Source organism: Aulonocara sp. 'chitande type north' Nkhata Bay, linkage group LG14 (genome assembly GCF_057382095.1).
Source record: "Aulonocara sp. 'chitande type north' Nkhata Bay isolate Kocher_YH1m ecotype deep benthic linkage group LG14, A_spYH_male_GT1.1, whole genome shotgun sequence".
In the NCBI taxonomy this organism is placed as follows: domain Eukaryota; kingdom Metazoa; phylum Chordata; class Actinopteri; order Cichliformes; family Cichlidae; genus Aulonocara; species Aulonocara sp. 'chitande type north' Nkhata Bay.
Window position 1 is genome coordinate 26,629,248 of NC_141357.1, and position 141,692 is coordinate 26,770,939.

Genomic DNA, 141,692 nt, shown 5'->3' on the forward strand with positions numbered 1-141,692 from the left:
CTTTTCAACCCCCAGCGCCGTGGGCCTGTATAACGTCGGCCAGGACCTGAATTTAGCGTCCCTGGACTTTCAACCCTTCCTGGAGGGTGCTCTGCAGAGACTTCGACGCAGGCTTGTCACGGCGTCGGGACTTGAGGAAGGATACCACTGTGAAATGGAGCATAATAGTATTATTAATACCAGTCCATTAACGGCTTCGGAGGACCAATTAAATGTCAGAGATATTCAGTTAACAAACAGTCAGGTGAATAATCAACACTGAGACACTTGTGTAGGTTAACGTGCTGCACGGGTGAAAAGCTCAGAGCGAATCACACCGAACTGCAGTATTCGTTTATTTTTATAGGTTACATCGTCAATATGCAACTATAATCACATTTCCTGTTACGCAGGTCCTGATGCTGTCTGTGTGTGTGCGTGTGTGTGTCACAAAGTATGTGTGTTGCAAGTCAATTTCTAAGAATAATATAATGCAAGTCAGCTTCTGCGGATATGTATTTCTGTACTGGTCTCTTGTCAGTGTCACAGGGTCAGCTTCCTGTTTCTACAGAAAACTGTGTCTGGTGAAATATGTATAACATAACTTTTGAAGCATAAGCAAATAAAACAATAAAAACTCCCTAACAAAGGACTACTTTGGAGTCTGAATAGAAGCTCACCTGATCAACTGAGATGTCCAGCTCGTCCACGACTAACTCTGCCACCTCGACAGCCAGGACCGCTGCACAGAGTTCAAGTCTGGGTATGGTGATGGTCTGGTCTTGGGGCAAGCCGTGCCTTGCCGAGAAGGAAGCCCACTTCATTATGACCATCTCTGTCTGTGAGTTTAAGGTAGGCAACAGCGGCCACTGCCCTGGTAGAGGCATCGCAGAAAACATGGATTTCCTTAGTTACTGCTGCAGAGAGTGGTATTGAGGTGAACATTCTGGGAATCTCAAGTTGTTGTAGATGTTTGAGGGAGTGTTTCCACTGTTGCCACTGTTGTAATTTGTCTTTAGGGAGTTCAGTGTCCCATTCACAAATGTCAGTGGAAATGTCTCTGAGTTTGACCCTGCCCTCTACAATGACAGGGACAGCAAAGCCGAGTGGGTCATACACACTATTAGCGACTGACAATACTCCACGCTTGGTAAAGGGCTTCTCATTGATGGTTATTTGGAACCTGAACAAGTCTGTAGACAGGTCCCAGCCCAAGCCCAAGCTTCTCTGCATGGGTGTCTGCCCAAGGTCAAGGCCCTGCATGTCAGCTGCAAGGTCCTCACTTGGAAAAGCGTTTGTGATGGTAGGACAGTTGGATGAGATTTTATGCAGGCGTATGTTACACTGAGCCAGCATCTTCTGAGCCCCACAGAGAATGTTGATGGCCTCATCAGTGGAAGGAAATGATTTTAATCCATCATCCACATAAAAGTGGCGTTCAATGAACTCTCTTACATCATTGCCGTGTTCTTTTTCTCCCTCCATCGCTGTTCATTTCAGTCCATAAATGGCCACTGATGGGGAGGGGCAGTTCCCGAACACGTGGACTCTCATCCTGAATTCCTGTACTTCTCCATCCAGGTTATTGTTTTTTGAACCACAAGAAGCGAAGGTAGTTGCGGTGGTCTTCTCTGACAACAAAATTGTAAAACATTTGCTCCACGTTGGCCATGACTGCGTATGGGTCGGACCTGAAACGCATCAGAACTCCCACAAGAGTATTATTGAGATCTGGCCTTTTTAGTAGCACATCATTGAGAGAAACATTGTTGTATTGCGCACTTGAATCAAAAACCACCCTAATTTTTCCTGGCTTCTGAGGGTGATAAATGCCAAAACTAGGGAGATACCAGCATTCTTGTTCTGGAGCTAAAGCTGGAGCTGGTTCAACGTGGCCCTTACTGAAAGTTTTGTCTAAAAACTCAATGTAATGTTCTTTCATTTCAGGTTTCTTTTTCAGTGTTTTGCGGAGCGTCATTAAGCGACTAAGGGCTTGGTCCCTATTGTTGGGTAAACGCTGTCTGGGGGAGCAGAATGGAAGTGGAGCTACCCAATTGTTCGCCTCATCTTTAGTAAAGTCTCTGTGCATAATTTCCAGGAATAGTGCATCTTCTACTGAAAGAGCCGTTTTGTCATCGTCTGCTGTTTGCTGGAAAATGTGTCTGCCTACTTCTGCTTGTGTCTTCTCGAATTTAGGACAGCTTTCTGTGTATTTGTCTTTTATATAGATTTTGCTTGCACAGGGGCTAAGGGAGGTAGGGCGCCCGTTATTCAGAATGTCTGTCTTGAAAGAGTTTACTGTGGGTTTGTGGGCACCTGAGAGGCAGACATCACCTACAACCACCCATCCCAGATCGAGGTATTGGGCATAAGGTGCACTGTTTGGACCATTTACCTGACTGCGAACCTTGTGAGCTTGGATGATGTCCCGGCCCAAGAGGAGGAGAATGTCCGCGGCTGGGTCCAGAGGAGGGATCTGTGAAGCGAGTGCGTGTAGATGAGGGTGAGCCAACACAGCCTCCTTGGTGGGTATCTCATCTTTATTATCTGGAATGTGATCACATTCTGTCAGTGTGGGCAGCACCATGGACACTTCCTCATTTACATCCTGAATAACGAAATTAGTTGCTCTGCGTCCTCCAGCCTCTGACAAACCTGCACATGTTTTCATGGTGTATGGGAGCATAGTGTCTTTCACATTAAACATGTCGAAGAAAGCAGACCTGGCTAAGGATGAGTTGCTTTGATCATCCAACATGGCGTACATCCTCTTTTTCTCTTCAGGATTTGTGCGGGGATACACGTCGACTAAACAAATCTTAAAGCAGGATTTGCCTTTTAGACGTGGGCCACACACCTCTGTGCAAGCAGTTGTGGTTACAGGGCTTGAAGGATCAGACTCCCCGTCGTGGCTTTGAGGCAGGAGGTTAGAGTCCTTGGTTGCCCACAGAGGTGGGCCAGCATGCATGGCAGACACGTGAGCGTCACTATTACATTCCGAGCATTGGATAATGGCTTTGCAATCGTTAGCTCGGTGACCTGTGGAAGAACAACACTTATAACAAATAGCATGTTCTTTGAGGATGCTTTTCCTTTCATCTAGTGTTTTTGACCTAAAACCCCTGCATTTGGCAAGTGAATGGGGCTTGTGGTGAATAGGACATTGTCTGTCTGGGTTGAGAACTGACGTTCGAGCTGTGACATTTGTTTGACTAATATCTGTTCTGTTCACTGCAACCGCACCTCTGTATTTAGTTGGTTTCAACAATGGCTTATCAGGTTTTGGAGCTACTATGTTTGAACTTTGTAACATAAAGCTAGGATCTGTTTTCATTTCTGCATAATCATTTATAAACTGGACAAAATATGAGAAAGGTGGGTAAACTGCACCGTTGTCCCTTTTGTATTTTGTCCCCTGTTTCACCCAGGACTCCTGGAGTCCATAGGGGAGCTTTTCCACTATCGGGTTTATCCCCCTTGGGGTGTCCGGAAAGCTAAGGCCGGGTAGATAATTTTCACTTTGTGCATACTCTAACCCCAACAGGAGATCTGCAAGCTCCTGCAATAAGTGAGTGTCCTTATTAGATATTTTTGGAAAAGACTGTAAGCGTTGGAAAAGTGCCGCTTTGACTACCTCTGGAGAACCAAAACTTTTGTCCAGACGTTGCCACAAACGTTGAAGACCTGCGTGTGGGTTGTTCACATGGACCGCCCTGATCCTCAGCGCATGTTGTAGTGACTCCCCGCTGAGCCACTTGGTGAGAAGGTCAAGCTCTTCACTGAACTTGAGGTTGAGGCCTTCTATGGCGTTGCGGAAAATGGACTTCCAGGACAAGTAAGACTCAGGACGGTTGTCGAAAACCTTGAATCCCGCTGTCAGCAGATCACGGCGTGCTAGATAGGCTGTGAAATCTGAGAGTTCAGTCTTTGGAGGCAATGAAGGTTTAGGCTGGGTTGAAATGTCAGTTTTTCTGTTTATAGGAGGGGACTTTGGTTGCTCCTGATCTACAAAATCAGTGAGATGTTCACCTGGAGAGGAGGCAACTGGTGGTTGACTCTGTCGTAGATGCTGAGCGTTGTTATTACCAACCAGTTGTCCTGTATCAGGCTTTCCGTCTTCATTAACTACCAAGCTGCGGTTAGTGAAGTGAGCATTCACATAATCTTGAGCACGTCTGATGGAAGGAGGTGTCTTAGAGGAGACTCCTTGTTCTGTGAGGTCAACGGCTTCATGCTCCATCGGCTGCTGCTTCCAGGACATGAGCTGCGGCGAGCACTGCTTCAGCCTCACCCTCCTTCTTTAGAGCGTTTAGTGTTGCCTCGATGCGTGCCTTCTCAACCTCCATGTCGATCTGGCATTTGGCGTACTGTGCTCTGGTGCGGGCGGCTTCTGCTTCTGCTCTGGCTCGGGCTGCAGCTTGACTGGTAGATGTACGACGTGAAGAGCGTGAAGAGCGTGAAGAGCGTGAGTGGCACTCTGACCGGACCACCATCTGGGAGAGAGGCGGTGACGCTTCAGGCTGAGACATCTTGGGTGCTTGATAGGTAGATAATCTTCTTACTCTGCTGCCCTCAGTTGAATGTATGGCTATTCACCCTATGCAGCGAGCTTAACATAAGAGGAGATGGTTCCAGGAACGACAGGACACATCGCTTTGTCTTTGTGTCTTTAACTGAAGACCGATTTTTCCTCTTTTAATTTTTAAGACTGTGAACATACAGTAAAATAATACGTAAGCATCAGTATCAACATATGTTGTAAACAAAACAGAAGTTAGCAACATAGCTTTCCTTGTGCTTTACATTCATCACTAACATCTTTCCTTATACGTTCAAATAACCTTTTTAAGTAACATGAAAGTAACAAATCTTACAGAAAATGAAGTTAGACATTGCTTACTTACAGATTATGGCTCAACAAACTCCCCAACGATGTAAACTGGGCTTAAAGTTGTGCAGCTTGTTTTCTGCTCCATGCATTTTCTCACACTGCCTGCGTGAACTTTGCCTGCTGCTTACAACCCATCACCAAAGGGGGCAGTGTAGTGCACACCAAATAACCAAAGAAGAAACTGAAGGGGTAATACTGCCCACTATTGGGAAACCTGAGAAATTCGCCAGCCAAAGAAACCCAGCCAAGCCACAAACGAGGGGCAGAATAGATGATGACAGTTTTACAGTAAAAGACAATTCAAATTTGGGCTGGAATTTTTTTAACATTGCCTGTTGAGACTGAAGAAGAACGCAAGAACATTCATTATTCTATTATAACTGTTGAGAAATACAATAATATGCAACCAAACTGAAAAGATACACAAAAATATGTTGTTTTTTGTGAGCTTGAGGTCATCTTGATAAGTAATATACTCACAGTGTTACCTTACCTTACTGGCGTGGTCTGCTGGGGCGGCAGCATCTCTGCTGGGGACAGGAAGAGACTGAACAGGGTGATCCGAAGGGCCAGCTCTGTTCTAGGATGCCCTCTGGACCCAGTGGAGGTGGTGAGTGACAGGAGAACGGCGGCTAAGCTGTCATCCCTGATGGACAACATCTCCCACCCCATGCAGCAGACTGTGACAGCACTGAGCAGCTCCTTCAGTGGGAGACTGCGGCACCCACGGTGTGGGACAGAGATTTCGCAGGTCTTTCCTCCCCACTGCTGTCAGACTCCATAATAAAGACTTTAACTGATCAAGCACACACATCCATACATATGCAATAATACTAAGTGCAATAATCCTTTCTGTCATCGTTGTATTTTTACTCAGTTGTATATAGTATTTGTATTTGTATTCTATTTTTATCTTATTGTATATTTATTTTATTTTATTCTACTATATATAGTATTTTATCTATTCTGTACAGTTGTGTACTGTATTTATTCTTATTGTATTCTAATTTTTGCGTCATAACTTTTGCACTGTCCACTTCCTGCTGTGACACAACAAATTTCCCACGTGTGGGACTAATAAAGGTTATCTTATCTTATCTTATCTTATCTTAATATGCCTGGATACAAAAGCAATATCTGATGAGGTGTATTTTAAGCCCTGCCCATTCTCCTTGTTTTTTTGCTGAAGGGTGGTGTCCAAGATTCATCAACACAGCATGTAAATAAAAGGGAATGGCAAAGCAATAAAATGAAATGATCAGGGTCAGAAAATCTGAAAGCTGTCATGAGCTCATTTTTACTAAGCAATTTGTCCTTGTCCATTTTGCTGTATTCCTACTTTTCTTATGCTATGTCCTCTTCTCTGTTTCCCTCTTCGTGTCAGCTTCAGGGACAATTTAATCTAAATAGAATGCAGAAGAGTGGAGATGTCATCCTGGGTGGACTGTTTCCAGTCCACTTTTTCTCAAGCATTCCTGACCTGTCTTTTACCTCACAGCCACAACAACCTTCTTGCCACGGGTAAATATGATAAGGAAACAACAGAAAAAAGAGAGAAACAGGACAAACTTAATGCTAGTATGAATGTAACTGTCATATCTAAAATAAATATACTTTGCTGATTAGCAAAGCTAAGAAAAATGGATGTTGAATGAAGCTTCTTGGTTATTTTTTCATTAAAATATCCCTTTAATTATTGTTATTCAGTTTCCTTAATTGTTTTTTTTTTAATTAGTTTCTATGTTCAGGGGTTTAGGCAAGCACAAACCATGGCTTTTGCAATTGATGAGATCAACAACAACTCCAGCTTGCTACCTAATGTGACGTTGGGATACACCCTTTATGATAATTGCGTTGAACTTGGAATTGGATTCCGTGGAGCATTTTCATTAGTCAGTGGTCAAGAGGAACAGATTATATTACACAGTACATGTGTTGGAAATCCTCCAGTTGTAGGGATTGTGGGTGATTCTTCCTCTACACGTTCTATTGCTATCTCCAGCATCTTAGGTTTGTACAGAGTACCCATGGTAAGTTATCAGTTTAACCATAATATGTCATTTTTGTTTATAATCCTGTAATTGTAAATTTAATGTGAAAATAATGTACAACATATTGTCTGTTTTTCACAGGTGAGTTATTTTGCCACATGTTCCTGTTTGAGTGACCGTCAAAAGTATCCATCCTTCTTTAGGACGATCCCAAGTGATGCTTTCCAGGTTAAAAATCAATCTGGACAAATACAAAAAGTCAACAGCAGCTGATGAGCAGCACTCATGTTTTAATCTGTTCTCACTTAGGTACGTGCAATGATTCAGATTCTAAAATATTTTGGCTGGACTTGGGCAGGTCTGCTCATCACTGATGATGATTATGGACTTCATGCAGCCAGATCCTTACAATCTGAGCTGAGTGTGTCTGGAGAAGGTTGCCTTGCCTACATTGAGGTTTTACCTTGGGACAAAGACACTGATGAACTCAGGAGGATTGTGAATGTGATGAAAAAATCAACAGCTCGTGTGGTCATTGCATTTGTACATGAGAGTCACATGATAAACCTTATAGAAGAGGTGCAGTTTTAAAAGAATTTGATTGTTTCTTGGTATAAAACTATGCATTTCTACTCAGTGTAAATGATGTATTAAATTTTTATTTGAATGAATGCAGAAAACAAATGATATAAAATACATTTTAACATGACAAAATGCTTCAGTAACATGAAAATGTCACCAAAGTAGTTGTTAAATGATCACTTTTTACATTTGGTTAAATAAAATGCACAGGTAGCCAAGCAGAATGTAACAGGTCTACAGTGGTTGGCCAGTGAAGGTTGGACAGCAACAGCTGCTGTGCTTCAAACAACTAAGTTCATGCCATACCTGTGTGGTACATTGGGCATTGCTATTCGTCGAGGAGAAATAACAGGGCTCAGGGAATTCCTATTAAAAATACGTCCTGACCTACATCACAATACTAACTATGGAAATAGCATGGTGAAAGTTTGAAATTTACTAGCTGCAACAAATTTTTCTTGTCTATATTAAAACAAAACACAAAATAAACATTTTCCAATAATGTGTTTCAGGTGAATGAGTTTTGGGAATTTACATTTCAGTGTAGATTTGCTCCAGCTCCACCAGGTTGGCTGGAAGGTGGAGGTGCACTATGCACTGGACAGGAAGATCTAGAAAATTTGAACACTGAGTTCTTGGACATTTCCAACCTCCGGCCTGAGTACAATGTATACAAAGCTGTTTATGCCCTGGCATATTCCCTTGATGACATGCTGCGATGCAAGCCAGGAAGAGGGCCTTTCAGTGGGCACAGCTGTGCCACTCTGCAATCACTTGAGCCATGGGAGGTGCGTTATTAATTTATCTTCATCTGAGTAAATCATTTATTCTATAATTACTTTCAGAACAAAATGTATCCTATTGGATAAGAAAACAACAACAATTCAACAAGTTGAAATGAGCTGAAGAGAGCTAAATGATTTTTTCATATTAAGGAAAAGTAGTGTTTAATATATTTATATTAGAGCACATTAACTAGTATGCATATATATGGCACAATTGGAGATGTTCCTGTTTAATTTAGAACTCGATTTTAATGCCTTTAATATGTACAGGTATAGTAAGCGTTAGATTTAATTTGGTTATTGGATAGTGGGTGCCACTGCCTGCACTGTGAAATTAATTTCTTATATATTACTTTTTAACAGCTTCTTTATTACTTGGAAAGGGTAAACTTCACCACTCCATTCGGTGATCAAGTGTCATTTGATAAAAATGGTGATGTTGTGCCAATTTACGATGTGATGAACTGGTTGTGGCTCCCTGATGGAAGCACTACAGTTCAGAATGTGGGTGAGGTTAAGGGGTCAGCTTTCAAAGGTGAAGAAATCTTACTTGATGAAGACAAAATCTTCTGGAACTTTAATTCCAAAAAGGTTACACATGGCTTTTCAGACTTTACCTTTTGTCACATTTACAGTTAATGTCATTCTGCTAGGAAATATTTATTTTTGTGCAACAGCCAGTTCAATCGGTATGCAGTGAGAGCTGTCCACCTGGTACCCACATGGTGAGAAGGAAGGGGGAACCTAAATGCTGTTTTGACTGCATCCCTTGTTCTGAGGGAAAAATCAATAACAAAGGCAGTAAGTCTTTTATTTCGTTTTTTTTAATCTATCAGCATGACATATTGAATTTCATTTTCATTAAATATAATATGCAGTTCTCCATCTTCCGCTTTCTTCATCTTTCTCCTTTTGCCAGACTCCTTGGAATGCACCAGTTGTCCAGAGGATTTTTGGTCAAACCCCCAGCGTGACCACTGTGTTCCAAAGAAGACAGAGTTTCTGTCCTACCATGAGCCTTTGGGTATTTGTTTGACAGCAACCTCACTGCTGGGCACATGTACATGTGCTGTTGTTCTAGGGATCTTTTTCTACCATCACAGAACACCCATAATACGTGCAAACAATTCAGAACTTAGTTTCCAGCTATTGCTGTCACTCAAGTTATGCTTTCTTTGTTCACTGCTGTTCATTGGGCGACCCAGGCTGTGGACATGCCAACTCAGACATGCAGCATTTGGGATCAGCTTTGTGCTGTGTGTCTCATGCATCCTGGTAAAAACCATGGTTGTTCTGGCTGTTTTCAAAGCCTCCAAGCCAGGAGGGGTAACCAGTCTGAAGTGGTTTGGTGCTATGCAGCAGAGAGGAACAGTTCTGTTTCTTACAGCTATACAGGCAGCCATCTGCACTACCTGGCTTGTTTCTGCTTCTCCAACTCCACATAAAAACACCCAATACCAAAATGATAAGATTGTTTATGAGTGTGCATTTGGGTCAGCTGTGGGTTTTGCAGTGTTATTGGGTTATATTGGTGTTCTAGCTTTCCTCAGTTTTCTAATTGCATTCCTGGCAAGGAACCTCCCTGATAGTTTTAATGAGGCCAAGCTCATCACATTCAGCATGCTGATCTTCTGTGCTGTGTGGGTGGCCTTTGTTCCTGTCTATATCAGCTCACCAGGAAATTATGCAGATGCAGTGGAGGTATTTGCTATCCTGGCCTCAAGTTTTGGACTCTTGATCACACTGTTTGGACCCAAATGTTACATAATAATAATGAGACCCGAATTGAACACAAAAAAGTCTATAATGGGTCGTGGCAGTGAGTCTTAATTATTTTTCCACATAGACTAGACAAGCAGCTTTAAAGTATATTAGAAAGAAGAGAAACTCCAGTAGTTATGACACGTTGAATAGGATGCAGTAGAAACATGTTTTTCTCTTTTTTCTTTGAGGGGTGGGTGTTAGTAGTAACATTTGAATTTTTGATCATTACAGTTGAAACAATAGGCATTCAGCATTAGGTATTTAGATAAATTGTGGCAGCCTTTTTCTCTCTCTTTTTTTCAGTCTTGCTTTCTACTGGGGATATTTGTTGGAAAAAGCACACATTGTCAAACCACATTCACAGATAAAATATAAAATTTGTACCAAAAAAATCCATAAACAAAAATAAATAAGGCTTAAAATAGTGCACTATTGTCATGTTATGTAGGTTAAGCTTAGAGTGAGTGCACGAAGTTGTCAAAAAATATAAGTGTGAATGAACTGATAAATGGGACTGACCTGTTTTTAATCACACATTATTCGCATATTCTGAATGACGGTACTGTAAATATAGTGGCTGTTTCAGACAGAAGGATGAGATAGAATCTTCTGTAAACATATAGGATTTTGGAAAATGTTAAGCATGGACTTTCATGGGGTTAGAAGCAAAAGCTTTTTTTTTTTATTGTACGCAGTACGCATCATTATCTCATTTTTCACAGACGTGAGGTTTAGAGGTGTCTGCATATTAAGCCTTCATGTTAATCTTGAATAAATATAAACTACTCACAAATTAAACAGAACAGTTAAATCAAAGACTGTATTTTTAAGAATAAAAATCTTTTAGAATTGAAAGTCTTTACTGATATACCCTGTAGATATATTTGAGAAAGAGATTTATAATCAGTTCATCCATGCACCCAGTTTTTTCCAATTATCATTGGATAGATCACATGGATAGAAGCCTAAGCAAGGTTGCCCGGACCTTCCTCTTCCCAGCCACCTCCTACAGCTTATCCGGGTAAACATCAAGGTGTTCCCAGCCAGTCAAGTAATATAATCTCTCCAACATGCCTTGCGTCTGCCTCCTTCTGGTAGGACATGCCCAAAATATCTTATCCAAAAGGCAGCCAGGAACCGTCATTCAGCCAGATTCCTGAACCACCTCAACTGGCTCGTTTTAATGTTGAGAAGTAGCAGCTCTACTCTGAGCGTCTGTCAGATGGTTGGTCTCCAAGAAGGCTGATTACTCTGAACTATTGCTTTGCACATATTTGCACCCGTCTCACTAAAAAAGCCCTTTGCATAGCGGCTGATCCCACGCACCCAATGCAAAGCTTCTTCAAGCTGCTGCCGTCAGGGAGGAGACTGCGGAGTCTCCAGGCCAGGACCAGCAGACTGAAGGACAGCTTCATCCATCAGGCTGTCAGGAAGCTAAACTCCCTCCCGATTCTGCCCCCCTCTCCCCTCTTCTCCACCACGGTCTCACTGAACTCTGTCACACACACACACACACTCACTCTCTGACGCACTCACTGGCCTGCTCCAGTCACTTTGTGGAGCATTGGACTGCTTAAGCATTGGACCTCATAAGACTTTGTTGTTACACTATCTCTTACCGTACACTACTAAATCCCCATTTGCACTATTTGCCTATTTTGCACCACTATGCCTTCTTACTTGAATATTGTATATTGTATATTTCATAGCTTTTTTTTGTTATACGTAAAATTGTATTGTATTTATTTAAATTTTTACTTTTTAATTATTTTATTTGCATTTTTCTAATCACTAGGGTTTGAGAGTAACGCAATTTCTATTCTGTGTATGTCCTGTACATGTGGCAGAATTGACAAATAAAGTTGACTTGACTTGACTTGACTTGATATGTTTTGCATAAACAACAGTTAGAACCCATTCCCAGACATGAAGAGGCAGCAAAACCACCCTGTCATCCACTGACCAAAATCCCAATTTTCTTTTCCCTCGGCTTGCTTCCTGTACATACAGGAAGCAAGCCGAGGGAAAAGAAAAATAACCACGTCTTCTTGCTGCCTCTGACCAAGGACCTGGCCACAAGAAGGATTTGTATGGAGATATGAAAATGTGAGAGCTTGTAGAATAAAAAGTGAGAATGTGTAGAAAAAATTTGAACTCAAAAATGGGATATTGCACAGTGGCAGGAATGAGCAGTAGTACAGACTTCACAGTACAAAAAAAATTTAGTGGCAGTTAGTACAGTATTGCACATTTTTTTCCTAATATAAATACCAATAACGTGAAGTGACCAGTGCAGATTGTACAGTGTAGTTGTGAAGCTGCAGGGTAGCTTCTGAGTGCATGCTGTGGAGTGTTTTTTATGTGTTTAAGTGTTGTGGTTCAGGTGTCGTATGGCTTGATGGTAGAAACTGTTTTTAAGTCTTGTAGTCCGGGCAGACAGACTGTAACGTCTGCCAGATGGTAACAAGGGGAAGAGCTTATGTGCTGGGTGGCTGTGGCCCTTGATGATGCTTTGCGGAGGCATCGCTGAAGATAAATGTCCTGAATGGCAGGAAGCTTCATGCCAGCGATGTGTGTAACCGGTGTGATTCTGCATTGTGTCTGATAAAAAAGGTAAAAGAAAGAAAGACCTCCAAGTAAATAATTTGCCCACTCCAGCTCCTCTCCCACAGGGGAATTGTAGAAAAGGGCTGGCATTTATTTTTACATTAAAGATAAAGTATGCATTTACACGTGACATATTTGACATAAGATAAAACAAAAACATGAAATCTGACATACCTGATAAAAAAGGTAAAAGAAAGAAAGACCTCCAAGTAAATAATTTGCCCACTCCAGCTCCTACGACCAAATACAAACAGTGGGGAAGAGGGTTAGCTCAACCCACCACAACTTCCAAGCTAGCAAGGAGTATATATTCATGCTAGCATTTATGGCACCTGAAACACATTTATGATACACACATACTACACACTTATAACATCTAACAAAAAACAGGCTTAATAATGACAATAATTGAACTAAAATCACAATCAACATCAGGGTGGCTAAATATGAATTATATGTGTGTTTTAAGGTTTTGGAAAGAAATGACACCCACCTCTCCCACAGGGGAATTGTAGAAAAGGGGAGAGGCAAAAGGGGTACACTGTATTTATAGGACTGCACCAAAGAGGAAGAAGAAAAGAATGAGGAGGGGCTCTAACTGATAATGAACATAACTACAGGCTTGGAGGTCCTAAAAGTCAGGTATAAAAGGAGCAGTTTGGGGGTTTAGAACACATTTTGTGTAATTATAACAATGTGATTTATGACCCTGTTACATGTGCTCTGCTGCCTTCACCACCCTCTGTAGTGATTTACGGCTGCTAGCACAGCAGCTTCCGTACCAAACTGTAATGCAGCTCGTCAGCAAGCTCTCGATTGCACACCTGTAGAAATTTGAGGTGATGCTAGCGTTCATGCCAAACTTCCTCAGCCTCCTCAGCAAGTAGAGAAGCTGGCGAGCTTTCCTGATAGCAGTGTCTGTGTGAAGGGTCCAGGAGAAGTCCTCCGTGATGTTGACTCCAAGGAATTTGAAGCTTCTGACCCTTTCGACCTTGACACTGTTTATGTGGATGGGCTGGTGTTCCCTGACTGGTCGTTTCCAGTAGTCCACTATCATTTCTCTAGTTTTTCTGATGTTGAGAGACAGGTTATTTTACAGACACCACTTGTACACTGCCATCACCTCCTCTCTATAGGTCGTCTCATCATTGTCTGTGATTAAGCCTATGATGGTTGTCATCCGCAAACTTGATAATGGTGTTAGACGCAGTCGTGTGTAAACAGGGAATAAAGGAGGGGGCTAAGCACACAACCCTGTGGCATTTCTGTGTTTAGGATGAGTGATGATGAGGTGTGCTTACCAACTCTCACAACCTGGGGCCTGTTTGTGAGGAAGTTTAGACTCCATCTGCAGATTGGTGTTGCTAGGCCAAGGTCAAGGAGCTTCGAGGTAAGTTTTGAGTGGATGATAGCTGTGGCGGAGGCGTGGCCCCGGGCGCAGCTGCAGGGGAGGAGTGGAGCAGAAGGCTCAACAGGGCGGCGCTGCGAGGCCGGTAAGAACAGCTGATGGTGTTTATGTACTGATGATGGTCTCCCTCCGCTGTGTTTTTATAGTGAGACGGGGAGGAGCGGCCAGGGAGAGATCAGCTGGGCTCGTGAGCTGTCAGGCTGTGCGACTGATTCAGCTGTCAAAACAAACACGTCAATAAATGTGGAATTTGGCAGTACATACCTGCGTGTGCGTGTATTTGTGCCTGGTGTACTCCACAATGGCGTTAAATGTTGAGCTGTAGTCGATGAAGAGCATTCATGAATATGTATTCCCTTTTTCCAGGTGAGTGAGGGTGGTGTGCATTGCCAGGACGATGGCACCCTCAGTGGCTCTGTTTGTCCGATAGGCGAAGGGGGTCCAGTGTGTCAGGGAGGGAGGAGCAGATGTGACCTTTGACCAGCTGCTCGAGGCACTTCATGATTACGGACATCAGTGAAACAGGACGGTAGTCATTCAGATAAGAGACCACGGATTTCTTAGGAACGGGAATGATGGTGGATGTTTTGAGGGACGTGGGGACCACTGACTGCCTCAGGGAGAGGTTGAAGATGTTGGTGAACACCTCTGCCAGCTGGTCGGCACACGCTCTGAGAAGCCGGCCTGGGCTGCCGTCCGGACCCGGAGCTTTGTGAGGATTGACCTTTTTGAAAGTCCATCTCAAAGCTTCTGTTTTGGGGTTAGAGTTGCAGCCTCACTGTCCTCCTCAGGATAGAGGATCTGTTCTCTGTTGTCGCCTTCAAAACGAGCAAAGAAGTTGCAAAGCTCGTCTGCGAGAGTTGCGGCGGGCTGAGCACTGCCTGTGTTGTCCTTCTTGTAGTCAGTGATGCAGCGCAGTCCATTCCACAGTTGCCTGGTGTCAAAGCTGTGGTAGCTGGACATTTTGTCCCTGTAGTCGTTTCTGGCCTTTTTTATGGACTTTCGGAGGTCGTACCTGGCTGCTTTATATGCATCAGCGTCCCCGGAGTTAAAGGCAGAGGTCCGCACTTTTAGCATGGCACAAATGTCTTTATTTACCCAGGGTTTCTGATTTGGATATATCCGGACGGTGGTTTTAGTGATGGTATTGTCCATGCATTTTCCAATATATCCAATGACAGAGTCTGTAAGTTCATTGATGTTGCCATCAGTTGCATCCACAAATATCTGCCAGTCAGTTGTCTCAAAGCAGCCCTGTAGGACCCCCTCAGCCTCACTGTCCCATTTGTAGATGACCCTGGAAACAGTTTTTTCCTGTTTGAGGCTTTGTCTGTACGCAGGCAGCAGCAGTATGGAACAATAGTCAGCCTTGCCAAAAGCTGCGTGGGGGAGTGGTTTGTAGCACTCTTTGAATGGAGTGTAACAATGGTCCAGTGTTTGATCACCTCTTGTGGGGAAGGAGATGTGTTGATAGTTGATAGTACTTCATGTTGGCTCTGTTGAAGTTTCCCAGCACAATAAAGGCAGCTTCGGGATTTTTGTTCTCAAGTCCAATAATGATGTTATACAGTTCGTCCAAAGCCGTAGCTTTATCAGCATGTGGGGGGATGTAAACAGCTGAAAGGAGAACTGAACTGAACTCCCTCGGGAGGTAAAAAGGTCTGACTTGGTCAGCAGCTTGAGGCTCTGAGAGCAGTACATTTTTAAGATACACACATCTCTAGCCCACAAAGAGTTAACCATAAAGCACACCCCTCCTCCCCTTCTCTTACCTGAGTCCTTCGTTCGGTCTCCCTGGTAAACAGTGAAAGTTTGTTGTCCAGAGACTGGAGATTCACGAGCAGGATGCTGGGCAGAGGTGGCTTGCTGTTTCTCTGTCGGGATCGGCTCAAAAATCCGGCGCATTTCCCCCTCTTTGTAAACAAAGGATCCCAGGTAGCAGAGCGTTCACGGTGTCGAAACCTACTGTAACATCTGAACTGGCTGACGAACGTAGCTCCCAAAGCATTTGTGTTTCATGTCAAGTATATGATTGTGCTATGCGCACAGAAATAGAAAGCAGTACAAAATAAATAATAAAATTTTTGCTGAGATGACTGGGCGCTCTCGTCGGTGTGGCCATCTTACGGCGCAACGTGAAGGCGGAATGCGCAACCGCAAGCCAGAAACTAAACTCAATTACCAGCTCCCCTTCCTTATTACTTACCTTCTACTTCACTTCAGCCTCCCGAGGCTCTGTAATCAGCCATCTGTATTGTGTCAATGCCAACCATCTACTTTCCTTATTGGCCTCATGCTCTACAACCTAAGGAAACCCTCACCACTACCCACCTGGACTGGTACCAGTCTCAAGAAATGAGATCGGTACCAGTCCACTTAGTCTGGCATTCAAAATAATAATATTGATTAAAAAAAATATACTGATATTTTTTCAAAGAAAACCCAAACTTTGAACTTGGAATTTTTTTTTTTATCATTCCCTTTTGAGACATTTACCATGAATTTTGCTGTACATGAATTATAATTCGACAATAATTTGATATATCTCTCAGTGTGCACCTCATATTTTGGTTGAACCAAAAGAAAATCATTCTTCCTTTATAACTGTTGAAAAATAAAATAACATTAAAAAGGAATAAAATAAACAAAAGTAATACACTCACAGCGTTACCTAAGTCTTCCTCGATACAAAACCAATCTCTGATGAAATGTGTTTTAGGCCCCGCCCTTTCACCTTGTTTTTCTCACATGGGTGGTATGGAAAATTCATCAACACAGCATCTCAATAAAAGGGAATGGCAAAGCAATAAAATGAAATGACTAGGGTCCGAAAATCTGAAAGCTGTCATGAGCTCATTTTTACAAAGCAATTTGCTCTTGTTCATTGTGCAGTATTCTTATTTTTCTTATACTATACCCTCTTCTCTGTTTCCCTCCTCGTGCCAACTACAGGAGCAATTTCATATAAACAGAATGCAGAAGAGCGGAGATGTCATCCTGGGAGGACTGTTTCCAGTCCACTTTTTCTCAAGCATTTCTGACCTGTTATTTACCTCACAGCCAGAACAGCCTACTTGCCACAGGTAAGTATGACAAGGAAACAACAGAAAAAAAGAGAGAAACAGGACAAACCTAATGGTAATATAAATATTAAGTAATTATATTAATATATTAGTATAAGTAATTATATTTTGTTGATTAATAAAGCTCAGCTAATTTCTACGTATCCTGATGTATTTTTCAAATCAAAATGTTTTTTGTTAGTTTCAATGTACAAGGATTTAGGCTGGCACAAACCATGGCTTTTGCTGTTGACGAGATCAACAACAACTCCAGCTTGCTACCTAATGTGACGTTGGGATACACTCTTTATGACAACTGTGCTGAACTTGGAATTGGATTCCGTGGAGCGTTGTCATTAGTCAGTGGTCAAGAGGAACAAATTATATTACATAATACATGTGTTGGAAATCCTCCAGTTGTAGGGATTGTGGGTGATTCTTCCTCTACACGTTCTATTGCTATCTCCAGCGTCTTAGGTTTGTACAGAGTACCCATGGTAAGTTATCACTTTAACCATAAAATGTCATTTTTGTTTATAATCCTGTAATTGTAAATTTAATGTGAAAATAATGTACAACATATTGTCTGTTTTTCACAGGTGAGTTATTTTGCCACATGTTCCTGTTTGAGTGACCGTCAAAAGTATCCATCCTTCTTTAGGACGATCCCAAGTGATGCTTTCCAGGTTAAAAATCAATCTGGACAATACAAAAAGTCAACAGCAGCTGATGAGCAGCACTCATGTTTTAATCTGTATTCACTCAGGTACGTGCTATGATTCAGATCCTAAAACATTTTGGCTGGACTTGGGCAGGTCTGCTCATCACTGATGATGATTATGGATTTCATGCAGCCAGATCCTTACAATCTGAGCTGAGTGTGTCTGGAGAAGGTTGCCTTGCCTATGTTGAGGTTTTACCCACTGACAAAGACACTGATGAACTCAGAAGGATTGTGAATGTGATGAAGAAATCCACAGCTAGTGTGGTCATTGCCTTTGTGTTTGAGACTCACATGATAAACCTTATGGAAGAGGTGCAGTTTTAAAAGAATTTGTTTCTCTAAACTGGTTAATACATGTATTATGTCTTTATTTGAGTGGAGTACAGAAAAATAATGATATAGAATTAATTTTAAGTCAAGCAAGTACTTCAATGTCATGATGATGTCAGTTGTTGCCATTTACAATACTGCTTTTTATATCTGATGAAATAAAATGCACAGATAGAAAGGCAGAATGTAACAGGCCTACAGTGGTTAGCCAGTGAAGGCTGGACAGGAACAGCTGCTGTGCTTCAAACACCTGAGCTCATGCCATACCTAGGTGGTACACTGGGCATTGCTATTCGTCGAGGAGAAATACCAGGGCTCAGGGAATTCCTATTACAAATACGCCCTGATCTACTTGACAGTAATAGCTATGGAAAGACAATGGTGAGAGTTCAAAACTTTACTGTGTTAGCTGCGAAACTTTTATTTGGTCCTTTTAAAACACACACACACATACACACACACACACATACAGCTATTAATAATATGATTCAAACATATATTTCAGGTGAATGAGTTTTGGGAATTTACATTTCAGTGCAGATTTGCACCAGCTCCAGCAAGTTGGGTGGAAGGTGGAGGTGCAATATGCACTGGACAGGAAGATCTAGAAAATGTTAACACTGAGTTCTTGGACATTTCCAACCTCCGGCCTGAGTACAATGTGTACAAAGCCGTTTATGCCCTGGCATATTCCCTTGATGACATGCTGCAATGCAAGCCAGGAAGAGGGCCTTTCAGTGGGCACAGCTGTGCCACTCTGCAATCACTGGAGCTATGGGAGGTGAGTTATTAATTTATACTTCATCTTCATCTGAGTAAACCATTTATTCTATAATTACTTTCAGAAAAAAAATTGTTGGATAAAAAAAAAAAAAAACAATTCAATAAGATGAAATGAGCTGAAGAGAGCTAAATGGATTTTTCATATTGAGCAAAAGTAGTGTTTAATATATTTATATTAGAGCACATTAACTAGTATGCATATATATGGCACAATTGGAGATGTTCCTGTTTAATTTAGAACTCGATTTCAATGCCTTTAATATGTACAGGTATATTAACCCTTTAGAGCCGATCGGAGTGGGCACGCTCTGTTTTGCGTAACTATTTTTAAATCCCGGTAGCACTGCAACCACTTAAGCTAGCGCAAAATTTTTTTTTGCATATGAAACCGGAGGAGTTGTACTTACATCTTATGCCATCAGCTTGTCCTAGGTCACGGTTTCCTTCCACATAAAGCTTTGCAAAAACTGCATTAAAAGCGCTTGCAGGAACAAAAACATAATATTCCAGAAACACGCTTTGCCGATCCGATCAGCTGTTCATAACACTTCCTACGTTGGAATAGACGTCAGCGCGAACTTTTGCATTTCCGCCATTACCTGCCCGAAACTGGAAGTGACGTCATTTTCGCGGAAATGTAGTCTTTTTTACCATCAGGGCCTCAGGGCCTATACTGGTCTTTTTAAAAGTTATCTTTGACTTTATGACTTTCTGTGTCGCTTCTGGGATGCTTAGGACTCATATTGCACTGCTGGAAATAGTTTATTTTGATGCATATGCTGCTTTTTTGCAAATTTCCAGTATAATATTTATTTTCGTTTTTCCTGCAGTGTATAAAAATTGGTGTATTTCAAAAATAAAACTATGAAGACACTCAAAATAAATTTCCTGTGGTGGGAAACTATTTTGTGCAACTTTTTTGTATTTACAGTTTTGAAGGATAAACCTCTTAAATTTCTCTAACTAGAAATATATGTTAAAAAAGCAAAAACGATTTTCAATTTTTTTGTAGTTTATTGCACTTTTTTGCAATTTATGTAATTACTATGCACTTAATGAATACATATTATTAAAATCTGGGCTATAATGGTTGTATTGATGTATAGCAACTTGAAATGCTCCCAAAAATGGCTCCACAGCATGTAAAAGTATAAAGTAAGCTCTGGCGGACTTGGTTCTATGGTAGGTCTTAAAGGGTTAAGTGTTAGATTTAATTTGGTTACTTGATAGTGGGTGCCACTCCCTGCACTGTGAAATTAATTTCTTATATATTACCTTTTAACAGCTTGTTTATTACTTGGAAAGGGTAAACTTCACCACTCCATTTGGTGATCAAGTGTCATTTGATGAAAATGGTGATGTTGTGCCAATTTACGATGTGATGAACTGGTTGTGGCTCCCTGATGGAAGCACTACAGTTCAGAATGTGGGTGAGGTTAAGGGGTCAGCTTTCAAAGGTGAAGAAATCTTACTTGATGAAGACAAAATCTTCTGGAACTTTAATTCCAAAAAGGTTTGATATGTTTTTATTTCACAGTTATCTTTTATGACATTTGTATTACATAAAATTGTAGCAGGCAATATTTATTTATATTTTGTCCAACAGCCAGTTCAATCGGTATGCAGTGAGAGCTGTCCACCTGGTACCCACATGGTGAGAAAGAAGGGGGAACCCAAATGCTGTTTTGACTGCATCCCTTGTTCTGACGGAAAAGTCAGTAATATAAGCAGTAAGTGTTTATCTTTCAACATTGCATAAAAATAAAATTTAATTCGTATCTGTATATAATATGCATTTTACCATCCTCCCCTTTCTTCATCTTTCTACCTTTTATTAGACTCCCTGGGGTGCACCAGTTGTCCAGAGGACTTTTGGTCAAACCCCCAACGTGACCATTGTGTTCCAAAGAAGACAGAGTTCCTCTCCTACCATGAGCCTTTGGGTATTTGTTTGACAGCAACCTCACTGCTGGGCGCATGTACATGTGCTGTTGTTCTGGGGATCTTTATCTACCATCACAAAACACCCATAGTACGTGCCAACAATTCAGAACTTAGTTTCCAGGTATTACTGTCACTTAAGTTGTGCTTTCTTTGTTCACTGCTGTTTATTGGACGACCCAGGCTGTGGACATGCCAACTCAGACATGCAGCATTTGGCATCAGCTTTGTGCTGTGTGTCTCATGCATCCTGGTAAAAACCATGGTTGTTCTGGCTGTGTTCAAAGCCTCCAAGCCAGGAGGGGGAACCAGTCTGAAGTGGTTTGGTGCTATGCAGCAGAGAGGAACAGTTCTGTGCCTTGCATCTGTTCAAGCAGCCATTTGCACTGCTTGGCTTGTTTCTGCTTCCCCATCTCCACATAAAAACACCCAATACCACAATGATATGATTGTTTATGAGTGTGCAGTTGGGTCCCCTTTTGGTTTTGCAGTGGTATTAGGCTATATTGGCATGTTGGCTGTCCTCAGTTTTCTAATTGCATTCCTGGTGAGGAATCTCCCTGATAGTTTTAATGAGGCCAAGCTCATCACATTCAGCATGCTGATCTTCTGTGCTGTGTGGGTGGCTTTTGTTCCTGTTTATATAAGCTCACCTGGAAATTATGCAGATGCAGTGGAGGCATTTGCCATCCTGGCCTCGAGCTTTGGTCTTTTGATCACACTGTTTGGACCCAAATGTTACATCATCCTGCTGAAACCAGAATTGAACACAAAAAAGGCTATAATGGGTCGTGGCGCTGAATTGTAAACATTTTTCCACATAAATTAAAATACATGGATGAAAATAAATACATTTAAATTATTAGATCATAAATATATAAACAATTCGATTCATTTAATACTCATATTACTCAGTCTTTTATTTCTTACTTTTCTGAATCTGATTTGTATTCAAAATATATTGACCAGGGTTTATAATACTCTTACACTCCATAACCAAGCATGTGAATTTGAAAGTATCAACAACAGAAATAGTTGATACAAAGAAGATTTAATCCATTTTTCACATAAATGAATTTTATGCAAGATTGTTAGCGTTTTAACAAGTTTTAAATACAAGAATGTTTTATTTTTGAGCAATAATTTTGGATTATAAGCAGGGGTGCCTTTTATATTAAAAGGCACTGTTTTTGTCCGAACCACTTTTCCGAGAATACGCGCTTCTTTTGCGGTTCGGGCTCCTTCTGACAGTTCTTTGGAGGTGGAGGAACACCAAAGTAATTGCTTAAAGGGTTAAAGGAGCTTGCTTCTTCGACATCTTGAAGAGTTCTAAACAAATGTCTGTCCTCCTCCAGAAAATGTTATGTAAGCAAACACGCTTTGCAACTTCTTATCTGGTGCACGTATTTTATTTTAAAAGCGCATGCGCACCTGCAGACCACTTATGTGCACCCCTGATTATAAGCAATCAAGACATAACACTTGATTCCTTAGATGAATCCTGGCTAGATGTAGAACAAGCACTTTGCAATAATCTAGAGATTTCAGACCTACCATTTATAAGCTCAAACATCCAACGACATGAATGCTTCAAAAGCGTCAGCTCTTCTCTGACAGCATGGTGGGAGTTTCTAAAATTGACGGAGTCTTCATTAATCCCATGCAAACGTACACCTATCTGGAACAACCCTGACATATTACAAAACAATATGATAAACTTTCCAGATTGGAGTGGTAAAGGAATCAAATACTTAGAACATATATTAGAAGGAACAGAATTTATTCCATTTGACGGACTAGTTACACAATATGGGATCAACAAGAAAAGATTTTTAGAATATCAACAAATTAAATCCATAGTAAAAAAGAAATTTAAACCGGGTCAAGTTGAACTATACAAACACCACCAAGTGTGGTTCAATTTCTTACTCTTAAAACCCCAAAATTACTTTCCAAAATATACAGAATGCTTTCTAAAACGGATGAATCAATATCACTTCCTATTGCAAAATGGAAAGCGGATTTATCAGTTAACTTAGATCAAAACTTCTGGTCTAAGATATGCTTAAAAACCTTTCATTTAATTAGAAATCCCAGTCTTCAATTAATTCAATACAAAATATTACATAGAGTGCACTATACAGGCCATCGGATGTTCAAGATGGGCTTTACGTCTACCAACAACTGCTCACACTGCCAAACCAATTCACCGGACAATTATATCCACGCTCTTTGGTTCTGTCCACCAGTTCAGAAGTTTTGGCGCGAGATATGTGAAGACTTATCAAAGTGTCTGAAATGTAACATTCCAGCTTCCCCCTTAGTGTGTTTGTTGGGCAGCTTAGATAATGTCACTTGAATATAGCCCATATGGTCTTCACTGCCCTATGCATAGCCAAGAAAACAGTCCTCATGAACTGGAAAAATAAAAATAATCTTAATTCTAACCAATATAGAAATAATCTATTAGATTACATTAGTCTTGATACAGCCTCTGCCACCACATCAGATCAATTGCTCTGGGCTCCTTTGATCAGCTCCATCACCTAGTGGGGGCGGGGGGGTCATAGTTTGGTCCTACCTTCGCTGTTCTGATTGGTGTGGGGGTAGGGACAGGCTTAGGGCGTCGGGGGGTTCCCCAGGAGCATCTTCCTTGGAGGGTTGCGGTCATGGCCTATTAAGGGCTCTGTTGGCTCTTAGGTGACTGTTTCCTCGTGGCTGCGTGCAGCGGGGCTAGGGGAGGGTCTGTGCTGATGGACGTGGGTTACTGACCTGGTAGCCTGGCTTCACCTGGGTGGGTCCGGGACAGGCGTGGGGTTCTGGGGGTGCTCCATCTCTGGGCTGGGGCCCTGGCTGGGCCTTGGGGCTTGGGTCCTGGTTGGTGTGTTGCTGGGGTTGTGGGCGGGTGGGTGTATGGGGCCCAGCCCTGGCACGGGGTGCCGCCAGTGCATCGAGCCACCTGGGGGGCTCTTCAACTGGTGGGGGAGGTTGTTAAATCTTGCAGGAGGTCTCCTCTCTTCAGGAACTCACTCTGCAGGAGGGGGAGATATAGGAGAGGTGGAGGAAGATCTCAGCCTGGGCGTCTAATGTCTTGTGTAGTCTGGAAGATGAGTGGATGACGGGGTGGGTGCAGTTTTCTCTGTGGTGGGGTCGGGTACTGTCCCGGGCTCTGTGGCGCTGCTGAACTGGGCCCCGGTCCGGATGGGCCTGAGCCCCCTTTCCCTGGCGGGTTGCAGAGTATGGGGGTGCCTACAGGGGTCAGCGGGGGAGCTGGCCTCAGGGAGGGGTCACTTGCCCCTCCCTTCCTTCCCTCCCCATGTCCAGCTGCCTCCCTCTTTCCGCTCCACCACAATCACCCACACATGCAGGGCCTTGGGGTAAAGGTGTGTATAGTGTCTCTTTTTGTCTGTCTCCACGTTGGTTGAGTGTTGAGTAATTGCATATGAGAGCATGAGGGTGGGAATGGATGTCTGTATCTGTGTGTGCCTGTATGTCTGTGTCTATATGTCAGGTTGGGTATCAGACGCCACCTCTCAAGGGACATCTCAGGCCCTCGAAGGTATGGAGGCCTATCTCCCCCACCACTTCCCCTGCTAGTGGCAGACGCCCTCAGACATCGGTGCGTTGGTGGTTCTTTGTGTCCAGGTGTGCACCAGGTTTTTTTTTAAATTTTTTTTTATTAACAAATGGAGCAATACAGTCACAAACAACATAACACAATATAGTGCAAATGAACTCTCGTGGAGGATAAATAAAAAAAAGAACACAGTCAATACAACAAAACTAACAGCAAGGATATGGGGGGAGGGGGCTAAACAAAAATTCACAGTATTAACGGGGAAGAATTAAAAAAGAGCACAGGTTGATACACAATAGAGGTAATGATCAAAACAGTAGCAAATGGGAAATGTCATCATAGATTGTGGCAAATCTGCTTGACTTCAGTTTTTTAAGTGACATGAAATAATGTTTCAAGTCATTGATGAACCATATAAAGGATGGTTTTCTATTTCTCCATTTACAACAATGTATATGGTATTTACCTAACAGGATGACAATGTTAATCACAGTAGAGACAGACGGACGTTGTTTAGCCTTATAGAAAATAATATCAGAAATATTAAACTGGGGGATATCGTTGATCTTGAGGGATAACCAGCTGTGTAGTTCTAACCAAAAGGCAGCTGATGCAGGACATGAGAAAAACAAATGGTGTAATGTTTCACAGGCTGAATCACAAAATGCACACTGATTAACCTCAAATTTAAACCTCCTCTTTAGAAATTCAGACACAGGATATATATTATTAATTATCTTGAAATGAGTTTCTTTTACTTTTGGGGTGACAGGCCACTTGATGAATTTTGAGAACGCCTTTTCCATGAGTGACTGATCCCCATGAAGGGCCTGCAAATATCTACCCGAGTTAAACCCCTGGAAAAGAATAGATTTGAAATTCACACTGATAAATTTATTGTTACATTTACTATCATTTAGGTTGTAGTTACCAATTTTTAAGTTTGGCAGCGCTGGATTGACCTCAGAATGTAGCATTGTGTTGCGTATCAGCTGCTTTAGGGCCAAAGGGATAGCACAGCAAACTTTTCTGTATTCTTTTAATGGACAATTAAAGTCGTGTCTCTTCGAGAAAGACACATAATCCAATAAAGCACCACTCAAATCCAGCAAGTCAGTTACAAAGAAGATACCACTCTCAAACCAGTTTCTGATAAATAATGTCTTTTTGTTAGCAGTTATCACTCTATTGTTCCATAGGGTCGACATGTGAAGAGAAAAGTTGTGTGTAAACATCATTTTCCAAAAATGAAGAATCTGTTTGTGAAAATTAGAGAGTGTAACAGGTATTTTACTAGTTTCAAAGTCACATCTTAATAGAAAATCAATTCCTCCTAGTCCTTAAATAAAGATCTGGGTATATGAAACCACATGGAATCAGACTGAGATAAACAAGCTCTGAGCCAGTTGATTTTAAAAGTTCCGATCATTGATTCATTTTCTGCAACAATATTACGGTTAAGCCTCTTAGGTCACCGCTAATGCCAGTAGGAGAGTACTGACTGTAGTTATCAGAAAAGCTATCTATTTTATGCAGGGCGAAACACAATAATGAAAGAAGCAAACTAAGGCATAGCCTTTCAGTAAATAATAAATCCTCTTCTGTATTTAAAAAAAAGCAGGACTTGATTGGTTATGATGTAGGTAGTACGTATTCTAAGGATGTTCTACGACACTGTGGTGGCATCTGCTGTCTTTTATGTTGTGGTCTGCTGGAGTGGTGGAATGGCAGAGAAGGACAGGGGGAAACTTAACAAACTGGTCGGGAGGGCCAGCTTTAGCGTTCCGCTAAAGCCCACTGAGCAGACTGGGGAGGAGAGGATGTTGTCTAAGCTAACATCCACCATGGACAACACCTCCACGCTCTCTGCATGAGACTGTACGACCACTGAGCAGCTAGATCGGCAGTAGACTTTTGTGTACACGCTTGTGTACATACAGTGGGGCAAAAAAGTATTTAGTCAGCCACCAATTGTGCAAGTTCCCCCACTTAAAATGATGACAGAGGTCAGTAATTTGCACCAGAGGTACACTTCAACTGTGAGAGACAGAATGTGAAAAAAAAATCCATGAATTCACATGGTAGGATTTGTAAAGAATTTATTCGTAAATTAGGGTGGAAAATAAGTATTTGGTCACCTCAAACAAGGAAAATCTCTGGCTCTCACAGACCTGTAACGTCTTCTGTAAGAAGCTTTTCTGTCCCCCACTCGTTACCTGTATGAATGGCACCTGTTTGAACTCATCATCTGTATAAAAGACACCTGTCCACAGCCTCAAACAGTCAGACTCCAAACTCCGCCATGGCCAAGACCAAAGAGCTTTCGAAGGACACCAGGAAAAGTATTGTAGACCTGCACCAGACTGGGAAGAGTGAATCTACAATAGGCAAGCAGCTTGGTGTGAAAAAATCAACTGTGGGAGCAATCATCAGAAAATGGAAGACATACAAGACCACTGATAATCTCCCTCGATCTGGGGCTCCACGCAAGATCTCATCCCGTGGGGTCAAAATGATCATGAGAACGGTGAGCAAAGATCCCAGAACCACACGGGACCTGGTGAATGACCTGCAGAGAGCTGGGACCAAAGTAACAAAGGTCACCATCAGTAACACACTACAACGGCAGGGAATCAAATCCCGCAGTGCCAGACGTGTTCCGCTGCTGAAGCCAGTGCATGTCCAGGCCCGTCTGAAGTTTGCCAGAGAGCACATGGATGATACAGCAGAGGATTGGGAGAATGTCATGTGGTCAGATGAAACCAAAGTAGAACTTTTTGGTATAAACTCAACTCGTCGTGTTTGGAGGAAGAAGAATACTGAGTTGCATCCCAAGAACACCATACCTACTGTGAAGCATGGGGGTGGAAACATCATGCTATGGGGCTGTTTTTCTGCCAAGGGGACAGGACGACTGATCCGTGTTAAGGACAGAATGAATGGGGCCATGTATCGTGAGATTTTGAGCCAAAACCTCCTTCCATCAGTGAGAACTTTGAAGATGAAACGAGGCTGGGTCTTCCAACATGACAATGTTCCAAAACACACCGCCCGGGCAACAAAGGAGTGGCTCCGTAAGAAGCATTTGAAAGTCCTGGAGTGGCCTAGCCAGTCTCCAGACCTCAACCCCATAGAAAATCTGTGGCGGGAGTTGAAAGTCCGTGTTGCTCGGCGACAGCCCCAAAACATCACTGCTCTCGAGAAGATCTGCATGGAGGAATGGGCCAAAATACCAGCTACTGTGTGTGCAAACCTGGTAAAGACCTATAGTAAATGTTTGACCTCTGTTATTGCCAACAAAGGTTATGTTACAAAGTATTGAGTTGTATTTTTGTTATTGACCAAATACTTATTTTCCACCCTGATTTACGAATAAATTCTTTACAAATCCTACCATGTTGATTCATGGATTTTTTTTTTCACATTCTGTCTCTCACAGTTGAAGTGTACCTCTGGTGCAAATTACTGACCTCTGTCATCATTTTAGGTGGGGGAACTTGCACAATCGGTGGCTGACTAAATACTTTTTTGCCCCACTGTATCTCTGTACATTTTAATCTGTACATATGAATGTTACTTATGTATGCAGGACTATAACGCAGAGTCATAAATACACAGTCCATTTAGTCATTTAAGCAAAGGTATTACACATAGAACACAAAGTAACTTTGTAAATCAGTCTTTGGCACAATATCGGGATTATTTCGTTATTTATTTATTTATTTTGTGTATATACGAACAATATGCCTGATTTGCAACTTTCTGCACTTTTATTGGTTGTGAGAACAAACGTCACGTCACTCCGAGGTCAAAGTTCAAAACGGCAGCGCTCCTCAGCCAGCACTTTTTATTTTATTGTTCTATAAAAAAAAATCAAATACTGTATTAAGTTTATTTTTTACCGGTAGTGAACTGTAGTGTAGCCTACCATTTCCACGCGTAGGCGTTAAGTGCACACAGACATGACTGGGGGACAGGACAGGGAGAAAGAATGAAAGAAAGAGAGGGAGAGAAAGAAAACACCAAAGGGGAGAAGAGACGGTGAGAAGGGGGGGGGGGGGGGGGAGAAAGAAAAAAAAAGAAAAGAAAAGAAAAACAAAACACCTGGATCACCTGTATGGAGAAAAAAAACAGAAGAGAAAGCAAACAACAAAGAGCAACATAATAAAAAAACAGCACCATCACAATAAACTAGCTAGCAGTAGATAACAGTAGATACTAAATAATAAACAATATTGTGCAGCACGCAAGATAGACAGCGCACAATGTGCTTTGAGGCAACAGCCAAGAAAGGTGTAGTCCGCGTCTGTGAATGTACACCTCTGTGCATACCTGTGTGGATCAGCATCAGAAAGAATCAGAAAGGGTTTTATTGCCAAATGTTGAGCAGGTTTACAACATTAAGATATTGCTGCAGTGCTTCAGTGCAAACATACTGTCATAAATTACGCTTAAATAGACATGAAAAAAATAAATAAATAAAAATAAGAATAAGAATTAAAAGTGCTAAGTAGATAGATATATACATGAGTGCAGGTGGTGATCAGTGCCAAACATGGAATGATGCAGTGAACACAGCGTAGGGTCATGTGTTAGTGGTGGGAACAGTCATACAGTTATTGTTCATGAGTCAAACAGCAGAGGGGAAGAAACTGTTCTTATGGCGAGAGGTTCTGGTGCGAATGGACCGGAGCCTCCTGCCTGAGGGGAGCAGGTCAAACAGACTGTGTCCAGGGTGAGAAGGGTCAGCTGTGATCCGAGCTGCACGCCCCAGTGTCCTGGAGGTGTACAGGTCCTGCAGAGATGGGAGTCTGCAGCCAATCACCTTCTCAGCAGAGCGCACAACACGCTGCAGTCTCTGTTTGTCCCTGATAGTGGCTCCAGCGTACCACACGGTGATGGAGGAGGTGAGGATGGACTCGATGATTGCAGTGTAGAATTGCATCATCGTTTGTGTTGGCAGGTTGAATTTCTTCAGTTGCCTCAGGAAGTACATCCTCTGCTGGGCTTTCTTAATGACAGCAGAACTCTCTGCCTGGGAGGGATGTGAGGTGGGCAAATGAACTGAATCATTTCTTCAACAGATTTGATTCAACCATGAGACAGTCTACAACATCGGCTGCAGACTCACCCACCCCCACTGCTGCTGTTCCACCTCTGACACCTCAGACACTTCACACCTCCTCTATTCACCCTGCTCACTCCTCCCCACCCCCAACAACAGCATCCAATACACACTCAACACAAGGCTCCAGCCTGTCTCTCTCAACCACCCAGGTTAGGAGGGAACTGAGGAGGATTAATGGCAAGAAGGCAGCGGGCCCAGATGGCATCAGCTCGAGGGTCGTCAGGTCCTGCGCGGACCAACTGTGTGGGGTGATGGAGCACCTCTTCAACCTGAGCCTGAGGTTGGGAAGAGTCCCACAGCTCTGGAAAACCTCCTGTGTTGTACCAGTGCCAAAGACTTCACGCCCCAAGGACCTCAACAGCTACAGGCCGGTGGCTCTGACATCCCACCTGATGAAGACCCTGGAGCGGTTGGTCCTGGCTCAGCTTCGGCGCCTAACAAGCTCATCACTGGACCCACTTCAGTTTGCCTACCAGCCTGGCATTGGCGCGGATGATGCCGTCATTCACCTCCTACATCGTTCCCTCGCTCACCTGGAGACCGCTGGAAGCACTGTGAGAATCATGTTCTTTGATTTCTCCAGTGCCTTCAACACTATTCTTCCCTCGGTTCTGAAGGACAAGCTGGAGAACTCTGGAGTGGACCATCACCTCACTACCTGGATTTTGGACTACCTCACCGACCGACCACAGTATGTGAGGACTCAGGGCTGTGTGTCGGACAGGGTCGTCTGCAGTACGGGGGCCCCACAGGGAACGGTTCTGGCTCCGTTCCTCTTCACCATCTACACTGCAGACTTCTCCCACAATTCCACCCAGTGCTTCCTGCAGAAGTTCTCTGATGACTCTGCAATAGTCGGCCTCATCACTGATGGGGACGACAAGGAGTACAGAGGACTGACTCAAGACTTTGTGGACTGGTGCCAGCTGAACTACCTCCAGATCAACGCCAGTAAAACCAAGGAGCTGGTGGTAGACTTCCGCAGGCACAAGCATTCTCCACTGCAACCACTGAACATCCAGGGTATGGACATTGAGGCTGTGGACAGCTACAGGTACCTTGGTGTTCATCTGAACAACAGACTGGACTGGACTCATAACTCAGACGCCCTCTACAGGAAAGGGCAGAGCAGGCTGTACCTGCTGCGGAGACTCAGGTCGTTTGGGGTGGAGGGCCCACTCCTGAAGACCTTCTATGACTCTGTGGTGGCTTCTGCTATCTTTTATGGTGTGGTCTGCTGGGGCGGCAGCATCTCTGCTGGGGACAGGAAGAGACTGAACAGGGTGATCCGAAGGGCCAGCTCTGTTCTAGGATGCCCTCTGGACCCAGTGGAGGTGGTGAGTGACAGGAGAACGGCGGCTAAGCTGTCATCCCTGTTGGACAACGTCTCCCACCCCATGCAGCAGACTGTGACAGCACTGAGCAGCTCCTTCAGTGGGAGACTGCGGCACCCACGGTGTGGGACGGAGAGATTTCGCAGGTCTTTCCTCCCCACTGCTGTCAGACTCCACAACAAAGACTTTAACTGAACAAACACACACATCCACACATGTGCAATAACACTAAGTGCAATAATCTTTTCTGGCATCGTTGTATTTTTACTCAGTTGTATATAGCATTCGTATTCTATTTTTATCTTATTGTATATTTTTATTCTATTTTATTCTACTGTATATAGTATATTATTTTATTCTATTCTGTACAGCTGTGTACTGTATTTATTCTTATTGTATTCTAATTTTTGCGTCATAACTTTTGCACTGTCCACTTCCTGCTGTGACAAAACAAATTTCCCACGTGTGGGACTAATAAAGGTTATCTCATCTTATCTTATCTTATGACGGAGGTGATGGTGGGCTCCCACTTTAGGTCCTGGGTGATGGTGGTACCCAGGAAGCGGAATGAGTCCACAGAGGTGATGGGGGTGTCAGTCAGGATGGTGGGGGGGGAGTGGGGCTGTGTGCTTCCTGAAGTCCACAATAATCTCCACTGTCTTCTGGGCATTCAGCACCAGGTTGTTGTGGCTGCACCAGGACACCAGACGTTCAACCTCCCTCCTGTAGGCAGACTCATCCCCGTCCGAGATGAGTCCAATAACGGTGGTGTCATCTGCAAACTTGATTAGCTTGACAGACAGGTGGGTGGAGGTGCAGCAGTTGGTGTACAGGGAGAAGAGCAGAGGAGAAAGAACACAGCCCTGAGGGGAGCCGGTGCTGATGGTCCGGGAGTCCGAGACATTCTTTCCCAGCCTCACATGCTGTTTCCTGTCCGTCAGGAAGTCAGTGATCCACCGGCAGATGGGATCAGGCACATTCATCTGGGAAAGCTTACCTTGGAGATGGTCTGGAAGGATGGTGTTGAAGGCAGAGCTGAAGTCCACAAACAGGATCCTGGCGTAGGTTCCTGGGGAGTCCAGATGCTGCAGGTTGTTGTGGCTGCACAAGTGTAGGGCCATGTTGATGGCGTCATCTACAGACCTGTTGGCTCTGTATGCAAACTGCAGGGGGTCCAGGAGGGGGGCCGTGAGGGTCTTGAGATAGGAGAGAACCAGGCGCTCAAATGACTTCATGACCACAGATGTCAGAGCTACGGGTCTGTAGTCATTTAGTCCAGTGATCCTAGGTTTCTTGGGGACAGGGATTATGGTAGAGGACTTGAAGCAGGCAGGCACATGACATGCCTGCAGTGAGGAGTTGAAAATGCCAGCAAACACTGGGGCCAGCTTGTTTGCACAGTGTCTGAGGGTGGCAGGAGACACGCTGTCTGGGCCGGGAGCTTTTCGAGCAGTCAGACTCTTAAACTGCTTCCTCACACCTGCTTCATGAATATGAAGAGTTGTGGTGGGAGGAGGTGGTGTGAAATCCTCTTTTGTGTGGGGTGAGGAGGGGGGTGTTGTAGGTGAAGTGTTAGAAGGTGGTGATGGCTCTATGGAGGGGGGAGAGGTGGGGGAATGAGTGTCCAAAGTGTCTCTATTGTTGGGGCCGTTGGAGGTGTGAAGGCTGCCTGATGGCTCGTCAAAACGGCAGTAAAAGTCGTTAAGGGTGTTGGCCAAGAGCAAGTCATCAGTGGAGTGGGGGGTTTTAGGCTTGTAGTTGGTGATATTCCTAAAACCTTTCCACACAGAGGCCGAGTCATTCTCTGAGATCTGCTGCTGCATCTTCTCAGAGTGCTGATGTCCCTGTCTCCGCTTCTGAACGCCTTTCTCTTTTCCAGCCACAGCTTTTTGAGTTTAGGAGTAAACCAGGGTTTGTCATTGTTATAACTCACCCTGGTGCGTGATGGCACAATGCTGTCCTCACAGAAGTGGATATAGGAGGTGACAGTGTCCGTAAACTCATCCAAGCTGTTAGAAGCAGCCTTCATTGTGTCCCAGTCTGTAGACTCCAAACACGTGCGAAGCTCCTCCACAGCCTCGTTGCTCCACAGTTTTTTGGTCCTCACGACAGGTTTGGAGAGCTTCAGCCTCTGTCTGTATGCGGGGATTAGGTGGATCATGACGTGGTCAGAAAGTCCGAGTGAAGCGCAGGGCACCGCACGATAGGCCCCGCTGATCGTGCTGTAACAGTGGTCTAATGTCCTCTCCTCTCTGGTCGGGCATTTAATATACTGCTTGTATTTGGGAAGCTCATGGCTCAGATTGGCTTTGTTAAAGTCCCCAAGAGCAATGATGAGAGAGTCCGGGAATGTCCGCTCCATGTGCAGTATCTCCTCTGCGAGGGCGCACTGAGCTGCCTGCGCATCCGCATCTGGCGGGATGTAAACAGCGACCAGGATGAATGAAGCAAACTCCCGCGGAGAATAAAATGGTTTGCAGTGAATAAAAAGGTATTCCAGAGAGGAAGAGCAGTGCTGAGCAATCACTGTTACATCAGTGCACCAGCCACTATTAATGTAGAAGCAGACGCCTCCACCTTTGGTCTTACCAGAGAGAGAGGCCTGCCGGTCCGCGCGCAGCAGATGAAAGCCCTCCAGCTTGAGCGCGCAGTCCGGGATGTCCTCGCAGAGCCACGACTCCGTAAAACATAAGACACAGGAGGAGGCAAAGTCTCTGTTCATGCTTCTCATCAGGGCCAGCTCGTCTATCTTATTCCTGAGTGAGCGTACATTGGAAAGGAAGATCCCAGGAAGAGCAGTTCGCAGTCCGCATCTCCTCAGACGCACGAGTGCGCCGGCTCGCTTTCCTCTCTTTCGGCGTCTCACTTTCCTGATCAGAGTCTGCAGTAAATCTGCCGCAGATGCGACAAATATTGGAAGTAAATCCACAGGTGTTGTAGTCCTGTAGTTAAGAAGCTCTTCTCTGGTGTAAGAATATCCAGAGGAGTGCCCAGACACAGAAGTTATGCACAAAAACAAAACAGAAGTAACGCACTGAAGCACCAGGGCATCCATACGCGGCGCCATCTTGGTCTTGTCATGCTTGTATTCCAAAGGTTTCTCCATGTAACGATCTGCTAGGGAGTGTGGGGAGCCATAGCCCCGTCCACCAGGGTATGAAGCAGGTATGGAGGAGATCCAGGCCCCAGATATGCAGAGGCCCCAGAGTACAAGGACCCGAGGAGGACCACCAAAGGGGGGGGAACCGTGCCACCCTCCTGGGAAGAGCTGAGTAGAGCCCCAAAGGAGAGGTCACCCCGCAGCTACGGAGCAGAGGCCAGAGGGGGTTGCAGTGGCGTGCCCGCGGTCCTCGCCGGCAGCCAGCTGTGCCAGAGAGGACCGAGCTTCAGGCCCAGAGGCCAGAGGCCTGAGGGCATCCCACCAGTACCAGTTATTCTAAGCAGCTGTAAAAAGTCAGCACAACGAAAACAAACTACAACTAAACTTGGTTTATAGCTGACACAGATAGACAGCAGGTCATAACTTCTTACCTGAAGTTTAGTTCCTCTGCCACTATGACCGGCGGCCGCCTCGGGTCTCTCCTCCTCTTGCCTCCCCTTTCCCTTATCCACCTGCTGGCCTCCACCACTTGCTGATGTTGCTAAATCTGTGGAAGCTATGCCATAGCTACCGCCAAACAATTCAGTTATTTTTACACATTTGGCAGCGTCTGCCTGAAGGGCTTGTTTCTTTTTGGCTCTAATTTTTTCTGCACCTCCTTTTCTTTTTTTGTTCTCCATTTTCTTTAGTTCGTCTATATGATTGCTAAACAAGAGGGAGGGTACATCCGACCTCCTCGGCTGTAATTGGTCCTGCCCAGAGTCGATCATGACCAATTGGCCAATCCAACACCTTTCATTATTTATACCCTTCCAAAAAATAAAAATAAAAATCGATCGGCCCATAAAAACAAAAAATCGCCAGCGGCCCACCGGGCAAATGCCCGGTATGCCCAATGGCCAGTCCAGCTATGTCTGTAACACAGCTCCGCTTAACTGCCTTGAAAAACTCTGAAATAGTAGAACAATAAAATAAAATGCAACGAACCCATCTGGGATGATCCCGCAATCGACAACAGTTAAAACGTCAATTCACCTAGTATACAGTAACATCATGAAACACGTTCATTCCTATATAACATTATAAGCTAACAAGCATGCTAATCGCTAACCGTAACTGTACCGTAACTGTTTTCCTGTAAAAATAGGAGACACCAAACTATCTCTCTTTTTGTTACTCACCTTCTGCTCTTCCATTAATAAAATAGCATCTTCGGGGACCCCTCGGCCACGCAAAAAATCACTTATATCCACCATATTTAGTGAATTAGTTCTCCACCTGCCAAACTGGACACATCGCTGTCACTGAAGCTGGAAGCCTGCAGGTGCCCACCTCAAAATCCTGAGATTAAAGTCATAATTCTGAGATTAAAGTCATAATTCTGAGATTAAAGTCATAATTCTGAGAATAAAGTCAGAATTCCAAGAATAAAGTCAGAATTCCAAGAATAAAGTCAGAATGCTGAGATTAAAGTCAGAATTATAAAACATAAACAATTTCCAGCAGTGCAATTTGAGTTCTAACCATCCCAGAAACTATACAGAAAAGCATAAAGTCAAACATGACTTTTAAAAACACCAGTATAGGTAATGGCAGACATGCAATAGTTCGCGCTGACGTCTATTCATGAACAGCTGATTGGATCGGCAAAGCCTGTTTCTAGAATATTATGTTTTTGTTGCTGCAAATGCTTTTTTTGAAATTTTTGCAAAGCCATATGTGGAAGTAAACCTTGACTTAGGACAAGCTGATGGCATAAAATGTAAGTACAACTCCTCAGGTTTCATATGCAAAATGCAGTATTGCGCTAGCTTATGTGGTTGCAGTTCTACTGGGATTTAAAATTAGGTATGCAAAATGGAGCGTGCCCGCCCCAGCCGGTCTTAAAGGGTTTAGGACCATGAAACCTTGAAAGCTGACGTTCTTTCTGTTTTCTATAAGTATATGAAATATGAAAGTCATATATGTAATAATCTTGAAATTAATTTACCTTATGGTAATACCTCTGCTGTTTGGTGCGACTTCATGCAGGAGAGGTTGGATCTTTGGATGGTTAGAGTTCAATTAATGGCCAAGGCAACCTCTGTTGAAATTACTATTTGTAAATGACTATTTCATTGATACATCACACCTGCGAGTATAATTCTACAATTCTATTGCTGCGCCTACTCAACATTTAACAACACACACACACACACACACAGCTGTGAAATATGGATGGCATTTTATTTTTGTGTATTAGACATATATATATTCCATTGACAGTCACTTTTCCACCTCATATTATTTTACCTTGTATTGTCATCCAGATATAAAATATACTCTATACTTTCAAGCCTTATCTTATGTATTTATTTATTTTTCAAGCTCTTTTGACAGAACTCTTTGATATGTTTCATATTGTGATTCATGATAAAATAGATTATTATCCAGCTAGTTTTTGATCAGTATAAATACGTGTTTATTGTTGTTTTATTGTTTATTTTTGAATCAGGTGTTTTTTGCATTTTCTATGGATATTTCACCTAATCATCAGACTTCTTGGGAGTCTTTCATTTTGCATCAATGAATACAGTTTATTACATAAAAATTACCACAGGTACTTCTAAGTAATCATTACACTTTTGAAGTATTCTTGGTATTAAAAAGAAACAAGAAGCCATGCATTTTGCAGCTCCAATTCCTACTTACTACACAAACTACTACAAGTTTTTTTCTGGTAAAATCATACTTCTTGAAGTTTGCATTAATAGGTTATTAACACAAACTTCTTGGGATCTTTCTACAAATTTCTGTGAATTCAATTCATTATGTATATTTTATTTTCCACATGTAGTTTTTCACTCTGAATCATAATTTTTTTTCCATACAATGTCACGACCCATTAAAGCTTTTCTTGTGTTCAGTTCTGGTCTTATCAGGATTATGTAACATTTGGGTCCAAATAGTGCAACTAACAGGCCAAAACTTGAGGCCAGGATGGCAAATGCCTCCACTGCATCTGCATGGTTTCCTGGTGAGCTGATATAAGCAGGAACAAAGGCCACCCACACAGCACAGAAGATCAGCATGCTGAATGTGATGAGTTTGGCCTCATTAAAACTATCAGGGAGATTCCTCACCAGGAATGCAATTAGAAAACTGAGGAAAGCTAGCACACCAATATAGCCCAATAACACTGAAAAACAAACAGTGGAACCAACAGCACATTCATAAACAATCTTGTTATTGTGATATTGGGTGTTTTTATGTGGAGTTGGAGAGGAAGAGACAAGCCACGTAGTGCAGATGGCTGCCTGAATAGATGTGAAAACCAAAACTGTTCCTCTCTGCTGCATAGGACCAAACCACTTCAGACTGGCTCCCCCTCCTGGCTTGGAGGCTTTGAACACAGCCAGAACAACCATGGTTTTTACCAGGATGCATGAGACACACAGCACAAAGCTGATGCCAAATGCTGCATGCCTGAGTTGGCATGTCCACATCATGGGTCGTCCAATGAACAGAAGTGAACACAGGAAACACAACTTGAGTGACAGTAATAGCTGGAAACTAAGTTCTGAATTATTGGCACGTATTATAGGTGTTTTGCGATGATAGATAAAGATCCCTAGAACAACAGCACATATGAATGTGCCCAGTAAGGAGGTTGCTGTCAAACAAATACCCAGAGGGTCGTGGTAGGAGAGGAACTCTGTCTTCTTAGGAACGCAGTAGTCACGTTGGGAGTTTGACCAAAAATCCTCTGGACAACTGGTGCACCCCAAGGAGTCTGATACAAAAGAGGGCAGATAGTGAAACACTTTGTATATTTAATATGAATTAATTAAATATGCTGTGCTGAAAGATAAATAGTTACTGCTCTTATTAGTGACTGTTCCCTCAGAACAAGGGATGCAGTCAAAGCAGCATTCGGGTTCCCCCTTCCTTCTCACCATGTGGGTACCAGGAGGACAGCTCTCACTACATACTGATCGAGGTGGCTACAAGAAGAAAGTAAAAATGATCTGCCTGAATGACATATATAACATACATGTGATAAGATATAAATGTCTGAAAAAACATATATAACCTTTTTCGAATCAAAGTTCCAGAAGATTTTGTCGTCATCAAGTATGAGTTCTTCACCTTTGAAAGCTGATCTCTTAACCTCACCCACATTCTGAACTTTAGTGCTTCCATCTGGGAGCCACAACCAGTTCATCACATCATAAATTGGCAATGCATCACCATTCTCATCAAATGACACTTGATCACCAAATGGTGTGGTAAAGTTCATCCTTTCCAAGTAATAAACAAGCTGTTTAAAAAGAATGTGTTTTATCTAACTTGCAAATAATTACAGAGCAATTGACTTAGATTGAGTGTAACCTGATATCACACCTGCCATGGCTTCAGTGACTGCAATGTGGCACAGCTGTGTTCACTGAAAGGCCCTTTTCCTGGCTTGCAATACAGCATATCATCAAGAGAATGTGCAAAAGCATAAACAGCTTTGTATACATTGTATTCAGACCGGAGGTTGGAAATGTCCAAAAATTCAGTGTCTTTTTTTTCAAGTTCTTCCTGTCCAGTGCATAGTGGACCTCCACCTTCCAACCAGCCTGGTGGAGCTGGAGCAAATCTGCACTGAAATGTGAATTCCCAAAACTGATTCACCTGAAATATATGATTGAAATATGTTTGTTAGACATAAAGAAAATATGCAATTCTTGCATATACTACAGTAAATGGTTCAACTCTTACCATGCTATTCCCATAGCTATTGTTGTGATATAGGTCAGGACGTATTTGTAACAGGAACTCCCGGAACCCTGGTATTTCTCCTCGGCGAATAGCAATGCCCAGTGTACCACCCAGGTATGGCATAAGCTGAGGGGTTTGGAGTACAGTAGCTGATGTCCAGGCTTCACTTGCCATCCACTGTAGGCCTGTCACATTTTGCCTTAGTACCTGTGCATTGTATTAAATCAAAAGTTTACAGTGATACTGAAATTTAAAAAAATAATATCATCATGAAATTCTACTAGTTTCTGGTCTGCCAAAATAATTCAATGTGATTTGTTTTCTATACACATTCACATAAATATGAAAGATACGTATTACACTTAGTGATCTTTTAAATTAGTAATAATTAAATTGTTTTAAAGCCAGACCTCTTCCATAAGCTTTATCATCCGACTCTCATGTGCAAAGACAATGACAACTCGAGCTGTGGATTTTTTCATGACATTCACGATCCTCCTGACTTCATCTGTGCTTTTGTCCCAAGGTAAAACTTCAACGTAAGCAAGGCAAATTTCACCAGACAGACTCAGCTCAGATTGTAAGGCTCTTGCTGCATGAAATCCATAATCATCATCACTGACCAGCAGGCCTGCCCAAGTCCAGCCAAAATGTTTGAGAATGTTAATCATAGCATGAACCTAAGTGAATACAGATTAAATCATTATTGCATAGGCTAGAAAAATCTTTCTTTAGCATTTCTTTTCATCAGCTTTACAGCACATCATTATGTATTCTGTTGGTAAACAGGTATTCATCAGATATATCCTTAAAAAAACTAGTTCTTTATTTTTCATTTCTTTAATTTTGGTGACGTTTACCTGGAAAGCATCACTTGGGATCGTCCTAAAGAAGGATGGATACTTTTGACGGCCACTCAGGCAGGAACATGTAGCAAAATAACTCACCTGTGAAAAATACAGACTGTATATTGTATATTATTATTGACATTAAATTTACAATTAAGTTAATATAAACAAAAATAACATGCTATGGTTAAACTGAAAACTTACCATAGGTACTCTGTACAAACCTAAGACGCTGGAGATGGCAATAGAAGGTGTAGAGGAAGAATCACCAACAATCCCTATGACTGGAGGATTTCCAACACATGTATCATCCAATATAATTTTTTCCTCTTGACCACTGACTAATGACAATGCTGCACGAAATGCAATTCCAAGTTCAACGCAGTTATCATAAAAAGTGTATCCCAGAGTCACATTTGGTAACAGGTTGGAATTTCTGTTGATTTCATCAATAGCAAAAAGCATGGTTTGTGCCAGCCTAAATCCTAGTTCATAAAACCTAAAAAGAAGAAAAAAGAGAAAGATAATTATTGAATAATACAGTAATACCGCAGACTACTTGGAAAACTTATTGCAAAACTAACAAAAAAATTACAGAAAATTAATGACGACAATTAAAGATATATTTTAATTTAAAAAAATAACAACAGATGCTTAAAAATCTATATATTATATTACTTAAAAATCAAACATGTTCCCTGGAAATATATGGCAAAGCTAGTAGTTACTAAACGAATGGCAACAATTAAACTGATAATCTGTTAAACGTACCCATGGCATGTAGGCTGTTGTGGCTTTGAGGTAAAAGACAGATGAGGAACGCTTCTAAAAAAGTGAATTGGAAACAGTCCACCCAAAACGACATCCCCACTCTTATGCATGCCATTTAGATGAAATTGTCCCTGTAACTGACAGAAGGGAAATACATGAGATGATACAGCATAAGAAAAGTAGAAATACAGCAAAATGATCAAGAGCAAATTGGTTTGTAATAATGAGCACATGACAGCTTTCTGATTTTCTGAGCCTAGTAATTATGTTTCATTGCTTTACTAATCCCTTTTATTGAAATGTTGTGTCACTTAATCTTGCACTCCACCCATTAGGGAAAAAGAATAAGAAGGGGGCAGGGCATATAATGCATTTCATATACACTGGTAAATCAATATAACAGAAGAATGATTATTCTTGGGGTTTAACCACCATACAAGATGTATAAAAGGAAAAATAAACATCAAAATTTCAATTTATGTACAGCAGGTTTTATCATGAATGTCTCAGAAAGGTCATGTTTAAAAATTCTATTCCCTATTTGATTTGTCTTTGACTGCAAAATTGCTATATAATCAGAATATTTTAGGGTTTTGTATTGATTTAGTTTTTTAAAGCCACACTAAGTGGACTTCAGTGAGCATGTATTAAAGTATCTTTTTATTTTCTATATAACTGAAAGTATTATCTCACGAATCAAAATCAAAATACTGAATTCAGGTGTTTAATCATTTCCATGGCCACAGACGTATAAACTCAAGTAAACTCAAGCAAACTCAAGAATGAATCACTTTCTAGAGCTCAGGGAATTGCAGTGTAGCACCATGATAGGATGCATCCTATCCAACAAGCTGAGTGGTATTAAAACAAAGTTACTGTGATTGGGAATAACAGCAATTCAGCCATGAAGTGGTAGGTCATGTAAAATCACAGAGTGGCATCAGCAAGTGGACAGGAGCATAGTGGACAGAAGTTGCCAACTTTTTTGCAGAGTCAATCACTACAGAACTCCAAATTCCATGTGGCCTTCAAATTAGCTGAAGAACATTGGGTAGAGACCTTCATGGAATAGGTTTCCATGGCCAAGCAGCTAACCAACCCTTAAATTACCAACTGCAATGCAAAGCAGTGGCGTAAATTACACAGCTATTATCTGGTTCTTATATAGTGCTTTTCCATTCTACCTGATTTGCTTAATGCAACTTGCCTGATTCAAACATTCACACCCATTTATACACCCCGTGCTTTCTATTTAACATTCATTGTCCAATGGATGCATCCTTCTAAGTGTAAAGTTTGGTGGACATGAATATCACTCAAGTTGATGTTCATGTGAAGTAGATAAAGGAAGGAGATTTCAAGTCTGTCCTGCTCAAACAATCTTTCACGCTCTTTCTGTGAATACTACATGGTCTCATTTCAGGGGCACGTAAGTACTGCTGATATGAAGTAGTGAGAAATGTTTCTCATGGCCGTCTGTTTGTTTCAGCACCTACACCTACACCCCAAAAATTGCAGGTTAGTCTTGTTAGATTGTGAGATTTCCATCTGTAATGAGGGACATTTAAAAGCTGATGTGTGCCGTAAACCTGTGCATAAAGATCAGTATTTAATGTTTGATTCTCATTATCCATTGGAGCATATTGGGTGTCATCAGGACGCTACAACATAGAGCCAACACCATCCGCACAGACACATCGGCCAGGGAAGCAGAAGAACATCATATAAGAAGGCCCTGAGTAAATGTTTTCCCTGCTGGACATTTGTAAAAGCTAAAAAAAGTGCCTAAAGAAAGACAGCTGCTGCCTAAGTGAAAACCTGTAGTGACCCCCTATGTATCAGGAGTATCAGAACAGTTAAGACAAACTTTCTCTGAAATTTCTCTGAAAATTCATCTCAACTTCAAATTCGTCTCTGTGGTTTTTGGGTTTTTTATAGTTCTATATTGTGTATTGTGTATTTTGTTGTACAGTTATTTTATTTTCAACTTTAATTTATATATTTATCTTTATCTTATTCTTCCCAGTTAAATTTACCCTTCATTCTAATTTGTGTTGTACAGTTATTTCATTTTTAACCTTAATTTATATTTTATTCCTTCCTAGTTAAATTTACCCTTTTTAATTTTTCATATTTATTTCCTATCTTATTCATAGCCTTTTCCTTTTTTGTTTTCTTTAGGTCACGAGCAGTTGTCCAAGCATTTCACTACATATCGTACTGTGTATGACTGTGTACGTGACAAATAAAATTTGAATTTGATTTGAACTGATCTCACAGCCCATTGTTCATTCAGTGGGCTAGTTTCAGTCATTGTGCAAAGGTATTGTTTATAAGGTTTGGGAAACCTGCAGTTAACTGAAGAAGTCACTGGGATGAGTGACGAAACGTTTCTTCTACTGAAAATCTATTTCCAGAAAAGAAACAGAATTAAAATTTACTTACCTGGATGATTGAGCATGCTTCAAGACATGTGCACCTACACATGTATGGATGATGATCTTGGTGTCTCCTCAATGCTGATATTAGACACTGGGGGTTTTGCATTGTTGAGATGGGTTGAAATTTCCATTTGCTGTGCTTCCACATCCACAATTTTGTCTCCATAACTCTGAAAGTGAAGTTGCTCTTTCTGCATCTGAGGCTGTATCTCAGGTGGTTCCTGTAGTCTTCCATCTCATGTGCTGTTTCCTCATGTACCAGCTTGATGTAGTCCTAGCCAAAGAAAGGAATTTTATCTTTTCATCTAGAAGTAGTGTTTTCAATGAGAAAAATGTTTCATCACTCATCTAAATGACTTCCTCAGTTTCCACTGACTGCAGGTTTCCCCAACCTGCGGGCAGTGCAAGTAAATGTTTCCCACAATGAAAATGCTACCTCCAGATGAACAGAATCAAATTTCTGGAATTTCTTTAGCTGGATTACTGAGCATGGATACCAGGCTCTAAATATCCTTTCTAATGCTGTAAAGTTCTATATTTGAAAACAGTAATTTGTGGATATGGATTCTCTTTTGTGGAATAAAAAAAAAAACTATATAAGTAAATGTTGCCTGTTTTTTGGTGTGGTTTGTGTTTGGGTGCAGGGGAGGGGTGGAGCAGTGGGTTCAGGATGTGGTGGCAGGGGAGACTGACCTACACAGCTGATTGCCATCATCTAATCATACCTCCCTATTTGAATAGAGTGTGGGGGCCCAATGAGAGAGCGGTGTTGGGCTGAGCTAGAGTGGAGGCAACTGGAGAGCTGCAAAAGCAGAAATCATGAAAAACTATGTCAATAAACATTTACTTGTCTGGCAACACTGTGTGAATTGGGTCCTTTTGTGTCACAAGAAAAACATTTAAAAAAATTCTTATAATATGAAAGATTTACTGTTAAAGACAGCTAAATTTGGCCTAGATGATTTTTTAAAACGTTTTTTTTTTCACCATAAACCTTTTGGGGTTATTAAGAATATTCATTAATTTTTTAAAACTGAAAATAAAAATCAATCAAAATGAAATTAACGAAACGCACAAAAAACAAAGTTCTTGGCATCCATCTAATTCCCTTATAGTATTTGCACTGGACAGGAAATGTAGTATATTTTAGACCCTCCCCCTGCTACGTCTTTTTCCCAGATGGGTGGTGTGCAAGATTAGTCAACACTTTCCAACAAAAGGGAGTGACAAGACAATAAAACCTAATTACTAGACTCAGAAAATTAGAAATCTATCATGTGGTTATTATTACAAACCATTTTGCTCATTTTGCTTTATTTCTCTTTATCTTATGCTGTATCATCTTCTGATATCATCTCTCCCTCCTGTCAATTACAGGGACAATTTAATCTAAATGGGAATAAAAAAACTGGAGATGTCATTCTGGGTGGACTCTTTCCAGTCCACTTTTTTACAAGTGTTCCTGACCTGTCTTTTATCTCAGACCCCCAACAGCCTAAATGCCATGGGTAAGTATGACAGGGTGGGAAAAAAACAAGAAGAAAGAAGAAAATGGGGAAAATCAGTGCCAATGTCAATATGCATTTTATTACCAAAGTATACTTTGTGTATTAATACATTTGTGAAAAAAAATATGTTTCTTGGCTGAAGCATCTGTTTTGGGTTTTTTTTAATTAAAATATATCTTTAATTGTTGTCATTAATTTTCTGTAATTCTTTTGTTAGTTTTGCAATAAGTTTTCCAAGTATTCTGCTATATTACTGTATTATTCAATAATTATCTCTCTCTTTTTTCTTCTTTTTAGTTTTTATGAACTAGGATTTAGACTGGCACAAACCATGGCTTTTGCTATTGATGAGATCAACAGCAACTCCAATCTGCTACCTAATGTCACTCTGGGATACACTCTTTATGATAACTGCATCAACCTTGGAATTGGATTCCGTGCAGCATTGTCTTTAGCCAGTGGTCAAGAGGAAAAAATTATATTAGATAATACATGTATTGGAAATCCTCCAGTCTTAGGGATTGTTGGTGATTCTCCCTCGGCACACTCTACTGCTATCTCAAGCATTTTAGGTTTGTACAGAGTACCTATGGTAAGTCATCTGCTTAGCAAGAAACAGTGTTGCTGGATCATTTTAATGTAACTGCAATTTTAAAGCCACTTGTCAAAACCGACTTAGTTTACACAACAAAATTGAAAAACTGCAGTATTTAGGTTTTTACATATTTCTACAATATACAGTCTGTAATTTTCACAGGTGAGTTACTTTTCCACGTGTTCCTGCCTGAGTAACCATCAAAAATATCCATCCTTCTTTAGGACGATCCCAAGTGATGTCTTCCAGGTGAAAATCTTTCAGTAATCTTTCATTATTGTGTGTCAAGACTGTGCTATTACACGCTATTTTATTATTGTGTGGCTTCAGTGAAGATAATGGTTATAGATTTAAAGATTTTCCTTGTCTTTGCAATAATGTTTTAATCTGTATTCACTTAGGTTCGTGCTATGATTCACATTCTAAAACATTTTGGCTGGACTTGGGCAGGTCTGCTCGTCAGTGATGATGACTATGGACTTCATGCAGCAAGATTCTTACAATCTGAGCTCAGTCGGTCTGGTGAAGGTTGCCTTGCTTACTTCGAGGTTTTACCTTGGGACAAAGACGCAGATGAACTGAGGAGGATTGTGAATGTGATGAAAACCTCTACTGCTCGAGTTGTCATTATTTTTGCACATGAGAGTGGCATGATAAACCTCATGGAAGAGGTTCGGATATAAAACAATTACATTTTTACTAATTACTAAGATTTCATTTATTACATTGTGTAAAACATGTCGTGTGTTTGTGTGAATGAGTAAAGAAAGCTAGTCACCTGGAGGTATTTTCCAAGATCAGCAACTACTTGAATGGTATAATAATGTCCCTATTCCAGTATCACTTTATACATTTGGTATAATACAATGCACAGGTAGTGAGGCAAAATGTAACTGGCCTACAGTGGATGGCCAGTGAAGCCTGGACAGCAGCTGCTGTGCTCCAAACACCTCAGCTTATGCCATACCTGGGTGGTACACTGGGTATTGCCATTCGTCATGGGGAAATACCAGGGCTCAGGGAATTCCTGTTAAAAACACGTCCCAATCTACATCACAACAATAGCTATGGGAATAGCATGGTGAGTATTTATACTTTACTATGGTATGTGCAAGAACCCTATATTATCATAATTCATATTTATAAGATCTAAATATTTCAGGTGAATCAGTTTTGGGAATTCACATTTCAGTGCAGATTTGCACCAGCTCCACCAGGCTGGCTGGAAGGTGGAGGTGCATTATGCACTGGAAAGGAAGATCTAGAAAAAGTAGACACTGAATTTTTGGACATTTCTAACCTGCGGCCTGAGTACAATGTGTATAAAGCTGTGTATGCTTTTGCACATTCTCTTGATGACATGCTCCAGTGCGTGCCAGGAAGAGGGCCTTTCAGTGGACACAAGTGTGCCACGTTGCAGTCACTGGAGCCATGGCAGGTGTGATATCAAACTACCCTCCACCTATGAATAAATTGTTTGCTTGTAATTACTTTCAGAGCAAAATTCACCATGTAGGATGAAATACAATGCCATATTAGTTTAATGGTAAAAAAGCTGGAAGAAGCTAAGAGGATTTTCTGTGCTCCTCTATTTCTGTACACCTGATATAAAGTAGTTTTAATGTATTTAGATCAGAATCAGAATACTCTATTAATCCCTAAGGAAATTATGTGGTTACAGTTGCTCCAAGATAATGACAGTAGCAGACTGAACTAAATTAAATAAATATATTAAATAGTTCAGAGTATATGAAATAGCTCTAAATAAATAAACTACTACCTCTTTTAAATAACAGAAAAACAAACCATCCTTATGTTGTAATTATTGTATGTGTAGTTGTTTTTTTTAACTGTGTAATAACATTCAACATTGCTATCAATACATTTTTCAAAAAATGCCTCTCTGTGCAAAATGGGTTCAAAAACATAAACAACTGTGGGATACTGTTTGTTCATGAATTGAATTGAGGGGAACAAATTGCAGCAGGATCAGGCTGATATTATTTGTATCCCACTGTAACTTTACTGTATAAAGAGCTAACATCTCCATAATATCAGGAGTAGTTAGTCATTATAAGAAGTGTTTGTGAACTAAAAATCAAGAATGTGGAATACTGTTTGTCTGTGATTTGGACAGCCCAGTGAGTGCTCCCAACGCAGGGGAAACAAATTCTGTCGGGGATACCTACCTTCGCACTAGGACTGGGTATCGTCACTAATTTCTATAATTGATTCCGATTCGATTCAATTCAATTTTGACTGGGACAGTCAGAAATATTATAATTTTGATCATTTATCAGTACTGACACTTGTGAGACTTCATCAGAGATGTACACCAGATGCCTTCGTGTCAACGTAACTGAGGATAAAACACAGAAAAACAAGGAGGAAGGAGATTTTCCTGGCCTGGCTTTTTATATAGCAGATAACCCCCTTAAATATATTCTGGATTAAATCAAAAACTGAAGAAAACCATGAATCAACATATGAACATTACCACATGCTGCTGAAGTGAACACAACAGTAGACTTTTGCGTAATAAGCAAGGAACTAAAGCAAAAAACCCAAGATTTTTAGATGGGAAACTGTCCTTGAAATACACAGAGAGAGAGAGAGCTGTGTAGGAAGTGGGGTTTTACTGTGGTAGAAGCAAAACAGCCAAAGTAAGAGGGAATTAATGACAATGTTTATCAAATGTGAAGCATAGTTTGGATCTTTTTTGCCGCTGGTTCAGTGAATTTTGGTCAGAGAGTTACAAAACCTGCAACATCAGAAGCTGTGAGACAGGCTTTCAGTACCAATGGCGTGTCTGTGTACCTGCCGTCGGGGGAGAAAACTGGCATCTCACAGATTCTGATGCGTCGGGTCCGCACTTTATGTTTACATCTTTCTGTGGAATCCGTTTACCTGCACTCATTTGCTGTTTTAGCTGTTTGGTGGTTGTTGATATAGTTTTGTGAGCTTTAACCTGAGATCCTGGCATTTCTGGCAATAGACATTTATATTTAAAAATTAATTCAGGATTTAATAGATCGATCGCAAAATTGATCATTGAAACCCACCCTTACTTGGCACCACCGTTGTACAGGTAAAGCCAAAGGTGAGATATGCTTCATCATATTTTTCTTTGGCTTTGAAGGAAGTTGGTTTGGAAGCATATTTGGCGATGCTTCATCTTCTGTCTTGCGTTTCTGTGAGAGACCCGTCAAAAAACATGTCCATTATGCTATCAGTGTCCAATCATTCTTTTTTTAATTCATTCCGCGCCCCTCTGCAATGGCTCTGCACCCCCCACTTTGGGAACCACTGTTGCCATGTTGGGGAGATAATTTAGACATTTAAACAATCTTTGGACACAGAAGGACACATCTAAAACCTGCAGGACACCAGCCCTTGAGGCCTGGAGTTGGTTCATTTATTGAGTTGGCATCGGCGACTCTCAACCTGCTGTTCCAGCATGCATAGAGGATGACACTGGCCACAGCAGACTAAAAAAGATTTGATTTACTATACTGTGTAAAACGTGTTGTATACCAGGTCACTTACCAGAGAGTTCACTGACCTGTATACATGTATACAGGTTATTAGTGAAATACCTTGTATGATTAATTAATTCCTATATTTAATTATAATAGGTGTAATACTTTATTTTATTTCTTTTAACAGCTTCTTTATTACTTGGAAAGGGTGAACTTTACCACACCATTTGGTGATCAAGTGTCATTTGATGAGAATGGCGATGTGGTGCCAATTTACGATGTGATGAACTGGTTGTGGCTCCCAGATGGAAGCACTGAAGTTCAGAATGTGGGTGAGGTTAAGAGGTCAGCTTTCAAAGGTGAAGAACTCATACTTGATGAAGACAAAATCTTCTGGAACTTTGATTCGAGAAAGGTTATATATGTTTCTTCAGACATTTATATTTTATCACATGTACAGTAAATATTATTCTGGCAGTCAATATTTAATTTTGTTCTATAGCCACCTCGATCAGTATGTAGTGAGAGCTGTCCTCCTGGTACCCACATGGTGAGAAAGAAGTGGGAGCCCAAATGCTGCTTTGACTGCATCCCTTGTTCTGAGGGAAAAATTACTAATAAAAGCAGTAGGTGTTTATCTTTCAACATGGCATATTTCATTTTTTTTCAGTGAAATAAAGTATGCATTTCACCATCTTCTTCTTTTTAGACTCATTTGAGTGCACCAGTTGTCCAGAGGATTTTTGGTCAAACCCCCAGCGTGACTACTGCGTTCCCAAGAAGACAGAGTTCCTCTCCTACCATGAGCCTCTGGGTATTTGTTTGGCAGCAACTTCACTGCTCGGCACATTCATATGTGCTGTTGTTCTAGGGATCTTTTTCTACCATCGCAGAACACCTATAATACGTGCCAGCAATTCGGAACTTAGTTTCCAGCTTTTGCTGTCACTCAAGTTGTGTTTCCTGTGTTCACTTCTGTTCATTGGACGACCCATGATGTGGACATGCCAACTCAGACATGCAGCATTTGGGATCAGCTTTGTGCTGTGTGTCTCATGCATCCTAGTAAAAACCATGGTTGTTCTGGCTGTGTTCAAAGCCTCCAAGCCAGGAGGGGGAGCCAGTCTGAAGTGGTTTGGTGCTATGCAGCAGAGAGGAACAGTTCTGTTTCTTACAGCTATACAGGCAGCCATTTGCACTACCTGGCTTGTTTCTTCCTCTCCAACTCCACATAAAAACACCCAATACCACAATGACAAGATAGTGTATGAGTGTGCAGTTGGGTCCACTGTTGGTTTTGGAGTGTTACTGGGCTATATTGGCGTTCTGGCTGTCCTCAGTTTTCTAATTGCATTCCTGGTGAGGAATCTCCCTGATAGTTTTAATGAGGCCAAGCTCATCACATTCAGCATGCTGATCTTCTGTGCTGTGTGGGTGGCCTTTGTTCCTGTTTATATCAGTTCACCTGGAAATCGTGCAGATGCAGTGGAGGTATTTGCCATCCTGGCCTCAGGTTTTGGACTGTTAATCACACTGTTTGGACCCAAATGTTACATAATAATAATGAGACCAGAACTAAACACTAAAAGAGCAATAATGTGTCGTGGGACTGAATCATAATATTTTTTCCATACATAACAGAAAATTACATGCAGAAAGATATATAGATATAAATAATACATATAACCAAACATACTGAATCTTGAAAAAAACTTTTTTCCACTTCCATCATGAAAGTGAGAAGATGCAAAAACAGTTATTTTACTCTACTACTATTTTTTTTTCATGATGGAGTTAAAATATAAAGCACTCACACTTCTCAAATGCTATTAACTCTTAACAGTTAAATTTAAACTTATACATCATTAAACTATAAATTACTTTCTCTCAATAAAACATTTCAATATGGATCCACCCAGAATTCATAGTATACTTGTGTTTAATTTGCATATCTGTAATTATGGAATTATTGTATATCAGGAACTGATGTGTACTAAGAAACACTTTTTGACGTGAAAGCACATATCGCTCTTACTCTCAACAAGCAGCGGGTGCTGCCGTAGGCACCACACCCGTACCAAGGCGCTCACAGGGAGCGGATAGTCCTCACGTAGCAGTTGCCCCCAGCTGCTGTCAGAGCAGGAGATGTTCACCCCTACGCGTCCAAACTGCAAGTGAATTGCGCATGAGCAAAGCCGCTGCTCCCGCCCTGACTGTAACACACAGGGCGGGAGCAGCGGTAAATGCATATTTTTCTTTGTCTAAAATAAATCAATGCACTAAAATCCATCATTCCAATCATTGCAAACTTAGAAATTGGATTACCTTGCAGAACCTTAATTCCATTTGTACAACCGATATGGACCGAAGCTGTCTGGTGAGGCTTGCTATGAACACCAGCTGGCTGATAATATTTTGCAGCTTTTTGGCACATCAGCTGCTTGATCATTATAGTCAAGTGCTACAGTTGCTGAACCTACCATAGAGAATCTTCACCAAAATGAGGATGGCCCACTCTTTCTGTGAGCCAGCACAGCCTATGTGTGTGGAGGGTTGTCTGAAAAAACACAAAACAAAAAACAATTAGCCTGAATAAGGACAAGACTAGTTCCCATGATTATTTCACATTGCCACTGTTTTTTCTATTGCCTCTTTTTTGTCCATTTCAATTGTTAATGTAGTTTGTTAACAATGTTATGGTTAAATTGTTCTTCTTTTACTGTTACTTTTGGTGGATCATAGGTTTAAAACTACTTAAAAAGACACACACACACACACACACACACAAAGTAACTCGGGCCAGAGTTCCTACTTCAGGTCACTTTTGCCGGTCCGAAGCCTGGATAAAGGAGCAGTGTTGGAATTGTGACATTAAAAAAACAATAATTGCTAAAAGAAATTTAATTTGTAGTTCTAAATATATTCTAAATGCATTTAAGGTGTTTTTTGCTCACTTGATGTCTCTTCTACAATGTTATTTCTCTCTTTTACAGCGTCGGTTACAATTACATAAGCATAATCAATTATGCAAATTATGCAATAATGTCATTAAGCGACTTCTAGCGACTTTTAGGACAATGATTTTCCTTATTGAGGAGTTGGCAACACTGCTTTACAGGGATAGAAAAGGTGATAGTGAGAAGTAAGAGAGAAAAGAGACAAGATAGATAGGAGAGCGGGAAGTGGGGCGCCAGATCTGGCTGTCCACACCTCCACGCCAGATTGGGCTGTAGACTCTACCTCCCTGTTGCATCCCATAAAGGACATTCCTCCTCAAACATATCTGTCCTGAATGATATCTCATTTCATTTTTAATTCCTATCAAAATGTATAATCTGTAATCTATTAAGATATTTTAACTAGCCAAAAAGATTGCTTTCCCAAAGCAATCCATGGCTGTACAGGCGAGTTAACTGAAGCTCAGTCACACGGTTAAGTAGGAAAAAAAAATATGTAGCAGCTGGCAGTGACTTACAAGAGGCAGGTGTGGCTGACTCCAGCGCGGAAACACTTCCGGGTCAGATGGCGCTCGGAACCCAAACTTCCAGGGACATGCAAGTCCCACACAAAACACACATAACAGGGAGACAGAGATGGGAGGGGAGTAGAAATATAAACATAAACACCAAAACAGGCAGGTCGGCCGGTGAGGACTGCTAGACCATGACAGATGGAGTGTAATCTGATATCACACCTCCCGTGGCTCCAGTGTTTGCAATGTGGCACAGCTGTGTTGCCTGAATGGCCCTCTTCCTGTCTTGTACCTCAGCATGTCATCAAGGGAATATGCCAGCACATACACAACGTTAAACACATTGTACTCAGATCCGAGGTTGGAAATGTCCAAGAACTCAGTGTTCCTATTTTCTTGATCCCCCTTTCCAGTGCATAGTGCTCCTCCATCTTCCACACAGCCTTATGTAGCTGGTGCAAATCTGTACTGAAATGTGAATTCCCAAAAATGGTTCAGAGGAACTGACTGATCGTCAAAAGTATCCATCCTTCTTTAGGACAATACCAAGTGATGCTTTCCAGGTAAACATCACCAAAATTAAAACAATAAAAAATAAAGAACTAAAGTATTTTTAAGCATATACCTGATGTATACCTGTTTTCCAACAGAATACATAATGATGTGCTGTAAAGCTGATGAAAAGTAACTCTAATGAAAGATTTTTCTAGACTATGCACCTCTGTTCTAATCTGTATTCACATAGGTACGTGCTATGATCCAGATTCTAAAACATTTTGGCTGGACTTGGGCAGGTTTGCTCATCAGTAATGATGATTATGGACATAATGCAGCAAGATCCTTACAATCTGAGCTCAGTCGGTCTGGTGAAGGTTGCCTGGCGTACTTTGAGGTTTTGCCTCGGGACAAAAACACAGATGAAGTCAGGAGGATTGTGAATGTCATGAAAAAATCCACAGCTCGAGTTGTAATTGTCTTTGCATATGAGAGTCACATACTAAACCTTATGAATGAGGTCTGGCTTTACAACAATTTTATTATTAATAATTATAAAGATTTGAATTAACTATAGTGTGTAAAACATTTTGTGATTCACCTGAAATTTATTGAAAATGTTACAAACAATTAAATTAAAAACAATAATATTAAGAAATTCTTGCAACTACTATAGTAGTAGTAGTACCATGTTGTTTCCACAGCTGTTGTTGTGTTGTATGTCAGGACTTATTTGTAACAGATTTGTAACTTTTTCTGCTGCCTCACTGCTGCCTCATTTTATATATTTTGTGCTGTGATAAATGAGCCTCAGTGAATTCAACTGTTAAAGAGTTTTCTCATTTAGAACCAGTGTAAGTCTATCATGTTCACTCCCATTTTGAGACTGACTGAGCCAGCAGTATTTAAGACCAGCAATCAGCCTTTGCCAAAACATCTGCTTACCCATTAGCTTCCTGGACAATCATTCAACCTTGCAATAGCCACACTCTGTCATGGTCCTGGGCCGTGTTGGCCCAGTATTCTTAGTTCTCTTGTATTTTTGTATTTAGTTCCCTGTTTAGGTTCTGTTTCCTGAGTTGCCCTGTTATGTTGTTCCCTGTGTGTTTTCCCTTCGTGGCTTTTACCCCCTGTGTGCCCCTCTGTGTATCTGTGAGCCCTCGTCTCTCCTTATGTTTTATTCCATGTTTTCCCTGCCCGTTATGTCTGTGTTTTCCCCGTGCTCTCTCTCCTCCTGTCTGAACCTCTGTACTTCCTGTTTGACTCTGCCCGTCTCCCGTCAGTGTTATGTTCACCCCGCCCTGTCTCGTTATGGTTATCTGTGTCAGCTGTGTTCCCCGTGTGTTCCCACTTTCCTCGTTAACCCTCTGTGTATTTCTGTCTGCGTCTCCCTCTGTTCGGCGTCGCGTTCTCCCTCATTGCTGTGTGGATTCCCTGTGTCTCCCTACGAGTGTTAGTTTATTGATTCCCAGTTTAGTTGAGTTCTGTATTTCCTATGTTCTGCCTGTCAGCAATAAAGCTGCTTTTGAGTTCATCCCCGTGTTTGTGAATCTTGCGATTGGGTCCTCCTCCCGCCTGCCACACAGCCGATCCATGACAGAAGAACGCGACCACGACATGGACCCAGCGATTCACAACCCCTCCGCTGACCTCCGGGAGGATCTGATTTATACAGTGGAGTATCACTGTCAGGAGTGGGTGGCGCTGCCCGAGGGTGAGTACCGGGAGACCGTAGCCGTCCGTCTACAGCGGATGGTGTCCGGACTCCCTTGGCTATTCGGCGCGCTCCGCCCCCACATCCAGGACTTCCTCGTCTCCACTGTAGGCGTCCTCCTGGAGCAGTCGCTCCTGTACGAAGAGCCGGAGGATGTTCAGCCCGGCCTGCTGACGGATTCGCGGCCCGGCTCGTCTCCTCCCCCTTCCCGGAGAAAACGGCGTCCCCGCCGTCGCCGTTCCCGAGCAGCGGAGCAGTTTTCACCCCTGGGAGAGAGTGACCGTGTGTCACACTCTCAGCCCGAGCCTTCGGATCCCGGACTCCATAACTCATGCACTACTGTGAGTGGCTCCGTTTTCCCCGCCGTTGTGTTACCTGACTCGGATAATTCCGCCGCTTTTTGTTCGGACTCCAGAGACGCTGTACAGCGAGGCACCTCAGTGTCAGATTATTCAGCCGTAGCTCTCACCAGTGATCTTTGTGTTTCTGAGCCATCAGATTCTTGTAATGCTCGCAGTTTCTCCTTTGTTTCAGCCGGTATGAATGCTTCCCCTGTTGAGTTAACTGAACCTAAGACTGTTATTTCACGCCAGACTCCCCTACATACTGCTACCAGCATTGTAGCCCCGCAGAACTGTTTTGCTCAGCCTTTGGATTCTAAGGTTTCCCAGTCTGAGCTCAGCCACACACAGTCAGTATCATCAGCTCTAGATGTAACAGTGCATGCTGAGAAACACATACCCCCTGAAACCGTGTGTTCTATAGCTAATGCTCCTCCTAGTGACTGTTTCATGTTCCAGCCTATTTTGTCTTTAGACATTTCTGATGTTTCCCAGCCAACTCCTCAACCAGCCATTGCCTTCTTGGCTCCTCAAAGAGACACTGAGACCTGTTTAGCTGAGCCAGCCATCTTAACGTCTACGCCTAGCGTTCTGCCTGAGCCAGGTGACACAGAGACTATTAGCCATTCCTCTGCTACGAACAGTTTAATCTTTAAACCAGCTCTTGTGTCTGTGACTCCCAGTGTGGTTCCTTCAGTTTCTCAGGCTGTGGTTTTTTCTGTGCCACAACTCGAAAGTGCTAACTCGGATGCTACCTGCGTAACCTCACCTTCTCTCGTGCCTGCTAAGCAAGAGACTGTTTCTGTTTTTCCTCGTGGACTCCTTGAAACTGTGTATTCAATGCCTGCTAAGGTTAAGAGCCGCAAGGCTTCATTCGCTATACTCGGACTGGCAAGAGATTTAGGTTTGAGCACTGCAGAGCTGTTTGCACAGGTTAACTTTTCTGTTCCCCGGTCATGTCAGTTTGACTCTGTGCGCCATGCTTTTCGGCCAAGTTCCATGGACTCTGTGTGTGCTACGTCTCGGGCTAAGTTCTGTACAATTGTGTGTAGTGTTGTTTCACATCCCGGTTATCCAGACGCTGCTTGTGTGAGTTCTCCAGTGTCTGTTACTGCTCCCGAACTCCGCTCTCCGCCTCCAGTTCCTGTAACCAGGGCAGCGCGGGCCCAGCTCTCCCTTGCACCCGTATCAGCTCCTTGGGTGAGGGTGGCTGAGGTCCAGCTGGTCCCTGCTTCTATCCCCAGCCTGGCAGAGGCTCCGTTCATCCCGGCACCCGTACCTACCCCTCGGGTGGGGTTGATGGACACCCAGCCGTCGCCTGTGCCTGTTCCGGTTCCCCGGGTGAGGTCAGCCGTGACCCTGCCGACTCCTGCACCCGTCTCAGTTCCTCGGGTGGGAGCGACAGAGGTCCAGCTAGCTCCTGCACCCACACCGGCCCCCAGGGTAAAGGCAGCCAGAACCCAGCTCGTCCCTGCACCCGTATCTGTTTCTCGGGTGGGGATGGCTGGTGTTCGGCCAGGCCTAGCACCCGTTCAACCCAGAGTCAGACACCTGCTCAACCACAAGCGCAACTACCACTACAACTGCCATTTCTGTCCATAATGCAGTCAGTAGCTCAGTTATTAGCACAGTTTCTTGTTTTGTCACCAGTCCAGTCTTTATCACAGTTCGCAGCTCCATTACCCGTTCTGTTACCACCTCAGTTTCTTGCTCCAGTGCCTGTTTGGTTATCAGCTCAGTCATTAACTCTGTCACCAGCACAGTTAGTAGCTCAGCAACCTGTTCAGTTACTGCCAACCTCAGCTGGGAGCCTTTGTGAGCTTTCTCCGCCAGCTGTGGACTGCATGGTACTGACAAACGTTGGACAGACTGTTTGCCCTGCACAGCCCCAGCCGTTGCATCCCGAGCCGACTGTGTGCCCTGTGCAGCTACAGTTAGCGTCCGCTGAGCCAAAGGTCTCCGCACCAGCTGGCTCTGCATCTGTCTCCGCTGGGGGTTCAGGAGGACCCCTCCAGCAGCTCCTTGTCTCCGCTGGCGGCTCTGCCCAGCCCGGCCAGCACCTCCTCGTCTCCGCTGGGGGCTCAGGTCAGCCCGGCCAGCACCTCCTCGTCTCCGCTGGCGGCTCAGGTCAGCCCGGCCAGCACCTCCTCGTCTCCGCTGGAGGGTCCGAGGGGCCCGTTCAGCCACCAGCTGCTTCACCGGCAGCCTCGTCCACGTTTGCAGCAGCCGTGTCTTCACCCACGCTAGCTGCGGCCTCCGTGTCTCTGTCCACATCTTCGCCTAGTCCAGCTTCAGCCTGTGCTTCGCCTGGTCCGGCCCCGTCATCGCCTGGTCCGGCCCCCGCATCTCCCACGCCCGGTCCGGCCTCTGCATCGCCTTCAATGTCGGCCGGTCCGGCGTCGGCCTCTGCCTCTGCAGCATCGCCTGGTCCAGCCTCAGCCTCAGCCTCGGCAGCATCGCCTGGCCCAGCCTCGGAGTCTTCGTCCTCGTCTGGCCCAGCCTCATCGGAGTCTTCGTCCTCGTCTGGTCCCGCCTCGACTGGTCCCGCCTCGACTGGTCCTGTGCCCACCGGGCCTCGGCCAGTACGCCTGGCACTGGAGAGCCGCCGCTGCCTTCCGCGCGGCCGGCCTCCTGAACTGCTCAGTCGTCTCCTTCGCCGCCGCCGCTGCCTTCCGCGCGGCCGGCCTCCGGACCAGCTCTGTCACCTGTGCCACCCGCCCGGTCGGCCCCCCGACCGTGTGACCCGTGAACTTTTATGCCGGTGGGCTCTGGGTCGGCCCCCTGAACTTTATTTGAACTATGGTCTTGTGCTCCTGTGTTTTCTGTTCGTTTTTGTTTTCTGTTCCGAGCCCTCCGTCCTGGGCCCCCGCCGCCCGCCCTGGGTCGTTTTCTGTTTGGTTTTTGTTTTCCTGTGTTTGGGCTGTCTGGAGCCAGCCCTTATGGGGGGGGGGGGTGATGAATGAATGAATGAATGAATGAATGCTTTATTGGCCATATGCAGGTTGCCCCACAGAGGAATAGGACCCCCCCCCCGACTTACACACACAACAACAAAGACATCACATGGGAATACAGTCGGAGATCGGCAGCGTTGGGAGAATAACACTGAAAAAATTACACAACAATGGGAAGAGTACAAGAGGAAAAAAAGAGACCTCTTCACACGCTGGGCAACCTATGGGAGGACAGCATGAGAACAGGAAACAAAAAAACTCCTCTGCACAGAGAGCACATTAATGTCCACATCACAACATCAGAGCACATGACAAGCCACAGGGGATGGATAGGGTGGTGGGGGGTAATCCGAAGGAACACAGCAGTCGTCCTGCACCATGCTATCATTTCAGCGCGGCACACAGACCTGCTGTCTTCCCCCGCAGGAACAAGCATCGAAGGCGTTTGGAAGGGAGGGGGATGAGTGCGTGCTTATCAGTGTAAGGGTGTGTGTGCGTGTCCAGAGTTCAGCGGAGACAGTGTCCTTCGGCCTATCAGGCTAAGTAAACAGTCCTCCAGCCGATCCAGGTGTCCTTCATGGGATGGGAAGAATAGTCATCACACAGTCGTTATCAGGGAGTTGTTTTGGTGGGCTCCAGTCTTGGGCCTGAGCAGCTGGCGCCATGGTGTCCAAATGTAGAATATTGTTGATTTCTCCTTTATGCGAGCAGCGAATTTAGCACTCTGACACTGGGGCCTCGATTTCCCGTTGGAGCGCTGCGAGTCTCCCCATGATGGTATCAAGCTTCTGTTCCGTGGTGTTGTCATTCTTCTGATTCTGAGACCCCACAGCTGCAGTGAGCCGTTCTGCGATGTTATCCAACTTCCGCTCAAGGGTGTTATTGTGAGCAGGCCCCTCTCTGATGTATCCCATCATACGCTCAATGGTGTTAGTTTGAGTCTTCACGGCAGCTGTAAGCGTCTCCAAGGTGTTGACCATGCTGCGTTCGGTGTGGGAGGCCGCGCCTCGTCCCATCGCTTCAATTCCAGCGGTCAGCTTAGGGGGGGTTTGAACAGCTGGTTCCGCTCTCTTATTTCTCCGATAAGTCAGGGCCAAGCCAGCTCCGATCAGCAAGAACCCTGTTATCATGGTTCCGAATAGGTAGATATCCTCAGCGTCCTCGATAGACAGTCCCGCCAGGCACAAGATCCTCCAGGTCTGCCACCCATCCATCGTGTATCCGGCAGGGAAAGTCCCTCCAGGGCACTCGGGCTCTCCCGAGCCCAGACTTCTCGTTGAGAAGAGGGTGTCAATAGCGTTCAGAGACCAGTTGATCAAATCCATAATTCTCTGTTAGGTTTTAGAGAACGACAGTGAGAGACTGTTCAAGGGAAAAGTAGTGCACGCGAGACAAGACAGGACACAAGAGGCTAAGCAGGGAAGATAAGGGGAAGGAGGAGAGGAGAAAAGTGCGACCGCCTTCACCGAGAGCCAAGTAAGAATGTCATGTGATGTCATGGTCCTGGGCCGTGTTGGCCCACAGTATTCTTAGTTCTCTTGTATTTTTGTATTTAGTTCCCTGTTTAGGTTCTGTTTCCTGAGTTGCCCTGTTATGTTGTTCCCTGTGTGTTTTCCCTTCGTGGCTTTTACCCCCTGTGTGCCCCTCTGTGTATCTGTGAGCCCTCGTCTCTCCTTATGTTTTATTCCATGTTTCCCCTGCCCGTTATGTCTGTGTTTTCCCCGTGCTCTCTCTCCTCCTGTCTGAACCTCTGTACTTCCTGTTTGACTCTGCCCGTCTCCCGTCAGTGTTATGTTCACCCCGCCCTGTCTCGTTATGGTTATCTGTGTCAGCTGTGTTCCCCGTGTGTTCCCACTTTCCTCGTTAACCCTCTGTGTATTTCTGTCTGCGTCTCCCTCTGTTCGGCGTCGCGTTCTCCCTCATTGCTGTGTGGATTCCCTGTGTCTCCCTACGAGTGTTAGTTTATTGATTCCCAGTTTAGTTGAGTTCTGTATTTCCTATGTTCTGCCTGTCAGCAATAAAGCTGCTTTTGAGTTCATCCCCGTGTTTGTGAATCTTGCGATTGGGTCCTCCTCCAGCCTGCCACACAGCCGATCCATGACACACTCACCTGGACACTGATCTCCCTTGCTCTCCACCAGCTGGTAGCCATTCAAGGATTCAAGGAGCTTTATTTGTCATTCGCATCACATGTTAACATGAGGTGGAATGAAATTATGTATACATGGTCCTGGAGTGAAAGGAAACAAAAATAATGAAGAAACAGAATTTTTTTTTCAAAGTAATAAATAAATAGTTGGGGGGGGGGGGGGGGGGGGTTTGTTATTTGTTTTTTTTTAACAAACAGAAATGACAAGTAATAAGACAATACAATAAATAATACCATAAGTAGAGTGCAACAACCTGACTACCAGTATGGAGTATGGGTATAGAGTGTGGGTATAAATATGGGTGTAAATAAATACTTTAGCTGCAAAGGGCATGATGACATGCATTGATAAAGTTACAGTGTCAATAAGTGTCAAGTAGTGGTTAAGGTGCTACAATAACAGTTCTTGTCCATTATGCACTGAGAAGTCTCACAGCTTCTGGAATGAAGCTGTTTCTCAGTCTGGTGGTTTTGCATTTAATGCTCCTCAGCCTCCTGCCTGAGGGGAGCGGGACAAAGAGTGTGTGTGCTGGGTGAGTGGAGTCCTTCATGATACAGGTGGCCCTCTTCCTGCATCTGGAGGCTTATATGTCTGTGACGGTTGGGCGGCTGCCTCCGACAACTCTTTGTGCAGCCTTCAACACCCTCTGTAGAGCTTTCCCCTCTGCCACAGTGCATTTTCCGTGCCACACGTTGATGCCAGAGCACAGAACATTTTCTACCGCACATCTGTAAAAGGAGATGAGGACTGAGCTCTCCATTCCCACACGCTTCAACCTCCGCAGGAAGTAGAGCCTCTGGTGAGCCTTCCTGATCAGGCTGGAAGTGTTGTTTTTCCAGGTGAGGTTGCTATCCAGGTACGTACCCAGGTACTTGTAGCTGGGTACTACTTCGACTGCAGATCCTCTAACGTGCAGGGGTGTGTGTGTGTGTGTTCCCCTCCTGAAGTCCACAATCATCTCCTTCGTCTTCTTCTAATTTAAGCAGAGATTGCTTTGCCTGCACCAGTCCTCCAAGTGTTCCACCTCCTTCCTTTAGCCGGTCTCATCATTGTTTGTGATGCAACCAACCACAGCTGTGTTGTCTGCAAACTTTACAATATGACAGCTTGGATGGTTGGGTGAGCAGTCATATGTAAGCTGTGTGAACAGGAGGTGCTTTAGCACACAGCCCTGCGGGGAGCTAATGCTGAGGACTCTGGAAGGTGAGGAGACATTGTGGATCCTCACAGACTGTGGTCTGTTGGTCAGGAAGTCCAGGACCCAGTTAAAAAGAGAGGAGCTCAGTCCCAGGGCCAGTCCTCACAGTCTGGCTTGCCTGTCTCCCTGCCTCGGATCACTATTTTTCTGGACTCACCCGGGCCTCCTCTTCCCCCCTCCTGTTTGACTACACCTGCAAAACAATGCCTCTCCTCCATCAACTCTTGCACCACTGTTCCATTCGTCGAGCTTCGCCACCCACGGCCCATGACCCTGGACATGCTAGTTTAAGTTGGATAAACTCCACATTCTGGCTTCAGCCTTGACTGGGGTTTTGCAGGGGAGGGGTGGAGCAGTGGAAACAGGCTGTGGTGGCAGGAAGGCTAACCTACACAGCTGATAACCATCATCTAATCATACCTCCCCTATTTGAGTAGGATGCCAGCACCTGATGAGAGAGCTGTGCTAGCTGAGCCAGAGTGGAGGCAACTGGAGAGATGCCCAAGCAGAAATCATGAAAAACTCTGACAATAAACACTTACTTGTCTTGGAACACTGTGTGCATAGGTTCCTTTTGTGTGAAAAGAACAAATTAAAAAAAAAATTCTGACAATATGGAAATTTTATAGTCCAAGACAGCTAGATTTGACTTAATATTTTATTTTAACAAGGTATTTTCATCATAAACCTTTCTGTACATGAATCATATTTTTGATGTGTATTTCATACATTTGTTGAACCATAAAAATATTCAGTAATCTTTTACATCTGTTAAAAAGAAATGAAATTAACAAAACACACACACAAAACAAAGTTCTTGTTATCTACTAATTCACTTTTACTGTTTTCTAAGTCTGCCCTGCCCCCTTTTCCCAGATGGGTGGGCTGCAAGATTATCTAACACTGTATTCCAATAAAAAGGAATGACAAAACAATAAAACCTGATTACTAGGCTCAGAAAATCAGAAAGCTGCCATGTGGTTATTATTTCAAACCAATTTGCTCTTGCTTGTTTTACTATATTTCTACTTTTCTTATGCTTTATTATCTTCTGTATTTCCCAGCTCTTGTCAGTTACAAGGAGAATTTCATCTAAATGGGGTGCACAAGACTGGAGATGTAATTCTGGGTGGACTGTTTCCAGTCCATTTTTTTAAAAGTGTTCCTGACCTGTCTTTTATCTCAGAACCACAACAGCCTACATGTCATGGGTAAGTATGGCCGGGGGGAATGAAGAAAAGAAAAAATTGTGGGAAATGAGTTCCATTGTATTTTATAACTAAAGTATTAATATCATCATGCAAGTTTCTTGACCGTCTGCTGTTATTTTTTCATTAAAATGTCCTTTTAATTGTTTTCATTCAGTGTCTGTATTTTTTTTGTTAATTAATTTTGCACTCCGTTTTCCAAGTATCTTGTTTTTATTTTACAATAATTAACTTTTTTCTTTTTTTAGATTCTATGTACAAGGATTTAGGCTGGCACAAATCATGGCTTTTGCTATTGATGAAATCAACAAAAACTCTGAACTTTTACCTAATGTGACTTTAGGATACAGTCTTTATGACAACTGTGCTGAACTTGGAATTGGATTCCGAGGAGCATTGTCATTAGTCAATGGTCAAGAGGAACAAATTAAATTGGATCATGCATGTGCTGGAAATCCTCTAGTCATAGGGATTGTGGGTGATTCTTCCTCTACACGTTCTATTGCTATCTCCAGCGTCTTAGGTTTGTACAGAGTACCTATGGTAAGTTCTCAGTTTAACCATAGCATGTTATTGTTGGTTGAATTAACTGTATATTTAATACAATATAAAGCTTGCATTTTTGACAGGTGAGTTATTTTGCCACATGTTCCTGTCTGACTGATCGTCAAAAGTATCCATCCTTCTTTAGGACAATACCAAGTGATGCTTTCCAGGTAAACATCACCAAAATTAAAGCAATAAAAAATAAAGAACTAAAGTATATTTAAGGATATACCTGATGAATACCTGTTTTCCAACAGAATACATAATGATGTGCTGTAAAGCTGATGAAAAGTAACTCTAATGAAAGATTTTTCTAGACTATGCACCTCTGTTCTAATCTGTATTCACATAGGTACGTGCTATGATCCAGATTCTAAAACATTTTGGCTGGACTTGGGCAGGTTTGCTCATCAGTAATGATGATTATGGACATAATGCAGCAAGATCCTTACAATCTGAGCTCAGTCGGTCTGGTGAAGGTTGCCTGGCGTACTTTGAGGTTTTGCCTCGGGACAAAAACACAGATGAAGTCAGGAGGATCGTGAATGTCATGAAAAAATCCACAGCTCGAGTTGTAATTGTCTTTGCATATGAGAGTCACATACTAAACCTTATGAATGAGGTCTGGCTTTACAACAATTTTATTATTAATAATTATAAAGATTTGAATTAACTATAGTGTGTAAAACATTTTGTATGTTTGTGTGAATGAGTAAAGAAATTAAATCATGTGGAATTATTTTGCAAGAGAAGCAATTCAATGGCATGATAATGTCCCTAAAGTATTTGCCAGTTTCAATATTTGGTATATTACAATGCACAGGTAGTGACGCAAAATGTAACAGGCCTACAGTGGATGGCCAGTGAGGCCTGGACAGCAGCTGCTGTGCTCCAAACACCTCAGCTTATGCCATACCTGGGTGGTACACTGGGTATTGCCATTCGCCATGGGGAAATACCAGGGCTCAGGGAATTCCTGTTAAAAATACGTCCCACTCTACATTACAACAATAGCTATGGAAATAGCATGGTGAGGTTTTTACATTTAGTATGGTATGTGCAAGAACTAGATATTATCATAATTTATATTTATAAAATCTAAATATTTCAGGTGAATCAGTTTTGGGAATTCACATTTCAGTGCAGATTTGCACCAGCTCCACCAGGCTGGCTGGAAGGTGGAGGTGCATTATGCACTGGACAGGAAAAGCTGCAAAATGTGGACAATGAGTTCTTGGACATTACCAACCTGCGGCCTGAGTATAATGTGTACAAAGCTGTTTATGCCCTGGCATATTCCCTTGATGACATGCTACGGTGCAAGCCAGGAAGAGGGCCTTTCAGTGGGAACAGCTGTGGTGCTTTGCAGTCACTGGAGCCATGGCAGGTGTGATATCAGTTTACAGTCCACCTAACTAAACAAATTGTTTGCTTGTAATTACTTTCAGGGTGACATTCATCCTGTGGGATTAAACAAAATGCCATATGTTTTACTGGTTAAACAGCTGGAAGGAGCTAAAAGGATTTTCTGTACTCCTGATAGTGTAGTGCTTCGTATATTTAGATCGGAGAGATCATTGACCTTTTGTGATATAACTTGTTCTTCCTGTAATTTCTATATTTAAATAAAATAGGCATAATGACCTCTGAATAGTATGCCACTATTTCAATGTGAAAAATAATTTATTTCTGATGAATCACTTTTTTAACAGCTTGTTTATTATGTACACATACATACAGGTTATTAGTGAAATACCTTGATTTCTATATTTAAATATAATGAGTCCAATAGTTTATTTTATTTTTTTAACAGCTTGTTTATTACTTGGAAAGGGTGAACTTTACCACACCATTTGGTGATGAAGTGTCATTTGATGAGAATGGTGATGTGGTACCAATTTACGATGTGATGAACTGGTTGTGGCTCCCTGATGGAAGCACTGAAGTTCAGAATGTGGGTGAGGTTAAAAGGTCAACTTTCAAAGGTGAAGAACTCATACTTGATGAAGACAAAATCTTCTGGAACTTTGATTTGAAAAAGGTTATACGTTTCTTAGACTTTTACATTGTCACATGTATAGCATATGTAATTTTGGCAAGTAATGTTTAACTTTGTCCAATAGCCACCTCGATCAGTATGCAGTGAGAGCTGTCCTCCTGGTACCCACATGGTGAGAAGGAAGGCGGAACCCAAATGCTGTTTTGACTGCATCCCTTGTTCTGAGGGAAAAATTACTAATAAAAGCAGTAGGTGTTTATCTTTCAACATGGCATATTTATTTTTTTCTTTGAAATATAATATGCATTTCACCATCTTCTTCTTTTTAAGACTCATTTGAGTGCACCAGTTGTCCAGAGGATTTTTGGTCAAACCCCCAGCGTGACTACTGCGTTCCCAAGAAGACAGAGTTCCTCTCCTACCATGAGCCTCTGGGTATTTGTTTGGCAGCAACTTCACTGCTGGGCACACTCATTTGTGCTGTTGTTCTAGGGATCTTTTTCTACCATCGCAGAACACCTATAATACGTGCCAGCAATTCAGAACTTAGTTTCCAGCTATTGTTGTCACTCAAGTTGTGTTTCCTGTGTTCACTTCTGTTCATTGGACGACCCAGGATGTGGACATGCCAACTCAGACATGCAGCATTTGGGATCAGCTTTGTGCTGTGTGTCTCATGCATCCTGGTAAAAACCATGGTTGTTCTGGCTGTGTTCAAAGCCTCCAAGCCAGGAGGGGGAACCAGTCTGAAGTGGTTTGGTGTTATGCAGCAGAGAGGAACAGTTCTGTTTCTTACATCTATTCAGGCAGCCATTTGCACTACCTGGCTTGTTTCTTCCTCTCCAACTCCACATAAAAACACCCAATACCAAAATGATAAGATTGTTTATGAGTGTGCATTTGGGTCCACTGTGGGTTTTGCAGTATTACTGGGTTATATTGGCGTTCTGGCTTTCCTCAGTTTTCTAATTGCATTCCTGGCAAGGAATCTCCCTGATAGTTTTAATGAGGCCAAGCTCATCACATTCAGCATGCTGATCTTCTGTGCTGTGTGGGTGGCCTTTGTTCCTGTTTATATCAGCTCACCAGGAAATTATGCAGATGCAGTGGAGGTATTTGCCATCCTGGCCTCAAGTTTTGGACTGTTGATCACACTGTTTGGACCCAAATGTTACATAATAATAATGAGACCCGAATTGAACACAAAAAAGGCTATAATGGGTCGTGGCAGTGAATCTTAAGTATTTTTCCACATAGACTAGAAAAGTAGTTCTTAATCACACTTTTTGGACCCAAATGTTGCATAATCCTAATGAGACCAGAACTCAACACCAAAAAAGCAATAATTTCCCGTGGGACTGAATCACAATATTTTTCCATATGTAGCAGAAAAGTTAATGCAGAAAAACAAATTATTACATATTATACATTTAACCAAATATATTGAACCTTTAAAAAAATTCTTTCCATTCACACCATGAAAGTGAGAACATGGTAAAACAGTTAGGAGAACATATCAAAAACAGTTAGGTACTCTATTGAAACTCTATTACATTTTTTTTTTCATGATTGTGTTAAAATGTGAATCATTTATACTTTTCCAATGCACGTGTGTGGCTCACCATGATTAAATTTAGCCTTATACATAATACAGAATTACTTTCTCTAAATAAACAAACCATTACATATGGATTCTTATTCTTCTTATTTGAAGTTTCCACAGTTGCCAGAAAGGGACAGATTTCTGGACGATCTTAATGAGTGGTTGTTGCGATCCGTCTCTGAAATTGCTGCACAGAGAATGAAACATCTATGATATGTGCTGAGGTTTGTGTCCTTGTCAGGATTAAGTCATCCTCAGCTTCCAGGTTAGGAAAGGTGGAACAGAAGATATTCAAATACGTCCCTCTGTCAGTTCTCTCATTCATATAAGGAATGAGGAAGGAATAACAGGGTTACATGCAGTGATGCTAGTGTTAGCCATGTTAGCCACCTTCAACAGGTAGTCAGACTGAGTCCACAGGTGCACACTCAGAGGTTCAGTTTTGTTTCATTGCAGGGTCTCTTCATTCTTCACATATACGCGTTGGTTAGAGTAAATCCTGAAACTGAATGGCCTTTGTACAAGCACACACAATTCTTAGCAGGGCAAAGGTATAAGCACAAACAGCAGTGTAGATCCAGGCATCCAGCCTGTGTCTGTCCAACCAATCAGAGAGCTCCTTACATTGAGCCGCATGGCTAAATTGCATTGCTTCAGGATTTCAAAAATGATCCAACAGTTAAATTGTGTTATTAATCTTTTTATTTATATATACATTGTGAGGTTTCACATAGTTCCTGCTTGTTCCTCCAATTTCCCATAAATTTTGTGTGGTTTATTCCCTACATTAAGGAGTCATATGATGATGATGATGATAGTTTGACTTAATAATCAAAATAAATGGTATAGATGTCACGGTACTGGTACATGGTACATGGTACATTACCCTCTGTGTATATATTGTGTGTGTTTTCCTTTGTTCCTCATCAGGTTGTCTGCGTTTCCCCTTTCTTTCTTTGGCACTCCTTTGAGTGGCGCTGTCACTTGGTGTTCACTCTCTCTGCGGTAGAGTATCACTTCCTGTTCCAACACACAGTGGTATGTTTGAGTAGCTTATCTGCATAGCAATTTAATTTTAAAAAATTAGATAACTTATTTTTTCATAGTATAATCTTCACGTGCTTCATCCGAAGCACATTCTCTGTGTACTCACTCCTTAATTTATTGCCAAAGTATTTACTCACTGTGTCTTTACTGTTTGGCTAGCTTTATGGGCTCAATTGTGGTCATAAATATTTTGTACTTGTAAATCAGTTTTGTACTTGTAAATCAGGATTTGTATGTGTAAAATTAATTTGTGTGTGCGTAAAAAAGATTTGTGTGTGGATTTAGCCAAAAAAAACCCCTGCAAGTTACAAGTACGAATTTTGACCCTATTTTTCTTCCTTTCATCTGATTGGTCAATGTCATGTCAATCACAAATATAACAATCCAATCAGAGAACAGATGGGTTTGGCTGTCCGAGGGGCGCTTTTTTTGAACTGCGCACACACAAATTCTTTTTACACATACAAATCTTTTTTACACACACACAAATCTTTTTTACACATATGTGGTGGGGCGTGGTCTGCGGTGCTGTGCAGGGAGGATGGACGCACCTGCACGGCATCCGTAATCACGCCCACCAGGTTAAAACACAGGGACTCAGGTGTGTGTGGTGTTGTGTTGTGGTGAGTGTAAATAAAGATGGCTCTGAATGATGATCTGTGGTCCCGTCGTGCCTTGTTCTCACCACATTGGTGCCGAAACCCAGGAGGCGGCACGGCGGGTCCTTATCGGAGCCAGGGAAGGGAGGAGCTGGGCCAGAGGGTGGCCGAAATGGCGGCCGCCCAGCGGGAGCAGGCGGTGGAGGTGCGTCGCCAGCATGAAGAGCTGCGGGACCAGTCCGAGCGCCACCTGGCTTTGTGGATTTTCCTATAATACCTGGTGGGCCGGTCGCTAGTCAAAATGCCCTGGCTGATTTTTTTGTCCCAGTCCAGCCCTGGGTGTGTGCATCCTAATCCTTGAGTTGGCTGCCCGGCTGTGACACATCTCTTGGCATCGATGGTACAGCACTCGCCTGGTTTACCTCGTATCTCTCTGTCCATTCAGTTTGTTCAATTACGCACTCACAGATCACTATCTGCTCCAGTTAACTCCGGTACACCCCAAGGCTCTGTCCTGGGTCCTTTACTTTTTATTATCTATCTCCTACCCCTAGGTAATATATTCAAGAAATATAACATCAAATTTCCCTGCTATGCAGATGACACCCAGCTCTACTTATCTTCCAAACCTACAGCTACTATCCCACCCACATCTATTTCTGATTGTTTAAGTGAAATCAAGGTCTGGTTTTTGCTCACAACTTTCTTAAACTTAATGGCAATAAAACAGAATTTATTCTAATAGGCACCAAATCAAAACTGACTAAAGTTCCAACCAGAAGTCTTTCATTATCCATTGACCACTCTGTTGTCACACCTTCCCTTCAAGTTAAGAGTCTTGGTGTCATCCTCGACAGCACTCTTTCCTTCACAGCACATATAAATAATATCATTTTCGTAATATTAACTGCCTTCGTCCTTCACTCTCTCCAAACAGTACCACCATTCTTGTCAATGCTCTTCTCATATGTTGTTTCGATTACTGTAATTCAATTCTCTGTGGTAAATTCCTACTTCATAAATCTCTCCAAAAATTGAACATACAACACCTGTTCTTAAACAGCTCCATTGGCTTCCAGTTCACCTCCGTTTCAGTTTCATGATCCTTCTTCTTACCTTCAAAGCTCTTCGTGACCTTGCTCCCCCACATATATCTGATCTTCTCCATACATACTTAACCCCTCGTACACGCCACTCTTCTTCAACTTCCGTTCTGTCTGTTCCACCTGCTCACTTGCTTGGAACGCAGAGCCTTTGGTTGTTCTTCCCCAAGACTTTGGAATGCACTTCCACCAGATCTTCGGACTACAAACTCTCTCACCACTTTTAAATCGCGTCTTAAAACCCATCTATTCAAAATTACCTAGCCTTCATTATGATTCTGTCTTAACCTATATTTACCTCGTTTAGCTTTTATTCTTGCCTTTATACTTTAATGCTTGTTTTTTTTCATTTACTTTGTGATTTTATGTATTTATTTATTTTGTACTATTGTTAGGCAACCTTGACGGTCTATAATGGGGCCGATAAATAAAATGTATTATTATTATTATTTTTAAAAAAAAACTCACTCATGGAATAAAAAAATTCTGATGATGACAATTTTACAGTCAAAAACTATTGACTGAACCACCACTCACAACCACTAGCACTTTATATAGCCTCTGTAGAAACTATCTACACCCTCACTTATCTTAACTGCACTACTGTATAGCTCTGTGTAAATAATCATTCTGTACATTCGATAATCTTTAATCCTACAACTGTTTACAACTTGCATAGTTCCCATTTCTGTATAGCTGTATATCCCAGATTCTGTAAAGTTATTTATTTCATATTCTGTATAGTTTTTCATATTTATATCCTGTTCATATCCTGTACATAGCTTGTACTCACTACAGCTTGTACATACTTATAGTTATAGAATATTCACAACATACTTCATACCGTGTACATTATAACATACCATAATAGACCCATTTCTGTAATATACTCACATATCTATATTATTGCTAATATATATTGTAATATATCTATATCACTAAAGCACTTCTGGATGGATGCAAACTGCATTTCGTTGCCCTGTACCTGTGCATGTGCAATGACAATAAAGTTGAATTCTATTCTATTCTATTGGGATTTGGACTTTTTTGTTTTTTTGGGTTTTTTTTTTTAAACATTGCTTGTTGAGATACTCACCATAAACTTTGCTAAATATGAATTACAGTTTGTGTCATGGTCCTGGGTCGGTGACCCAGCGCTTTTAGTTTATTATCATTTTCTAGTTTATTATGATGATGATGATTATTATTGTTTGAGTTCTATGTGTTATATTCGGTCTGCCTTTGAGTCTGCGTCTGTGTCTCTGTCTGTCTATGGTGTCACCCATCTGTTTGTGAAGCTGTCTGTTTAGATCTGTGTCTTGTTTGGTTCCCCGTGTCAGAGTTTCCTGTTTTATTGTGAAGGTCTCTGTCTGATGTGAGTGTGTTCAGTTTACGTTTCCCCTGTCCCATCAGCTCTGATTTCTCCCAGCTGTGTTGCCCTCCTGTCTCTCATCCGCTGATTACTGGTGTGTGTATTTAAGCCCTGTGTGTTCTCCTGCCTGTTGCTGGTTCGTCTGTGTTCCTCGGTGTCAGTCTGTGTTACTCGGTGTCCTGCTCGTCGTCTGCCTCTCTGCCTCTCTGCCTCTCATCCCTTTGTCGTATGCTCCCAGGTCTGTTATTTTAGTTCTCCCAGTTTAGGTGTTCTCAGTTATTTGTCATGCCCCACTGCTTGTTTGCCACTATACCTTGTAAATAAACTTCACTAGCATTTTCATCCACTGCTTGCATCTTGGGTCCTCCTTCCTCCACACCACACGGCTCGCCTTCCCAGCCGTGACAGTTTGATATTATGGCGTATTGGGAGCGGCTAGTGTAATCTCGTGACTTGGGGTAGAACTGCAGGCTCAACCTCTGTGTGGGTCTTTTGTTGTAAGATTCCCAGCTCACCACAATACATATTGCTCCATGTGCACCTGGTGTCTTGGTTGAACCAACACAACATTCATTATTCTATTATAACCATTGAAAAACAGAATGATATTTAACAAAAATGAAACCATAGACAAAAATAAATTATTTTTTGTGAGCTTGAGGTCATCTTGAGAAGTAATACACTCAAATCTGCCTAATCTTACCTAAATCTGCCTGGATACAAAAGTAATATCTGATCAGTATTTAACTCTTTAAAGCCGGTCGGAGCGGGCACGCTCCGTTTTGCGTAACTATTTTTAAATCCCCGTAGAACCGGAACCACGTAAGCTAGCACAATAATATTTTTTTGCATATGAAACCGGAGGAGTTGTACATACATCTTATGCCATCAGCTTGACCTAGGTCACGGTTTCCTTCCACATATAGCTTTGCAAAAATTGCATAAAAAGCGCTTGCAGGAACAAAAACATAATATTCCAGAAACACGCTTTGCCGATCCGATCAGCTGTTCATAACACTTCCTACATTAAAATAGACGTCAGCGCAAACAATCGCATGTCCGACATTACCTGCCCGAAACCGGAAGTGACGTCATTTTCGCGGAAAATGTAGCTTTTTACTTGTAGGCCTTAAAAGCCCATACTGATGTTTTTTGATGTTTTTAAAAGTTATGTTTGACTTTATGCTTTTCTGAATAGTTTCTGGGATGCTTAGGACTCAAATTGCACTACTTTAAATAGTTTATTTTGATGCACATGCTGTTTTTGTTTTGCAAATTTGCATTATAGGATTGTTTTTCGTTTTTTCTGCAGTATATAAAAAATGGTGTATCTCAAAAATAAAACTATGAAGACACTCAAAATAAATTTCCTGTTGTTGTAAACTATTTTTTGCAACTTTTTTGTATTTAAAGTTTTGAGGGATAAACCTCTTAAATTTCTCCAAGTAGAAATATATGTAAAAAACAAAACAAAAACAATTTTAATTTTTTTTGTAGTTTATTGCACTTTTTTGCAATTTATGTAGTTACTATGGACTTAATGCATACATATTATTAAAATTTGGGCTATAACAGTTGTATTGATGTATAGCAACTTGAAATGCTCCCAAAAATGGCACTACAGCATGTAAAAATATAAAGTAAACTCTTGCGGACTTTTCTATGGTAGGTCTTAAACGGTTAAGCCCTGCCCTTTCTTCTTGATTTTCACTGAAGGGCGGTGTGCACGATTCATGTCAATAAAAGGCAATGGCAATGCAATAAAATGCAATGACTAAGGTCAGAAAATCTGAAAGCTGTCATGAGCTCATTTTTACGAAGTAATTTGCTCTTGTTCATTTTGCTGTATTCCTACTTTTCTTATGCTATGTCCTCTTCTGTGTTTCCCTCCTCATGTCAGCTACAGGGGCAATTTCATCTAAACATAATGCACAAGAGTGGAGATGTCATCCTGGGTGGATTGTTTCCAGTCCACTTTTTCTCAAGTGTTCCTGACCTGTCTTTTACCTCACAGCCACAACAGCCTTCTTGCCATGGGTAAGTATGACAGGGTGAAATAGGGAAGTAAAACAAGGTAAATATGACAGGGAAACAACAAAAAGAGAGAGAACAGGGACAAGCCTAATGCTAATTTAAATATAAATGTTATGTCTAAAGTAACTATACTTTGTTTTCTTCGCTGACGCTCAGAATAACGCATACTGACTGAAGCTTGTTCTTGATTATTTTTTCATTAAAATATCCCTATAATTGTTGTTATTTAGTTTCCTTAATTATTTGTATGAGTATCTTTGTAACATGTTTTCTAATGATGTATTTTTCAAATCAAAATGTTTTTTTATTAGTTTCTATGTTCAGGGGTTTAGGCAAGCACAAACCATGGCTTTTGCTGTTGATGAGATCAACAACAACTCCAACTTGCTGCCTAATGTGACTGTGGGATACACTCTTTATGACAACTGTGCTGAACTTAGAATTGGATTCCGTGGAGCGTTGTCATTAGCCAGTGGTCAAGAGGAACAAATTATATTACATAATACATGTGTTGGAAAACCTCCAGTCCTAGCGATCGTGGGTGAAACTTCCTCTACACGTTCTATTGCTATCTCCAGCGTCTTAGGTTTGTACAGAGTACCCATGGTAAGTTTTCAGTTTAACCATAGAATATTATTTATGGTTATATTGATTTAACTGTAAATTCAATGTCAAAAATAATGTACAATATATTGTCTGTGGTTTTCACAGGTGAGTTATTTTGCCACATGTTCCTGTTTGACTGACCGTCAAAAGTATCCATCCTTCTTTAGGACGATCCCAAGTGATGCTTTCCAGGTTAAAAAAATCAATCAGGACAAATACAAAACGTCAACAGCAGCTGATCAGCAGCACTCATGTTTTAATCTGTTTTCACTTAGGTACGTGCTATGATTCAGATCCTAAAACATTTTGGCTGGACTTGGGCAGGTCTGCTCATCACTGACGATGATTATGGACTTCATGCAGCCAGATCCTTACAATCCGAGCTCAGTTTGTCTGGAGAAGGTTGCCTTGCCTACGTTGAAGTTTTACCCTGGGACAAAGACACAGATGAACTGAGGAGGATTGTGGATGTGATGAAAAAATCAACAGCTCGTGTGGTCATTGCCTTTGTACATTTGAGTCACATGATAAACCTTATAGAAGAGGTGCAATTTTAAAAGAATCTGATTATTTCTTGTTATGAAAATCTGCATCTCTACTCTGTGTAAAAGATGTATTACATTTTTATTTGAATTAATACAGAACACAAATGGTATAGAATAAGTTTTAACATCAGGAAATACTTCAGTCACATCTTAATGTCACCAAAGTATTTGTGGAATGATCACTTCTTACATTTGGTAATATATAATGCACAGGTAGCCAAGCAGAATGTAACAGGCCTACAGTGGTTGGCCAGTGAAGGCTGGACAGCAACAGGTGCTGTGCTCCAAACACCTGAGCTCATGCCATACCTGGGTGGTACACTGGGCATTGCTATTCGACGAGGAGAAATACCAGGGCTCAGGGAATTCCTATTAAAAACACGTCCTGATCTACATCACAATAATAACTATGGAAACAGCATGGTGAGAGTTTAAAAATTTACTGTGGTAGTTGCAAGAATTTTTTGTTGTCAATGTTAAAACAAAGCATAAAATAAAAATTCGCCAATAACATATTTCAGGTGAATCAGTTCTGGGAATTCACATTCCAGTGCAGATTTTCTCCAGCTCCACCAGGCTGGATGGAAGGTGGAGGTGCACTATGCACTGGACAGGAAGATCTAGAAAATGTGAATACGAAGTTCTTGGACGTTTCCAACCTCCGGCCTGAGTACAATGTGTACAAAGCTGTTTATGCTCTGGCATATGCCCTTGATGACATGCTGCAGTGCAAGCCAAGAAGAGGGCCTTTCAGTGGGCACAGCTGTGGCACTTTACAATCACTGGAGCCATGGCAGGTGTGATATTTGTTTATACTCCATCTATGAGTAAATCATTTGTTCTATAATTACTTTCAGAACAAGATGCACCTTGTAGGATATGTTATTTATAATAGAGCACATTAACTTATATGCATATATATGGCGATTAGAGACGTCCCGTGTTTAATTTAGAATTGGATTTTAATGCATTTATATGTACAGGTATAACAAGTGCTAGATTTAATTTGCCTGTACTTTGAAATCTATTTCTTATATATTACTTTTATAATTTATTAATTTATAATTTTTAACAGCTTCTTTATTACTTGGAAAGGGTAAATTTCTCCACTCCATTTGGTGATCAAGTGTCATTTGATGAAAATGGTGATGTGGTGCCAATTTATGATGTTATGAACTGGTTGTGGCTCCCTGATGGAAGCACTGAAGTTCAGAATGTGGGTGAGGTTAAGAGGTCAACTTTCAAAGATGAAGAAATCATACTTGATGAAGACAAAATCTTCTGGAACTTTCAATCAAAAAAGGTCATAAATGGCTTTTCAGACTTTACCTTTTGTCACATGTACAGTGAATTTCATTCTAGTAAGTAATATTTAAGTTTGTCCAACAGCCAGTTCGATCAGTATGTAGTGAGAGCTGTCCACCTGGTACCCACATGGTGAGAAAGAAGGGGGAACCTAAATGTTGTTTTGACTGCATCCCTTGTTCTGAGGGAAAAGTCACTAATAAGAGCAGTAAGTGTTTATCTTTCAACATGCCATATTTAATTTAATTCATATTAACTATAATATGCATTTTACCATCCTCCCCTTTCTTCATCTTTTTCCTATTTATCAGACTCCTTGGAGTGCACCAGTTGTCCAGAGGATTTTTGGTCAAACCCCCAGAGTGACCAATGTGTGCCAAAGAAGACCGAGTTCCTCTCTTACCTTGAGCCTCTGGGTATTTGTTTGACAGCAGCCTCATTACTGGGCACATTTATATGTACTGTTATTCTAGGGATCTTTATCTACCATCGCAGAACACCCATAGTACGTGCCAACAATTCAGAACTTAGTTTCCAGCTTTTGCTGTCACTCAAGTTATGTTTCCTCTGTTCACTGCTGTTTATTGGACGACCCAGGATGTGGACATGCCAACTCAGACATGCAGCATTTGGCATCAGCTTTGTGCTGTGTGTCTCATGCATCCTGGTAAAAACCATAGTTGTTCTGGCTGTGTTCAAAGCCTCCAAGCCAGGAGGGGGAACCAGTCTGAAGTGGTTTGGTGTTACGCAGCAGAGAGGAACAGTTCTGTGCCTTACATCTATTCAAGCAGCCATCTGCACTACCTGGCTTGTTTCTTCCTCTCCAACTCCATATAAAAACACCCAATACCAAAATGATAAGATTGTTTATGAGTGTACAGTTGGGTCCACTGTGGGTTTTGCAGTGTTATTGGGTTATATTGGCGTTCTGGCTTTCCTCAGTTTTCTAATTGCATTCCTGGCAAGGAATCTCCCTGATAGTTTTAATGAGGCCAAACTCATCACATTCAGCATGCTAATCTTCTGTGCTGTGTGGGTGGCCTTTGTTCCTGTGTATATCAGCTCACCGGGAAATTATGCAGATGCAGTGGAGGTATTTGCCATCCTGGCCTCAAGTTTTGGACTCTTGATCACACTGTTTGGACCCAAATGTTACATAATCCTGATGAGACCGGAGATCAACACAAAAAAGGCCTTAATGGGTCGTGGTGCTGAATCGTAAAAATGTTTCCACATAAATTAAAATGCATGCATGAAAATAAATACATATAAATTAATAAATCATGAATATATAAATAATTAGATTCATGCAAGACTCATATTGCTTATACTTGTATATCTTGTCTTTCTAAATGTGATGTATATTGACTAGGGTTTATAATACTCTTATATGAATTTGAAAGTATCAACAACAGAAATAGTAGATACAAAGAAGCTTTGACCCATTTTTCAAATAAATGAATTTTATGCAAGGTTGTTAGAATTTTAAACTTTATGACCGGTTCAAAAACTGCAGGACACCTTCAGTGATCTGCAGTGAGTATATGGTTTTAGCGACTTTTAAATACAAGGATTTTTCATTTTTGAGCGCTAATTTTGGATTACAAGCAATTGAGACATTTGGCTTTCACTATTATGCATTCATACATATCATAGCAGCTATTTTCTTTCTTGCTTTCTTGCTTGACCTGTTTGAATCTCACCTGATTTGAATTGCGCATTCTGATTGATGGTACTGTGACGATAGAGGAGGGTTTTTTTCACCCGGTGACAGGATGTTTAGAGGTTTCTCCCAACAGTTATTTGGAAGAGCCTCAGTGCAGAATTTAGTGGCATTTGAAGTTAAAGCATGATTAAAGAAAATGATTTAAATGAGGTAGACAGAGAACAAAATAAAATCAATAAATAAAATAAAATATGTAAAAATAAATAGAAAATTAAGTAGATAATAATAGTGTGCACTCACCAAGTATAGCCAGCTTGTGTATACACACATACTGATATATACACTCACTCATGGAAATATGGCCTCATATTATTAAAAAAAAAACACACATACAAAAAAAACCCCCAAACAAACAAGGAAACAGACAGTGCTAAAAGAACACACAGTGAGACAATACGTTTTAAGTTGGTTTCCCCAGGGCTTCAGGCTAGAGTTTATTCCGAAGATTCCAAGTCAGTGAGAGAGAGATCCGATAAAACGGCTGTAGCAATGAGCTGTGTCTTCCTTCATTGCAATCAATCTAACATCTCCATCTCTTGTCCTACCATTGAACAGTCCAGCACATGCAAGCTCCTCAGGCTATCTTCAAAAACCACAACAGCACATCTCCCATGCAAATTAAATGGGTACAGTCATATCTGTTCATTGTCGGTCATCGCTCGATATTCGAAAAAAAGACAAAAAATTTCCCCACTTTTTTTCCCCATCTTTTTAAAGTAAGCATGTTTACCCTTAATCAAAAAAGTAAGTTTCTCTAAAGCTTGGGATTTGGACAAAGTCAACAGCCAAGTTCTCAAATGTGGTCTAGTAATGGATCTCCGAGATTTGGCTATATGTATTTTGTTTGTAACAAGCAGTAGATTGCATTTCAGTGGGGAAGATCCCTAGAATAAAATTTTGGACACGGATTCAGCTTAACACTTGTAATATGCGCAATTACATCTAAGACTTCTTTCCAAAACCTTTGGGTTTCAGAAGATTCCCACAGGCAATGCATTAGTGTGCCTTTGTCCCCACAATTAGCCTCTTGTCCTTGTCTTGTCTCGTGTGTGTTACTTTCCCTCGAACAGTCTCTCACTGTCGTTCTCTAAAACCTAAAAGAGAATTATGGATTTGATCAACTGGTCTCTGAATGCTATTGACACCCTTTTCTCAACAAGGAGTCTGGGCTCGGGAGAGCCCGAGTGCCCTGGAGGGACTTTCCCTGCCGGATACACGATGGATGGGTGGCAGAACTGGAGGGTCATGTGCCTGGCGGGACTGTTGATCGAGGACGCTGAAGATATCTACTGTTAGATTATAATATTATTTTATGCCATGTTATACCCCTAATTAAAGATTGTGAATTATTATGTAGTTTTAGTTTGCATTATTCTCCTGAATTAGAAGAAGCTGATAACTATTGCATTCGTTAAACTGATTTGCATTACATTAGACTGCTGATTTATTGTGGATGAATGATATTGTTTTATGATGTTATAAGAAATACTGTTTGCAGAAAGTCATCGCCTTATTTGTCTGATTAGAAGAGAACAGAATATACTGGAGTTTTCTGCCCCAACTCAGCAGGAGCAGATAAACGGGGAGCCAAGGTCGTAGCTTAGGCGCCGTGTGAGAGAAAAGCATGTGAATGTTTAGGCTATTATGATAAGGTGGGAGAACCAGAGGCTATAAGAGTTTGAGCAATGCTCCACCATTTTGAGATCTGAGGCTGTCTGCATATTCGGAACCATGATAACAGGGTTCTTGCTGATTGGAGCTGGATTGGCCCTGACTTATCGGAGAAATAAGAGAGTGGAACCGGCTGTTCAAACCTCCCCAAAGCTGCCCGCTGGAATCGAAGCGACAGGACGAGACGCTACCTCTCACAACGAACGCAGTGTGGTTAACACCTTGGAGACGCTTACAGCTGCTGTGAAGACTCAAAACAACACCATTGAGTGTATGTTGGGATACATCCAAGAGAGGCCTACTCAAAATGAGACCCTTGAGCGAAAGTTGGATCACATCGCAGAACGGCTCACTGCAGTTGTGGGGTCTCAGAATCAAAAGAATGATAACACCATGGAACAGAAGTTTGATACCATCATGGGGAGGCTTGCGGCTCTCCAACCGGAGATTGAGAGACCAGTGTCGGAGTGTTAAGAACAGCTTGAAATTCTTCTCTTCTGAGCTGCTCGCATAAAAAGAAAATTGACAACATCAACATGCGGACACCATGGCGCCAGCTGGGGCTGGAGCCGAACAAAAACTTCCTGATAACGACTGTGTGATGACTATTCTTCCCATCCCATGCAAGGCCACCTGGATTGGCTAGCAGACTGTTTACTTAGCCTGATAGGGCGAAGGACACTGTCTCAGCTGAACTATGGACACTCACACACATACACTTACACTGATAAGCACTCACACATTTCCCTTCCCCTTCCAATGCCTTCGATGCTTGTTGCCTCCTGGGAACACGAGGTGGGTCTGGGCCCGCGCTGGAGAGTCGGCGCAGTGGCAGGATGACTGTTGTGTTGCCTGGGATTACTCCTTATCCCCTACCCAACCCTGTTGCTGGTCACGTGCTCTATAATGTTGTACTGTGGACATTTATGTGCTTTTCTGTGCAGAGGAGTTTTTTTGTTTCCTGTTCTCATGCTGTCCTCCTGTAGCCCAGCATGAGTAGAGGTCTCTTTTTTTCCTCTTGTACCTTTCCCATTGTAGTGTACATTTCAGTGTTTTTTCTGTAATGCAACCGTTCTCTGACTTGTATCCCCATGTGATGTCTGTGTTGTATGTGTAAGGTCGGGGGGCGGGTTCATTCCACTGCAGGGCAACCTGCCACTGCATGTGGCGAATAAACTTTGAACTTGAACTTGAATTAACACATATGTCTGGAATGTTAGGATCAAATTTGTTTAACAGTGTTGGAGTTACATATGTTCTCTATAAACACCTACTGTAAACTAATCCAATATAATTGGCTAATGATTGTGTTTGGGCTTTCAAGCAGGCTTTCTGCCATTCCTCTATGGTATACTACATTTTAAGCCTTGACACCATGAGAATGTTTGAGAGCCGTGTCTAACGTTACTATAAAAGTGGGATATTACGCCCTTCCTTTGGTGGTTGTTTATTTCAGTGTCCTCTAATGAGTTTAGAGTAGACAGTGTTAGAGATTTTTGAGTTTTTGAAATAAAGCTTCTGATTTGAAGAAATTTTAAAAAATGTTTAGGAGGAATGCCAAATTTCTGTGTCAAGTCATTGAAGCACATCAAATCTTTATATTTTCCTGAATACAGGTAAGAATTGAGCAGTAAGGAGGTAGTGCTTGTCCTTTCTAAATTTCACCCAAGATAACTTGGCTGTAGAGAGATGGGCAACCCAATAGTACCATTTGAGGTCTAGTATACCTAGGCCCCCTCTATCATACAGAAGATATAGTAACGATAGGCATAATCTGGCTTGTCTGTTATTCCAGATACATTTATTGAAGATTGTTTTTATCTTTGTGAAGAAGTCATCTGGTGGGCTGAGAGGAATGGCTTGGAAAAGATCAAGAAATGTGGGAAAACACTCATCTTGAGTATGTTTACGTGTCCAAACAGAGAGATTGGCACCATAGACCATCTATTGATTGATTGTACAACAGAGCTAATTGCTTGAGTGTAGTTTGCATATACCAATTCATCTATTTTTGGAGTCATTTTTATACCTAGATAGGTAAGGCTGTCTTTGGCAACTTGAAAAATTGATTAAATGGATGGTTTAATTCTTTCAGAATGTGTAAAGAAGAGAATGGCCAATTTGGATTAATACATTTTATAACCGGAGATGCTGCTGAATGAGTTAATTGTTTTGAGTAGCTGGAGAACTGAACTCTTCAATTTGGACAGCATTAAAACAATGTCATCTGCAAATAATCCAATTTTTGAGCCATGTCTGGATGTTCTGAATTTGTTTAAATTACGAAGGCAATCCCAAAAGTAAGGCCTCCTATTATTTTAGATTATTTTAATACAAACAACCATTTATTTTCCATAATATTTACATCATTTTAAAGTTCGAAGACGTATTTTTCTACATAATCGTCAATTTGGTCGATGCATTTTTGTAGACCCAGTGGCAGTTTTACAATGCCTATGTCATACCCGCTCGCCGCCACAGAATCGGCTTCCAGATAAATGTTCTTTCAACTTTGGGAACAGGTCGTAGTCACTGGGTGCGAAGTCAGGACTGTAGGGTGGGTGGGTGATGAAGTTCCAACCAGAGTTTTGCAGGACAGTGACAGTTTGACGGGCGACATGCTGATGCGCAGTGTCGTGGAGAATGCTTACACACAGTGTGCGCACTGCATGTTAGCGTAACTGTGTTTTGGGACTGAAAGGGGGTATTGTGGGTGAAAGGTGAACAAGCTGAAATTGTTCATCAGAACTGCACCTTTTAGTTGACTTCTTCCACTGCCACTGGTGTGTGAAAGAGGTGCCAGTAGCTGTGACGGAAAATTACCTGGTTATATTGTTTCCACTTTTTCTGAAGCTCTGTCAACAGGTCAGGGAAGAACATCACATGGTGTCTGTTGTTCATTAATTTTCTGCCCTCATCGCCCTCAACTTGTCTTGATTATTCAAGAACTTCATGATGACCACTCAGGGTGAGCCGTTTGCGATATTTTGGCCTTGTAGTCTATGTGCTCGCTCGATGATGGGGGGAGATGGGAACACACGTGCAAAAATGTGATTTCCCCTTGTTTAGCACTCTCAGGTAATCTGACAAGTCTCAGGTTGAATCTCTGGCAATGTTCCCTCTAAGCTGCGCACGTGCGCAATTGCACACTGCTGGCACAGTCTCTGCGCAAAGAAAATCTGCATTGTGCACAAAGAAAAACTCTAACCTGAATTGAAATTAAAATTAAAACTTCTACTATTCTGTTTTGCAGTGCTAGTCAGTAAGTGACTGGCTGCTCCCGTATGGAACAATGCCACCTCATAGTCCAGCCAATAATGCGATTCACATTCGTATATACGCAGCTAGTCACCGACAGGCTATGACAGCGTCCTTATGTGCCGGTGTTTTAGCTAGCAAAGCGGCGTGGCTGATGTGGAGTGAAGCCACGTTAATGACAACGTGTGCAACCATTGGAGATGTGAGCAGGACAGACGGAACAATTGACGGAAAAAGTGTGGACTTTATACCAGTTTTTAAATTGTGTTGATAGGCCACGTAAAACCAGAGTCAAAATATAAAATATATGCAATGTTTGGTTTTCTTCCTGAATACTATCGTTGTTTATATTTACTGCGGGAAGAAACGTTATATAAGAAAAAAGGCACGAATACACTCTCTGCCTTTGAGCAAAAGCAAAACCAAAAACACCCCCACCATTTCCTATTGGTCGAAAAAAGTACCATGTCAACCAATCAAAAAATGATATGGCAAGTTGTTAAGAAACGGGGGGAAGTTTTAGGAGTGACGGCGGTGTTTTGAGATGTGAGAGATTTGCGACGTTTAGCACAAATCTTGTGTTAGTGTGTAGTGTAGTCAATAGTTTTCTTGTGTGCGTCAGAACAATGAGGCGACTGCTGAATGTTACAGGTGTTACAGTGTCATCCAGGGAAGGACGGATGTTGTTTTGCTTTGCTGTATTTTAATGTGAAGTGTGCTTATTTTTTATATTGCATGTTTTGGTCATATTTTGTGCAGTGTTTTATTTAGATTGCATGTTTTGGTTATACCGTCAATTTGTCCTGGAGAGACTGCGCCCTTTTCCCGTTTTACTAATTGGACACACCTGAGAGGAAAGGAGCGAGTGGTAATTTACAGAGAGTGCTCAGTGACAGATGGGACTGGTGGAGCTTGGCGGTTACAGAGAAGCGGCGGGCGAAGTTGAGAGCTCTGCCCACCTGGGGTAAGTCTTTTGACTTGTCCCCTTTTAACGAATGAAAGCTGCCTAAAAGAGTAGTGACTGCCGCTGCCTCCCTTTCTTTAGCGCACCGGGGCACAGAATGCGGAGAGGAAGGCGAGGACGCCGCTGGGTTTCCCTTCTGCACCACTTCACTGGATTTTTAATTCTTCGTGACTTTTATACCGTGGCGGACGCCACTGGACTTTTACTGTTGTGTTTTATTGATTTTTATTGTGTTGTCCCCTGGCCAGGGTTGTTTTAATTCATTTTATATTTTTAACTATTTAAATATGATAAATTATATTTTAACTATACAGTTTTTATTCGTGTGCTTTCCCTTGGCGGCTCCACTGCTCTGTCCGTTTGGAGGAAGGTTTCCCTCCTTTAAAAAACACTGTGGAAATAAAATCACCTTCGCTCCGTTACATAATTGGCGTTGTCGACAGAATACGGAGTCAAGAGCAGTTGGGTTAGTCAGGGGAATAGTAAAATTGATGATGTGTGTGTATTCTGGTGCCCCAGCTGTAGTTTAAAAAGGATAGGCCAAATAAGAAGATGGAGGATAGACCGTTGGAGCCAAAGCCAAGGACCACTGAGCAGATGGGTATGGATAGTGTGCGCAGGTATGTTTGGCCACAAGAAGAGTGAATAAGGAACGTCCAACCTAGGTTGCCATGGGAGGTCAGCTGCAGGGTTGCGGGACGTGGGGTAATGGTTTGCTGCTAGGCAGCAGTGCTTGGGATTAAGCACGAAATCCAGGTTAGGCCTGGAAGTATCCCCACAGTAGCAGCTAGGTGCAGTTTAGGACCTAATGGCTTCCGGATAGCTATGCTATTGGGACGTGAAATGGATTATTTTGTGGCATGGGACAGAAGGGCGCATATTATTATACTTCTGCTTCAGGTTTAATAAAACAGAAATGGGGACTGTGTGTCACCTCACCAGAGTGAGTCAGGTATGTCCCTTAGACGGTCCACTAGGACCACGCGTGGGATTCCACCAGAGCGTTACAGGGAGATGGAGCATTAGCAGGGACTGCTAATATTTCAGTGTGGGGGGATGTCATCCAGGGAAGGGAAGGTTCCCCTCCTTTAAAAACACTGTGGAAATAAAATCACCTTCGCTCTGTTACATAATAGGAGTGATACATCTCCTTTTGTCAGGCCTGCAGGTATCAGGCTGTTGTTCTCCTTTATCTCATAGTGGACAGAAATATTTTTTTGGAGTGGCACAAATAATTTGTGTGGCATCAAAATTGATGCAGAACACCTGATCTCGTTCTGTAAATATTTTGAAATGTTTAACGCCAAACGCCTTGGCTGCATTTAAAAAAAATAGCTGCAAAAAACTTTGTTGTTTGCCAAACTGTGTTACTTTTTTGAAGAAGTAGCTATATAATTAATTGTTCAACACTGGTTTTTGTATACTGTATTTTGCAGACAGAGAGTTACAGGACTCTCTCCCAGACCACAGACTCATACTCATAATACAAGTCAGAGCTTTATAAAAAAAGAAGAAGAAAGTTGTGTTTTCAAAATTGGGGTTCAAGTTATTTTTACTTCCAATAGTGTTAACATACGACACAGGTCAATGACTACATTTTTGTTTTACATTTTCATTGTAAGTAGGCTAAAGCAGTTAATTAAAAGTAGTCGAACATAAATGTAAATGCTGTAATTTGATTATCTTAATAAACCATGTAACTTGGATGGATTCGATGCTGGCGTGACCACAGTGCACACGTCTGATGTCGCTCACAGTGGTCCAAGGGATCGCTCAGGGAGTTTGTGTGTTCGCTCAGACACATGGAAAATTAGAGGGAACATTGATGTCTGGCTTCTGTTTTCCAGGTCGTCCACCTTTAGTAGGAGTTCCTGAAGTTTCTTATGAAGGGAAGCCTCTTTTCTTGTAAGGGAGGAGACGTTGTCTTCAACTTTACTAATACGGGTTTCAGCTGAGGTAAGCCTCTCTGACAAGACCCCATTTGCGTCCTTTATTTCTTAGTTTGATGTTATAACTTAATGCAGTTGAGTAGTGAAGTGTGTTTTCAGCAACTGAGTTGTGGCCAGAACACTAGTTTCTTCCATTTTCTCGGTTTCATATTCGTTGCTACCATCATCATCTGATCCTTCCTTTCCAACTGTTTTAGGCTTATGTCTATGTCTTATATGGTTAAGCGGCATGTTGACTGGCTGGGTCGGAGCAGAAGCTTGTGTTGGGACAAGTGCCAATAGAAATATGGCTTTAGCTGCGGCAGAAAATCGATGAGAGGATGTAAAGCTCGGAGCCCGAAGTTTTGCTGCCATTCAGATAGATGCCATAACCAGAAGCCCTGAAGCATTTTTTTTTTATCGTGTACTGAGAGTTTTTACCTAATGTTATTCTTACATTTTACACAATTCAATTTTATTTTATTTATACAGCACCAAATTACAACAACAGTCGCCTCAAAATTTAAGGGACTATTGTATCTTGATAAATTAATTTGTCATAAAGTAGCTCAGCAGTGTGTATTGCTCCAACGTGTCTATATGTAATCCCAACAGTACCTGGGAATGGTCCTGATGACGTGCTGGGGATGAGCCAGTCAATGGCATAACTACCTTTTTCATCCAGGAACTGGATGAACCCAGGGCACACTCCCTTTGACGGTGGGTTGGAGGATTTCATTCTGATTCTTTCAAAATCTTCCAAGACATATCCTTGGAACATATGTAAAACTTTGCAACAATATTCCTCCACAAGTAATCTCATCACTGACCCATAGCCAAATCAGTCATGATGGATAATGTTACAGGCAGTACTTGCACCAGGGCAAGTATCCAGTTCATTCACACCTGTCACATATGCGTACCCTGAACCTATTCATGTTTTTGAGAAAATGGTCCACTCAAAGGCGTGGCAGTTCTGCTGTTCTCTAGCAAATGCCAATCGAGCTGCGGAACAGCGGGCTGCATTGGGTAGCTACCACCACACATGCTGCTTGGACTCATGGATGTTTTTTTTTTTAATGACAGAGTAGTTAAAAACATCCTAGAGTTGCTCACAGCAGGCTACTTTGAAGGCTTCTGGCAGGCACACTTTCATCTTTATTTCAAACAAGAAATGACATAACATTTATACATACAGCCCAGTTTTAGACACTAATATGAACAATTAAATGATAAACCATTTTGTATCCATGTGAGGTCTATCCATGAATTATTCCATAACAAATTAAGCAGATAAAAAAGTGATCAATTTTGTAAGTAAATCAATTTCTAAAGGTATCGGCATGATTCTCACCTGATAACCAATCCAATCCACACATGCAAAGATGCATAGATGTCCATAAATCACGTTTTGTGTAATAATGAGAAATGACAGAGAAAAATGACTGAAAACTGAAATGTATTTAATACTTTGTAGAAAAAGCCTTTGTTGGGGACAGCTCCACACAGGAGACATCTGTCTTCATCTGTCTCTCCTGTCCTCTACTCAAATGCATTCCTTAAGTGTGATTTTGGCCCATTCTTCCACAAAAACCAAAAAGTCTGCAAATCCTGAAGGATCCATGGCCGCCCGTAGGTTTTTCCATAGATTTTCATTTGGAGTCAGATCAGGCAATTGGCTGGGCCATTCATGGACCATTTTCTTTTTCTGTAAGTTTCTTTCACTGGATGCTTGGGATCATTTAGAGGAGTTTCTTTTAGGGTTTTGAAAACACAAGCAGGTGTGACATATACAAGAGTGCTGGGGTTGGGGACTCCAGGAAATCCAAAGGGGGAAAACAGGGTAGGTCACTCTTGCTCCTCTTCAGCCACACACTGCGATCTGCAAGCCGCGCTCCAACTCACTTTCAATTGCTTGGGTTTGTAAGTGACAGGTCCAGGAGGCCTGTTTTCAAAGACAATACAAGTTAGTTCATATGCAAGATACAAACAAGAACGAAGAGTAGTTTAGAGCCGGGGCTACACTGACACTAATCATACAAGAACCCAGCGATGATTAGCACCGCTTCATTGTCTTAATTAGCAACAGGAACACAGAGATAATGAGGCACAGGTGGGAAGATGAACCGCAGGTGTGTGGGCCAAAGCAGAAACCCATAATTAGTTCTACCCAGGCAGGAGAGAGAGTAAGAGAGAGTATCAACAACAGCAAAACTCCACCACTCTGTGTTCCTTCGCCACTGCCTCGTTTGAGTTTTGGACAAAATGGATCAGAACAGCCAATCAGATTTTTTTGCATCCAAGTCTGTGTTTGGCCGGTTTTGTGGCACAAATATAATGGTGTACAGAAAGAGCTGAACGCGCACGGGCAGAAATGTTGAGAGCGCAAGCAACACATTGCGAGTGAGCGCAAATGCAAAAACTGAGCGAGAGGGGCTGCTATTGTGTGTGTGTGTATGGATAATAGCAAACACTAAAATACATTTTTTGCACGCAGCAATGAATTTTGTTCACTCAAATTCAGCTTCTCTTCGCTCAAAATAAATTTCTCCTCAAAATGCAACACTTGCACCTGCAAAAAATTTTTTATGTACGCTCAAAAATGTTTTACGTGCACTCGGAATAGTGGCACAAAAATAACGCCATACAGTGCTACAGACGCACAGACACAGTGTGCAGGTAACAAGAGTTAAAAAAATAAATAAATAAATTATGCACATTTTCTGAAAACACAACATCTCCGTGGCTTTCAAATCACAACGCAGGCTTCAGCAATAATTGGTCCACCGTAACAATTGTGTTCTTGGATACAAACAGAGTAATATAGTGTATCTCTAAGTGCATCTTAGAAGAACTCAGGTTACATATTCTCCCCTTCGGTTTACATGCCAGATTTTTCAGCTTCTTCTCACAGTCCAGAGACATGCAGTTAGTGGGTTTATGTTAAATGGTGATTCTAAATTGCCCATAGTTTTGAGTGTGAGCAGTTGTCTGTCTTTCTGTGTTAGCCCTGCGTAAAACTGGTGACCTGTCCAGGGTTTATCCTGGTTCTCACCAAATGGTAACCGGGATAGCCTTGTAAATTGGATATAATTTCTTCACTGTTACCTTCGTCAATACCATGTGCCAATGCAGTCTAATTTGTAATTCTTGAATAACAAACAGATAACAGTAACCGTAAACTGTAGAAGAAATGGCATTTCATTAATTTAGAAGATCTTTATTTTAAAGCACTTTGTAAATCTAGGACATCCCTGATTGAAGAAAATAAGAACAACCCTGGTTCTCCTTTGGCACTGTAACCAAGGCGCCAAAGAGTCAGACACCTGTTGCGCCAAGCATTCCTTTCAACTTAACTAGTCATGACTTCATGATTTTCTTCACAAATAGAATTTCAACTATTAGAGCAATTTTTTTCAGTTATTCAAACTTATTCAATAATCTCATAAACATATCATTACATACATCAATTTCCAACACTATGGGTATTTATTTAGACTACTTCTCCGTAGTTGATTTTTCTTAGTAATCAGTTTCCTTAAATGATCCATCTTAAATACAATTAATCTATCTCTATTATTGGGCTATATACCACAAGCTTTCAAGTAATTAAACCATTACTTATAAAGACATCACTTCAGCCAGCTATCTTAGCTAATTATAGGGCAGTCACCAGCCTTCCTTTTATCTAAAACATTTTTGAAAGGGCAGTTGTAAATCAGTTAACTGATCATCTGCAGAGGAGTTTCAGCCATATTTCAGAACTCATCACAACACAGAAACACCTTTAGTGAAGGTTACAAATAATCTTCTTATGGTCTCTGACAGTGGGCTCATCTCTGTGCTTGTCCTCCCTGTGAGTAATCTTGGTATTATTTTTGACCACAATATGTCCATATTAAACAAATATGTAGGGTTTTATTCTTGAATTTGCATAGTATCTCTAAAATTAGAAACATCTTGTCTCTGAGTAATGCTAATAAAAAAAAAAATAGTTCAGGTATTTATTGTTTCTAAACTTGACTACTGTAGTTGAGTATTATTATCAGGTAGATAATAGAATGAAAATATTTGCCCCACCTTGACTTCTCTTCATTGGCTCCCTGTTAAATCCAGAATTGAATTTAAAATACTTGCCCTCACATACAAGGTCGTGAATAGTCAGGCCCCATCTTATCTTAAAGACATCATAGATCAATATCACCCCAATAGTGCGCGTCACTCTCATTCTGCAAGCTTACTTGTAGTTCATAGGTTTTTTAAAGCCTTCTGCTTTCAGGTGCCTCTTCTGTGGAAGCAGTGCCCTGTTACTTACTTTCAAGATTAGACTTAAGGCTTTCCTTTTTGAGAAAAAAATATTTATGGCTGGTAACCCTGAAACCTCGCTTAGTTATGATGCAATAGCTTTTGTCTGCTTGGGACTTCTTCTGCTTCTTTTTCAGTGACCTTTTTTCACTCATTCTCTGTTTATTATCATCTTAAAAATATAGCCAGAGTCCGCCCAATTCTCTCTCGGGCCAACACGGAGATGCTGATGCATGCTTTTATTACCAGTCGCATTGATTACTGTAATGCCCTGCTCTCTGGTCTTCCCAAGAAGAATATTTCAACTTTACAACTTTTGCAAAACTCGGCAGCTCGTGTGCTGACAAAGACCAGAGGGCGGGCCCACATTACACTGGTTTTAGAATCACTGCATTGGCTCCCCGTGTGTTTCAGGATCGATTTTAAAGTTCTTTTATTGGTTTTTAAATGTCTTAATGGTCTTGGGCCTTCTTATCTCTCAGATCTGCTTTTACCATATGAACCCTCGCGGACCCTGAGGTCCTCTGGTACTGGCCTTTTGATTGTCCCTAAAGTCAGGACACATACTCACGGAGAGGCCGCTTTTCAGTGGTATGGTCCTCGTCTGTGGAACAGCCTGCCAGAGGAGCTCAGGGCCGTAGAGAACGTACATGTTTTTAAGAACAGGCTCAAGACCCACCTTTTTAATTTAGCTTTTACTTAGCGTTTATTTATCTTATGCTTATTCATTCTATCCTGTTATTTTATTATTTATTGATTTTATTCTTATCCATTTTTTAATCTTCTTACTCTATTTATATTTATATTCATATTGTATCCCGTTAGCGGTACCCCTGGAGGCTGTGGTCTGTGACCGGCTCTTGGTGCAGACGGCTCCCTGTTATAGTGTTTCCTCACTTGGCTCATGTGAACCCAGCCCAATTTTTACTCTTTAAGTGTGCGCGTGTGTGTGTGGGGGGGGGAGATATGTGTGTATTCACATCATTTATGTTAATGAGAGTGTGGGGAGTGAGTTGGAGGGTGGGGTGGGCTGCTTTTAACTATGTAAAGCAATTTGTGCTACATTTTTTGTATGAAAAGTGCTTTATAAATAAAGATTGATTGATTGATTGATTGATACAGCACTCTGGATTTAATCATTAGTTAGTCCAGTGTGAGCAGAAAATCCGGCTCCTGGTGAAGGCAACAGAACCACATGATCTGCAAAAAGCATAGATAAGATTCTGAAATCACCAAAATGGAAGCCTCTGCCACCTGGCTACACCTAGAAGTTCTTCCATCCATCCATTCTCTTCTGCTTATCCAATTCAGGGTCATGGGGCAGGGGGTGGATCGCAGGGTCAGAGTCAGGGTACTCCCTGGACAGGTCACCAGTCTGTTACAGGGCTAACACAGAGAGACACGGACAACCATTTGCTCTCACATTCACTCCTATGGGCAATTTAGAATCACCAGTTAAGCTAACCTCACTAACTGCATGTCTTCGGACTGTGGGATAAACCCACACCTTGACAGCAAGATCAGGAAGAAGGAACACACAAAGCTGGAGAAGTACCAAAGGCTCAGAGATGAGATGTGGAGGGTGAAAGTAACAGTGGTCCCAGTGGTAATCAGAGCGTTCAGTGCAGTGACCCCCAAGCTAGGCAAGTGGCTCCAGCAGATCCGAGGAACAACATCCGAGATCTCTGTTCCGAACAGCATAGTCCCCAGAACAGGAAAGATACGGGACCCTCAAGCTTTGAGGCCTCTGGTAGAGGACCTGAGCTTGAAGGTCTAAAAATGAGTGTGGATGTAGAAAGCTATAAAACACTATGTGGCGGAGGTGTGGTCTTTCGCTTTGCTGAAGGGAAGGGTGGTGCAGCAGGCTCGAGTCGCAGTGGCAGGGAGGCTGATGCGGCAGCTGCAGTTCATTTGTAGTAATAATTCTTTCCCTTTTCAGTGACACAGGGAGCTGATGATGGCAGAGAGGAGTCAGCTGGAAAGCTGAACAGAATGATGCAATCCCAATAAAAGAAACCCATAACAAGAACACTGTGTTATCTGAGTTGCATGTAGGTTCACACATAGAAAAAATAACCGCATTTTACAGACATTTTTGTAAAAATTGTAGATTGTCGCATTTAACTACAGGGTGTATTTAAAGTGACAGTGTTTCTCTAGTTTCATTCATTTATTTTTTTCCCTTGTTTCTTTTGAGGGTTTTTTTTGTCCCTGTTTCATCTTTTATATATCTCTCTTTGACCGCTCTACACATCATAAAATATTGATTCAGAAAAAAAAACTCTACCAGGTGACAATTGGGTTGAAAGGTACTCATCAGTGTAGAGGATCAAAATCAGCGGTGAGAGCACACAGCCCTGAGGGGAGCCTAGAGAGGTTGTGACAAGATGCAGCCGCAGCACCAATCCGTCTGTCGATCCCCAGTTCCGTTCTTCCCTCATTCGTGAACAAAACCCGAGGTACTTAAACTACTCCACTTGGGGCAGGAACTCGTCCCCAACCCCGGAGTGGGCACTCCACCCTTTTCCAGCTGAGAACCATGGCCTCAGATTTGGAGGTGTTGATCCTCATTCCCACCGCTTCACACTCGACTGCGAACCGTTCCAGTGTGAGCTGGAGGACACCACCTGATGAAGCCAACAGAACCACATCACCCGCGAAAAGCAGAGATGAGATTCTTGTTTATGAATGGTGTCAGTGATAAAAGCTTTGGTGTCATTGACACTTATGCCTGTTTGATGTGCAAATTGGAGTGGGTCAGTGAGTTGATAAATGTTAAATGGCCTGTATTTGTATAGCGCTTTACTAGTCCCTAAGGACCCCAAAGCGCTTTACATATCCCGTCATCCACCCATTCACACACACATTCACACACTGGTGAAGGCAAGCTACATTGTAGCGACAGCCACCCTGGGACGCATTGACAGAGGCGAGGCTGCCGGACACTGGCGCCACCGGGCCCTCTGACCACCACCAGTAGGCGACGGGTGAAGTGTCTTGCCCAAGGACACAACGACCGAGACTGTCCAAGTCGGGGCTCGAACCGGCAACCTTCGATTACAAGGCACACTCCCAACTCTTGAGCCACGATCACCCCCATGATGATGATGTAGTTTTTCACAAGTTCTCTATGGGTTTCATCACATGGGCAAAGTGGCCCCAGCTTTCTAGAGGTTATCTGGTTACTTATTGATAAAGCAGGTAAGCCTGTTGTATTGTTGTAAGACCTGACACAACACACACTCACACACACCAGACACTGTTTGTGCTTATGATTTCACTTAATTCACTCTGTAACTGGATGCACAGGCTGACTTTCTCTGTGTGCCTTGCTCAGGAGCTCTTACGTAGTCTTTCCGACTGTGCTCGTCCTCCAGGTCCTAGTGTGCTATGGAAATAAGGCAAGATCAGATAATGTGTACCAGCCACACTGACTAGCCTCACAACCTGCCACATCGCCTGATAACAGCAACTTGGGTTTGAGGGGAAAACCATGGAAGCGCAGAACATGGACCAATGAGATGCCACCCTTCACACCAAAGAAAACAAGGTAGTGTTCAAGGGTCCTCACCAATTGCTGCTTGCCTTGTTCTCGACCTGAGCTATCTGGCCACTTTTCAGCCTCATTTACTGCACCAAGTCTGAAGCTTGTAATGTTAAGCTCAGGCATTTCTGCTGGTGAACTCTCAGGGCACACTGTTGCTGGTCGTCCTATTTAGCCAAAACAGAAGCTTCTAAATCAGCTAAGTTAGTCAGCTAAGTCCTGTCTCCAGCCACCTGCTCTGACCTTTTTGTTGTAGGTCTTTTTTCAGGCAATCGAATGGCTCTCCCTCAGGGACTGCTGACCTCAGCTGCCTAAGTGGCCCCAACTCGCCAACCTCAAGTTCAGCTTCAAGTCACTTACTTGACCTGCAGAGAAGTGAATCTGTGTCATGGTCTGGGTGAGTCACCAGTGTTTTTCAGTCATGTCCCTGTTTCCTCGCCTGGGTGGAGCATTCATCAGTTCACCTGCCACATTCACCTGTTGAAGATCCTGTTTAACCTATACAGGGAGTGCAGAATTATTAGGCAAGTTATATTTTTGAGGAATAATGTTATTATTGAACAACAACCATGTTCTCAATGAACCCAAAAAACTCATTAATATCAAACCTGAATGTTTTTGGAAGTAGTTTTTAGTTTGTTTTTAGTTTTAGCTATTTTAGGGGGATATCTGTGTGTGCAGGTGACTATTACTGTGCATAATTATTAGGCAACTTAACAAAAAACAAATATATACCCATTTCAATTATTTATTTTTACCAGTGACACCAATGTAATGGGGAAGGCTTTAGGACCCAGGGGACTCAATGGAGGGCATAAAAGAGGGCGTAGTAATCCGGTTGTTCAGTCTGACGTCACTAGCCGTGTCTGGGTCTGAACTCCGCTGCAGGTCCATATATCAAACGATCACTATGGCATTACTGAGAGTTGAAAAACTGTCTAAAGTCTTTCATCTTTAATAAAATGATCAGCGTTCTGCTCTACCAGGTGTAACAATTGAGTTTAACATCCAGGCATCCATGAAAACGGAATTTATGACATTTAGCGGAGTTAGAAGTTAGCAGGGAGTTAGCTCGCTAGCTTCTATCTAAATACAATATAGCATGTCCTGACTGCGGGGTTTTGGAAACAAATTAAAACGTACAGCTCTGTTATCACTTCCAGCATAAATGAAGACAGAAAACTAAACAGCAGTGACGTTTGTAGGGTTACTGAAGTTGGGCTAGCTGGTATATAATGACGTGCTACGTGACAGCTAGCGACACAGCTATGTTAGCATAATATAAACAAGCTAACTTATTTCCCACTCGATAAAAGTTAACGTGAATGTTGTCGGTGGTCAGGAACAAATGTAATCGCATGGCAGGATGCTGTAAAAGGACCAAACTTCAGCCAGGAGAACAACTGAGATAATCCATCCACAATACGAGGTTAGTCATTCATATACTGCTGCATGGGCTGGGCTGTAGTTACATCCTAAGGTTTTAAAAACTGAGCTTAAATAAATGATTAGCGGTAATAAAAGCCGAGGGAGGTCAACAGTGATCACTGACTGTTTTAGGAGCTTTTTGAGATCAAATAGAAGAAAATACGTAACATTAAACATGTTAACAACACAAAAACCATATTAAACGCAGACTACTTTAGACCCGGAAGTAGGATTCGTCGCGTCATCACTGAACAACCGGATAGGTGCTGATGATTCCCACTGACAAGCGGCTGTGAGTAATGGATGCGTGAGTAGGTGAAGAGCCGAGAAGTTTAATCGCCTACGACGCAAACTGTGGTTTTAAACCTCTATAGATGAGGTTCAAGGTATAGGCTGTTTGTCTTTTAGTGTCCTTTCTTAAATTTTGTTGAAATGTATTTGATGTTTATTATAATTTATGTTTTAGTAGTGATTTCTGTGGAAGAAAAGGCCAAGACAAATCAGGTGTGCAGCAAATATAGTTGCCTACTCGAGGTATGTTAATTTAATATATCTGACATTAAAAAAAGGGAAAAAAAAGTCTATTATGCATTATAATTTAACTTATATTGTATTCCCTCCTGTAGGGCAGGCTGCACATGCGAACTTGTCACTGTTTTTTTCCTCCTTCTCTGTATGGTTGTGTTTTTTGGTTTTAGCAGGTCACCGTTTTTAATTATTTTTGTTGTTTTATTTCGGGTTTTGTTTATTTTTATTGGGTTGGTGCAATACTAAGCGGGCAACGTGCAATCCCTGAGTGGGGCTCATACCTCGGGGGAATGAGGATTTTTTAGTGGTGCTCTGTGTGTGGATTTGCCGTGATTAAGGTTTATTAAGAGTGCTTTTGTATTACCACCGTCTATTGCCTGAACTAGCACTTAGTGCATGCTATAAGTGTTCGGTTGGGCCTTTTTATGTTTGAGGTGGATTTGTCTCTTTTAGAGTGACGAGCACCTGGGACCGCCAAGGAGGAACAAACCCTCAGGTGATAGCTATTTTTTTTGTTGTAGCGATGTTTTAGGGTTTTTTTCTTTTTCTCAAAACTTTGGTGTCTTGTTATGTTAATAAATTGTTGAACATCTTTTACTGATATTCACCCTCTTGTCCTGTTTATTCTGGGTTAGGATCATTCACACACACTGTTCTCCTGATTTGGAGGTTCTGGCAGTCTCGTGCAGACCTTTTTACATCCCGAGGGAGTTTACAGTAGTTATTGTGATAGCTGTTTATATACCGCCGGATGCTAACGTTAGCACGGCTCTCAGCCTCTTGCTCAACACCATAAACAAACAACAGCTTGCCCACCCCGATGGGGTTTTTATTGTCGCCGGCGACTTTAACAAAGCGTGCCTAAAGACTGTGCTTCCTAAATTTGTCCAGTTCGTTGACTTTGCTACGAGAGGAGAACACACTTTGGACCATGTCTATTCAAACATCAGGCATGCTTTCAGAGCGACACCCCTCCCCCACCTGGCTGGATCTGACCACCTCTGCATGTCCCTCACCCCCACCTACACCCCCCTGCTGAGAAAAACAAAGCCCCTGACAAAGACAATAAAAACCTGGCCTGAAGGAGCCCTTTCTCAACTGCAGGACTGCTTCTCAACAACTGTATGGGATTTATTCTCCAGCCACAACCTCCAGGAGTACACGGACACTGTACTCTCGTACATCAGGAACTGTGTTGACAATGTCACCGTCAACAAAAGGGTCAGGGTGTTTCCAAATCAAAAACCCTGGATGAATAGCGAAGTGCAATCCCTCCTAAAAAGCCGCAACACTGCCTTCAAGTCAGGGGACAGGGCTGCGTATAGGGCGGCCAGGGCAGACCTGAGTAGAGGCATCAGGAAAGCTAAGGCTGCCTATAGGAGGAGGATTGAAGATCACCTTGCTGACAACGACCCCAGAAAAATGTGGCAGGGGATCAATCACATTACCAACTACAGAAGCAATAACCAGGCAACATCTAGGACTGATGCCTCACTGGCTGAGGATCTAAACAGTTTCTTCGCCCGCTTTGAGACGACCAAGCCCTCAGCTGCCACACCACTTCCACCCGCCCCCAGCACTGGCACACTAACACTTAGGGAGCACCAAGTGAGGTGTGTTCTAAGGTCAGTGAATCCCAGGAAGGCGGCAGGTCCTGATGGAATACATGGAAAGGTTCTCAGAGCATGTGCTGACGAACTGACCGGAGTCTTCACTAAAATCTTCAACCTTTCCTTGTCATCAAACACCGTCCCGCCCTGCCTCAAAACCTCCACCATCATCCCCATCGCCAAGAAGACAGCTGTGGCCAGCCCAAATGACTACAGGCCTGTTGCACTTACGCCTGTAGTGATGAAGTGCTTTGAGAGACTGGTCTGTCAGCACATCAGGGCCGGTCTGCCTCCCACTCTGGACCCCCACCAATTTGCCTACAGGACAAATCGTTCCACTGAGGACGCTATCACCATAGCGCTCCACACTGCGCTGAGTCACCTGGAGCACCGAGGAAGCTATGTGAGAATGCTCTTTCTGGACTTCAGCTCAGCATTCAATCATATCATCCCGGAGATCCTGGTCCAGAAACTGTCTCACCTGGGACTCTCCACCCCCATCTGCCTCTGGATCAAGGACTTCCTGACAAATAGACCACAGTCTGTCAGACTCGGCCCCCACCGGTCCAGCACCATCACACTCAGCACCGGGTCTCCACAAGGATGTGTTTTGAGTCCCCTCCTGTTTACGCTCTACACATCCGACTGCTCCCCTACCCATCTCTCAAACACCATCATAAAGTTCGCGGATGACACCACAGTGGTTGGACTCATCTCAAGGGGGGATGAGTCGGACTACAGAGATGAGGTCAACAGACTGACTGAGTGGTGTTCAGTTAACAACCTCCAACTGAACACCACGAAAACTAAAGAACTTATCTTGGACTTCAGGAAGGGCAGAGCAGACCCGGCCCCACTTTACATTCACGGGAGCTGTGTGGAGAGGGTACACTCCATGAGGTTTCTGGGCGTGCAGATATCTGATGACCTCTCCTGGACTGCAAATACTACAGCGGTGGTTAAAAAGGCCCAGCAGCGTCTCCACTTTCTGAGAGTGCTCAGGAGGAACAACCTGGAGGAGAGGCTGCTGGTGACATTTTACAGAGCCACCATAGAGAGCATCCTAACGTACGGCATAACAACATGGTATGCAGGGTGCTCAGCTGCAGACAGGAAAGTACTGCAGAGGGTCATCAACACAGCCCAGAAGATCACTGGCTGCTCTCTGCCCAGCCTGGAGGTCACTGCAAACTCTCGGTACCTCAGCAGAGCTGGCAATATCATCAAGGATGTTACGTCCCCTCTTAAATGCTAGGCGATGAGGGTGGGGGACAGTAACAGTTAGATCCAGGTGGAATGAAAAGAACACCAGGCAGAGGTATTTCAAATCAAAATCAAATCAAATCACTTTTATTGTCACATCACATGTGCAGGCACACTGGCACAGCACATGCGAGTGAAATTCTTGTGTGCGAGCCCCACAAGCAACAGAGATGTGCAAACACAACAACACAAACGAGCAAAATACAAGAATGGCCAACCTGAAACTAATAAATATATGTACAATATATAATAGTGTATGCATTTCTGGATGTGTATACTAAATATTTTCCTACGTGTGTGTGTGTGTGTGTGTGTGTGTGTGTGTGTGTGTGTGTGTGTGTGTATATATACACACATTTTTACAAATTAAATAGTAAAAAAAAATAAATAAATAATAATAATAATAATAATAATAATAATAATAATAATAATAATAATAATAATAATAATAATAATAAAATATACAGAGTTGAATATGTGCAAAACAAGTGGCATTTATATACAGTGTGGAGTGCATAATGTTGAAGTTCCAGTAGTGAAGCTGAGGTGTCTATGACGTGTTCAGCAGTCTGATGGCCTGATGGAAAAAGCTGTCTCTCAGTCTGCTGGTACGGGACCGGATGCTGCAGAACCTCCTTCCTGATGGAAGCAGTCTGAACAGTTTATGGCTGGGGTGACTGGAGTCCTTGATGATCCTCCCCACTTTCCTCAGGCAGCGCTTCCTGTAGATGTCTTGGAGGGAGGGAAGCTCACCTCCAATTATCCATTCAGAGCACCGCACTACTCGCTGGAGAGCTTTGCAGTTGTAGGCGGTGCTGTTGCCATACCAGGTGGTGATGCATCCAGTGAGGATGCTCTCAATGGCACAGTGATAGAAGGTCCTGAGGATGCGGGGGCTCATGCCGAATCTTTTCAGTCTCCTGAGAAAGAAGAGGCGCTGCTGCGCCTTCTTCACTGTTTTGTTTGTGTGTACTGACCACGTAAGATCCTCAGCCAGATGTACTCCAAGGAACCGGAAGCTGCTCATTCTCTCCACAGCAGCGCCGTTGATGGTGATGGGGGTGTGTACTTCTCTGCACCTCCGGAAGTCCACTATCAACTCCTTTGTCTTTGCGACGTTGAGGGTGAGATGGTTGTCTTGACACCAGTGGGTCAGGGCGCTGACCTCCTCCCTGTAAGCCGTCTCATCACCGTTGGTGATAAGACCCACCACTGTAGTGTCGTCCGCAAACTTCACAATGATGTTGGAGCTGTTAGTGGCTCCTGTTAGTACAGGAGAGGGCTCAGTACACACCCCTGTGGAGCACCAGTGTTCAGTGTGATGGGGGATGAGGTGATGCTGCCCAGTCTGACCACCTGGCGTCTGTCAGACAGGAAGCTAAGGATCCAGCTGCAGAGGGAGCTGCTCAGTCCTAGATCCTGCAGTTTCCTGTCCAGCTTCGAGGGAACGATGGTATTGAATGCTGAGCTGTAATCTACAAACAGCATCCTCACATACATGTCTCTCTTCTCCAGGTATTTAATATAAAAGAGATCTTTATTGTAGGCAAACACCTCAATAATTACAAATGGCAACAACAAAAGGAGACAGCACCGCTGCTTTTTAATAAGAAATCAGGGAGGTCAACCCAAAGTGGTAATGACCACTCAACAAAGAAAGCAACAATAAGGCTTCAACAGAAAGAGACAGCAACGCTGCTAACAAACAATATCCAGGCAGGCCACACAAACTAATGAAGGCCGCCATCACTCATGGGCAATCACTGCTCAGTTAAGCACTACTCACACACCAGAGCCACACACCAGAAGGCTGGTCACACGCAGCAGGCTGTTCCACACCTAAGTCAGTAGCCCACTCTGACCAGCACAGAGGAAAACCACCAGAAACCTCTCCTTCCTCTTCCACACTGCTCTTCTCCAGCTTATATCACCCCTGAGGGTAATTGGTTGTAACGAGAGCAGATGAGCAGCAGGTGTGACCTAAAGGAGAGGGCAGGGGCAGAGAGAGACAAGGGGAGGGGCCAGAACGAAGGAGGAGGAGAGAGAGAAGACAACACCACGCCCACACACTCCCACAGCCTCCCAGGATGTAACAAAGGACCACTCTCACCCCAGCAACCAACTGTTTGAACTATTACCGTCAGGCCGACGGTACAGGTCACATAAAACCAGGACAAACAGATTCAGGGATAGCTTCTTTCCCAGAGCTATCACCGTAGTAAATAAGCACAAAAACAATTGAACCTATTCCATACCGTCACTGTCATTATATTATGCTGCTATTCATACTGTCATTATATTAATGCTGCTATCCTGTATATATTGTACATACTATTGTTTGAGTACTTACGATTGTTTTTTTTTGTACTTTTTATATTTTACATTTATATTTATTATTGAAACTTGCACCAAGGGAGTGGCACTCCAATTTCGTTGTACTCTGTACAATGACAATAAAGGCTATTCTATTCTATTCTAAATATACATTTCTGACATTCAAAAACAAAACAAAAACAAATCAGCGACCAATATAGCCACCTTTCTTTGCAAGGACACTCAAAAGCCTGCCATCCATGGATTCTGTCAGTGTTTTGATCTGTTCACCATCAACATTGCGTGCAGCAGCAACCACAGCCTCCCAGACACTGTTCAGAGAGGTGTACTGTTTTCCCTCCTTGTAAATCTCACATTTGATGATGGACCACAGGTTCTCAATGGGGTTCAGATTAGGTGAACAAGGTGGCCATGTCATTAGTTTTTCTTCTTTTATACCCTTTCTTGCCAGCCACGCTGTGGAGTACTTGGACGCGTGTGATGGAGCATTGTCCTGCATGAAAATCATGTTTTTCTTGAAGGATGCAGACTTCTTCCTGTACCACTGCTTGAAGAAGGTGTCTTCCAGAAACTGGCAGTAGGACTGGGAGTTGAGCTTGACTCCATCCTCAACCCGAAAAGGCTCATCTTTGTTGATACCAGCCCAAACCAGTACTCCACCTCCACCTTGCTGGCGTCTGAGTCGGACTGGAGCTCTCTGCCCTTTACCAATCCAGCCACAGGCCCATCCATCTGGCCCATCAAGACTCACTCTCATTTCATCAGTCCATAAAACCTTAGAAAAACCAGTCTTGAGATATTTCTTGGCCCAGTCTTGACATTTCAGCTTGTGTGTCTTGTTCAGTGGTGGTCGTCTTTCGGCCTTTCTTACCTTGGCCATGTCTCTGAGTATTGCACACCTTGTGCTTTTGGGCACTCCAGTGATGTTGCAGCTCTGAAATATGGCCAAACTGCACAGCAAATTCAAAAGTGTTAAATGTTTTGGTGTTAATAGTCTTCTTGCAAAAGTAAAGTTAATTTTACTCTAAGCAGAGTCACATTCTTTTAATGTAACTCTGAGGTGTAAAATGATAGTAGTTAAAATCGAGTGTTAAAAATTAGTGTTTCTCTGTCAAATCTGGAGGTGTTACAATGGAAACATTAACTCTTGACCTCTTAACTCTGAACTCCTAGAGGGGCTATGACACCAATAGAGTAAATTCACAGAATCCGCCCCTAGCACGGCTCCAATCGAAGCTGAAGTGAAGCCGTTTCAGAACATTTTGCTCTACATATTTGAGTTGTTTGCCATGCTTGGTAAGTCATTTTTTCAAAGATTGTTTCAATTATTATTATGAGCTTTTACTTCTGTGGCTCTTTGGAGTTGAGACAAAGCTGTGTGAAAGGCATTAGCCATGTTGCTCGTTGATAGCATAATATTCTGTTTTAGCTAGCTGAAAGGTATTGTTTGCGGGCAAATACTGCAGCCTTGAAAAAAAGCTTGCATGTGAATTTTCAGTCAAACTTTTGGTCAAATACACCTAAACAATGTCTAGAATGTGAAATGTTGGTATAATGGTGCTACTTGAAGCCTGAAAACGATCGCCCATAAAAAAAAACTAAAAAAAACGAGCAAACAGCAGTAGATTCTACGTTAGCATAGATCCCTCCAGAGTTTTGTGCACACGGTTTAGGTAAAAATTAAAAAGGTTGAGGTTTTACATTTAGTTCAGTATTACCTGTGTCTTTGTCTTTTGGGAAAATACTTTACACAAGTAGTGGCTCAAAGAGGATTCCTTTTTTTTTTCTTTTTTTTTTTTACTGTGCTGCAATTGTTTACTGAATTATTTGTGCCATTAATTAGTGTCAACTAATTTTTATTCAATCTCCGCACAGGATATGCTTGTGAAGATGGAATATGGGGGAGAGCAGAAGTGCGTTGATGTTCCACAAAGGGATGAATGAAGGACATGCATATTGTATTGAAGAAATAAGTGATGAGAATGCTGTTATTTGCATTTACCATGTCAGACCTTTTGATAAACAAAATTCTAATGAAAGTGAGAACATGTATACTGTTACATCTTTCAGAAAATGTTTTGAAATTGTGGTGCACAGTTCAGAATAAATGTTTTTCAAAAACCATTGCGTCTTTTTAGTAAATGTTCATTTCCAAAAGAAATTTCTAGAAGTTCAGAACAGTAAAATTCCCGCTTTTTTAGAATGAATTAGAAGATAACTCTTACGTAGTTAAACTAAAATACTCTTTGAGAGTTAATATATAAACTCTTAACACCAAGTGTTAAATTATCAACTCCAGACAGATTTGGTGTTTAACACTAAATCAGAGTTAACGTACCAACTCTCCAAAAAGAGTTAAATTAACACTCTCTGGTGTGGACCCATATAGACACTTTAATAGTGTTGAAATCAAATCTGACAGTGTTAATTTGGACATGCTGGATTTGCTGTGTGGTGGCAAGTGGCATCTTGGCAGCTGCACGCTTGACTTTTCTCAGTTCATGGGCAGTTATTTTGCACCTTGGTTTTTCCACATGCTTCTTGCGACCCTGTTGACTATTTTGAATTAAACGCTTGATTGTTCGATGATCACGCTTCAGAAGCTTTGCAGTTTTGAGACTGCTGCATCCCTCTGCAAGATATCTCACTATTTTTGACTTTTCTGAGCCTGTCAAGTCCTTCTTTTGACCCATTTTGCCAAAGGAAAGGACGTTGCCTAATAATTATGCACACCTGATATAGGGTGTTGATGTCACACCCCTTCTCATTACAGAGATGCACATCACCTAATATGCTTAATTGGTAGTAGGCTTTCGAGCCTATACAGCTTGGAGTAAGACAACATGCATGAAGAGGATGATGTGGACAAAATACTCATTTGCCTAATAATTCTGCACTCCCTGTAGATCTACAGGCAGTATTTAAGACCAGCGTCTACATCTCTTCTTCACCAGTTTGTCAGCTAACTCATGTTAGTAACAGGCCATCTTTACTCATTGTACCAAGTTCTTTGTTTAACTTACCATATTCTTCTTGTGTTCTTGTAGTCTTTGGATAGAGATAGGTTGGTCATATTTAAAATTGAAGCATTAATTAATGGCAGGACGTCTTTGAGCAGTGTTGTAGGAATGGTTTTGAGGAAGTAATTACTGAAGTTAACTCAGAAAGATCAATTGGAGAAAAAGACTAAATGGTACTAAAAGTAGCTACATGTTTCAGAATTATACCAGGGAGCCAAGTAGTTCTGAATTTGAGGCTCTATTTTTCACAGGAGCTACAGTATCCAGTCCCATATGGCAGGCAAAATTATTAACAAGATAATTGACCTCTGTTGGAGTAGCGTTCAAGTAGCTGCTCTGCTCTGTGTTGGTATAGGGCATTAAAGATGATAACAGTGGGTGGATTATATTCTTAAACTTTGTTACAGCAGTTTCAGAAAAAAACACCTTTTGTGATAAGGTCTAATCCCCACTGCTGTGTAATCAATTATTGTAAATTTAAATGTTATCAGGAAATGATCAGACAAGAGAGGGTTTTCAGGAAACACTGTTAAATGTTCCATTTCTACCCCATATGTTAAAACAAGATCCAGAGTGCAGGTGGGTTCTTTTATATTTTAAGAAAGCCAATTGAGTCTAACAACAGATTAAATGTTGAGTTGAGGCTGTCATTTTTAGCATCTACATGGATGTTAAAATCTAATTAATTAGAGGCTTTGTAATTAATCGAATTTAATCGCACAAGAAAATTTCCCCCTAAGTGTAAATGTTTTTTGTTTTATTTAAAAGGGTGGGCGACAGAATTAAATAATAGAGATGGAAATAAATACTGTAAACTCTAACTCTTTTAATTTATGGGGGGGAAAAGCATTTAAACAGCATTTCAATTCAAAACAGAGAAACAAAAATAATATCCCTGGCCAAAATTGGGCAGACTTAAACACAAAATGCTGTTTTAAGTACCTTATGTACATTTTCAAAATGGTATTGTTTTTAAATAATAATAATAATAAAAAATTCAACATAAAGTGCAGTTTTTCTTCTTAAAAATAGGGCAGAAAAATAAAAGGTTATTTGACCTGCTTCACCTTTAAACTCTGAGTAACCTTAGCCAATATTATTTTGTACATTAGGCTAAAATAGTTTGATCATCAAAACTTTTAGTGCAAAAAATAACAAACCCGTTGGACTCACAATACCTTCATGCTTATTTACTGTCCATCTCTTTCAGCCAGTTACTTAGACAAACTAGCCTTTTCTTATTTTCAGAGCTCAAGGTGCTTTCTTTTTTTGTTACTATGTGACCTGCAAGTGAGAACAGTTTCTCACATGGGACAGAAGTGGCAGGACTAATCAAATATTTGCGGGCCAGGACAGACAGCTGAAGGTGGGTCCCTGCTTGACTGGACCACCACTGCACCAGGCAGTCTTTCTCGCTGATGGTGGATTCTGCTCTTTTTTTTTTTTTTTTTTTTTTTTTCTGCTCTTTACAAACTCAGGGCCCTGTTACACATGGCTTCCTAATCTGAATCAGAGTCTGAAGACAATGAAGAGAAGATGAAGAACCTTGTCTTTGCTGGCTCCTTTGTGCTGGCATTTTTACACTGTTCCTGCAGCAGGGCCTCAAGGCTGGTCCAAACCTCTTCTCACTCTCCCCTTGCAAAGCACTTTAAATCCTTAAAGTGTGGGTCAAGCACGGTAGCTATCTTGAGCCACTGGTTGTTTGAGTGTAGCTACATGTTGGATAGGTCCTCTGAACATGAGACATATGTCTCACCTCTAAGAAGCTCAGTCACAAACCTGTAGTAGACAGTTCAAGAAAGTAATTTTTACAAACTTTCAAATCTAGAACTTTTTGAAGAAACTGTAACAATACGTTAAAAGAGAGTTTATTTACCTGCATGGCTCAAGGACAGTTGCCAGCTCGTGGAGTTTTACAAGCTCTGATGGAGTTAAAATGACTAGTTTGTGATCAGCAAAAACAGCCTCTTGATTCTTCAGTAGACGCGAAACCATATCCAGCATTGAATTCCACCATGTGGAAACATCCTGTATGAGTGGCTCTTTCTGTTGCCCCAGTCTTGTTTGCTCTTTGTGTAGTTAATCCATAGTAGCAGGGCTGTCTGTGATGAAAGAAATGTTCTTACTTTTCAGTGTCATAAAGCTGTTGAATTTTACTTGAAATAGTCTTTGGAAAGTTGGATCACCTGACGCTAATTGTAGGACATTTTTTAACCCCCTATCTTCTACCACTGATAGTGGTCTACAGTCCAGAGCAATCAATTTTGCAAGAGAATTTGTAAGTTTGTCCGATGTTGACTTACTAATTTTGGTCCGTAAGCCAGTCATTTCATCAAGTTTGGGATGCCGACACCTTTTGTTGGTACTTGGTGATTGGTGTTAGAGCTAAAAGCTCCCACAGTTTTTGTGCTCACTGCAACATGTTTTGCATTAAGATGGCACCATAAGGTTGAAGTGCTTTGGTGGTATGCAAACTCCTTTTTTCACAGTTTGCACAAAACAACACTTTTATCGAGGCTTTGCTCAGGTAGTCTTTTGAAATGAAAATTGCCTCCGATAAGTCCTAGTAATGCGCTTTCTTCTGATTCTTTGTAGCGATGATGTGTAAATCAGTGCAATCGGTATACAAGGAAATCGTGCATTAACAAAAGTTCTCCTTTGCTTGGAATCCAAAGTGCAATTAAATGCTTTTTTTTAATGCATTTTTTTTTTAATTAATACATGCAATTAATGAGTTAAAGTCCCATCCCTTGTTTTTAGTGTTTTTTTTTTTAAAGACACCACTGAGTCCACAGATCTCAAGCTCAAAGGCAGAGAGTTCCAGAATTTGGGGGCCACTGTTACTAAAGCTCTGTCACTTTTCAGCCTAGTATGATGGACAACCAGCAAGCCGTGATCACATGGCCTCAGGGACCTGCTGGGGATGTATGGATGTAAAAGATCTCTGACGTATGTTGGTGCTTGTCCATGCGGAGCTCCAAATGTCAAGCTGGATCAGCAGGAGTATGACATGCGAGTAACTGGAAGACTTGGTCAGAAGCCTTGCAACAGCATTCTGAACAACCTCATGGTTTGGTTGATTAATAGGCTGGTGTGAAAAGTTGCTGCTACACCGACCCTCGGCCTGTGCTTTGAGAATTCTGATAGTTAGTATGACTCAGGGGTGATGATTCATTTAAACTAACATAATCATCCTGCTGTAGCAAGGTTTCTGTAAGGCAGAGTAAATCAATTTGTTGATCAATTATTAACTCATGTACTAACAGAGACTTGGAAGTGAGAGACCTAATGTTTAATTTCACTTTTTTACTCTTTGGTATAGATTTGGATAGTGAATTGTTCTTTCTTTGTGATTTTTTAAGTCGTAGTAGTTAGTTAAAGTTGTTTTTTGCTGGTTTTAAGTTTGTTTATTGTCCGATTGGGAACTGACACAGTCTCTGGAGTTTTGGGGGGATGACAGGAGGAGAGAAGCTGCAGAGAGGCGTGTAAGACTGCAACTCTGCTTCTTGGTCCTAACTCTGGGTAGACATGTCCTTCTCTCCCCATCCCCAGTTGCCTCCCTCCTCCCACCTCATCTCTGGTACCGGTGCCCACTTCTCAATTTTAAATACATGTAGACGTTGAGGGCTCTGAAGGGGCCGTGCTGACACCAGCTGCTATCTGGCAGAGAGTCATTGGTACCATGCCCTTCCCATATTTTAAATGCACTTTAGAACAGCACACTGGAACACCACATATGAGCAGGTAGAATGAGTTATGGGGTCTTCACACCCCTGTTCTCTGTTTGCCATCTGGGGCTGGGGGCCTTTACTTAAACGTAAAAAATAAAATAAAATAAAGAAAGAAATAATAAAGAAACTATGACAATCAAGTGGACCAGTATGGAAAAAGCTGTAATGATCCACTTAGGAAAGTAAATCGGTTGGGCATTTTTCTTTGCCATCAGACAGTAATTCTGATTCCTACAGTGCAGGACAGGACAGGCCAAAAAAAGAATAAATGACAGTATTCACTGATTAAAGTGTTCTTATCAAAGAGTTGAGCATTTGTGAAGGAAAAGTTATTTACATATTTATCTCAACAATTCAGTTAGAAATGCCACAGCTGTCTATTATTCAAACCTTGTTACAAAGATTAAGGGTAATCGTAAGGTCTTACTTGACAGAATTACTGATATTGTTACCCCTGTGCTACCTGCTGTCTCAGTGTGTTAAAATGAACATTAAGATATTCTTGTTTCTTTATAAGCAGAAAAAAATCAGTGATGTTTGATGCTAAAGAAAAAATGTTTTTCCTTTAGCATCTTTGTTGGCTGTTCCTGCTCCAGTTTGACATGTTATATTCATTTTTTTTTATCTGTTTCTTAAACTGAGCTGGTTAAATTAGTTGACTCAGTGAAAGCATCCTTCTGCTCGCTTGATGTTTAACACATCTCTGTCCAAAAATCTCTTTCGGTCTATATGTGTCCATGTGCTGACTATAATTAAAACATAACTGGTCTCTGGTCAAGGTCCTACTTATTTTAAGGCTGTCATCCAACCACTTACATAAAGAAATAGCTGAAGTTTGTTTTGTGCTGGTAATGGAAGATCTTGGTCTCCTTGCCGCATTTGCTAACTCTTAAAGCAGGATCTGCTGGCTAGACATCATAAGAAGCTGAAAACTAAAGGACAAAGAGCTTTTGAAACCTCTAGACTCTGGGCTGTCCCTGTCTAAGATGAAGATCTCTGAATTTGGTGGTCTCTTTTTTAAGACTTGCATTTGGTTAACTTTTCTTTTCATGTTCTGGAATTAATTGTGAAGCATTTTGTGAGATTTATTTTGAAAGGTGCTATTAAATAACATTTTATTTACTTACTTGCCACGTTGGATCAACCACAAGACTATTAATTCTTCCTTTATATTGACTAAAAAATATAAAATTTAAATTAACAAAACAAAAACACACAAAAGAGCTGAGTCCTTGTTGATAACTAATTAACTTGCAGTGTTATCGAGGTCTACCTGCATACAAACGTAATCTCAAATGACATGTCCTTTAGGTCCTGCCACTGCTCCTTGTTTTTCCCTTATGGGTGGTATGCAAGATTAGTCAACACAGCATGTCAATAAAAGGGAATGGCAAAACAATAAAACCTGACGACTAGACTCAGAAAGTCAGAAAGCTGTCATGTGGTCATTATTACAAACCAACTTGCTCTTATTCATTTTGCTGTATTCCTATTTTTCTTCTGCTGTAGCCTCTTCTCTGTTTCCCTCCTCCTGTCAGTTACAGAGACAATTTCATCTAAATGGCATGCACAAGAGTGGAGATGTCATTCTGGGTGGACTGTTTCAAGTCCACTTTTTTTCAAGCGTTGCTGACCTGTCTTTTACCTCACAGCCACAACAGCCTACTTGCCATGGGTAAGTATGTCAGGGAAAAAAGTGAAAACGAAAGCGAAAATCTATTATTGATATGCATCTTATATCTAGTACTCTCTGCATTAATACATTTGAAAAAATGCCTTGTCTGGAATGAAACATCTTCTTTGTATTTTTTTTGTCATTAAAAATCCCTTTAATTGTGGTTTATAACAGTATTTGTGTAACATGTTTTCCAAGTATACTGTTGTATTTTTCTTTGTTAGTTTTTATGAACTAGGATTTAGGCAGGCACAAACCATGGCCTTTGCTATTGATGAGATCAACAGAAACTCCAACCTGCTGCCAAATGTCACTCTTGGATATACTCTTTATGATAACTGTGTCACACTTGGAATTGGATTCCGTGCAGCATTGTCATTAGCCAGTGGTCAAGAGGAAAACATTATATTAGATAATAGATGTACTGGAAATCTTCCAGTCATAGGGATTGTGGGTGATTCTTCCTCTACACATTCTATTGCCATTTCCAACGTCTTAGGTTTGTACAGAGTACCCATGGTAAGTGGTCTTCTTAATCTTGTAATAGATACCTTGTATTATTTTGATTTCATAGCAAATATAAAGCCACTTAATAATAGCGCTAACATGATAAAAATAATAAAGGAGTACAGACTTTGGATATTTATACATAATGTGTATTTTTCACAGGTGAGTTATTTTGCCACTTGTTCCTGCCTAACTGACCGTCAAAAGTATCCATCCTTCTTTAGAACAATACCAAGTGATGCTTTCCAGGTCAGGAGCACAATTTCACATTTGTCACTAAATTATTAATGCAACAACAGAAGTATTTTCAGGAATAAAATACCTGTTTTTTAACAGAATGTATAATGATGTAAAAAACTAAAAAATTCTACCTGTGTGCTGTGGAAGTTGATCTGCAAATACTGGTATGAAAGATTTGTTTGTCTTTGCGCTCACCCTTTAATTTGTATTTACATAGGTACGTGCTATGATTCAGATTCTAAAACACTTTGGCTGGACTTGGGCAGGTCTTCTTGTCAGTGATGATGATTACGGACTTCACGCAGCCAGATCTTTGCAATCTGATCTCAGTCTGTCGGGTGAAGGATGCCTGGCTTACTTCGAGATTTTACCCTGGGACAAAGACATGGATGAACTCAGGAGGATTGTGAATGTGATGAAAATGTCCTCAGCTCGAGTTGTCATTGTCTTTGCACATCATAGTCGCATAGTAAACCTTATGGAAGAGGTTTGGGTTTAAAACAATTTAATTATTACTAGTTGCAAGAATAAAAATCATTAGACTGTGCAAAACATGTTTTATATGTCTGTGTGAATGTGTAGTAAAAACTAGTCATGTAGAATTAATTTGCATCATGAGCATCTACTGCATCTACTGTAATATTATGTCACTAAAGTAGTTTTGAGCTACAATATCACATTACAGATTTTGTATAATACAATGCACAGGTAGTGAGGCAAAATCTAACTGGCCTACAGTGGATGGCCAGTGAAGCCTGGACAGAAGCTACTGTGCTCCAAACACCTCAGCTCATGCCATATCTGGGTGGAACACTGGGCATTGCAATTCGTCGAGGAGAAATACCAGGGCTCAGGGAATTCCTCTTACAAATACGTCCTGACCTACATCACAATAACAGCTATGGAAATAGCATGGTGAGAGCTGAACTCTTTCTTATCATATGTCCAAGATGTATATATTTTTATTATTTGTAAAAATAATTTTCAATAAATTTCAGGTGAATCAGTTTTGGGAATTCACATTTAAGTGCAGATTTGCACCAGCTCCAACAGGCTGGGTAGAAGGTAGAGGTACATTATGCACTGGAGAGGAAGATCTGGACCATGTGGACTCTGAGTTTTTGGATATTTCCAACCTCCGGCCAGAATACAATGTGTACAAAGCTGTATATGCTTTAGCATATTCCCTTGATGACATGTTACGGTGCAAGCCAGGAAGAGGACCTTTCCGTGGCCACAGCTGTGCCACATTGCAAACATTGGAACCGTGGCAGGTTTGATATCAAATTGCACTCCATTAAATGAGAAGATCTTTTGCCCTATAATTACTTTCAGAACAGAATGCACACAGTAGAGTAAATACGAAAGACAAACCATGAAAAAGTTTGAATGAGCTAAAAAGATGTTTTCATCCTTCTGAACTGGAGTAATGGTTAATATATTTAGATCTGAGAGATCATAAACCAGTAGGCATATACAGCAGTATTAGTGATGTGCGATCTTTGATTTTGAGTTAGATTGTAATAATTTTATATGTTTGTATAAATCCAATTTAATGTTATATTTGATTATTTAATACCAGGTGCCACTGTTTGCACTATGAAAAATAATTTATTTATTATAAATCCCTTTTTAACAGCTTATTTATTATTTGGAAATGGTCAATTTTACCACTCCATTTGGTGATCAAGTGTCATTTGATGAGAATGGTGATGTGGTGCCAATTTATGATGTGATGAACTGGTTGTGGCTCCCTGATGGAAACATTAAAATTCAAACTGTGGGTGAGGTTAAGAGGTCTGCTTTCAAAGGTGAAGAACTCATACTTGATGAAGACAAAATCTTCTGGAACTTTGAATCCAAAAAGGTTAGATATGGTTTTTAGACTTTTATATTTTGGCACATATATGTATTACATAATATATGTAATTCTGGCAGGTAATATTTAATTTCATCCTATAGCCACCTCGATCGGTATGTAGTGAGAGCTGTCCTCCTGGTACCCACATGGTGAGAAAGAAGGAGGAACCCAAATGCTGTTTTGACTGCATCCCTTGTTCTGAGGGAAAAACCACTAACAAGAGCAGTGAGTTTTTATCTTTTACCGCTGCATATTTAATTAGATTCATATTAAACATAGTATGTATGATACCATCTTCCCCCTTTTTGTAGATTCCTTGGAGTGCACCAATTGTCCAGAGGATTTTTGGTCAAACCCCCAGCGTGATCACTGTGTTCCCAAGAAGACAGAGTTCCTCTCCTACCATGAGCCTCTGGGTATTTGCTTGACAGCAATTTCACTGCTGGGAACATTTATATGTGTTATTGTTCTAGGAATCTTTTTCTACCATCGCAGAACACCTATAATACGTGCCAACAATTCAGAACTTAGTTTTCAGCTATTGCTGTCACTCAAGTTGTGTTTCCTTTGTTCACTGCTGTTCATTGGACGACCTAGGCTATGGACATGCCAACTCAGGCATGCAGCATTTGGGATCAGCTTTGTGCTGTGTGTCTCATGCATCCTGGTAAAAACCATGGTAGTTCTGGCTGTGTTCAAAGCCTCCAAGCCAGGAGGGGGAACCAGTCTGAAGTGGTTTGGTGCTATGCAGCAGAGAGGAACAGTTCTGTTTCTTACAGCTATTCAAGCAGCCATCTGCACTACCTGGCTTGTTTCTTCCTCTCCAACTCCACATAAAAACACCCAATACCACAATGATAAAATCATTTATGAGTGTGCAGTTGGGTCAACTGTTGGTTTTGCAGTGTTATTGGGCTATATTGGGATGCTAGCTTTCCTCAGTTTTCTAATTGCATTCCTGGTGAGGAATCTCCCTGATAGTTTTAATGAGGCCAAACTCATCACATTCAGCATGCTGATCTTCTGTACTGTGTGGGTGGCCTTTGTTCCTGTTTATATCAGCTCACCAGAAATTATGCAGATGCAGTGGAGGTATTTGCCATCTTGGCCTCAAGTTTTGGACTCTTGGTCACATTGTTTGGACCCAAATGTTACATAATCCTGTTGAGACCAGAGTTGAACACAAAGAAAGCTATAATGGCTCGCCGCAATGGAACACAGATTTTTCATATACAGTAGAAAACGTCCAGATTTTTTTTTTATTTAAGCTTATACGCAACTAAAAAAAATACATTGTCTAAATGAACAAAGCAATAAATATGGTTTCATACTGTTATGTTATATTCCAGGGTATTTGGTCTTTCTGGAACTGATGTTCACTGAGAAACATATAGTGGGGCAAAAACGTATTTAGTCAGCCACCAATTGTGCAAGTTCTCCCACTTAAAAAGATGAGAGAGGCCTGTAATGTTCATTATAGGTATAGCTCAACTCCCTCCAGCTTTAGACAACAACAACAAGAACCCCCCCTCCCCTTCCCGCACACACTAACTCACTTCTTCCTGCATCACAACCAAACATGTATCTTAAAGAAACAACAACAGTGCACAGAGATAGCCAACCTAACCTGGGGTGGCTGTAGCTCAGGTGGCAGAGCAGGTCAGCCACTAATCAAAAGGTCAGTGGTTCGATCCCAGGCTGCCTCCTGGCTGCATGTCAAATATCCTTGGGCAAGATGCTAACCCCACGTTTGCCTACTGGTGGTGGTCAGAGGGCCTGGTGGTGCCAGTGTCCAGCAGCCTCACCTCTGTCAGTGCACCCCAGGGCAGCTGTGGCTACAATGTAGCTTGCCATTGCCAGTGTGTGAATGACTGAATGTAGTGTAAAGCGCTTTGGGGTCCTTAGGGACTGAGTAAAGCGCTATACAAATGCAGGCCATTTACCATTTTTTTCTAACACAGTAAAATAACCTTTAACCATCATTACAGTGTGTATACTAATTTGCTAAAACATAAGCTCTGCTGAAACATAAAGTCTGCTCCAATTTCAATGTACAATGCCCAACTACAGCTACAATAAAGGAATCTTTATCTTTCATGATATAAATTATTAAATAACTAAGGATTTAGGATTAAGATTTAAGAATTATAAACTAATTGTCAGGTCTGGGATGGCAGACCAGGTGGAGTGCAGAAAGAGTGGACCCACATGCAGACAATGGAGACGGAACTGGACCGTAAAGCAAGACTTTTATTTTCGACTGCACAAAATACAAAATAAAGAGAGACTAAGATTAAACTAACAAAAACTAAAATGGGAAAACCTAAACACTAAACACTAGGTACACAGAACGTGACATGTGAGAACATGAAACCTGACACCCGAGGCCTCTGGCTGGGATGAGGCAGGACCCAATGGTCTAGATGGCGGAGACAGAGCAGACAGGGTAGTCCATGGCAGATGGCGGTGATGTATGGCGTTATTTTTGTGCCACTATTCTGAGCGCACGAAAAAAAAATTGAGGGCACGTAAAAAAAAATTGCAGGTGCAACAGGTGCAAGTGTTGCATTTTGAGGAGAAATTTATTTTGAGCGTACAAAAGCTGAATTTGAGTGAACAAAATTCATTGCTGCGTGCAAAAAACGTATTTCAGTGTTTGCGCTTATCCATATATACACACAATAGCACCCCCTCTCGCTCAGTTTCACAACATTCTCTGCTTCGTACGCTCAACTCTCTGTACACCGTTATAAGTGTGCCACAAAACCAACCAATCACAGACTTGGTTTCAAAAATTCTGATTGGCTCTTACGGTCTCCAATCAGCTCGCTAGCTATTGCCTTCCGGACACCAGAAACACTGTCCACTCAGCCTCGCTTCTTGCAGATAGAGGGATTTTTGATTTACTCTGCAGCTAAAGAAGATGATAGGTCTGTAGCTTGAACCTATTCGCTGGAACGTTGAAGACAATATAATTACACTGCAAAGCAAGACACAAGTAGGCAAGGTTCTTCATGTTTACTCATGCATGAGGGAGACCTGGCTGGAGCCAAGCGTCGTTCCACCACTTGACCTCCGTCAGACTCTCAGCCAGGTCCCCCATAGCACTCCTTTTATTGTGGTTACATGAATATGCATAGGGTCATTAACATATAACATCTTACATAGGTATACATGTGAACAAAGAATACTGTGTATGTGTGTGTGTGTGATTTGTGTGAGGTCAAGATGTGACCCTGTGAAGAGTCTAGCGGGTCCATCTGAACAAAAGGCTCTTATACTTAAACAGATATACGTGTGTTTGCTAAACCATATATCAGCAAGAGAAGATACGGCCTCTCCTAGGAGGTGTGTGATCTATGCCAGAACACTCTAGAGAGGAGTGAACGCATTCCCCTCTTCATGCTACACAGAGTTGTTACAGACCTCCTAGGATGAGACATTCTTTCAATCTACAAATGATTATACACCTCTAAGCATATATGGTTAAATATTTCTAAGCATAAATGACAATGAACAATACAAAACCTAACAGAAGAGATGGCAGAATCAAACAATGGCTCCAATAATACTACACCACAGTATCGGGTGAGTTAAAAAAAAAATTTTCTGAATTTTGTAATTTGCTGTCCTTTCTGTTTAATATGCTGCACTGTAAACCCGAACAAGTTGACTGAACTTAAAACTTTTGCGAGGCTGCTGGACACTGGCACCAGCGGGCCCTCTGACCACCACCAGTAGGCAACGGGTGAAGTGTCTTGCCCAAGGACACAACGACCGAGACTGTCGGAGCCAGGGCTCGAACCGGCAACCTTCTGATTACAAGGCGAACTCCCAACTCTTGAGCCACGATCGCCCCAATTAAATAAGTAAGGTTGGTTTGAGAGAATGTGACAAGCATGACCTCTAATCTAGCAAAACATTCAGCAGTGTAGTGGGTTACTTTGTAACGAGTTAGGGTACTCTACTTTTTTTGAAAAATGTACATTAACGTGTTAGCTTCTTGCATTACATAATTTGTATTTTTATTATTTTTCTAAAAAAAAAAGTAATTTTTTATTTCATGACTTTATCTCAAAAAGAAACTAAATCTTGACTTCAGCCTGGTTTTTGGGCCACCTGCAGCATAGCCATAGTGCTGTGATACGCCTGTGCCCTGCTCCTGACCTGTGTGTGTGTGGGTTTTCTACAGAGAGGGTATTTTGTTTGTACAATTTGGTAGCTGCTAGGGTATTAAATTGTATTTAAAAAAAATCCATAGCATTTTATCTTACTGGCAGAATTTAAGTAATGCAAAAATACACTTACATTACATGTCTAAAAGAATTCTGGGTCCTCCTCCCGCAGGTATACAGGAAGGGCACGAAGTACTGCAGTGCGTTTCACGTTGATATCAGGCGCCTCCTAAAAAGGGAAAAGAAAAGTTCATTTAACGCAAAGTTTTCAGGTGTCATTCTTTGGGGAGAATACATGTTTATGAAACTGCATGACATCAGACTCTACTAAATTTTGGAGACTTTTCTTTTAAGATACAACCTTTCTGTCTCTTGTGACAGAGAGTATGTTTCTTAATCATTTGACAAAAACCCTACACAGTATTTTAAAATAGTGTTCTCCAGATCAGAGCTGTGATCTATATAGAACATGGGGTTCAAAGCAAGGAAAAATTGTGTGTTTATCAGTGAAACTTTTAATTTGTGTTAATTTTATCATTATCAATATATGAAATCTTCACCTTAAGGGACTTAATGAATGGTTTCTTCAATAGATCTTTCAACTCACCTGTGTTTACTGTCTCCACCTGAAATTAATTGCAGTCTGAATTTTTTTTTCTTCTGTCTTTTTGTCTTTGGCCTTCAGCCTTGGAAGAAAAAATAAAAATATTGAAAACCTTATCAGCACACTAAATATACAACACCTTGCTATATTTCAATTGTTTTAGATAGAAGTTGCCACTGCTAGCTAAGTCACTTTTGAATGATGCTAATGAGAAGAAAAAAAAAAAACCTGCCGAACAATGAGGCTGCTGTTGTAAAAACGCCAACTTTCTTGCGTTGGCAAGGGGTCGTTAAAATATCACTAAGACCCTTTCTTTATGTGTGATTCTTCGTAAAACTGTGTTTTAATCGGTTAAAACTGTAAAACTGACGACATAATCTATGTTTGAAAAAGAGCGCGAACAACCGCGAACAACTATTCACCACCTGGGTCTGTGCTTTTTAACACAACAGCGCATTCGAAAACAAGTTATTGGCTGCAACATATTAATATACTTGCTTTTTTACGGAAAAAATAAACATAACGAAGGTTCAGTTTTACTTACAAGTTTCTCCAAATGTGTTCTCCAGTCGCTCGAGAAGGGCAGCCATATTGAACAGAATTTTCTGTCAACGTCGTTCAGGTTAGAGAGAAGACGTCATGACGTCATGACGTCCACATGCGGAGCTCGGAAAAAAAACATTTACTCAAAAATCATAATTAAGAAAGCAGTATTTACTCTTAACTTCTAAGCCATGTACAATTATAACTGTTTGAATCGTTAACCGAACAGAAAAGTTTTAAGTTGTTTCAACTTTGTGAGGAATTTTAATTGTTATATCCACAAACTTTATAAGTCAGGTAGACTGTTGGGGTTTACAGTGTGTGAAATTGTAGTTACAGATGCAGCTGTAGAGTTTAAGCTAGCCTTATGGGTAATTACCAGCGTAGTTGTCTTACTGAGGCAGTGTATCCTAATCATGCTTTTTAGGGTAATGGTGCAGTTGAGTCAGCAGTAAGAAATCTGGTGTCTTTGCTGCTTAACAACATATCCACAAATCCTTCAGGGAGGCCAACAGAGAGTGGGCAGCCGGAGCCTAGAAATCTGACTATCCAGTTCATTGTGAAACCTGGCCCCACAATGAACACACCCGAAACTCTGGCTGATTGGGACCCACGCCCAGTTTCCCACCTTGGCTCAGGCGATTAGAGGATCATCAGGGGGTCCTTTTGTCCCTCTGTGGGGGGTCACTCCCACTAGGTTTATATCTGGGACTCTCCACCATTTGACCTTAGAACTGAAGAAGCTTCTCGGATGAGAGGTGAAACGTCTTCAAGCAACTTAAAGAAGTCCAGACGCTTTTCTTTGCAAGCTCCTTTGACTACGATGACCTGGATGACTGAGAACCTTCACAGACATCAGGGGGGATTCACGCACAGTCGTAAATTCCCACAGTGTGCACTATGTGCTTCGAATATTGCTTGCACTTTTTGTTTTATACAGTTGTCAGCCAGGCATCTAACTATGAAAAAATTACACTCCAAAAGACCCCGGGCTTCTGACAAAACAACCCGGGCTTAAGCCCAGTAAGCCACCCCCACGCTCCGCCCCTGGTTGATACTTTTGCTGCTTGATTGTTTATGCTATTTTTCTGTCAATAAAGGTGGCGGTGGTCAACGAAAGCTCACTGTAATCCCACCTGAAACAGAAGGATATTCTGTCAAAACACTGAAAGCTGTGTCAGGAGGTGGCAAATCCACTTTTTACATAGTACCTCTTCAGGAAACATTAGACACATCTCCTCTACCTCCCGACTCACAGCACTTTTCAAAGATGCCAAAGAAGATATGTTACCAGTGTAATGAAGTTATGCCTCTGCAGATGCTTGCAGTACACATCAATACGTGCAAAGGAAAATTCTCTCCTGATGAGACTGATGATGAGGTGAGACAATTTTGATGAAATCAAAATGAGCAATTTTGATTAAATAATATAGTATCACAATTACTGTTTTTTGATTCTGCAGGAATCGGAGTTATGCATTGTGAAAAGCAAATGCAAGGTAAACCTAGCACATTACTAAAAACCATAGTAACTACAATGAATTTTGTATCGGTAATGATCTTTTTCCCACTATGCATAACATGTACCCCTTTTTTGAAATTGTAGGTTATTTGTCCAATATGCACTAAGGATTTTCCTGAAGATGAGATCACAGTCCATGCGAGTCTGTGTGGGGATAGGTAATCTTTTTTCAGCCGTTTATGAAAAAATGTTAATCAGTAACAGTCCACGCAAACATATGTAGTTTTTTTTTTTTTTTTAACTTTGTTTCGTCAACAGCTTTCAATGCATGGTGCCTGAAGAAAATGACCAAACTACAGGGACACCAGCTCAAACTTCAGTACGCACAACAGACAGGTACTTTTTGCTCTATTATAGTTCATATACACACTATTGCGCAGAACCATTTGTTAAAATTATGTGTAAGATCTTTTACACAATAACTGGGGTTTAATTTCATATAAAACATTTTATGATCAGACTACTTTAAATTATTGTTAAAGGTTGTTTCACAGAACATGCTGCAATAATTTCTAATCACGTTTAGCGTGGTAGCCTCTTTTAATCTAAAGATGATTATTTTTCTTTGAGAACTTAGGATGTTTTCTACCCTGTTTTTGTTAAGCGTGGAAGATGTATTGCGTTGCCTTGAACAACAAGTCGACACCACAACAGAATTTAAGTTGTGTGTGGACAGAGAAGACCTTCCAGACAGAGGCATTCTCCAGTGGCAGAGAAAAAAAGCTGCATCTCCCACCAGTGTTCTTAGGGTGGTTTTCATTGGAGAGGCAGGCGAGGATACAGGAGCACTTAGGAAAGAGTTTTTGAGTGGTGAGTTGCCTATTACCTGTTTTGTCCTAGTGTCAATAAATAATGGATAACTTAAAAATGCGGATATTTTTTGTATGAAAGACATGATTTCAGGTATTGAAAGCAGATTCTTTGAAGGACCTGAGAACAAGGGCAAAAACCCCAAGTATTCTCTGACCGATCTTGATATTGAAAACTTCAGGTTGGTTCAAATTCAAATTCAAATTTTATTTGTCACACACACACAACCATACACAGTATGACATGGGGGTGAAATGCTTGTAGCTGTACAATGCCCGACCATTAAATGACAGAAGAAAAGTTTTACAATATTTACAATTTACTACAAAAATTTACAAATTAACTTAGGAATTTACAGTAAAGAATGTGCAAATAGCAGAAGAGATTATAAAGATAAGGATTATAAATTATAGGAATTATAGGATTATAGGAAATGTGTGGTGGTGCGTGTGGTGACGTGTGTGAGAGTCCAGTCTTATAGTGACGTGTTTGGGAGAGTCCAGTCCTACACCTGGTTCAGGCCCCGAATAGCCTGGGGGAAGAAGCTCCTCTTCATTCTCTCTGTTTTGGCCTTAACCCTTTAAGACCTACCATAGAACCAAGTTCGCCAGAGCTTATATTATATTTTTACATGCTGTGGAGCCATTTTTGGGAGCATTTCAAGTTGCTATACATCAATACAACCATTATAGCCCAAACTTTAATAATATGTCTGCATTAGGTGCATAGTAATTACATAAATTGCAAAAAAGTGCAATAAACTACAAAAAAATTGAAAATCGTTTTTGTTTTTTTAACATATATTTCTAGTTAGAGAAATTTAAGAGGCTTATCCCTCAAAACTGTAAATACAAAAAAGTTACACAAACTAGTTTCCCACCACAGGAAATTTATTTTGAGTGTCTTCATAGTTTTATTTTTGAAATACACCAATTTTTATATACTGCAGGAAAAACGAAAATAAATATTATAGTGCAAATTTGCAAAATAACAGCATATGCATCAAAATAAACTATTTCCAGCAGTGCAATATGAGTCTTAAGCATCCCAGAAACGACACAGAAAGTCATAAAGTCAAACATAACTTTTTAAAACACATAACAAGTAAAACACAAGCTCATAAGGCCCCGATCGTAAAAAACTACATTTCCGCAAAATGACGTCACTTCCGGTTTCGGGCAGGTCATGCGGTCATGTGATAGTTCGCGCTGATGGACGTAGGAAGTGTTACAAACAGCTGATGGATCGGCGAAGCGTGTTTCTGGAATATCATGTTTTTGTTGCTGCAAGTGATTTTTATGCAGTTTTTGCAAAGCTATATGTGGAAGGAAACTGTGACCTAGGACAAGCTGATGGCATAAGATGTAAGTACAACTCCTCCAGTTTCATATGCAAAAAAAATTATTGCGCTAGCTTACTTGGTTGCAGAGCTACCGGGATTTAAAAATAGTTACGCAAAACAGAGCGTGCCCGCTCCGATCGGCTGTAAAGGGTTAAGGGAGCGGAAGCGCTTCCCAGACCTCAACCAGTGAGAAGAGTCCATTGTTGGGATGGGAGAGGTCCATCATAATCTTCCTAGCTTTGGACTTGCACCGCTTGGTGTAGATGGACAGCAGGTCAGGGAGCTCTGATGCACCACCCTTTGCAGATCTCGTCTGTCCTGCTTGGTGCTGTTCCCAAACCAGGTGCAGATGTTTGACGTCAGGACGCTCTCGATGGTGCAGGAGTAGAAGTTCTTGAGCACCTTCAGTGGCAGATGGAAGTCTCTAAGTCTTCTGAGGAAGAAGAGACGCTGACGGGCTTTCTTAACCAGGGTGTTGATGTGACAGGACCATGACAGGTCCTGAGTGATGTGGACACCCAGGTATCGGAAACTGTCCACTCTCTCCACTGGCGTGCCACTGATGATGAGGGGTTTGTAATTCCTCGCCTGCTTTGTAGTGAAGTCCACGATTAGCTCCTTAGTCTTGCTGATGTTTAGGAGGAGGTTATTCTCCTGGCACCAGGTCTCCAGGTTCCTAATCTCCTCCAGGTAGGCCGTCTCGATGTTGTCGGAGATCAGGCCCACAACAGCAGTGTCGTCAGCAAACTTGACAATGGAGGTGGTGTCGGATGTAGCTACACAGTCATAAGTGTACAGTGAGTACAGCAGGGGGCTTAAAACACAGCCCTGAGGCACTCCAGTGCTGAGTGAGATGGAGGGGGAGACTTGTTTTCCTACCCTCACTGATTGGGGTCTGTCTGTGAGGAAGTTGAGGATCCACTGACACAGTGATGAGCTGAGTCCTAGATCCGTCAACTTGGTGAAAAGCTTAGAGGGAATTATTGTGTTGAATGCTGAACTGTAGTCCACGAACAGCATCCTAACATAATTCCCTCTGCCAGTGTCCAGGTGACTCAGGGATGTGTGGAGCAGGTGAGATATGGCATCGTCTGTGGAACGATTAGTCCGGTAAGCAAACTGAAGTGAGTCGATGGTGGGAGGAAGTGAAGAAGTGATGTGATCTCTCATCAGTCTTTCAAAACACTTCATCACAATTGAAGTCAGTGCTACTGGACGGTAGTCATTGTGGCAAGCGGGCTGTTGTTTCTTTGGAACAGGGACAATAATGGACCGTTTGAAGCACGTGGGAACCACAGCTTGGGCCAGGGAGAGGTTGAAGATCTCCGTGAACACCGGTGCTAGTTGATCAGCGCAGGTTCTAAGGACCCGGCCAGGGATTGTATCTGGTCCTGCTGCCTTCCTGGTGTTCACCCTCCTGAAGGTGTTCCTCACGGCATGCTCTGTGATGACGAATGCATTTTCTTCACTGGTGCACTCCGAGCGCGCGCAGCCGTTTGTTGTTTTAATTGCTGCGGCGTCGAAGCGAGCATAAAACGTGTTCAGCTCATCAGCCAGTGAAGCATCGGCATTCATCATTGAAGAAGCTGGTCGTTTATAGTCCGTTATAGTCCGCAGTCCATACGAGCTTTGTGTATTACATTTAATACGCATCCGATATTTTTGTAAATGTTACCTGAAAATGAATTATAATCATTTGTCTACACAGAACTGTTGGTGAAATAATTGTAGTCAGCCTCGCCCAAGGAGGCCCATCTCCTGCCTTTTTCAAAGAATGGTGCTACAATTTCCTCTGCTCAGGAGAGGTTGATTTCAGCTGTCTGTCTAAGGAGGATGTTGCAGATGTGGAATCTTCCCTGCTCATCCGCAAAGTGAGCACCTGGTTTAGCTCTGGCACATGATATATTATGAGTATGGTGTTTTTAAACACTTTTAACCTTCTGTATTTCCTCTTTCACATTATACATTTCCAGGTTGAAGATGCAGCAGACATACAGTCTCTGATGATGTGGGCTGATGAAATTGTCAACTGTGGATACACAAACCAGATAAAGATGGATAGTAAGGAAAGCATGATCCGGTAAGAGAGAAAAAATCAGAGAGATCATTAACCCACCCCCCCATCCCCAACTAGTTTTTCATTTTGTTTTTTTTGTTTGTTTTTTTTAAGTGCCATTGTCTTACACTCTACAACAAGACTGATTCCAAAGCTACAGCAGCTCCAAAAGGGCATGGAACTGTATGGTCTTGTGAACCTGATGGCTGTAAATCCTGAAGCTTGCCACAGTTTGTTTGTTCCTGGGAAAATCCTCAAAGTAAGTATTAACATAGCAGCTTCAGTCTGATCCAAAGACAGTCCACTTATCTGTATTGTAGTTATCCTGTATTTATTTATTAGTTTTGAATGAACAATATATCTAAAATATAACCTACTTTATTTCCTTATTTACAGCCAGATGCTGATTTCATTATGATGAGCTGTATATACCTATTGTCATGGTCCGCGGCCCGGCGTCCGAGGAGCTGATGGGATGCCCACGCCCACGGGCGTGGCTGTTAACTCCACACCTGCACCCCATCCCAGGCGATCATCAGGTGGACTATTTGATCCAGCCCAGCCTGCTGCTCCACGCCAGTCCGTAGTCGTCTCACAGCGGTAACGTACACCTGCGGGAAAGCGATTGTGAAAACTCATCTGTCTGAACTAGCGCTAATTCTGTCCTGTGCACTCAGATAACAACTCGGCGTGTTTTTTTGAGCCACCTGCCTGTCCTCCTGCCCGTCTGGAATTTGGATCGCCTTCAGTACTCGCCACCTCGACTTTCCTGGAGCTCCCCCGCGGACCCTCCCTCCGGCTCCCACGGCCCCGCTGTCACCGTAAGACTCATACTCTTCCCCCACGTATGCTGCTATTTCCCCGCGCCCCAATAATGCTTTTCCTTTTTCTGTTGCAGCCTTCTCACAGTCCCGTTTTCGGCGTTCCTGCGCGACTCATCTCCCGGTCCCTTGGTTTCTCTAGTTTCACGCGTTTTCCTTCTACCCTCCCGGGACACCTTCAGTTAAAATAAAGTTTATTTTCTCGTACTCCTGTGTGTGTTGGCTCTGCTTCTAGGTCCAGCTTGTGCGCTGAACTTCGGTTCATGACATAGTAGTATCCTATAGTATTGTGTATATGTATATATACACAATACTATAGGATACTACTATCCTCCTCGAGTGAGTGAAGAATATCATGGTACTTGCTAGTGACTGCAATCCAGACATCACGCCAAAGTCGTTCTACTCTGTAAATACATTTGAATTTGGATTTCAGGTATTTCATGCTTCAAATCAATGCAGTTTTTGCCCTGTTGTTAGTTGCTGCATCCAAGTACAGGACCTGCAGTAAAAACAAATGGAAAATTAAAGATCTGGTTTCAGATGATGTATAGTTTTTCAGTTAATAATGCAGTTTCATAATAAGTGTTCAAGGAATATGGTACGGTTCTATGTTCATAACCATAATTCAAAGCTTGAGTAGTCTATACATCAATATTGGTAGTACTTATCACCTTTTTTTGTAAAGAACTGATTATAAATTTAAAAAATAAATTGCTAATCGTCCACTATGTTGGCTTGCTGAATAATTGATGTTCATAAAAAATAACCTAATAAAGCTCTCATTTCAAAACTACCAAATATTCAATTCAATTCAATTTTATTTATATAGCGCCAAATCACAACAAAAGTCGCCTCAAGGCGCTTCATAGATACAGAGAAAAACCCAACAATCATATGACCCCTATGAGCAAGCACTTTGGCGACAGTGGGAAGGAAAAACTCCCTTTTAACAGGAAGAAACCTCCGGCAGAACCAGGCTCAGGGAGGGGCGGCCATCTGCTGCGACCGGTTGGGGTGAGAGAAGGAAGACAGGATATTCTACATAACAGTTAAAATTTTACCTTCCTTGAGTAGCCATCCACTCCACCAAAGATCACAACATTGTACCTGTTTCAGAGGGAAAACAATCTCACTAAGGCTTGATTTGCAGAACATGTAAGACATTGAAAATACATTTTTCAGTATGCACACTTGCCACTGACTTAAACTGGACACTTGTCAGGTGTGCTGAAAATAATACCAACATTTTTATATGTTTATAAGTTCAATGAGACTAAATACTTTAGTTCTCTTGTCATGATTTTTTTTTTTAAGTTTTCTGGAGCACTTAACATATTATGTGTTGATAGGCTTGTTATCATGGAAAATATCGATATACAAAGTGTAAATAATTGCTCAAGAAAATTTACAATTAACAATATTACTGGTTTTGTTACACATCCTGTAATCCTTTTACTTAATATTACTCTATCAAGTGCTTTTTAAAATATTATAAATACACTGAAAGACCTATCAGATAAGGTTGATTAAAGCAGATTTAAAGTATAACATGCATCTTTCTGCCCAACTTGTGTTAGAGCTATATAAGTGGGTATTTTACCTTATTAGCTTGTGATTTGTGTCTATGTGGACCAGGGAGAGAGGGCCTCGCACCGAGTAGCTTCTTCGCACAACACAGCCTAGTTCTGTGATCCGTTTGAAGATCCCTACAGCATCAACTCGATGCATGGAGGCCATCATTCTCCACCACTGAACACGGAGACCCATAGAAACCAAATGTCCTTGAACCATTTGGCATCTGATTTTTGATAGCCGATATGATGTTGTCCAGGTCTTGGTCATTCATTGTGCTGTATGTTCCTCTCACAGACAAGTCAAATTCTTGCATCCTCCTGTAGATTGTTCTTCTTGAAACACCAAGACATTTAGCAATGCAGCTGACTGGCAGCTGAATGTCCAACAAATTCTTGAGTTTTTCTCTCTCTAGTACAATTTTGGGGTGGCCAGGTCCCAGATCAACTTCTGTTTCCAGTTCAATAATGGCCACAGAGCTGATTAATTTAACACTGAACCAGATGATGAACGTTTTGTAGAGCCTCTGTAATCTCCAGTGTTGGGAAGGTTACTTTTAGGGTTGCCAACTCCCTGAAAAATAAATAAGGGACACCTCGTGGCAACCCAGTTCACCCTTCCCAGTGTGGTAGCTCTTTTTTTTTTGTGTGTGAAATTATTTTTTAACCATTTGACTTGAATTTGATTTGAGCAGATGCATATTCTTTGTGATATGACCATATGGGAAACAAATGATCATTTAGCCATTTATTTTTTAGCTCAAAATGACAACATTAACACAGTAAAACAGGTCTCTTTCTTAAACAGAAGCCTGTCATGCTTAACTTTTGAGAATATAAGTAAATCTTTCTTTAAAAGAACTCTGTCCTGCTTAACTTAAAATTATATAAATTAATAGAAAGCAATAGAACGAAAAATATTCTTGTAACTGTGCACATATAGTGCATTTAGTACAATTGGCTTCAGTTGAGGTATTATTTCAGCTTTTCTAATGCTAATCAGCTGCTCCTGTTTGTAAACCCACTTGTTCCCATGATTACACATAACTCATCATCATCATTCATCTATGTATTACTTTTATGTATTAGTCATCTATTTGTTGTAATCATCTATCCTTGCAGTTGTTTATTACACAAAATAAATGATATTATCACACTTCTGGCCACATAGCGCTGATATTCACTGCACATGCCCATATTAACCTTAACCAGAGGGTTTAAAAAAAACACAAACCAGTGTTTACATACCATATCTGCTTCTGCCGTGGCCTGGTGGACAAGAAATTGGTTAAGGGTTCCCCGAGCTTTCACGCCCCTCATGTTCTTCATGTGCCCATCCTTAGGAGCATGCCTATGGAAAAAGTGCGCCGGCACACAGTGCAGTGCGCTTTATAGGTGTTATCGTGCATTTTCCCAGCCAGGTGTTTTCCTTTTCCCATTCCTCCCTGTACTTTTGCAGCCCTTTTTTTCTTTCTCTGAGGGGAACAAACATTGCTGCTCTAATGCTGGGCTTACACTGTGCGACTTTTGGCCCATTTTGAGACGATTTTTGAGTCGTGCGACCGATTTGGTGATCGGCCCGATTTTGGCCTTCATCGTGCATCGTGTAGTATACGTGGGGTAACGAGAAGCGATTAATACCTCACGACCAGCTCCCGATCATCAATCGCTCGTGAGGGTGTCACCACAGCCGCTCACGCTGCTCACGTGCAAACACGTAAACGTCGGTGAAAAAGACGGAGCAGCACGGCTGTGCGGCGTCTGATCTGGACACAAGCGATGGAGGCACAACTTGTAGAACTTTGGAAAGCTCATCCGAGTCTTTTCGATGTGGCATCACAAAATTATCACGACCACAACAACCGTGAAAATGCTCAATCACAGCTGCCTGATTAATGTTTTTCATTAGCAATTTAGCAAAGTTGATGGTGGTGGTGTGTCTGTGTGAGTGAAAGACAGAGAGGGAGAGCGATTTCTGTTATAACCTTCATTTTATGGAGGCACAGTGTGAGCACTCAGGTCGCATCAGAGCATCGGGCGGTATAGTGTGAGACCTGCATCGTGACCTACCAACTTCTAACCCCTGCGAGTCAATCGTGCAGTTTGAGCAGGAGCTGAATAATGTGACTGAAAAAATCGCACAGTGTCTGCCCAGCTTTAGGTGTACTGTCGTCCGAGACTTGCACCGCAGTGTCGGCGTTTGTTTCCCTGTTGGCCATGCTTCTTGTTGTGGTCATCTGTTGTCTTCCAGTATTTTCTCCGTAAGCGACCTTTCCTCGACCAATGAGATGAGCGGTAATCTGAATTGTCATACTCGAATTGTCACAAGTGTGCTGTCAGCTCATTGGTCACAAAGCAGGAGAGGGGCTGGGAATTATGTTTTCAAACAAAGCGTTAATTCCATAAACATTTATAGACTACTTTTGATTCTCACTGTATTACGGGACAAAGTGCGTCCCTTATTAGCTCAATACGGGACGTGTACTTTTGTTTCTAAATACGGGACGATTCCGTTTTTTAAGGGACGGTTGGCAACCCTAGTTACTTTTAACCCTTGTGCGCCCGCCTGTTCTCGGGGCGTGGGTCGTGGTGACCCCCCGAGGTGTGTGTGTGTGTGTGTGTGTGATGATGATGATGATGAGTGTGTGTGTGTGTGTGTGTGTGTGTGTGTGTGTGTGTGTGTGATGATGATGAGTGTGTGTGTGTGTGTGTGATGATGATGATGATCCTGATGATGGTGGTGGTGGCGATGGGGGGTCTTGGTAACCCCCTGGGGGGGGGGATATGTGTGTTTTATGATGATTAGGGTGGGGGTCCTAGCGACCCCCTCGGGCATATGTGATGATGATGATGATGATGATGATGATGATGATGATAGGTTTGGGGTCACTAGGACCCCCCCCGGGGGGGCATATGTGATGATGATGATGATGATGATAGGTTTGGGGTCACTAGGACCCCCCCCGGGGGGGCATATGTGATGATGATGATGATGATGATGATGATGATGATAGGTTTGGGGTCACTAGGACCCCCCCGGGGGGCATATGTGATGATGATGATGATGATGATGATGATGATAGGTTTGGGGTCACTAGGACCCCCCGGGGGGCATATATTGTGTGATGATGATGATGATGATGATGATAGGGTGGGGTGGGGTGGGGGTGGGTCGCTAGGGGACCACCGTTGGGGCGCTTGTGTTATCACGGCGTCGGTGGCGTCCGGGGAGCGGCGTCGCGGGAAGAAGAAGAAGAAGCGGCGCAGTTGGGACAGTACGTGACGGCGCAGTTTGTACACACGTGCGCTCGGCACTCGCGGCACAGGATCTTGGTCTTGACGTCTTTGCTCCTGGGACACACGCGGCACCTGCGCCTCTTGACCGGAGAGGAGTCGCGTGGCGTAGCGTTGTTGTTAGAGGCTGCCTCGGCGGTAGCGCCTCGGGCCGCGACTCTGCCTCCTCCTCCTCCTCCTCCCGGTCCTCGCGCTAAAGCCGCCCTGGCTTCGAGCATGGGGCGCGCGAGCGCTTTGCCCAGTCGCTCGAGGAAGAGCCGTCGTCTGTTGAGCTTGCCCGGCATCCAGTCGGGGTGAATTTCCCTCCACAGCACGAACGCGTTGTAGGCCGCCACGTCGACCATGTTGTGGAAAAGGGCCACGGGCCACCTGCGGGTCTTTCTCCTGCAGCTGTACGTGCTCACGACCTTGTCCAGGTTGTCCACTCCTCCCTTGGTGCGGTTGTAATGCAGCACCAAGGGCGGTTTCGCGCCGCTTCTGTTGCTGCTGCCGCCGCTGCTGTTGCTGCTGCTGTTGCTGATGCGGCGGCTAGGCCGGGGCTCGGGGCCGGAGCGATGGTGGTTATAACGAGGAGCTGTGGTGAGGAGCAGCACGTTCTTGTTCTTCTTGGCCACGTAGGAGAGGATGATCGTGTCGGGCCCTCCTCCTCCTCCTCCTCCTCCTCCTTCTCGTCCTCCTCTTCCTCCCCCTCGTCCCGCGGAGCCGCCGAGTACCACGGATTCGACGGAGCCCACGGCCCTGCCCTTGACGCAGCGCAGCTCTCTGGGGATCTCGGGTCTGTTCGACCGCAGAGTGCCCAGCACGGTGTGGCCTCTCTCGCGATAGAGCCTATCGGCGAGCTCGCGCGAGGTGAAAAAGTTGTCGCACGTGACGTTGCGTCCCGGAGTCAGTCCCTCGGTGAGGTCCACGACCACTCGAGTGGCCAGGTGCTTTTCGGGAGGGCCGCGCTTGTCGGGCTTGCCGGTGTAGACTTGCATCTTCCACGCGTAGCTGGAACGCGCGTCGCACGCCACCCATATCTTGATCCCGTACCTGGCCGGCTTGCTGGGCATGTACTGTCTGAACGGACACCGTCCTGATGGATGGATGGATGGATGGAGAGAGAGAGAGAGAGAGAGAGAGAGAGAGAGAGAGAGAGAGAGAGAGAGAGAGAGAGAGAGAGATGTGGGAAAGTGTGGGGGGAGATTGGGGCAGAAACGCAAGGAGAAGACATTCAATTCAATTCAATTTTATTTATATAGCGCCAAATCACAACAAAAGTCGCCTCAAGGCGCTTCATAGATACAAAGACATAAAGAGTCATAGACTTCATAGCTTCATAGCTTCATAGACATAAAGACATAAAGAGTCATAGACTTCATAGCTTCATAGCTTCATAGACATAAAGAGTCATGCGAAAGCACCACAAACGCGGAACCCAACACGAGTATGCAACAGAGCAGCGAGCTAGCCCGTTTTCGTCATTCCCGCTCCTATTCCTCCTCCCAGTCACACACACACACACACACACACACACACACACACACACACACACACACACACACACACACACACACACCACATAGTACGTACGTACGTACCTCTGAACGGCACCAGTCTAGTCTCTCGTCGACGGTGACCTCCGGTCCCGGGCGGTACATGGCGGGCAACCTCGCGCACCACTCGTCCCACACGGCTCTGATGGGGGCCAGTTTGTCGTAGCAGCTATCGCCGCCGCCCTCGCCCTCGCCTTCGCCTCGCCCGGCCCTTCTGGTCTCCCTGTCGTCGAAGCGCAGCGCGCTCGAGTAGGCTCGAAAGGTCTTGAGCGGCATCGTGGCTCTGAACACGGACCTGCCGCTCTCGGCGTCCCACAGGCTCTCGCAGGCCTCTCCCCGGGACCTGTACACGCCGGCGAGCACGAGCAGCCCCAGGTAGGCTCGGAACTCGACGCGGCCCATGGGCTTCCATCCGTCGATGGCGGGCCTGCGCCTGCCCGCTTCCAGGTTGGTCATGGCGATCACCGAGTCCTCTATCTCCGGCGGAAAGTAGGCCATGAACGCGGAGGCCTCGTCTCGCGCCGCCGCCACGGCCTCTTCGGTGGGGCCTCGTCCCGGCGGGTCGAGGTCGTCGTCTTCTTCTTCTAATTCTAATTCTTCTTCTTCTTCTTCTTCTTCTTCTTCTTCTTCTTCTTCTTCTTCTTCATAGTCTTTGTCTTCTTCATCGTCATCGTTATAATCATCAGCGAGGACGTCTTCTTCTTCTTCTTCTTCTTCTTCTTCATCATCATTGGCGAGGATGTCTTCTTCTTCTTCTTCATAGTCTTTGTCTTTGTCTTCTTCTTCTTCTTCTTCTTTTTCTTCTTCTTCTTCTTCTTCTTCATCATCATTGGCGAGGATGTCTTCTTTTTCTTCTTCTTCTTCTTCTTCTTCATAGTCTTTGTCTTTGTCTTCTTCTTCTTCTTCTTTTTTTTCTTCTTCATAGTCTTTGTCTTCTTCTTTTTCTTCTTCTTCATCATCATCATCATCATCATCATCGGCGAGGACGTCTTCTTCTTCTTCTTCTTCTTCTTCTTCTTCTTCCTCTTCTTCTTCTTCTTCATAGTCTTTGTCTTCTTCGTCATCGTCGTAGTCGTAATCGTCGGCTACATCAGCGTCGCGAGTTTCACCGACAGCGCCGCGGCCGCGATCGCGCCCAGGATCATGAACGCCACCTGCAGCGCGGCCGGCGTCGTCCTCTTGCCAAATCTCCCGAGTCCCCCGCCCCGGTGGGTCGGCGCCTGCTTCTTCTTCCTCTCCCTCTCGGCGGTTCGACTCGCCTTGCGAGCCGCCGTCCTGGCAGAGTTGCGACGCCATTTCGTAACCGCGATCGTCTTCCTCGCAACTACCCACCCCATCGTTTTCGTCCTCCTGATCCTCCGAGTGGCTCTCCTCCTCGTCGTCTGCGAGCGTTCGGGCCGTCGGGTCGTCGTTGTCGTCCCCCTCGGCCTCTTGCTCCTCTTCCTTGCTCTCGTCCTCCTCCAAGTTCTCCTGTAGCTGCTGCTGCTGCTGCTGCTGCCGCTGCTGCTGCTGCTGCCGCTGCTGCCGCTGCTGCCGCTGCTGCCGCTGCTCTTGGTCTTCCTCGACCCCTAGCCCTCGATAGCGAAACGTGGCCGGTCGCAACAACGGAGCCACCGGAGCCGACCACGCAGCGTACGCCAAATGCGATGGCGATGGCGACGGTGATGGTGAGCGGGAGGAGGAGGAGGAGGACACCGCTGGCGATTGCGATCCGCCTGTACCGACCTTAGTGCTCTTTGGCTCCCACGGTCTAGTGCGTGACATTATCTTCTTCTTCTTCTTCTTCGTCTTCTTCTGCTTTCGCCGGGGTGTTTCTCGACCACCTTTTTACAAGACTTTATATCTCTCTCTCTCTCTCTCTCTCTCTCTCTCTCTCTCTCTCTCTCTCTCTCTCCAATCCCATCCCATCCAATCCCCATCCCATCCCATCCCCATCCCATCGGGGGGGGGGGGGGGGGATCTCGCGACCCCAACCTCCTCCCTCCCTCCCTCCCTCCCTCGGCGGGGGACCCGCATCCCCCGAGCCCGCCATCCCATCCCATCCCCATCCCATCGGGGGGGATCTCGCGACCCCAACCTCCTCCCTCCCTCCCTCCGCGGGGGACCCGCATCCCCCGACCCCGCCATCCCATCCCATCCTATCCCATCCCATCCCCATCCCATCGGGGGGGATCTCGCGACCCCAACCTCCTCCCTCCCTCCGCGGGGGACCCGCATCCCCCGAGCCCGCCATCCCATCCCCATCCCCATCCCATCGGGGGGATCTCGCGACCCCAACCTCCTCCCTCCCTCCCTCCCTCCCTCCGTGGGGGACCCGCATCCCCCGACCCCGCCGCTCTCCCCCTGGCGGGTGCATCAGGGTTAAAATGTATTCCATTACAGAATACAGAATACATGCCCCAAAATGTATTCTGTAACGTATTCCGTTACGTTACTCAATGACAGTAACGTATTCTGAATACTTTGGATTACTTAATATATTATCATACTTTTTACAACAACGTGAATGTACTATGCTGTGTGATTTATTACTATTACTGAACGTCCGCGACTCCAAACTGTAGTAAAGGGACCTCTGACTAATACGGCGGGGTCCCTGTCGGCTCGTAGCTGAAAAATAGCTTTACTTTGTTGTGTGGGTCAATTTTTCTTGCGAGAGACAGAGAGAGGCGTTGAAAGACTGCTCCAACGGAACTTATTGTTTTCGGAGGAAAACACGAACACGGTGCACAGTCGAGTCTTAATAGCTTACTTACAACTGGACTCGTCAGGCTCTCTGTTTGGCTGCAGTGGTTATTATAATATTTACATGCTTCCAGCTCCCGTTTTTCCTCGATGACAACTCGTACCTTTCCACTCCCCTTTTTCTCCCTCCTCGCGCTTACAGACCCATAACGTGTATGGCAGTCCATTCTCCCTGCAACACGGACTACACTGCCCATGATGCTACATTCTTTAGAGCTATGCTTGTAGCATTCTGCCTGTTAGCTTAGCACAACAACAACAACAACGAAAAGGCGCTCTCTCACCCAGGAAACACACAGTCGCAGAGAGAGAGAGAGCGTCGCCCTGTAACCATGGCAACCGTAACGCTGCCGCCTGGAACAACAGAACGTAGCTGTCAAACAAAACCCAAACAGTCCTGACCCGCGACAAAATGAAACAGGAAAGTACCGCAGTGTAATCCATTTATTTCAACAAAGTAACTGTATTCTGAATACCACCTTTTTAAACGGTAACTGTAACAGAATACAGTTACTCATATTTTGTATTTTAAATACGTAACGGCGGTACATGTATTCCGTTACTCCCCAACACTGGTAATCTCTGACAGACCGCCTATTTGCTGAGAGAAAGATTCAAACAGAAGCTCATGACGAGTCAAGAACTCCAAATAATCCAGATTTAGTGGTTGTTGGTTTAAAGCAGCTTCCAGTTTAGAGAGGAGTCTATGCATCATTTGCTGTCTCAGTATGTCCTGTTAACTCATTCACTGCCATTGACGTCTATAGACGTCAATTGAAAAACTTACGTTGACTGCCATTGACGTCTATAGACGTCAATTACGTTTCCAATGGGAGGGGCTAGAATACAACCTCGGGCAGCTTGTCAGTGAACATCAGACTGCTTGAAATGTATTTTTCACAAAAAGCAGTTTTCTCCCTTTTTGTGGTCAAAACAGGCATTTTTGGTGGAACCCACCTCTCTTCTACAGCTGATTACTAAAGAATGGAAAATGGTAGAAACAAGCTTTTTTTTTTGGATGGAAGAAGAGAGTCTGTTCTTCATTTTGGTAGGTTCAGCGTTTATATGATCATAACACACAGTTTTCTGTGGCTCTTCAAAAATGAGTAAAAATGCTCAAAAACCCTGGCAGTGAATTAGTTAAAAGCAGCAAAGAACATGGACAAGTAATTAGAAAAATACAATGAAATGATGTATCTCAGACAAAAATAAACAACCCATAAAACAAACTACATGAGGTACATCATTTTTCAAGTTTGCATAGTTTTCAAATTAGCTAACGTCAGTTATCAAGCGAATAATAATGTACAAAATGATTTTATATTACTTACATGTGGCCGGGACATGCTGTTTTCGTGCTGCTGTTCAGTATTCGACGACATAAAAGAGAGCTACTCAAATATAATTTGGAAAAATGAGTCAGATGGCATGGTTGTATGATGCAACTACATTATACTACACCAACAATAGTCTTAAAAAATAATATATTTTAAAATAAAATAATTAAAAATATTATCCGCAAATTGGGGTTTAATAGAGTTTAGCTGGATTTAGCTACATTTCGGACAGTGTTTCCGGAATGCAGTAGCTAGCGAGCTGATTGGAGACCGTAAGAGCCAATCAGAATTTTTGAAACCAAGTCTGTGATTGGTTGGTTTTGTGGCATAACAGTGTACAGAGAGTTGAGCATACAAAGCAGAGAATGTTGTGAGCGCAAGCAACACATTGCGAGCAAGCGCAAATGAAAAAACTGAGCGAGAGGGGGTGCTATTGTGTGTGTATATGGATAAGCGCAAACACTGAAATACGTTTTTTGCGCGCAGCAATGAATTTTGTTCACTCAAATTCAGCTTTTGTACGCTCAAAATAAATTTCTCCTCAAAATGCAACACTTGCACCTGCAATTTTTTTTTTACGTGCGCTCAATTTTTTTTTACGTGCGCTCAGAATAGTGGCACAAAAATAACGCCATAGTGGTGGCAGCATGAAGTCCGCAGGAGGCTGGCAGAGTTTGCAAAACTACAGACATTCTATACTTAAGTAGAAGAATAGAATAGAATAGAATTGAGTAGCTCTTTATTGTCATTGTTACAGTTTAGCATCTCTCCATGTGTGTGAAGTACACAATAGCATAAGTATTTACACTATAACACAGACAAATTTACATTTACACAAGAAATGTATGTACAACTTATACATACACCTGCATATATACGGATACACCCATGCATACACACACGCACATACACACATACACACACATACACATTGAGTGTGTGTGAGTGTGTGTGTGTGTGAGGGGGGAGGGGGGTTAAATAGTGTTACAGTAAATACAGTTTAAAGAGGTAGGAATGTTGGTTTCATTAAAGTATACACAGATATACAGTTTATAAATAAGGTGTAATGCCCATGGCACACCTCCAATCAGGGTGGAGGTAGGGCATGTTTGACAGACTTCTATTGAGTCTGTTTGTCTTCATCTCGATAGACCTGTAGCGTTTACCGGGGGGGGGGTACGGGTCTGCCAGTATAAATGTCTCTGAGGGGGATTAGTCAGGGTTCGTACGGGTGCTTGAAATCCTTAAAAATGCTTGAATTTTAATGTTGTCTTTTCAAGGTTTGAAGTGCTTGAATTTCAGATGTGGTGCTTAAAACTGCTTGAAAGTGTAACTGTATTTCATTCAACACAAATAACTATCTGATTGAATAGTTTTCTTATCAGATAGAGAAATAAAATGAGTCCCAAAATGTACAAGCAAAATTTCCCCGCCTGGGGTGCCTTGCACCTCTGTCTGTTTCAACATGTGACCCCGCCCCTCCCTTGGACAGTCGGTGATGAGTGCACTAACATACCTGTAGGTTGCCGTTTTAATGAGTGTTTGATGGAAAACGACAATGGCGGAGTTTGCGCTCTCTAGTCATATGCTAGGTGAGTCCTAATAAATAATTTTCCAGTACGTGTACGTTACACATGCTATTTTTTCAAAATTATGATTATTATTTTGCTAGCTATTAAACTCGCTGGAGAAATGATTGAAATCCACTGAGTGTGATGCAGTATGGCAGCGCTATTATGGAATATGCTGTGAACTTAGCTAACATTCCTTAGCAGTAATATGAGTTAATTTACTCAAGTGAAAGCTTTAAACATTAGCCCGATACATAACTAGCCAACTTAAGGCTTTCTGATTAACCCTCTGGGGTCGATGGACCCAGAGTCTCCATTTCAACTTGGGTGGAACGTGCGGACTTCAAACTATATACCAGGTTTTAAATTGTGTTGATAGGCCACGTAAAACTGATGTTTTTTTTTTAATAAAACAGTAGCATTTACTCTGGGAAGAAACGGTAAAAACTGCGTTTTCTAGGGAGAGCGCTAGCAAACACGCTTTGCTTGTGAGTGAAAAACGAAAAAGAAAAAACACTCCTTCCCTATTGGTTGAAAAATGTACCATGTCGACCAATCAAAAAATGATATGGCAACATGTGGCATTTGGTTGTTTGGGAAGAGGGGGAAGTTTTAGGAGTGACCAGCGATAGAAAGTGAGTGAGCGAAAGAGAGAGAGTTTTGGTACGTGAGAGATTTGTGAAGTTTACCGTGTTTGGAGTCTCAAGTTAGTGTGTTTTCTAGTGTAGTTAGTGTGTAGTGTAGTCGTTGTTTTGTTTTGTGTGTCAGTTCTACTAGTGAATGTCACAGTTGCTGCAAAAAAGCCACCAAAGGCAAATTGCAGTGTAAACGCTGTCCTCACATGGAAAACAGGAGTGACACACCTGCTGTCAGACCTGCAGGATTTATCCCTGCGCTGTTCTCATCTGTGTTATAGTGGACACAAACTATTTTTTGGAGTTGCATAAATAATTTGTGTGCCTTCTTATTTGATGCAGCACACCTGATTGTTCTGTAAATAGTTTGAAATGGTTATATAAAAAACGTCTGAGCCTTGGCTGCATTTTTAGGTAAATAGTACCATATAACTTTGTTGTTGCAAAACTTGTGCATATTTTTTTAAAATGTACAATTTCTATTTGCATTACAAGTTATGAAAATGATTCGGTAAACATGTTTGTGGTTTTTACAGTCAAAAATATCACTTTTCTACTCGGAATTTTGTCTGAATTTAGATAAATTGTGTATGTATGTAAAGTATGTCCAAATGAGAAAATAAGAGATTGGCAAGATAAACAGTTTTTAAAGGTGAAATATAGTGGCCAAATCAAAAGTAGTCAAAAACGGCCAATTATACCCTGGACCCCAGAGGGTTAGAGGCTGAAAGCAAAGTTGTCACCAAATACTGTTTATATTTGTGTGTATTGCTGCACTTTTTTAAAGTGTTAACTTGGTGCCTTTGGGTGAAATAGTGGTAATATGAGGGACCGATCCATATGGTCACAAAGAATAGCCACTTGTTTCTGTGCTACCAAAGTTCCCCGGCTTTCATTCAAAATGTGTTTATCCTCAGCACCTACACATTAAACTACTTAAACATTATTGTAAACGACCACGGCAGACCCAGTGGCATTTTAATCATTCTTTATTAATACTTGACGGTTGCTGTCCACAATACACACAGAGCTGCAGCTCTCCCGCTGCCAGCTCAATGTACCAACCACAACAACCACACACAGGACCCACTACAGTATTTAAGTAGGCGGGCATGATTGCGGATGCCATGCAGGTGCGTCTGCCGTCACTGCACGGCACCGCAAGCCACGCCCCGCCACATACCCCCATCGCCCGACTGAGGCCGGGGAGCCATCCGGCCAAACCTACTCCCCTCCCCCCGCGAGCGGGAGAGAGACCGTTGGCATCCCCAGCTCCAGGTCCAGCGACAGGGGGGTGTGAGTTCAGGTGGTCGCCCGCTCCAGCGGCGCTGGCAAAGCTGGTCCGGAGGTCAGTCGCGTGGCAGGTGGTCACGGCTCACAGGTGACTGGGCCGACCTAAGATCAATTGGTGCGCTGGCCTCTGGTGGAGATGAGGCCGGTCTGGCGAGCACGCTGCCCTCAGACTTGGCGGGGCCGTCACACAGCTAGCCCTCCAGCCGAGCAGGCTCCCTTGGCACGGGGACCTCGGACTGCTCCGCCGCCGCCGCTCCCGGCTGAAGCAGCCCCTCACGCGGCACCTCCTCCGCCGCCACTCCCGGCTCGAGCAGCTCTTCCACCTTCTCATCCTCCTCCTCACCGGGCAGGTGCGGACCCTCGCGCACCTCCTCGACCACCGGCACGCGCAGACCTTCGCGCGCCTCCTCGAACACCGGCACGCGCACTCTCCCCGCGCTGACCTCCGGCTCGGGCTGGGCAGGTGGGTGAGCTGGTGGTGGGCCCAGCAGTTGCTCCACATCCCTCCTCCGGGGAGCAGGAATGGGTGCAGGCCCCTCCCGGGCACAAGCCACTCCCACCCGTGGAGTGGGGATGGGTGCAGCGGCAGGCTGGTCCCTGGCTGGTCGCAACCTGGGGGCCGCCAGCTTGGCCACCATTTGCACCAGCTCCTCCCTCTGCTGGCCCAGTCCTGGGTCTGCCGTGCCTCCCTTCCCGGGTTTCGGCACCACTGTAAATGACCACGCAGACCCAGTGGCATTTTAATCATTCTTTATTAATACTTGACGGTTGCTGTCCACAATACACACAGCGCTGCAGCTCTCCCGCTGCCAGCTCAACGTACCACACACAGGACCCACTACAGTATTTAAGTAGGCGGGGCATGATTGCGGATGCCATGCAGGTGCGTCTGCCCTCCCTGCACGGCACCACAAGCCACGCCCCGCCACAATTATAAATGGCTTCAAGCTCACACTGAGGCCTGTGGGGCACTATCAGCCACTGAGACAGTAGACACATTTATATGTGTATTTGTATATGAATATTTCATACTTTAAGGCTGCCTGTTTATTTAAGGGAGATGAATAAAATACATTAGAATTGTACATAATGTATCACAGGTGATAAATTCAATAGATTTTAAGTAGATGCGTTTGCATTCTTAAAGTCTGTTGAATTGAACTATGTGAGGGTGTTCTTGTCTAATATTTTCATGTGTGTGTGCGTGCACGGGTATATTGGTATGGGTATATATATATATATTTGTAGGTTGTGTATCCTTGAGGTGTTAATGGGGTTATTGAAAATGTGTATATTTGCGTATGTGTGTATATACGTATGTATGGATAGATAGAAACATATATGTATATTAAATATAAAAATTAAAAAAAATTACACATAACATATAATGTAATTGCAAGGAGGTATTTCTGTAGTCTATTGATACTAGATAGTGGAAAAGGGGTGGGATTAAATAAGCTTATGCTTCTTCCTGCTCCTTTTTGAACATGAACGTTATTTGGAGTTGTGGTTGCTAGTTTTCCTTTTGTTTTGCTTTGTTCATTTGTCTCTTTTAATTCTATTTTGTTGTACTTTTTCAACATGTTCAAAATAAAGATTCAATCAATCAATCAATCGGTTCAAAGCCTCTCCCAGTCAGTGCTGTTCTCCATGCCTGGCTGATTGTACATGATGTTATTAGCACAAACACTTTAAAGGTGATCATTTAGGACTTCGGCAATAATACAGACAGCAATGTAGTTAGCAATAAAACAGTTTTATTGGGAATTAACTTAAAAAACAAACAAACAAACATCTGTCTCCAATTTCTTGTCACACAGGAAAGAAGCATCAATATCTGATGAGAAGACTTATTTATTTCTTTTTTGGTTTTTTTTCAACAGGAGAAGAATATCTCTGACAAGTTGATTTATTGTGTGTATTTTGAGTTAATACACTATGTATATAAGGCGATCGTTTCCTTTTGCAGTATTTTTATGTGGTGCGTTTTTCTATGTCTTAACAAAAGGGGAACAAATGTGTTTAAGTTTACCTAGGATGATTTAATTTTCACATTCTTACTGAGGTGATGCGAATTGAAACATGCATTCTTTTTTTTTTAGGCGGGGGGGGGGGGGGGGGGGGTGCTGGAAAAGCTTGAAAAGGCATATGAACCCTGATTAGTGAGGTGCCAATTGCCCGCTCTGCTGCCCTCACCACCCGCTGCAGTTTGCTCTTGTCCTCCGCGGTGCAGCGGTTGAACCAGAGTGTGCAGCAGTAGGTCAGAAGGCTCTCGATGGTGGAGCAGTAGAAGTTTACTAGCAGTCTCTGGGGTAACTGGGCCTGAGGCAGTTTCCTGAGAAAGTACAGCCTTTGTTGTGCTTTCCCTACCTGGTGGGAAATGTTTGTGGACCAGGTAAGGTCGGCCGAGATGTGGACTCCGAGGAACTTAAAGCTTTCTACCTCCTCCCCACCAATGTAGAGGGTAGAGTGCTCAGATTGCTTTGTTCTTCTGAAGTTGATTACCATCTCCTTGGTCTTGGCTGTGTCCAGATACAGGTTGTTGTTTTTAGACCATTGCTTCAGATGCTGAACCTCTTCTCTTTAGGCTGATTCATTGTTGTTGTCGATCAGTCATATGATGGTGGTGTCAACAGCAAATTTTATAATGATGATACTGGTGTGGATTGGAGAACAGTCATGGGTGAAAAGTGAGTATAAGAGGGGACTGAGGACACACCCCTGTGGGATACCTACATTCAGAATGAAGGTGGAGGCGGTGTGTGCTCCCATTCTGAGTACAAATAGTTCTATTAAAAATACTCCAGTAAAAGCTGAAGTACTGATTCAACTTCTTAAGTAAAAGTAAAAAACCACAGGCAGTTAAATGTACTGAAAGTAAGAAAGTAAAAATTAGCTTTTTGGAGTAGGTTTCTATTTCTGTGCAAAGATAAGTGAACCTTGTGCTATATTAACATAATGATAAATTATATCAGTGATGGGGATACAAACTTTAGACTTTTCAAGACATGTTGAGGAGGTCATTTAGCCATTTAAATCAGCTGTGTTGGATCACGGACACATCTAAAACCTGCAGGACACCAGCCCTTGAGGCCGGTGTTGGACACCTCTGGTTTATGCTGTCTTTTGTCTAGATGGTACAAAGCTGGTATGAAGGTGGAATCTAAGCATCTTCAGCTAAAAATCATTAGAATCTTTGCTACACTTGATGTAACCTAACTCCCACCATGAAACCACAGCCACTGTGTGCCAGTCACACACTGTTCTTTACTTTAAACCCATCAAGGTACAACAAACTAACCAGTTTATCCTTTTATTTAGTATTTTCATCCAGCCTTTAAATAGCAGTCAGTCTACCTCAGTTTGAGTTACAAGAAGTTTGCACAATATGAAAAAACATAATGTCACATATACAGATCTGAGTGCGTGTTTAAGAATTTCCACTCTGGCCTGGACCTACGGTGTTCGCCCCTCTGGGGTGGAGCTTTGGAGACCACACTTGCCTCGACCATCTGTTCCTCGTCACCGATAATCAGCAGGTGTATTTAAGATCAGCATCCCCACCAGTTCTTTGCCATTTTGTCAGGTACCTTATGGTGGTAGCAGGCCTCACAGTAATTCCTTGTTTTTGGGTTATATTTACCTTGTTCTCCTCTCGTTTCATGCAGTCATGCCATATTTCCATACCACACTTACCTTCCTTGTTCACCTCTGGACGGTGATCTCTAACTAAGGTTTTCTTCCAGTCTTGCACCACACTTCTCAGGATTTGCAACTACTCACCAACTTTGCCTGCCTGTCCTCCTATCCAATGGCTCCGCTAACAAAATGGAACTTAGGTTGGATATTGCCTTTGCCCGGACATTCATTTGGAAAGAATCCCTTTCTCTTAACTCAATCGTGTGCAAACCCAAGTAAGCCACAGTCCACACCAGTAGTGCTCTCCCTTGTTCCAAATTGCTCAGGTCAGTAATATCCCTCTCCTCTGTTTCAGTGCCTTTGTCCTCTGAGGCTTGCCATTACGCACAGACACTCCCCATGGCAGTTCCTATGCTCACTGATTCATGTCATTGTAAAGAAAAAAATGTGTAAAATCCTATTTTGCCTCCATTATTGTGTCTTGCACTTGGGTCCACACTGCAATCTGGCCACCTGGCCGTGACACAGACCAAATAACTGATTTAAAAACATGAGAACTTGCATGGATGCTTCAAATTTCCAGTTTATCAAATACCACTGAGCAGTTCTTATTTTTAAATCTAACTTCTCTTTTTCTTTCTTATCCTTTCTCTCTCTCTGAGTGAAGTTAGCTCTCTTTCTTTCCCTGTGAAATACAGCAGCTGGAATTTTAGCAACACACTGTGAGACAGACTGCACACAGTTTGTGTGTTTGCTGATGTTTGTTGTGCTGATAGAAATGTTGCATTTGAAATAACCTCCCACTTAAAAAAGTAACCCTCTTTATGCTCACTCCTCTTCAGTAGGGCTAGCTAGATGCTGAACTTGCAACTTATGGACACCTGCAGTCATTCCAGTATTGTGGCAAAAACAAACAAACAAACAGAAGAACACAGTCCCACTTTTCACAACTGACTTTGGTGCACATTATCTCTTTTTATGCAACATCCTATGGTGATAAACAAATGGGAGTGCCATTCATGTTTTACTGTTTAGGCTCAGAACAGTTTGATGTATCAAGACTCACATTGACAAAATAACTCGACTGAAATGCGTCAAATTAAAAGTAATGAGCCTTTTTTAAAAATGTAAGGATTAGAAAGTACAGACATTTGTTTAAAAATGTAAGGAGTAAAAGTAGTCAGAAAAACTACTCAAGTAAAGTACAGTGTAAAGTACCAGGACCCAACACACCATTCTTCAAGTTTTTATTGATTTTGCACACATAACTTTCAAGGTTCAGCATCCACAACAACCAACTTTTCAGCTGGCTGCACACACCTCACTATAAGAAGGAAAAACCTCATTCAATCATCTCCACCTGTCCCTCCAGCCTCTCTGGCACCGCCCCTTGAGCTCACTGCACTGACCCGTCCTTTCAGCTGAGCCAGAGACCACACCTCCGCCACATACAGATACCTGAAAACTAAGTACAGTAACAAAGTATTTGTACTTTGTTACGTCTCAAATCTGAAGGCTAGACAGGTTCAGCTGTACCCCGAGCCTATGAAATGAGCCTATGCTTTTGATAAAGCATATAGTTAGAGCTGGACCAGAAGACCCTGAATGCTCCGTTGGTTATGCTGCAATAAGTGTAGGCTGCTGGGGGATTCCCAGGATGCACTGAGTACTTCTTCTTCAGTCATCTTTTTTATTTGCTATGTGTTTATACAGCTCTCCGCTTTTAATTATTAGTTGCTATTAACTCCCTAGCTCTCTTCCACAGTGTGTCTTTGTCCAATCTTCGTCTCCCAGCCACAATCAGTCATAACAGATGGCTGCCCTTTCCCGAGCCTGGTTCTGCTGGAGGCTTTTTCATGTTAAAAGGTAGTTTTTCCTTCCCAATGTCACCAAAGCACTTGGTTATATGGGGTCATATGATTGTTGGAGTTTTTACTG

General features: G+C 42.4%; 10 protein-coding genes, 1 long non-coding RNA gene and 2 pseudogenes across 11 annotated transcripts; 7 read left to right on the plus strand and 6 right to left on the minus strand.

The window, feature by feature from the left end:
• The first annotated feature begins 6,221 nt into the window (after nucleotides 1–6,221).
• On the plus strand, nucleotides 6,222–10,058 carry LOC147314760 (extracellular calcium-sensing receptor-like). The gene is made up of 9 exons (XM_086260244.1): nucleotides 6,222–6,391; nucleotides 6,606–6,900; nucleotides 7,003–7,089; nucleotides 7,171–7,440; nucleotides 7,654–7,863; nucleotides 7,956–8,231; nucleotides 8,592–8,819; nucleotides 8,906–9,029; nucleotides 9,148–10,058. The coding sequence occupies exons 1-9, from the start codon at nucleotides 6,222–6,224 to the stop codon at nucleotides 10,056–10,058; spliced, it is 2,571 nt and encodes an 856-aa protein (XP_086116370.1).
• A 4,690-nt stretch (nucleotides 10,059–14,748) lies between these two features.
• Nucleotides 14,749–15,912, minus strand: LOC147314761 (uncharacterized). The gene is made up of 2 exons (XM_086260416.1): nucleotides 15,780–15,912; nucleotides 14,749–15,386 (listed from the first exon to the last, which is right to left on the minus strand). Exons 1-2 carry the CDS (start codon nucleotides 15,910–15,912, stop codon nucleotides 14,749–14,751), a joined length of 771 nt encoding a protein of 256 aa, XP_086116542.1.
• Nucleotides 15,913–16,980: 1,068 nt separating this feature from the next.
• Nucleotides 16,981–21,655, plus strand: LOC147314762 (extracellular calcium-sensing receptor-like). The gene is made up of 9 exons (XM_086260417.1): nucleotides 16,981–17,090; nucleotides 17,272–17,566; nucleotides 17,669–17,755; nucleotides 17,836–18,105; nucleotides 18,295–18,504; nucleotides 18,629–18,904; nucleotides 20,192–20,419; nucleotides 20,513–20,636; nucleotides 20,745–21,655. Exons 1-9 carry the CDS (start codon nucleotides 16,981–16,983, stop codon nucleotides 21,653–21,655), a joined length of 2,511 nt encoding a protein of 836 aa, XP_086116543.1.
• A 15,171-nt stretch (nucleotides 21,656–36,826) lies between these two features.
• LOC147314763 (extracellular calcium-sensing receptor-like) lies at nucleotides 36,827–40,461 on the minus strand. The gene is made up of 9 exons (XM_086260419.1): nucleotides 40,352–40,461; nucleotides 39,785–40,079; nucleotides 39,593–39,679; nucleotides 39,143–39,412; nucleotides 38,733–38,939; nucleotides 38,370–38,645; nucleotides 38,059–38,286; nucleotides 37,846–37,969; nucleotides 36,827–37,758 (listed from the first exon to the last, which is right to left on the minus strand). Exons 1-9 carry the CDS (start codon nucleotides 40,459–40,461, stop codon nucleotides 36,827–36,829), a joined length of 2,529 nt encoding a protein of 842 aa, XP_086116545.1.
• A 3,606-nt stretch (nucleotides 40,462–44,067) lies between these two features.
• Nucleotides 44,068–49,994, plus strand: LOC147314764 (extracellular calcium-sensing receptor-like). The gene is made up of 9 exons (XM_086260420.1): nucleotides 44,068–44,300; nucleotides 44,598–44,892; nucleotides 45,058–45,144; nucleotides 45,297–45,566; nucleotides 45,770–45,976; nucleotides 46,058–46,333; nucleotides 48,562–48,789; nucleotides 48,877–49,000; nucleotides 49,084–49,994. The coding sequence occupies exons 1-9, from the start codon at nucleotides 44,068–44,070 to the stop codon at nucleotides 49,992–49,994; spliced, it is 2,631 nt and encodes an 876-aa protein (XP_086116546.1).
• A 3,940-nt stretch (nucleotides 49,995–53,934) lies between these two features.
• LOC147314765 (vomeronasal type-2 receptor 1-like) lies at nucleotides 53,935–65,692 on the plus strand. Its single transcript, XM_086260421.1, has 14 exons — nucleotides 53,935–54,396; nucleotides 54,590–54,592; nucleotides 54,856–55,000; nucleotides 55,538–55,839; nucleotides 56,398–56,462; nucleotides 61,763–61,909; nucleotides 62,155–62,449; nucleotides 62,536–62,622; nucleotides 62,805–63,074; nucleotides 63,276–63,482; nucleotides 63,564–63,839; nucleotides 64,266–64,493; nucleotides 64,576–64,699; nucleotides 64,782–65,692. Exons 1-14 carry the CDS (start codon nucleotides 53,935–53,937, stop codon nucleotides 65,690–65,692), a joined length of 3,522 nt encoding a protein of 1,173 aa, XP_086116547.1.
• Nucleotides 58,025–58,812, minus strand: LOC147314766 (uncharacterized). Its single transcript, XM_086260245.1, has one exon. It carries the CDS (start codon nucleotides 58,673–58,675, stop codon nucleotides 58,067–58,069), a length of 609 nt encoding a protein of 202 aa, XP_086116371.1. The 5' UTR covers nucleotides 58,676–58,812; the 3' UTR covers nucleotides 58,025–58,066.
• Nucleotides 65,693–72,042: 6,350 nt separating the features above from the next.
• Nucleotides 72,043–75,887, plus strand: LOC147314767 (extracellular calcium-sensing receptor-like). Its single transcript, XM_086260246.1, has 9 exons — nucleotides 72,043–72,212; nucleotides 72,521–72,815; nucleotides 72,921–73,007; nucleotides 73,091–73,360; nucleotides 73,574–73,783; nucleotides 73,882–74,157; nucleotides 74,436–74,663; nucleotides 74,750–74,873; nucleotides 74,977–75,887. Exons 1-9 carry the CDS (start codon nucleotides 72,043–72,045, stop codon nucleotides 75,885–75,887), a joined length of 2,571 nt encoding a protein of 856 aa, XP_086116372.1.
• Nucleotides 75,888–107,540: 31,653 nt separating this feature from the next.
• On the plus strand, nucleotides 107,541–111,524 carry LOC147314768 (extracellular calcium-sensing receptor-like; annotated as a pseudogene).
• A 3,021-nt stretch (nucleotides 111,525–114,545) lies between these two features.
• Nucleotides 114,546–115,690, minus strand: LOC147314769 (uncharacterized). The gene is made up of 3 exons (XR_015124527.1): nucleotides 115,582–115,690; nucleotides 115,041–115,119; nucleotides 114,546–114,662 (listed from the first exon to the last, which is right to left on the minus strand). It is a non-coding gene; the product is annotated as an uncharacterized LOC147314769 (long non-coding RNA).
• A 1,036-nt stretch (nucleotides 115,691–116,726) lies between these two features.
• LOC147314770 (G2/M phase-specific E3 ubiquitin-protein ligase-like) lies at nucleotides 116,727–121,897 on the plus strand. Its single transcript, XM_086260422.1, has 11 exons — nucleotides 116,727–116,961; nucleotides 117,044–117,079; nucleotides 117,187–117,260; nucleotides 117,361–117,438; nucleotides 117,707–117,912; nucleotides 117,994–118,093; nucleotides 120,963–121,125; nucleotides 121,228–121,334; nucleotides 121,425–121,569; nucleotides 121,707–121,734; nucleotides 121,839–121,897. The coding sequence occupies exons 1-11, from the start codon at nucleotides 116,851–116,853 to the stop codon at nucleotides 121,895–121,897; spliced, it is 1,107 nt and encodes a 368-aa protein (XP_086116548.1). The 5' UTR covers nucleotides 116,727–116,850.
• A 547-nt stretch (nucleotides 121,898–122,444) lies between these two features.
• Nucleotides 122,445–125,042, minus strand: LOC147314771 (uncharacterized; annotated as a pseudogene).
• A 3,322-nt stretch (nucleotides 125,043–128,364) lies between these two features.
• Nucleotides 128,365–129,830, minus strand: LOC147314772 (uncharacterized). Its single transcript, XM_086260423.1, has 2 exons — nucleotides 128,580–129,830; nucleotides 128,365–128,370 (listed from the first exon to the last, which is right to left on the minus strand). Exons 1-2 carry the CDS (start codon nucleotides 129,828–129,830, stop codon nucleotides 128,365–128,367), a joined length of 1,257 nt encoding a protein of 418 aa, XP_086116549.1.
• Between the last annotated feature and the right edge of the window lie 11,862 nt (nucleotides 129,831–141,692).

Excerpts from the sequence above, each read along its gene's own strand:
- LOC147314760 (XM_086260244.1), top strand. The coding sequence starts at position 6,222 with ATGTCCTCTTCTCTGTTTCCCTCTTCGTGTCAGCTTCAGGGACAATTT. Across the intron at positions 6,901-7,002 it reads GTTTGTACAGAGTACCCATG|GTGAGTTATTTTGCCACATG; the intron begins GTAAGTTATCAG and ends TGTTTTTCACAG. Across the intron at positions 9,030-9,147 it reads AAAAATCAATAACAAAGGCA|ACTCCTTGGAATGCACCAGT; the intron begins GTAAGTCTTTTA and ends TCCTTTTGCCAG.
- LOC147314761 (XM_086260416.1), bottom strand. The coding sequence starts at position 15,912 with ATGCGCCGGATTTTTGAGCCGATCCCGACAGAGAAACAGCAAGCCACC. Across the intron at positions 15,387-15,779 it reads AGACCGAACGAAGGACTCAG|CTTTTGGCAAGGCTGACTAT; the intron begins GTAAGAGAAGGG and ends TCCCCCACGCAG.
- LOC147314762 (XM_086260417.1), top strand. The coding sequence starts at position 16,981 with ATGCAGAAGAGCGGAGATGTCATCCTGGGAGGACTGTTTCCAGTCCAC. Across the intron at positions 17,756-17,835 it reads TCCCAAGTGATGCTTTCCAG|GTACGTGCTATGATTCAGAT; the intron begins GTTAAAAATCAA and ends GTATTCACTCAG. Across the intron at positions 18,106-18,294 it reads TGATAAACCTTATGGAAGAG|ATAGAAAGGCAGAATGTAAC; the intron begins GTGCAGTTTTAA and ends TAAAATGCACAG.
- LOC147314763 (XM_086260419.1), bottom strand. The coding sequence starts at position 40,461 with ATGCATAAGAGTGGGGATGTCGTTTTGGGTGGACTGTTTCCAATTCAC. Across the intron at positions 38,646-38,732 it reads ATAGCTATGGGAATAGCATG|GTGAATCAGTTTTGGGAATT; the intron begins GTAAGAGTTGAA and ends CATATATTTCAG. Across the intron at positions 37,759-37,845 it reads AACAGTCACTAATAAGAGCA|ACTCCTTGGGGTGCACCAGT; the intron begins GTAACTATTTAT and ends CTTTTGTATCAG.
- LOC147314764 (XM_086260420.1), top strand. The coding sequence starts at position 44,068 with ATGTGGTTATTATTACAAACCATTTTGCTCATTTTGCTTTATTTCTCT. Across the intron at positions 44,893-45,057 it reads GTTTGTACAGAGTACCTATG|GTGAGTTACTTTTCCACGTG; the intron begins GTAAGTCATCTG and ends TAATTTTCACAG. Across the intron at positions 46,334-48,561 it reads AGTCACTGGAGCCATGGCAG|CTTCTTTATTACTTGGAAAG; the intron begins GTGTGATATCAA and ends TTCTTTTAACAG.
- LOC147314765 (XM_086260421.1), top strand. The coding sequence starts at position 53,935 with ATGACAGAAGAACGCGACCACGACATGGACCCAGCGATTCACAACCCC. Across the intron at positions 56,463-61,762 it reads AGCCCGGCCAGCACCTCCTC|CTCTTGTCAGTTACAAGGAG; the intron begins GTCTCCGCTGGG and ends TGTATTTCCCAG. Across the intron at positions 62,623-62,804 it reads TACCAAGTGATGCTTTCCAG|GTACGTGCTATGATCCAGAT; the intron begins GTAAACATCACC and ends GTATTCACATAG.
- LOC147314766 (XM_086260245.1), bottom strand. The coding sequence starts at position 58,675 with ATGGATTTGATCAACTGGTCTCTGAACGCTATTGACACCCTCTTCTCA.
- LOC147314767 (XM_086260246.1), top strand. The coding sequence starts at position 72,043 with ATGTCCTCTTCTGTGTTTCCCTCCTCATGTCAGCTACAGGGGCAATTT. Across the intron at positions 72,816-72,920 it reads GTTTGTACAGAGTACCCATG|GTGAGTTATTTTGCCACATG; the intron begins GTAAGTTTTCAG and ends TGGTTTTCACAG. Across the intron at positions 73,361-73,573 it reads TGATAAACCTTATAGAAGAG|GTAGCCAAGCAGAATGTAAC; the intron begins GTGCAATTTTAA and ends TATAATGCACAG.
- LOC147314770 (XM_086260422.1), top strand. The coding sequence starts at position 116,851 with ATGCCAAAGAAGATATGTTACCAGTGTAATGAAGTTATGCCTCTGCAG. Across the intron at positions 121,126-121,227 it reads CTTCCCTGCTCATCCGCAAA|GTTGAAGATGCAGCAGACAT; the intron begins GTGAGCACCTGG and ends ATACATTTCCAG. Across the intron at positions 121,335-121,424 it reads AGTAAGGAAAGCATGATCCG|TGCCATTGTCTTACACTCTA; the intron begins GTAAGAGAGAAA and ends GTTTTTTTTAAG.
- LOC147314772 (XM_086260423.1), bottom strand. The coding sequence starts at position 129,830 with ATGGCGTCGCAACTCTGCCAGGACGGCGGCTCGCAAGGCGAGTCGAAC.